The following is a 144,179-nucleotide window of genomic DNA, read 5'->3' on the forward strand; positions in this document are numbered from 1 at the left end:
GACGGTTGTTAAGGGAAAATACTGAGGAGCAAAGGTTGAAGGTGCATGAGTCATTGAAAGAAAATAATAAGTTTGAGAGGATGGCTACTGAGGATAATGAGGAAAAAGATGATAACTTGTTATCAAAGGAAGACAATGATGTAGCCAAGAAAGCTATCTTCAAGGTGGGGTATATTTTTATTTCATTTGAGTGTGCCTACATGCTCGTTGATGTTATCGGATTAATTCAGACACAAAAGAATGTTTGAATCCGATGTCTCTATTGGAAATAAATTTGTTACAAAATCTATTCAAAATGATATTTTGAAGGATTGTGATGGAGTTTTTGTTGATGAAGAAAAAAGAGTGGTTATGAAGAAACCTACCAATGAGATGACTAAAAATATCAAACCACTTTACATCACGGCACATGTTAATGGAAAAATGGTGTCTATAGTATTGATAGATAATGGATCTGCTGTCAATATTCTGCCCTACATAATTTTTCAGAAGTTGGGAAAGAATGTGGAAGACTTGATTATACGGAAGTCTCTGTGGTAGCTTTTACTCGAGATTCTACAAAGAATTTGAGAGTTTTACCAGCAAATGTCACTGTATGATCTCGATCCTCTCTATCAGCTTTTTTCGTGGTCAATTTCAGTGCTAACTTCCACGTTTTGTTAGGGAGGGATTGGATTCATACCAATCATTTGTGCCGTCATCAATCCACCAGTTACTATTAATGTGGAAATGAGATGATGTAGAGGTGGTATAGGCTAATTATATGTCATATCAATCTAATATCAATGCTATAGAAGCTAGATATTACGATGGAGCTTTTGTTCCTATTAAATTTTGTAACTACAAGATGAATGGACAACCGTGAACAGTGTATATAGATACTCAAAAAGTTAAAAAAGCAGTTTAGAATGTTATCAAACCCACTACCACGATATCTCCTAGACCCATGATCCGATATATCATCGAGTAGATCGACAATTAAGTTCACTAAAAAAGAGATGGAAGTGGCTGCAACTTCCTGAGTGGAAAGCAACATTGTATCATTTAGTTAATGAAGTGTAATCTCAAGAGTCGTAGGATATCGATAGAGCTAAAATAATATTTGATGAAGAATGTGGAGGTAAGAAAACACAGTTACAATTGGATGATCTAATCTTAGCTCTGACTCAGATGTAAGATCGATAGCCGGAGACTCAAGATCCATTGGAAGAAGTGAATTTGGGGACTATGGAACCCTTGAAACCACTTATATCAGTATGTTGTTAGAGAAGGATGTGATGAAAGAAATAGTAGAACTTTTGAAAGAGTTCAGAGAATGGTCATATGGGAGAGCAGAAGGAAGAAAGATCTTCAAACTGAATTATTAAGAGAATATGCGATGTTTTATATTTGGTCAATATTGGATGAAGTAGGTTGTACAACTAGTATAATTAATTTTGATCTCTTTTATTTAATCGATGATATATGAAAATTTTTGTAAAGAAGTGGGGAATGGCTTGTAAGTCATTTTCTATATAAAAAAAAATTACTTGTAAATAATCGTAGAACACTTATGGATAAATAAAATTATTGCTCATAAAGGTTTTGGTGTTGCTGTGGTTTTAAGGAAGAATATTGGTGGATTTATCTCATTTTAGTAGCCAAGTTAGATGTGAAACACCAGTAAATATTGTCATTTAATTTTACGTGGTTGATGATGGACAGTTGAATTATGTTTCTGTCAATGATTATATGCCATAAAAAAGGCTATTTGGTCATTTTCATAAAAAATTTGGACAGAGTTTCCCTTGTAAATATAATATGCCTAAAATATATATATATACATGTAAACAAATCTCAAGCAGCATGTATAATGTTAACAACATGTTTTCAAGAACAATGTTTGGCTTTCAAGTGACTTTTTCAAATCTACATATCAGAAATACGCTTGCCAAATCATGACAAACAAGTGCAAAAAAGTACAAATACTATCTCTATTCTACGTGTTTTATTTCCTCTCAATATGTGTGACACTCCATACGTATATGCTCATCCGATTGCAGAAATTTATTGATACGTGTGGTTTTTACGTATCTTATTTCATTAGGTTGTGTGTGTTTGCATTGTGCATGCGTACATTTCGTTTACATTTGGTTCATTTTAGAGTAAAGCATATGCAGTTGATCATTTCTCACTTGTGCATGACGAATTTGCAGGAAAAATGGCCGGAAAACTAAAATCGGAGCCAAGTGCCAAGTAAAGTTGATGATGTCCAGAAGGTATGGCGCTCGGGCGGTAGTTTTCTACCGCCCGGGCGCGAGATTGATCTTCCAAAGAGGCAAAGTACAGAGAGTTCGGCGCTCGGGTGGTAACTTTCTACCGCCCGAGCGCGAGATGCCACAAGCCCCAAGCAGACTACAGTAGATGTGGCGTTTGAGCGGTAATTTTATACCGCCCGAGCGCCGTTTATTTTTGGAAAAAATTCATAGCCGATTCCTTACCTTATGTGCTGAAGGGGGATGATATAAAAAGGTAGGTTGGACGTTTTAGAGGGGGGAGACGAGATTTCAGAGCCGCCACAAGCTTTGGAGAGACTTTTGCGCTTGGATTGAAGATTTGAAGTTTTCCGGGCGTCGTTCTTCGCGTTTTTCGTCAATTCTCGTATTTCTAATTTGGTTTTCATCTTTTAAACTTTGTTTTGTTCATTTTCAATCATGAATTTTAGTAGCTAAACCTTAATATTTGTTGGGATTTAAGGGAAGCCTACCCCAAACTTTAATTTGAATTAATTTTTATTCGATTGTTGCGTAATTCTTGATTATACTATTGTTTTTCTTCGTGTTGTTAGAGCGTAACTAACTTTAACAACGTTTTTATATTGCGAGTGAGTTCGAGAGAATAACTTGTGATAGGAACGAGTAGTATAATCCGTGGATCTACAATTTACATGACATATGAAATTGGACACGCGCCGATAGTCATAGTCCTTAGGGTCGAAAACTAGGGGATTTCATAAATCGACATGCAATTCTCTCTTGATAAATAATTAAAGAAATTTAATTACTTCATTGAGTCGAATTAGTTTGGCATATCTCGAGAGAGTGTGTTCAATTGTAAAGGAAATCCTGTCGGAAGCATATAATCACTATCGAACGAATTAATTAATTAACGAGGGGTAGGTGAACCGAAATTCCCAACAAATTCATTTCTCATTGAATTTTACTCAACATTTTAGATATTAATTCTCATTCATTACTTATTAAAGCATTTTATTTACATCTTCCTTTGAGCATAGTAGTGTTAATTACTCAATCAAATTTTCGTTGCTAAAGATCTAGTAACTGAAACGAATAATTGTTAAATACAGTACTCAGTGGAACGATACTCGTACTCACTTACATTATACTTTTACTTGACATCGTGCACTTGTGATTAATTTTCGAGCTTACAAAACCATATTTTTATTGGGGATTTTACTGTGCAAGTTTTGCTCGATCAAGTTTTGGCGCCGTTGCCGGGGACTGTTAATCTACAATTTTATTTTTAGTCAATTTCTTTAGCGTTATTTTATTTTTCTTTAGCTAACACTTCATATTTTATTCCAGATATCTTGTCTAGTGCATGCCAAAGTCACTTGACGTGGAACTTGAGTTTGATCCTGAAATCGAAAGAACTTTCCGCAGGAGAAGACAACAACAGAGACTAAAAGAACTGATGGAGAGGCAGTTGAATGATCAAGAGGAGGAACGTCGTGAAGATAGACATGTGGAGATACCGCGCCGCATAACCATGCTGGAATATGCCCAACCTTCTTTGGAGGGTGCACGCCCTAGCATTGTGAGGCCTATTGTGCGGGCGAATCACTTTGAAATCAAACCAGCCATAATCCAGATGATTCAGAACACAGTCCAATTTGGAGGAACTGCAATAGATGACCCAAACACGCACATCGCAGATTTTCTTGAAATTTGCGATACTTTTAAATTCAATGGAGTTTCTGATGATGCTGTTAGGTTGCATTTATTTCCTTTCTCCTTACGTGATAAAGCTAAAGCGTGGTTAAATTGTTTGCCTGTAGGTTCGATCGCTACATGGAAGGACATGGCGAAAGCATTTCTCATCAAATACTTCCCTCCCTCCAAGACCATGCAGCTGCGGTCAGACATTACAACATTTGCGCAATTCGATCAGGAATCTTTATATGAGGCATGGGAACGCTTCAAGGATCTACTACGAAGATGCCCACATCACGAGTTACCACTTGGGTTAGTCGTTCAAACATTTTATTATGCTTTGCTTACTCCTAACCGTACTATGATAGATGCTGCTGCTTGGGGAAACCTGTTGAGAAAAACCGCGGAGGAAGGATATGAATTGTTAGAGGAGATGGCTGCTAGCAGCTATCACCCTCAATCTGAAAGAAACAACCAGCGGAAGAGTGCAGGAGTTCACCAGGTAACTGATTTTTCTGCTATTACTGCACAACTTGATGCTTTAAACATGAAACTAGACAGCTTGAATGTGGGTGGCACGGCGATGCGTCTTCAAGAGATATTCTGTGACAATTGTGGAGGGGAAACACTATGCGAAGGACTGTCAAGATGACAATCCATTTTATGTGCAAGAAGGGGCACCAATAAATCAAGTAGGGGTCCAAAACCGCCCAAGGAATGACCCGTTTTCGAACACATACAATCCGGGGTGGAGGCAACACCCAAACTTCTCCTGGGGTGGTCAAAACAGCCAGAATAAACCACAAGGAGGACAATCATATGGGAAACAACCGATGTACAGGTCCGATCCTCCTAGAGAAGAGAAGTCCAATTTGGAGCAGATGATGTCTAAGTTCATTTCGTCTACCGAGAATAGACTACAGAATCAGGATGCATCGATAAAGGGGCTTGAGAATCAAATTGGGCAGTTGGCAAAAATGATCACAAACAGAGAGCCGGGCACCCTGCTAAGTAACACAGAGACAAATCCAAAAGAGCAAGTGAAGGCCATCGAGTTGAAGAGTGGAAAAGTTTTAGAGTCAAGAGAAAAAGAGAGAACTCAAAAATCGGATGAACACCCTGAAACATCCAAAGGTAAGTCCTCTAATTCTACACCATCACCCACTGCACAACCTAAAATTGTTATTCCCCCACCTTTTCCTGCAGCACTGAAAAAAGCAAGACTAGATGCACAATTTGGTAAGTTTCTTGAGATATTCAAAAAATTGCATATCAATATTCCTTTTGCCGATGTCTTGATGCAAATGCCTAGTTATGCTAAGTTTTTGAAAGATATATTAGCGAATAAGAGGAAGTTGGAGGATCACATGACAGTGAGTCTTACTGAAAATTGTTCTGCTTTGGTGCAAAACAAGATCCCACCGAAACTTAAGGATCCAGGGAGTTTCTCTATTCCTTGCACGATTGGAGATTTTGTTTTTCATAAAGCGTTATGTGATCTTGGTGCAAGTATTAACCTGATGCCTCTTTCTGTGTTTAGGAAACTTGGATTGGGAGAACCTAAGCCGACGCGGATGTCCTTACAACTAGCTGACAGATCCGTCAAGTACCCCCGCGGATTGATTGAGGATGTACTAGTGAAAGTGGACAAATTTATTTTCCCTGTGGATTTTGTGGTACTTGACATGGAGGAAGACATAGAGATGCCCTTGATTCTTGGGAGACCATTCCTTGCGACTGGCAAGGCCCTGATTGATGTTCAAGAAGGGAAGTTGAGATTAAGAGTGGGCGAGGAAGAGATCACTTTTGATGTTTTTAATGCACTTAAGCACACACTGCACTCTGATAGTTGTTATAGAATTGATGCTGTTGATACTCTCATTTCTGACTATGTGCAGGATGCTCTTGGGGACCCTTTGGAAGCCACCCTCACAACTGAATTGGAGGATGACGACTTGGACGAAGAAAAAGCTGAAATAGTAGCATACTTCAATGCCAACCCTCCATGGAGAAGGCCGATGAGGATAAAACTGGAAGATCTGGGAGAGCGCAGAGATTTGACCCCTCCAAGGTCAAGCATCGAGGAACCACCCACGCTTGAACTCAAACCCTTACCTCCGCACCTGAAGTACATATTTCTAGGTAAGAATAACACTTTGCCTGTCATTATTTCTGCTACTTTGACAGATGCTATGGAGGAAAAATTGTTGCAAGTTCTCAAGGAGCACAAAAGAGCATTCGCCTGGAAGGTGTCAGACATAAAGGGAATCAGTCCATCGATATGCATGCATAAAATCTTGATGGAAGAAAAATACTCACCTCTCGTGCAACCTCAAAGACGACTAAATCCAAAGATGCAAGAGGTAGTGAAGGCTGAAACTATTAAGCTTCTCGATTCAGGTATTATCTACCCCATTTCCGATAGTGCGTGGGTAAGTCCGGTTCGATGTGTGCCTAAGAAAGGAGGGATTACGGTGATCACCAATGAAAAGAATGAACTTATTCCCACAAGAACTGTTACGGGGTGGAGAGTGTGCATTGACTATAGGAAACTGAATGATGCTACCCGTAAGGACCATTTCCTCCTTCCCTTTATTGATCAAATGTTGGAGAGATTAGCGGGGCATGAATTTTATTGTTTTCTAGATGGGTATTCGGGGTATAATCAAATCACTATTGCACCTGAGGACCAAGAGAAAACCATTTTCACTTGCCCTTATGGCACTTTTGCTTTTCGCCGAATGCCTTTTGGTCTTTGTAATGCACCTGTTACATTTCAGCACTGTATGACTGCTATATTCCATGATATGATTGAAACCTTTCTTGAAATATTTATGGATGATTTTTCTATCTTTGGTGCAACGTTTGATGAGTGTTTGCAGAATTTGAGATCCGTGTTGAGAAGATGCGAGGAGACGAACTTGGTGCTCAATTGGGAAATGTGTCATTTCATGGTACAAGAGGGAATTGTTTTAGGGCACAAGGTTTCGGAAAAAGGAATTGAGGTGGACAAAGCTAAAATTGAAGTAATAAAGAACCTACCACCACCAGCCTCAGTAAAGGGAGTTAGAAGTTTTCTAGGCCACGCCGGCTTTTATCGGCGTTTTATCAAAGATTTTTCTAAAATTGCAAAACCTCTATCTTCCCTACTTATGAAAGATGTGCCTTTTGATTTTCATTCTGACTGTTTACAGGCATACGAGGATTTGAAGGAGCGCTTGGTGACAGCTCCTGTCTTGGTGGCACCAGATTGGGATCTACCTTTCGAGATCATGTGCGACGCCAGTGACACTGCGGTGGGAGCTGTGCTTGGCCAGCGACAAAACAAGGTATTTCATACAATTTACTACGCAAGTAAGACCTTAGATGAGACTCAATTGAATTATGCAACAACTGAAAAAGAATTACTTGCAGTAGTATTTGCGCTTGACAAATTTCATGCATATCTTGTTTTGTCAAAAGTCATTATTTACACAGACCACTCTGCACTAAAATATTTGCTTGCTAAAAAAGATGCAAAACCACGCTTACTTCGGTGGATCTTACTTTTACAAGAGTTTGACTTAGAAATCAAAGATAAGAAAGGTGTTAAGAATGTGGTTGCGGATCACTTGTCTAGGTTAGAATTCGTCAGTGATGATTGTGTGAATGATGCTATTAATGATTGGTTTCCTGATGAGCAACTGTTTGAGGTGAAAAATTGTCCATGGTATGCAAATTTTCTTGTTACAGGCTCACCTCCCCCAAATTTAACTTTTCACCAAAGAAAGAAATTTTTTTCGGACGTGAAATATTATTTTTGGGAAGAACCGTTTTTGTTCAAAATTTGTGCAGATGCCATGATAAGAAGGTGTGTTGCAGAGGAAGAGTTCGGTCAAATTCTCAATCACTGTCATGACCGTGAGGTAGGTGGTCATTTTGGATCAACAAGGACGACGTCTAAGGTACTTGAATGTGGTTTTTATTGGCCATCCCTTTTTAAAGATGCTCGTTCTTATGTGCTCGCATGTGATAGTTGCCAACGGACATGTAATATTTCTAACCGTCATGAAATGCCATTGAATAATATTCTTGAGTGTGAGGTTTTTGATGTATGGGGAATAGATTTCATGGGACCGTTTTCCAGTTCGTTCACGAAAAAATATATTTTGGTTGCGGTTGACTATGTGTCTAAGTGGGTAGAAGCAGAAGCATTCGCCACTAATGATGTTCAGATGGTCTTAAAATTTTTAAAGAAAAATATTTTTAACAGATTCGGAACACCACGAGCAATCATCAGTGATGGTGGCACTCATTTTTGCAACAAACTATTTGAAAAACTCTTGAGCAAGTACGGTGTCACACATAAGATCTCTACCCCTTATCACCCCCAGACAAGTGGTCAAGTTGAGGTGTCTAATCGAGAAATCAAGCGAATTTTGGAAAAAGTGGTGGGTGTCAGTAGGAAGGATTGGTCGATGAGGTTAGATGATGCTCTTTGGGCATATAGGACTGCTTTCAAAACACCTATAGGCACAACACCGTACAGATTATTGTTTGGTAAAGCATGTCACTTACCTGTAGAGTTAGAGCATCGGGCATATTGGGCAACAAAAGCACTAAACTTTAATTTTACTGATGCAGGTGAACGACGTTTGCTTCAACTAGATCAGTTGGAGGAATTCCGAAATTTGGCATATGATCTCGCACTGTCCTACAAAGAAAAGACAAAGAGGGCTCATGACAGGCGAATCATCGAAAGGGAATTCCAAGAAGGAGAAAATGTCCTGCTCTATAACTTCCGGTTGAGGCTGTTTCCAGGAAAACTGAAGTCACGATGGTCCGGTCCATTCGTGATTTCGAAAGTATACCCATCGGGAGCTGTAGAATTGAAAGATGGAAAGGATGGGACATTTACGGTCAATGCCCAGCGCCTGAAGCACTACATGGGTGGCACCGTTGAGCCACAACTTGGAATCACCCGGTTCCAAGACAAGTCGAACTGAGACCGGCCGACAGTCTAGCTCTCGACTGAAAATTGAGAACTTACTTTTTCTTTCCCTTCTCTTGCATTTGACTTAATTTTTCTTTCGTGTCAATTTACTTATTTTCCTTTGCTGTTGTTTCGTTTTCATTTAAAATAAAAAAAAAATTTACGATTTTGGCCAGAAAGGCTGGCGCTCGAGCGGTAATTTTATACCGCCCGAGCGCGAACGCTTGCCTCGGGATGAAAACTCCAGAGAGGCTGGCGCTCGAGCGGTAGTTTTCTACCGCTCGAGCGCGCCTACATTTAAAGACGCGAATTCCCCTTTCCCCTTTCATTCTACGAAAGCAATTTTCTCCCCAAATCCCTAACTCTACCTCACCCCCTTTTCGATTTTGTGGTGCAGGAGCTTCAATCCCGACTCGAATCCTCGGCAAGGTGGAACAATCGTCTTAGGAGAACAAGAATCTTCATCACTCCGGTTCATACACCATCTCCATCTTCAACCACCATGGCTCCCAAGAAACAAAGAGGTAACCCCGGTTCTTCCTCTTCCTCTTCTTCGTTTGATAGAACACGCTTTGTAAGTGAGGCGGCTCGGAATAGATATGATCATGCAAAGATTCACAGAAACCCCATTCCTGAGAGGGGATTTCGTCGTACCTTTAAGGATAGATGCATGCCACCTCTCGTGGAGTTGGAAAGAAGAGGATGGGAAAAATTTAGCGAGCAACCTAAGGCGGCTGTGGTGTCTGTGGTTAGGGAATTCTACTCTAATGCCGTTGAACGAACTGATAGTAGGGCATTTGTTAGAGGACGGTTTGTGTCGTTTGATTCTGCCACGATTAACGCTCTCTTAGAAACGGCCGAGGTCGATGACTCTAATTTCCAGGCGTTGGTGGTTGATCCCAACTACAACTTGATTATCGAGACTCTTTGCCATCCGGGTGCGATTTGGAAACCGTTGGGCGGAGCACCAAGCTGTTTTGATGAGAAATACTTGAAAGCTGAAATTGCCTTGTGGTATTTGTTTGTGGCCCGACGGATGATGCCAGTCTCGCACAAGAGCGAGGTGCAAAAGGAACGTGCGGTGCTACTTTTCGCCTTGACCCAAGGATACGAAATCAATGTGGGCAAACTAATAACTTCTCAGATCATGTTGAGTGCTCACAACAGCCACATTGGTCTATTCTTTCCGACGATCATATCTGAACTGTGTGCACGGGCTGGGGTACATTTCCGAGACGACGAGGAGTGGCTTCAACCGATGAAGCCAATCTGTCAGGAGGACGAACAATGAAAAAGTGCGAAGCGACGGGCAGATTTCCCCACTCGGGCAGGAGGAAGCCGGTGGATCCAGCACTGTCGTCCCACGTCTGCCATCACAACCCCGGAGGCGACCCCAAAATGAAAAAATCGATGAAACCCTCGCCTTCATGACGCATCAAAATCAGATCAACTCGTACCTCATTGACCATGCAGCTCAAATGGACTCCATGATGCGCACTTTGCTCATACACGGGGGCATCAACCCAGGCACCTTCCCACCGACTATGCCACCCCCTACCCCGTTCCATTTTCAGTACGACTACCAGCAGCAGGGGGACGCTTCCAGAGTGCCACCACCTGAGCACGACGACGACGAGTCTTGACCAGGGGAGTTTACTGTTTCCCCTTCTTTGCACTTGTATTTCTTTACCGCTTTCTGTTTCCTTTCTTACCGTTGTTTCAGTCTAACATGTTTTTAGCTTTCATGTTTATGAGTCTGCATTTATGTTTTCATTTCTGTGTTTTGAGTCTGTTGTGCAATGGAGACATTGCACACGTCTAGTATGAGGGGGTCGTCGTACGTCTTCTTATTTGTTTGCGTTCGTATTTGTCTTGTATGTGTGTAAGTGATGGTGAAACTAGTAAATTGGTAGCCGATGATGATTGTGGGATGAATGAACTGCATGTGATTTAGTCTGATCACTATGTGTGAATCCCCAAGTATATTGAATTTTGGTTATGCACACATAGTGGATTTTAATAGTGGTGTCGATGACAGTTAAGTTCAAAACAATCTGTGAGGGGAACCGGAGAAACATTAGATGCGAGTTGAACTTAAATGAATGTCTGTTGACATGAGGGACTAACCAGTAGCATGAGTTCGAGTAGCAAATCAAGAGTACGTATCAAACATCCTCCTTCCAATCGTGCATAAGATCCTGAAAATTCATCCTTAGGCCAGATAAATAAACATATACCAAAGCCTAGGGAGTACGTATGAGAAAACTATGCACCAGAAAAAAAAATTGGAATAATAAAGGGGATGTAAGGTGTGGGGGAGCCGAAAAGGGATGAAATCCTATCCCAAAGGCTAAAAAGAAGGAGATGTAAGGCGTTGAGGAATGTCAGAGAAAATCTCTGACAAGGGCATAGTGAAAATGATCTACGTTCTCCCAATCTCCCTAAGTCAGTTGAACAGTTATAACTATTGACCCCATGCCTTCTGATGTTTGACCATGAAATTCTACCACTTTTGTTTACTGGTCGGTCCCAAATAGAAACTGAACTCAGGAGAGCGAAATTTGCGTTGACTTATCTAGTTGGCAACCCGCATGATTTGCGAATAAAACTGTCTGAAACACAAGCTAGAAAGATCCACAGCACACACGATCACACCTTTTGGAAAAATACAATTGTGTTGCGATGTTCTTAAAAGGGGTAGTAATGTATGTTGTGATTTGACTAAGTGGATGTGGTTCAAACACCCGCTGAGGCAGGAGATACCAGTTCACTACTTCACCATCAGTTTAGTTATTTCAATACTCTCCTTTTGTGTTCGTTTCATGTTTCAATTGTAGTCGGTAACCTATTTTGCTTGAGGGCAAGCAAAAGGTTAGTATGAGGGGGTTGGTACGTGTGGTTTTTACGTATCTTATTTCATTAGTTTGTGTGTGTTTGCATTGTGCATGCGTACATTTCGTTTACATTTGGTTCATTTTAGAGTAAAGCATATGCAGTTGATCATTTCTCACTTGTGCATGACGAATTTGCGGGAAAAATGGCCGGAAAACTAAAATCGGAGCCAAGTGCCAAGTAAAGTTGATGATGTCCAGAAGGTATGGCGCTCGGGCGATAGTTTTCTACCGCCCGGGCGCGAGATTGATCTTCCAAAGAGGCAAAGTACAGAGAGTTCGGCGCTCGGGCGGTAACTTTCTACCGCCCGAGCGCGAGATGCCACAAGCCCCAAGCAGACTACAGTAGATGTGGCGCTCGAGCGGTAATTTTATACCGCCCGAGCGCCGTTTATTTTTGGAAAAAATTCATAGCCGATTCCTTACCTTATGTGCTGAAGGGGGATGATATAAAAAGGTAGGTTGGACGTTTTAGAGGGGGGGAGACGAGATTTCAGAGCCGCCACAAGCTTTGGAGAGACTTTTGCGCTTGGATTGAAGATTTGTAGTTTTCCGGGCGTCGTTCTTCGCGTTTTTCGTCAATTCTCGTATTTCTAATTTGGTTTTCATCTTTTAAACTTTGTTTTGTTCATTTTCAATCATGAATTTTGGTAGCTAAACCTTAATATTTGTTGGGATTTAAGGGGAGCCTACCCCAAACTTTGATTTGAATTAATTTTTATTCGATTGTTGCATAATTCTTGATTATACTATTGTTTTTCTTCGTGTTGTTAGAGCGTAGCTAACTTTAACAACGTTTTTATATTGCTAGTGAGTTCGAGAGAATAACTTGTGATAGGAACGAGTAGTATAATCCGTGGATCTACAATTTACATAGACATATGAAATTGGATACGCGCCGATAGTCATAGTCTTTAGGGTCGAAAACTAGGGGATTTCATAAATCGACATGCAATTCACTCTTGATAAATAATTAACGACATTTAATTACTTCATTGAGTCGAATTAGTTTGGCATATCTCGAGAGAGTGTGTTCAATTGTAAAGAAAATCCTGTCGGAAGCATATAATCACTATCGAACGAATTAATTAATTAACGAGGGGTAGGTGAACCGAAATTCCCAACAAATTCATTTCTCATTGAATTTTACTCAACATTTTAGATATTAATTCTCATTCATTACTTATTAAAGCATTTTATTTACATCTTCCTTTGAGCATAGTAGTGTTAATTACTCAATCAAATTTTCGTTGCTAAAGATCTAATAACTGAAACGAATAATTGTTAAATACAGTCCTCAGTGGAACGATACTCGTACTCACTTACATTATACTTTTACGTGACATCGTGCACTTGCGATTAATTTTCGAGCTTACAAAACCATATTTTTATTGGGGATTTTACTGTGCAAGTTTTGCTCGATCATTCATCCAAACTTGGTAATTTGCTTTTGGATTGGTTAGCGGCACTCCCATGAGACTAATATTTTTCATCTCCATTGGTATTTAAGGTACTACTTGCATTGGTCTTTGAGGTTATCAAATCCTCGATTTATCCAACTATGTTTGATGCAAAATAAATTAAAACAATTGAGAAATCAATTGATTCTTGATCAATGAAACTATGAATGCTCAAATAAAAAAATATAGAAGAAGAACATCTACCAAGCAAGATGTAAGTTGACCAAGATGTGATTTTGATTGAAGTCCAAATAGCCAAATAATGTTTTTATAATTCATCCTTTAGTGTTTTTGTGTGGCAAAAGTAAAGAAAAACACTAAGTTATTGTATTTTTGCTTGGGAGCTCGTTGTGAAGTTGCACTTGAACTTGGAGAATTAACTGATCAAGCCATGCTTTCACAAGCATTGAAAGATAAAATTCATGTGTTACATGAGTCACCAAGAGACTAAACGTGACATCCAGGTATGAAGAACACTCGACATTTATTCCTGGGATAGATGTGCACAGACAGTAGGAGAAAAGATGAAATGTAAGCTAGAAAATTTCGAGGAGTATTCTATGTCGGAGTTGTTAAAAATATCCAAGGGTAAGCACAATTCTAATGGTCCAACATTGAGATGGAAAATCATGCCCAAGATATTGAAGATGAGATTTATCTAAGATTAGGAAGGTGTCACAGTGTTGATGTATGTAGTGGTGGCAGACATGGCATTAGAAAAAACACTAATGTATGAAGGAGAGCTAAGATGTTGCAAGGTTTGAGTTTTAGGAACATTGATTTACTCATTTAAACTCATTCAGACATATTCACTAACACCTTATATCAAAGAAGAAAATATATGTACAACATTACAATAATTTACATATACATGGAGAGTATAGTGAAGAGGATGAAGTAGAATGATGTTGTACGCTTGTGGGAAGAGGTATGAGGTGACAATGGTGATTGCGCCAGCGTTTATATATGAGTTTTTTTTACTGCTTGTAGTCATCACAAGTCAAGTGAAGAATTAGATAGAAGAGATTTTTGAATCAAATGGATTGCAATGAGGAGTTTTTGAGATGGAGAGATGAAATTAAAACTTACAAGTTGAAAGAGGATGGAAGAATGAAGATATTTCCCAAACAATTACTCGACATAATTAATCTTTCTATTCATCTAACTTCATTTTGGACCTCATTGTTGTGACTCGAAGGAGAATAGACTAAAATTATCATAATAAATAGCCAAATTGGCTAGGAGGGCAGTTGTTGCACTCAAATTTTGCAAAAACCCAGCAATAGCAAAAAAGCCAACAACAACAAATGTTCATTAGCTGTTATAGCTCAAATTTAGCCAAGTCCCATCAAAAAACTTGTTGGTGCAAAAAGAAGGCCAGACATAGAGGAAGTTGACCCACGATCCACGATTGATGATCGTGAAAGATGGTTGGAACAACTCAGAAGAATGAAACAAAAACATAAGCGATGATCAGAAAAAATTCTCTCGAAAAAATCAACAAAAACCTACAACAAAGTTTCTGCAAAATTATTTCAACCATTTGTCGTTTATTTCAATTTTCAATAGTCAAATTTCTTTAATCTTCAACCTGTTTTTCCAATTTTATTGTAAAATGTTGCTCAAATTCATAACATCATAATTAGAGTTTATATTGTTCATGGATTCTCTCAATAATTTCATCATATTACTCAGTTTTTTTTTTTTTTTTTTTGCTTTGAAATCATATCGAGATTATTATAACGAACGGTCGAATCAAGGTACACAACGCTTGATAAAAAAAATCAGATCATTTTACATTTGGCACGATCACGTGCCTGACACGCTCACAAATTTTCGTAATAAACAACTACTAAGAAAATATTTTTAACAAAGTCCAAATTCTAAATAATTATGTACATATACAACCATAAATTAAATTTAAGATGTTAAAAATAAAAAAAAAATTCAAAAAAACAATTGAAACCCATTGAATCGATTTTCCATTTCAATACCGGTCCGACCGATTTTGGTCAGTGAAACAATTCTTAGGCGATATCCGAAACAAACCCGTGACCGATTCAACATATTGTGTAGAAGCTTGGCACACTTGAGATATGATATATGTAGATGGGATATATATCCAAATCCTATTCCGAAAATAATTTAATTTTATTTGTATATATTTAAAAAATACTATATTTGGCCATTTTTAACGTTTGCTAAAATAAACTATCAAAAATCTCTTTAAACACACACATGAATAATTTAATCTATTGGATTTTTAAATAGCAAAATTGTAAATATTATTTTATGGTATATTATAACTTATCATTAAAACATTTTAAAATAATAGAATTTAATTATTTAAAATTGTTGTTTAAATATGAATCGAGGCCGCCAAGCCATAGCGAGCGAGTAAAATTAGCGGCCGGCGCCATTTGGATGATCCTCGCCCGCTTATTTCTCCATCCAAAATCTTCCAATAAATCCTACATATAAATCATAAGCGAAAATCATTGTGATATAGCAGCAATTTCTACCTCTGCGAGTGTCTGGAAATGGGTATTCTGCGATTGGAGGAGACCCAGAAGGCGGAGCTTGAGGAATTCCGGCGGATGCTGTTGTCTTGCGCTGCCGTGCACCGCCGGAAGGACGAGGATGTGCTTAAGGACAGAGGAAATGCGTTGGCGGGAGCTCCGGACGACGACGTATTGCTGGACAAGCTGGTCTGTGTCACCAGTGGTGTATCATATCTTGGCATCGCTATAGTGAACCAGCTCCTGGTTGATGGGTACTCCGTGAGGATTATCGTCGATAATGAAGGTGAAATTGTGCTTACTTTGAGCTGTTTTTTCCCTTTTAGTTCGTTCCTTTCGTTTGCCGCGTGTTGCAGATGGATCAAACTATTGATTTCCAGAGTTTTAGTTAATATTACGAAGTACAGACGTTGATTTGTTTGAATTACACGCCAGTTTTGCTCGATGATTATGGAAATCACCCCTTCTTTTCTTTCTTTTCTTTTTCGGGTTTTTTGGCATCCCGTTTCATAATTTCCTCTCGTGTTTTTGGTGCCGATGATTGTTCCAAGATTTGAGTGATTTGGTTTCTTGATGTTCCATTGTTTAACGGGTGATCGTTGCACTTTCTGGCGCAAAATCCAGTTGAATTTCCCGTTGTGCTTGCTACTTGTGAAAGCTTTTTGCTCTTGCGTGATAATCGATATATGTCCCCTTGTTCATTAATTTTTGATTTTTCATCCAACTTTTAACTCTGTTTTAATCATTTCATAATAATATGCGCCCATCTGTTTATATATATTTTATGTTTTTAGTTTACTTTACAGAGTGAGGAATGTTCTTCGCAAAAATCTCATTTTACACATTTATACTGCAACTAAACTGGCAGGATTAAATCAAAATAACCAACTATAGTTAATGTTTGTAAAAAGAAAATATTTTGAGTATTATTTTCAACCATTTGGAAATTTTAGGAAGTTAATTTTCAGGTTTAATTTTTATTAATTGATTTTGCATAAAATGGAGATGCTTGCCATTAATTTCCTGTAAACACAAGGTTAAAATGCTTTTCACTCTAAAATGATGGGAGTTTCTTTTCATGGGTCCTAATGAACAGCCCACATGTTGAAAACCACTCATTTTTATATATGTTTTCTAGAAGGCACGTGATATGTTGGATGGTACCACAAGTAATAGAAAAAAAGCACTGATTTTCATCCTTTCATGTGTTTCTTGTTTTAAAAAAAAACAGACTTTATGTCTTAATTTTTTAGATTAATGGGTCATTGCAAAAAAAAAATCTTCACGCTTGTTGTTCGTGTACAAGTCTATCTTTAGGATTGGCCTGTGAATTTATTTAATTTAACGATGTTGAATGGAAAAAGCAGAAGACGTCGAAAAGCTGAGGGAAATGGAAAATTCCGGTGAAATGAGACTAACCAACAGCGTTGTTGAAGTAGTCACGGCCAAGCTTACTGATGTTGAGAGCCTAACCGACGCCTTTGATGGTTGTCGTGGTGTGTTTCATACCGCTGGTTTCGTGGACCCTGCTGGTTTATCCGGCTATACTGTGAGTTGCTTTCTGTTTCATTGTTCAATCTTCTCTTCATTCCCTTCCTCACACAAATGCACATCTCGTTTACTACTCTGTTTACGCATTTCCGCTGTCGATGTTATTAGCTTGAGCTTCTAAAATATGCATTTGTCATGCACAGCACTCTGCTTTGATGAGATTCCCCCAGGGCTCGCGAGGAAATGTCTAAAACGACTATAGTTAACCAAGCAATGTTTAGATAACATGGAACTTCGGCATCAGATTTAAATTGCAAACTTAAATTAATTTATTGATAAGATTAAAGTTGATGATGATGCTGTTTGTTTTGAATATATACTGGGTTGAGTTTGTTTTGCCTGTTTAAATTATTATCAGTTGAAGAAACTGTTCAATATCTATCTTGAAAAACAAACAATATCAATTCTTACGTGTTTTAATATTAATGCTGCACTCTTTTGTTCTTTGTAGAAAGTAATGTCCGATATTGAAGTGAATGCAAGCAAAAATGTCATAAAGGCGTGTGGGATTTCGCCTTCCGTTAGACATTGTGTACTAACTTCTTCACTTTTGACCTGCATCTGGAAAGATAGTTCTTGTGATGAATCTTTTAACCGGATTGATGACAAATGCTGGAGTGATGAATCTGTTTGCCTGGAAAAGAAGGTACTCCCAAAATCATCAATGTTCCCCCCTCTCAATTTGAGTTCTCCATTGTTCTTTATGGGCCAATATGGACGAGTAGATTGGAGGGTGGGGTTAAACCTTTTTTTTAAAAAAAAACTATACACGTAAAGTTTCGTAATTTATTTTCATGTAAGCGGTGCAATTGTGCACGTGAGTTTGATAATAATCTTATTACATGTGAAATGACCACATCGCTGCCACTAGTTTTAATCATCAACACCTTTCAGAAATTGCTTGTTAAAGTATAAAGCATTTTGTTTCTAAACAATACAGCTCTGGTATGCCCTGGGGAAACTAAGAGCAGAAAAGGCAGCTTGGGAAACTGCGAAGGAGAATAACTTGAAACTAGCCACAATTTGTCCCGGACTTATCACGGGATCCAAATTCTTCCATCGAAATCCAACCCCTACGCTTGCTTATCTTAAAGGAATCCAAGAAATGTATACAAAGGGGTTGCTAGCAACTGTCGACGTTAATAGATTAGCAAAGGCGCATGTAAGAGTATTTCAAGAGATGAAAAAGGCAGCATGTGGGAGATATATTTACTTTGATCAAGTACTAGACAGCATAGATGGGATCGAAAATCTGGCTCGAGAAACGGGCTTAAACATGAGCTCGATTACAGGTGGTGCCTCTTCTAGCAACGGTGCTCGTTTTGAACTTTCAAATGGAAGGCTTGTAAACTTGATGTCGAGAACATGGAGATGTAATGATGAATAAGTCATAGAGGTTAGTATTCTGGGTTTTTCTTGATCAATTTAAAGGTGTGTGATACCGCCTCATCTACTACGCTTATTCCGTCGGTGGCAAACACCACGATTGATCAAGCATTTTTACTTATGAGCAAATGGCGAAGATTTAGTATAAGATGTATGAGACTCCAAATAAATGATAATGTTTGTATATGTGATGACAAATTTAAGTCAGCTTCAAATAATTCCAGCTTCCTTTGACAAACATATTGATGTTATGCACAAAGTTTTGGGCTTGGGTTAGAGGTGAGCATTCGGCTCCGACCGAGCCGAATAAATAAAAACCGAACCAACCAAACTTATTTTCCGCTTGTTCGAACTCAAACCGACATATATTAACTAGTACAACCAAACAAACCGAACCAATATAAGATCGCTCCAATTATGTTTTAAAAAATGAAAAATCTCGAGATAGAGGAGATTGTGGAAGAAGATAAGAATGTTGATGCAGCGGTTGGGGAATAGAGCTCCAACACCAAAAAGAGATAGTCATTTTTCTCCTACCATTTTAGAAGAAGAGCTTCTCCCAAGTTTTAGACAATCAAGCGTAGGAGAATATGATGGACGTACCGATCCTGAAGAACACCTGAGAAGATTTGAGAATGCAGCGTTGTTGCATCAACACTCAGATGGAGTAATGTGCAGGGTGTTCCTGGGTACGTTGGTAAGATAAGCTCAACAATGGTTCAATACACTACAATCCAACTTCATACGGTCTTTCGAGGAGTTTTCTATGGCCTTCTTACATCGATTTGCTAGCAACAAGAGGTACCAAAAAATTACGTAAGCTTGTTTGTGATGAAGCAACAAGAAATGAAACTTTGGGATAGTTTATTCAGCGCTTCAACAATGCAGCGCGGAAATACTGGCTGCTACCTCTGACATTATGATAAGTGCCTTTACTCAAAAATTAAAAGATGGGAAAAATGAAAATTAAATTTTATCTACTAAGGCCGAGTCTAGTAGAGGAGAAGAGGTTGTGAAAACAAAAGTTAGATTCTGTCTACTAAGCGTGAGCATGGCAGAAGAGAAGACGTGAGGAGAGAAAAGGAGCTTTGGCAAGCTCGCACCTTAGTTGATGAGCTTTGGTGAGCTCGCACCATAGTAGTTCCAAAAAGTCGAAGATAAATTCAAAAGAAACAATATATTCAAATATAAGATACTCAATGTAGCATAAGAGTGTTCAATAAGAGTGGACCTCATACATATCAAACGCACACAAAAGGAAGTAGCCGAATATAAGCGTCATACAGGCCGTAATGGCATAATAAACTAAGTACGAAAAATAAAGTGGCCGAGTGCGTGACAAAATATGGTCGAAGGCATATATCATCTGCAACGACGACAATATAGCATAAACAGGTCTATAGGTCGGGAGGAAGGCCCGCTAAGAGATCCCTAAGGTTGATAAGGTCTTTGGGAGCACCTGTTTGAGAATACCAATGAGCCTTCAAGAGGTTGACTATACTCTCAAATCCTACCTCCAAATAACGAAAAGCTTTCGGACTACAGATCTCGTTGAATTCTTCAGACTTGAGAAATTCTTCTTTGAACGAGGAGGATTCCTTCACGAGTTGTGCCTTGGCGTCCTCGAGATCCTTGCGGGCTTGTGCTGCTTCATCTTGGGAAACCTTTAGCTCTTTCTTCAACTTCTGAAGCTTTGTTTTGTGGTCTTTTGTCAGTTGCTGAAGCTCCTCCTCTTTCTTCTACAAAAGCTCATCATATCGAGCCCGAGACTTCGAAAGCTCTCCAGCATGTGTTGCCTTCGCCTCGTCGATCGTCGCCTGAAGCTAGTCGTGAAGATCCCTACTCTCGTGCGAGTCGTGGTAGTTGTTCGTCCTGAAGACATCGGCGCGCTCAACCAACTCTTCTAGATACATGACGCCTTGAACAAAGGAGACGAGAATGAGAAGACAAGAGGAAAATTAATCATATATTTAACATCAAGTTAAAGTTTAAAGGGAGAAACATACTTCGGTGAGACTGTTGCATGTCTGTCGGGCAAGATCAGACAACCCCCAACGAATTCAAAAATGTTGCATCTGGGTGGGAAAGGAGTTGAAATAACAGCTTCTGTACTATGTTGGTAGGATCTCGTCCAACAATAACTGATTCCGGGGTATACAAAGGGTGTATCTCCGGCCCAGAAGAATGTTCATCGTCTGATCCTGACACCTCTTGAGAAGAGGCCGATATGATTGAGGTCGCGAAAAGTTTTCGTTTATCTTTCTGTTGGACTGATGAGCTTGGATAGGTGGGAGTTTTCTTCTTGCCAGAGTAAGGAAGAATGGACTTGGCCCAAGGAGACGGGGATGAATCAGACTTTCTTGGGGGATTCGTAGAGGAAACTCGCCTCTAGGTTGAGGAGGATGAGCCTGCTTTTTCTTCGCAGAGGTAGGCGAGCCAACATGTTTCTTTTCAGGAGTGGAGCAATTTCCCTTCGTGTTTGTCATGATGGCTGGGGTACCTTGCTTCTTGGGTGCCATTCATGAACCCCCAACCTTTATTTTTTCTCAAGCTCGCGGAGAAATATAGCATTCATGACTTTAGTATCTGCGAATAAAAACAATAAACCAGATGAGAACGTTGTCAAAGAGCATAATAAGTAAAAATTAAACAAGTTAGTGTAAGAAGAAGAGAATATCTACCAGCTTCTCCTCTCAGTTTAATTTTGCATGACTTAACCCAACAAACACATGATATCTTCATATATAAGTTTGGGAATACTAATGCATATGTCCCCTGGTACATACTATACGTGTCTATGTTTTATCCTTCTTGAAACCCTTAGGAAAAGTAGGTTTGATGAAAGTGAGGTATCATTCCGTGGTGCAAGTCCACTCTTTGGGAGTTCGGATAAAAAAATATATTTCCTCCAATCCTTTATGTGACTAAGAGCCTCATCAAAAAGTTTGCGACTGGATCGAGAAGTTACATAGAAAGGTCCTTCCCTAGATTCGGCCAAGACCAAAAAGTAGGAGAAATGTGTGCAATCTAGAGAAAAGCCTAGATCTCATAGTAACACCACGAAGCTACATATTGAAAAAAAGGTATTGGAGGTAAGTTGACCTAAGTGCACCTGGTAATAACTGTTGAGCACTTGGAAGAACTCAAATAGAGGAAATCAAATACCTGCTTCTAACTGATGTTGGAAAAATGTATAGCGACCCTTGGGACCGCTAGATAAAGTCGGTCTTGAGAGGTCGAAATGATGATTTTGTGGGAAGAGGGAATGTGTCATAGAGCCCTGAGGTCTGACTCACTAGTAGGAGAGATGTGTGATGATATGTGGTCATACCAAAGTGTATCGGCATTGACTATGTTCATCTTTTGATTTACGTGACAGATTTCCTTACCAGGACAACTATGGATTATGATCTCCTTCTCGTGGGAGTTGGGGAAAAGTTCGGGATCTTCAAAGAAAGTCCTTGTTTCATCATACTCACTAGATCTCTCGTAAACACTCGAGGAATTGAACTCAGAATCAGAGGAAGACGTAGATTTTAAGAGTAACTAAAGTAGGAGATGAAAACTTACTCGGAAGGAGCGTAGGAAAATATTTGAGGTAAAAGATTAGGGGAACGAGCGAATGGACCGTTGAAGTCGGACAAAATATTGGCCCAGGAAGAGAGCAACTCGTATCGTCGGCATTGGAAACCTGTCAGACCAACAGTGGGCGACGGGCGAGGCGAGATGGTGGTTAGATCAGGCGAGATGGTGGTGAGGGCGAGGCTGAGGGCTAGGGCGAGGCTGCAAGGGAGGAGGAAAGGGAAATGAGGTGCGGCAAACGTCGGAGAGGCGAGAGGGGCGAGGTGAGGTGGTGGTTAGATGAGGTGATATGTCGAACAAGGGTTGGGCGAGGCGAGCAGCTAGGGCGATGGGCAAGCAATTGATGATACATGGCGAGGACGAGGCGGCATTAGAGAGATGCGGTTGTGGGCGATGGAGGAGGCGAGGGGAGAAGAGGTGAGGTTGCGAGCAGGCGAGGATATGGCGAGGGCGAGGGTGATGAGGAGAGCGAGGATGAGGCGAGGCGCTGAGAGAGGGACGAGGCTAGGGCGAGGTGAACAGGCATGGGCGAGGCGAGGGTGTTGGGGCGAGGATGGGGGAATGCGCAAGCGTGGGTGAGGCGAGGCGAGGCGAGGGCGAGGGCGAGGGTGTTGGGCGTGGGCGAGCGCACTAGGGCGAGAGGCGAAGGACGAGGGTGAGGGCGAGGCTATGGAGAGGCGAAGGGGAAGCGGAAGGGGAGAGGTAGTGAATGAAGGGAGGAGAAAATATTGTGTGGGGAGAGTATAATAAAGTGGGGAGGGGATAACTATTTATAGGGGAACCCAAAAAAATATGAAAAGTGATCGATGGATGGCGTGTATTGGGATATGGGAAGGGTCAACGCAATTAATCGAACTTTGAACATGCGATTCAATTCGACTTGGGAGGGGGAGACTGATTGTACCCAATGAATGAGCCCATCAGGTGATCAGGCCCAAACCAAACTTTGGACCCTCCAAGGTAGGTGGTCCATGATGAACCTCATGTGCTCTTCTCTAAGTACCAGGTTTGAAAGCCTAATTTATTCATTCACTATATTGACTTTCAGTAGCATCTTTAGCTGCTCTCTCATTTTTGTTCGCAGTATCTGACTTGAACATCGGAGGAGCTACGCCTGGACACCCTCTCGACCCCATTCTAACGGTCTCGTTTGTGATTTCAGGCCCAAAGTATGTCCGAGATCTGAATTCGGGCTAGTCTCGTCTACCAGAATCGAACCATATGTTTCTAGTGAGGGATAATAAAATATTGTGGGGGAGAGGAGAATAAACTGGGGATAAGATAACTATTTATAGGGGAACCAAAAAAAATGAAGGGTGATGGGAAAGATCAGCGCAATAAATCGAACTTTGAACATGTGATTCAATCCGACTTGGGAGGGGGAAAACTGGTGATATTCCATGAATGAGCCCACCAAGTGATCAGACTCAAACTAGACTTTGGACCCTCGACCTATTTCTAACCAAGGTAGTTGTTCCTTGATGGATTTCATGTGCTTTCCTATAAGTACTAGATTTGATAGCCTAATTTATTCATTTCACGATATTACTCTCAACATCATCTTTAGCGGAGCTCTTTTTTTTTAACTGACTTGAGCGTTAGAAAGACTACGTCGGGACAGCCTCTCGACTCTTTTTTAACGATCTCGTTTGTGCTTTCAGATTCAGAGTAGATCCGAAGTCTGAATTCGGGCTAGTCTCGTCTACCGGAATCGAACCCTGTATTGTAGTGAATATCACTTATGTTCTCGCCAATTCCCTCCACTTTTTTTGCCCAATGTTTCGATTGTTTTTGTTCATTTCATGATGCGGGATCTGAGATTCTCGCTTGTTCTTTAGCCAAGAAGTTGCAGATTTATCTCCCACGGATTCATAATTGTATATACATATATGATAACCGAATTTACCAAATTTGAGAATAATATTTACCTGTCACAGATTCACAAGTCCCGATTTCTCTCTGCTGGTTTTGATTTTCTCTTGTTCAAAAGATAGGGCATGCAGTCGGCAACTGGGATCTCGGGAAGAAGATAGAAACTAGAAACGAACGATGAAAGAAGCTAGGGCCGCATGTTTAGTTTAGGTTTCTGAAATGGGCCAAGGACTAGAGTTTAAAGACTAGCCCAAGAGAATAAACCATTTAAAGTAAGGCCCAAATATACATTTTTTAATTAAAAAACTTAATCGGTTTAACCAAATTTTAAGATTCATAACCGAAATCGAATTGAATTAACCGCTATTTTTCGAGATGAAAACCGACCTACATAACAAATCGAACCAATTTCCGAAATTAATCGGTTCGGTTGGTTATTTTGATCGGACCAATATTTTGCACACCCCTAATAATAACATTCATCAAAATTATACACAATAATAACACTTAATAATAATTTAGCTACAAAAGACGGTAATATTATTAATTAAGGTCACAAATTATGATATTTATTATTTAATATAATATAAAATATAAATATATTATTATTAATATAGATACCAAGGCTGATCCAGTAAAACTCGTTAACATCAATACTGAGCATTTATATGAGAAGAAGTCCTTTGTTCTCTCAATCCACTAAAATACCTGAGCATTTACCGAACTCGAATCTATTAAAGTTGATTTCAAAGTTGTACATATAATGTAATGAAATAAAGTTATATATCTAAAATAATTTATTTTTCCAGCTCTGGATTAAATAATAAAGGCAAAAACTTGTGTGAGACGGTCTCATGAGTCGTATTTTGTGAGACATATCTCTTATTTGAGTCATTCATGAAAAAGTATGACTTTTTATGCTAAGAGAATTACTTTTTGTTGTGAATATCAGTAGGATTGAATCCGTCTCACAGATAAAGATTCGTGAGACTATATCACAAGAGACCTACTCAAATATAAACTAATCAAATCGAAATCCAATTTCAGAGTTAAAATTACAATACTATCTGAACATTTGACTCCACTTGTCGATGTGGTGTATCATATATTTCAAGGTCAAAAAAATTCAGAAATCAAAACGTATGCATACATTATCTATGTAAACAAAAACAATAATGGGATTTCGATCAGAATAATGATTTTTTTAAAAGTTTATAATTAATATATCAACTAATTAATTAAGTATTAATAATATTTAAATATATAAATTAAAAAAAAAATTGTCTTGAATGTCAGGTCGGGATCAGGTGCGTCTGGCCAGCCAGGAATGGACCCATAAAGCCACAATTGAAGATTAATTAATTATAGGTAACATCCCATGTGGAATCCCCGTGCTTTCTTTGGAACTTGTTATTTTTTTTAATTATTATTATTACATTTTCATATACTTTTTGCCATTCATTTAGAGCACAACCATTCAATAAGTCTTACAAGACAACTTATAATTTAAAAATATTAATTGCTTTTTAGGGGTGAGAAGTATCCAAATTGATTAATCAGTTCATAAGTTTCCCGTGGAGACGATACATGATCATATGATTCATCGTAGAATATAATAATTCACGAGACTCTATCATAGATCAATTTTGTGAAATCTGTATGTGATTCGATGGACTCGTGGGAAAATATTTTTTTTTTATGTCTAAAGTATTATTTTTCACTCTATTTATGGATCGAGTCGATTCGTTTTCTCATACATAGATCTGTGAGATCGTATCATAAGAAACATATTGATGATTTATAATCGAGATATTATCTTAAGTAATCGAAGTTCGTAACAGTCTACTTAAAACATCATTTTACTCAATTATCAATTATTAAATTAAAAGTGTCGAATCCTAATAAATTCGTTTTGCTATCTCATTTTTAATGTGAATTTATACTATTAAAATACCACATTAAATACAATTAATATAATGGAACATGATCATTCATGCAATATTAAAGGACGAACTTTTGTATAATTGAAAGATCACTCGATATCTATGAGACGAGTAAACTCTACCGATATTCATAATAAAAATTAATATTCTTAGCATAAAAAGTAATATTTTTTCATGGATAACCCAAATAAGATATCTGTCTCACAAAATACGACCCGTAAGACCATCTCAAAGATAATAGTGTATTCATTAAACATCTTGTGAATTATGATGTGATTATTTGATAATTTTGTTAAATCCCATTTAGAAAAAAGAAACTTAAAAACTCATTTCTTATTGATATGTTAAACTACAATAAATTAAATTAGTTACACTATATATATTAGGAGTAGGTCTCTTGTGAGACGGTCTCACGAATCTTTATCTGTGAGACAGGTCAACCCTATCGATATTCACAATAAAAAGTAATACTCTTAGCATAAAAATTAATAATTTTTCATGAATGACCCAAATAAAATATTTGTTTTATAAAATATGACTTGTGAGATCGTCTCACACAAATTTTTTAAGATAAATTAACGTAATCGCATCGAATACTTTTGCATTCTTCGAAAACACATGCTCCCTCTCACATGGTACATGTTGGAATCCCCACCTATGTACATGTCAACCATCCACCTAGACTCACTTCGAAAACACATGATGCTCACTCTCACATGGTACATGTTGAAATTCACACTTATGTACATGTAAACCATCCACATAGACTCACACGTGTGTGTCTATATATATATATATATATATATATTATCATCTTGTCCCAAATAAATAAGGTATATTTTTTCCGATTATTTCTATACTTAGTAGTATTTATTTTTTCTTTTTTACTAATATACGTAATTAACTAATAAAATAGGGGTATGTTAGTAAAAAAATATTTCCAAAATTTGTTTGTAAATTTTTATTTTTCAATAATTGTCTTATTCTGTGTGAAAATATAAACAAATCTATATAGCTGGGACAAAAGGGATACATACATATATACATACATATATACACACACTAGCGATCGAGGCCCGCGTTGCGTGTAACATAATATTAGATATATGAAATATTGTTTAATCGATTTATATAATGAATATTGGACATTTATAATTTGATATGAATATTATAATTAGTGTGTTCGTACATATTATTGTGTATCACAAAAATTATATTTCTCTATTAAACTTAATTTCAATAAAAAAATTATAATATTATCATAGGAAAAAAAGTTTTTTTGTATTGAAGAAGAGGGTAAAAAAAAAAGAAATTTGATGTCCTCTTCGAATCGTTTTTCTAACCCTATATATATATATATATATATATATATATATATATAGACGAAGGGATGTCACGTAAATTACGACATTCTACTTTGGAGCTAAGTTTTCACAAAATTGGGACCTGCCATGCATGGCTCTCTCATTCAAGTCTTTCATGTTCCCTTTCATCTTTCATTTTTTAGGACAAATTTTACAACTTTTTAAATTTTACTTGCTAAATATTCAATTGACATCTTCATATCTAGCCATTAATCTCACTTGTCAGTTTTTTAAAAAATTTATTAAAATATTTCCATTCTAATGGCAAATTGTTTGTCAATGGTGGTCAATAAATTAATTATCAATAATTACTAGTTAGAGTGAAAAGAAGCTATTCTATCCCATTAAGATTGAAAACTAATTTCGATTTAAACTCGAATATGTTTGTATATGTGTTTGGTCGAATTCATACGCTTCATTGTAAAAACTCTTTCAAGACAATCTTACAAATCAATTTCATGATATGAATTTATTATTCGATCCGATTCGTGAAAAAATATTATTTTTCATTCTTTTTATGGATTAAATTGAGTAGTTTCATCAACATAGATTCGTGAGACCGTCTCATAAGAGACCTACTCATTATCAAAAAAACTCTAATGAGATTGTTTTACAAATCACTTTGGTGAGATAAATTTCATATATATTCGATCCGAATCATAAATAAATTTTATTTTTATATCAAAATATTTTTTTTCATTCAATATATATATTGGATCAATCCATCTTATAAATTTTATGAATAATAAACTTGATTTATATGATTTCTCATGTATGTCTAATGACTGTCAAATACATTTTGTACTATGGAGTGTACTCCACGCGGGATTTTGTGCGCGTGGTCTTTCGTGCTCCCTTTTCAGCAAAAATGTCAACCTTCTCAGCATTAAATACATGAACAGGTGTGCTCTTCGGAATTACAAGAATAATTACATTGAAAAACTCCCATATTTCGAAAAGCAACAACTTCACATTTCGTACGTACGTTGGAGGGACGTAGTGTTTATTGAATCCTTCAAAGCCCAATAAACCCCATCATTTTCCTCCACTTTTTCACTCCTTTGTTGGCAGAAATGGGGATAATTCGCCATTGTTCTCTGATGAAGAATTCACATGTTTTCGGTTGACGATTGATCCCAAATTCAGGGAAAAGGGTTTTTTTGTGTTCGGTGTTTTTAGCAGAAAAGTTATTTAGATCGAGTGCATTTCGAAGCATATTAATTGATCCATATCAATGTACGATCAAAACCCATCTCCAGCTTCGTCGACTTCTCCGAGCGCCGCCGTGGGCAGAAGCCGCCGACATCAATGCCGGAGACGGCACATGGTGGAGGAGGACGAGGGAGATTTGGTCGCGTGCACCGGGGAATCATGCCAGTCTTGCACCGCGTGGGTGATAGCCGACTGCGTGGCGCTCTGCTGCTGCCCCTGCGCGGTGGTGAACCTGCTGACGCTGACATTCTTGAAGCTCCCCTGGGCGGTGGCGCGTAGATTCATCCGCCGCCGGAAGAAGGAGAAGATCCGGAAGATAATGGACAAGGAGAGGAGATGCGGCGCAGGAGGGGACACAGCTGGAATTTCAAGAAAAGAGAGGGTCAATGAATACACATCGGGAATTGTCTGGGAAGAAGGGGAAACGGACAATCCTGCAGCGGCAGAGGAGATCTGGTTGGAGCTGTACGAGGTTGGTCATTTGGCCTTTGGTAGGGTTTCTTTTAGTGGAAATATTTTGAATGTGTAGGGGCAAAAAAGGGAATTCAATTTCCTTTAATTATAGGGAAAGTCGAAAAAATTGTTCTATCTTAGTCGAAACCTTCGCAAAATTGGTCTCTTCCAACTTTTTTTTGGCTCCAAGGGTGAGTGTAAGTGTCCATTTTACCCCTTGGGCTTGGAATTTGGATTGCTCTTTCTATGTGAAATTAGTTATGAATAATTTCTCACTTTCTTGGTATTGGTGAAAATGACTTGTTTAGGGTTTATTTTCCAGACATAACTTAATTAATGCATGCATGAATACTGACTTATACTATTGTCACCAATTATATAAAGAAGTCTAACTAACAAAGAGGATAGTTTTGATGGGATTTTATATATATAGAAAGATTTCAAATTCATATAATCTAATATTTAATTTTTCAATTTCAAATGCTTTATCATTAATCGTCTTTGAAATCAAAATACCTCCCTTCCGAGTTGTAATTTCAGAACGAAGATGTGTTTGGATTGAAACATTTGAAATGACGAACTTCGCGTCTATTTAATTTATTTGGATGGTTATGCTTTTGGTGAATTTAAATGCTTTTACACGCATCGCTTGCAACCACCACACAGATGTTAGTGTATATGTTTATGTATACACATACATTTAGTTAGTAATTGCGAGTTCATTTCGAGTACATCAAATAACAGAGTTATTGAAATTTGAATTCCGTTGAAATCCTCCAAATCAAATTACTTGATACAAATGCAAAATTGAATTAAGGGCCCAAAAAATTCTTCGTGAATAAAGGTGACATGGGTAAATTTGTAATTCATGATATTTTTATATATTTTTTTCACATTAATCACACCATGCTTATTGAAAATATGAGTATCCTATATGAATTAAGTATACAGTTCAAGGGATCGATTTGAACTAGAAGTTGGCATAAGTAAATTATTGTCCTTATCAAGTCTATATCTTATCTTAACTTGTTTGGGCTAAAAATAAACATAACTACAACAAATTTTGAAATTAATCCAATGGGGAAAAAAAAATAAAAAAAGTTAATAAAGCTAATTACTGGTTGTTTGATTGTTAAATACAGGTGAGTTTTAATAAATTCTTGTTATGATGTGGCTTTAATTATTAAGCAAAAACTTATGTGAGACGGTCTCACGGATCGTATTTTGTGAGACGAATATCTTTTTTGGGTCATCCATGAAAAATTATTACTTTTTATGTCAAGAGTGTTACTTTTTATTGTGAATATCGGTAGATTGACCCGTCTCACAAATAAAGATTCGTGAGATTGTCTCACAAAAATCTACTCTTATTATTAATATAATTTGATTTATTTTCAAAATATATTGTTTTATTTACACTTCTCTCTCGTTTTCATTTTTAATATCTTTGATTTTTCATCATCTTAATAATATATGAAAATTTTTAGGATGTTCAAATAAAAGGAAAATTATATATAAAAAATAATTGAAACAATTAGTGAAAAAAAATGCATCAATTTAATATCTTTTAAATTTTATTTAAATGAAAATTTAACATTAATTTTGAATGGATATTGTAAAATTTAATATTGATATTCAAATCTAAAATTTAAAATACGTTATAATTGTTTGACTAATTAATTAACCAAGAGGATTTTAGATTCAAAATTTTTGAATTTAAGAGTAGTCACGAAGGATTCAAATGTACACCAAATATTGATGTCATATGAAATTCGTTATTCAAATAATTATTTAAAGAGTAGGTCTTTTATGAGACGGTCTCACGAATCTTTATTTGTGAGACATGTCAACCCTACCGATATTCACAATAAAAAGTAATATTCTTAGCATAAAATATAATATTTTTCATAGATGACCCAAATAAGAGATATGTCTCACAAAATACGACCCGTGAGGACCGTCTCACACAAATTTTTATCTGATTTAAATCAAATTCATTAGTCCGGTCAGATCGTTAATCCAAAAAATGTAAAATTTAATGTCTTGCACTTTTATTTTATTTTATTTTATTCTATTTTTACTGTCGAAAAAACATATAACTTGTGCATGGGAGCATTGTTCATGATTCAATTTATATGTTAAGAATTCAAATATAATATATATTATTAAAAAATTCAAATATAATATAAATATTAAACAAATGGAAGACAAACAATTGTTTGCAAAAATACAGATAAAATTTATTTAATCTTTTTCAATAAGTATTAAGTTGGATCTACTCATTTTATTTTATTTTATTTTATTATTATTTTCCTCAATAATTAAATCTATATATTGTGTTATTTATTATTTTTTACCCTACTGTTGATGACTTTTAGCGAACTAAAAAGCCACTTCAAAATATAAAAATCTATATACTGTCATACAGTTCTTTTATTGAGTCTGACCTAATTTATTTATTTATTTATTTTAATCAAATTTTTTTTTTTTAATTTTATAAGTAGATCCCAACACAGAGGAGACTTGTCCTACGATAGCACAGCCCAATAAAACTTACAAATTAAATTGATTAAAATAATTTCAGGAAAAATATTAAAATATTTTTTTTAATAACTCGAACTTAAATAAATAAATAAAAGTACTGTTCTATTCGTGGCTTGTTGGAAAGCACCGCATTAAGGGGAATTTGTTTCTTGGAATTAATTATTGATCAAGTACCGATTGGCATAATCATGCAGTCATACTTAGTTGTCACCTTCCACTTTTTAATGTCATGACCACACACACATATATATATATATATATATATATATTACAACACACGCGGGGAGGGGAATCGAACCCGAGGTGAGGAGCCAGCTAATCTGGCGAGTGAGACCACTTGGCTATAAGTCCGGTCTCTATATGTATATACATTCAAACTTGCACAATGGGTTTGTTTCTTTTTACTATATTTGTTTTTCCATGTTAATAATACAATTCAAATATTTCAATTTTTTTAAAAAAAAATTGGATCGATTTTTGTGAGTGACAAGTTTGCTGCCCAATGTGTTAGAAAACGATAAATGCACTTGTTAGAAGAGTGTTCAAGTTGTAATGTTTAATCTACCTTAGAGTATTTATTAGAGTTCAAAATATTTGAGTTGTATTATTATCACCAACTATGTTAGATATTGTAAAGTGTTTCAATCATATTCATTGATTTCATGACCTTGCAACTAGTTGGAATCCATTCACGAGATTGATAGTCTGTCGTGTGTCGTCAAAAGTTATACTCGATGACAACCGTACAACTTAAAAGCTCAAACATTACAACACAATCCAAGAGTCGCAAATTGGTGTTGTACTAACCAAAATTCATTTTCCTCTGTTGCCATTACAGTTGGCATGAAAATAAGCTGTAAGGATCCAATAGGTTTTTCAATTTTATTAAAAAAAAATTTGGTTAAGTGATTTAAATTTGGTTTGATGTGTTTAATAAGATTTAAAAAAAACCGTCTATTGGATATGTCGAAATATATTAATTTCCGAACTGAAATTCAGTTCGTGTCGATAACCAAAATAAGTAAAAACACAGTATCAGTATCCCCATGCCATATTATATAAAAAAAATTGAATCTATAATTTTTTTAAAATATAAATTTTAATCTCTAAAATAAATTAGAATTAGGAATGGTACAACACATTATTCAAAGTAAAAATGGACGATGACGTCGTACTCGGGTACATGGTACATATCTCACGTTGCACGCCCAAGCCGTGAAATTTCCATAAACGATCATTGGCATTTGAGGGACGCAGGTGAGCGCAATTTACGGATATCCTTTTCTTTCTCAAAATAATGAAATCAGTATATTTCCAATTACAGAAATTTAACAAATGGTGAAAAATAAGGGGAATCTTTATTATCCCAGTGGTAAAATCTGAATATTATACAACCATATTGAATCTGTATCACAACCAAAAAACAAGGTAACAACCAGTGACGGAGCCAGAAATATAGCTCTGTCCGAGCTAAAATTTTAAGCTCTTTTTTTATATTTTAAATTGATCTACCCGAACTAATATCATATTATTCCAAAATTATACAAAATTTATATATAAATTTTTTAAAAAAAATTGGCTCACCCACGCTTTATATGTGCCTCGGCCCCTGGTAACAACTAATTAACCTCCTCGAAAGGCACTCGTCTTTCATAGCCACTGCCCGGATCAATATCCGCCATTGGATGCACTCTTAAGACAAAACATTAAGGATAGTATCTCAATTTCCGCAATTCCGGTTCTTACAGTGTGTAGATTGGCATTGATGATCATGTATCGCATCCTTGAGCATGGTTAACCGGAATTTATGCTTGAAACTATATCTATTCTATTTTATTAAAGTTGAAGGATATAATAGAAACAGCCAAAGACACCAAAATATGTATATTCAATTTTGCCCATCCATTATGGACAAATTCACCAAAATTTTTTTTTTTTTTTATTATCAAAATTGCAGTGTAATCACTCATTATTTCTTATAATTATATTTTAATTCTCATTTAAACATAAATCAAAAAAATTATAAAAAATTATTGTACAAGAGCGTGCATCGATATACTAAGAGTGCATAAATTTTCTATTGAGGGAAATGAATGAGACCGTTAAATTATTATTTTTCACATAATTAAAGTTTTGAAATGTTTGAAGAATTTATTATAAAAAATTTAATATTTTACTTTATTAAACAAATATTAAACATTTGTAATATTAAAAGTTAAACTAAAGAAATCTCGTTTTATCGCGCATTGGAGTTAGTTTGCCTTTTACTCTAATAATCGTTTAATCACGTTAAAAGCAAAATACCGATCAAATTAAGATCTATTACGTATGCACATTGGGCTCGATAAATTATATTCTACAGCTTCTACTGAACTCGGACCTATTACCTAAAGCATCGGTTGCAAATTCAAACCCGATGCTGAGCCCGCTTGTTGGAGCAGCTCCAGGTATGACAATAGGTCCGAAACCGGATCCCCATATCTGGGATTGGTTTGGACATGCCAAAGGGTGTTGGGTTGGGTAACGACTATCTATTTTCTTTCCGGATATGTTTGGACAAGAGAATAGGTTATATATATAAGATCCGACCCATTTAGCAAATATATTAAAGAGTAGGTCTTTTGTGAGACGGTCTCACGAATCTTTATCTGTGAGACGGGTTAACCATACCACAGATCGGGTTAACCATACCAAAATAAAAAACCATTAAAACAGCTATCTACCCCTTAACTGCTTCCTCATTACATTAAATTCAACTTCACAACCTCCCCTCCGTGTACTCTTCTTGCTCATTCCTTATATTTTGATCTAAATCTACTCCAAATCTTGCCGATTCCTTTTGAAATCGCCTCTGTATTTGAAGAAAAAAATCCAACACAAATAAGTTTTCTCTATTTTCCTTGGACCTAATTTCATTGTTTTCTTCATTTCTTCGTTTAGCCAATTCAAATTTTTAATTGACCAACTTAATTTTGGTCGAGTAAGAAGAATTTCATCAATTCTTCTTGGTCGACCAACAAATTTGTTGGTCGACAAAAAATTTTTTGTCGACCTGATGCTTATTTATGTTTTTTTATTATTAAATTTTTTCCCATTCTAATGATCCTTTTTGAATTTTGTAGGATATGCCTACAGTTATTGTTGTTCATATAGATCGTAAATGGGAAGTGAGCGAAGAACTGGTGTATAAATGGAATGCAGGGTCCAATACTAAGTTTGTAGCTATTCCAGTAGATGATAATATTTGTTATTTTGAAAATTTAAGAAGTGAACTATATAGAGCTGGAAAAGTAGGACGATGCTCCTAACTTGAGGTTGAGTTATCTTCTAGATTTGTCATGTAACATTCAACCGATTTATATAGGGACCGACCATGATTTGGAAGCATATTTGTATCTTGGTTGTCCGAAAACTAGGCCAGTGCTTTAAGTTGAAATTGAACATGTTGCTTCTTTTGATGTTTCTGATAATATGCACGAAGTTGGTATTGATGAATACAATAATAATTTTAACGAACAGAGATATTTTGATGATTATTTTCACTTGAATATTGTTTCTTTGGATCGTAATAATAGCAGTAAGTTTTTCGACGAAGCACATAATATGGATGTCATCCATGTGGATCGTAGTAACACGGCTGAGATATACGATGAAGCACGTGATGTGAATGTCATCCATGACGTTGAGGTCGAGACAAATGTGGTTGCAAGTAATGACGCAAATGTGGTTGTAGATGTGGATATCGGCAATGATACTTTTTATTCACGGATGGTTCAAAGTTGTTTGTTGGTCAAGAATTTCCAAACAGAGAAGTTGTGAAAAATGAGATAAGTAGAATCAGTTTGGAAGCTTGCTTTGAATTTGAGACTGTAAAAAGTAGCCAAAAAGTGTATGCCGTAAAATCTATAGTGTCTGATTGTAAGTGGAGAATCTGGACCTCAAAGATTAAGAATGATTCACATGCATTCTCCGTCCATATTGCAATACATACACATGTGGTTTGACAGGGAGATGTAGGAGAATCTGCGGAGCGAGTTCAGCTGTTGTTCGTGATATGTTGGTGGATAATTTCTAAGGTCATCCGGTACCAATTGTACCAAAAGTGGTGATGGTGATGATGCACAATAGTATGAATGCTTATTTTACAATGCTTGGAGAGAAAAAGAACTGGCAGACAATGTTTTGAAAAGATCCTACGAAGAGTTTTATTGTATTGCCTTGTTATTTGCACATGGTTGAGAAGATGAATCGAAGAAGCATAACAGACATATGTGTCGACGAAGAAAATCAATTCAAGTATATGTTTCTTGCTTTTTTTGCATGCGTCAGAGGTTATCGAAGTATGTGGAAAGTTGTATCAATTGATGGTATGTGATTGAAGGACAAGTATAATGGTGTTTTACTCGTGGCATCGACACAAGATGAAAATTATCACTAATATCCTTTGGCGTGGGGAATAGTATATGTCGAGTGTACTTCTTCGTGGAGTTGATTTTTAACGAAGTTGTTAGAAGTAGTACCAGACGAGGATGAACTGGTGATAATTTCAGACAGACATTAGGGAATCATTAATGCGATTTCTAGTGTCTATAGAAATACGCATCATGGTCATTGTACGTGACATTTATCTCAAAACTTGAAAACTAGGTGCAAAAATAAGGGTGAAATCGAAATGTTTTTGCACATTGCAAAAATTTATAAGCATGTAGAGTTTGATATTGCATACAATAATTTTAGAAATAGATATCCCGAGGCCGCACAATTTTTGGACGAGAGATATTCAGTTGATCGATGGACTCGAGCATATTGTCCGAAGACCCGTTACAATATTATGACGACAAACGGGGTTGAGTCGATCAATGATAGACTACTTGAAGAGAGGAAGCTCCCAATCATTGCACTTTTAGATTCTTTGCAGAAACTGACCTCGTCTTGGTTTTTCCGATATCGCCACGCATCAATTGAGGCTAATACTATTCCGACCCCTACCATAGAGGGGATTTTCGTAGCAGGTTCACTGATGCCCAATGAATGCAAGTTTTTGAATTAGGACATATTGAGTTTGATATTAGAAGCCGCTGACATTTGGCCATTGTGGACCTAGAATAAAAAATATACACATGTCGAGTTTTTGATATTGATAGAATCCCACGTGCTCATGCCATTGCAGCCAGTTGGTTAGCCAATATTGATTTATATGATTTGTGTTCAGAATATTATTCTACGATGATATTGTGCATGACTTATTTAGAGACTGTGTATCCAGTTCTCGATGAAAGTGAATGGCCACGCAATATTAATTTCCACTGGTATTGCCTCCTTTGTTAGAGAAGAGACTTGACAGAAAAAAAACAGAAGAGATTTCCTTCGATTGGTGAATTCAGCAAAAGATAAAAGCAGATTCATCATTTGGGTCGACTCGGAGCAACATTGGTCGACCCAAAGTAAAATGGTCGACCCAAAAGCAAACAACAAGGGTCGACACAAAATTTACAGTCTTTGGGTCAACCCAAAATTTACAAGGTCGACCCAAAGGCGGATAAACTTGGTCGACCATTTTGGTTTTGGGTCGATCCAAAAGGCTGGATTTGGGTAATTGATGTTTAGTATGTCTAATTGTTGTGAAATTTTGATTTATATTTTAAAAAATATAACATAATTGTAAAATTATGATTAATGCTTGTGAAATTCATAAAAAACGTAACATAGTCGTGAAATTGTGATTCATATGTTAAATCATATAACATAATTGTGAAATTGAGAATCTTATGTTAAATGTAACATAATTGTGATATTGAAAATTGTAACATAATTGTGACATTATGATTCATATGTTATAAAATGTAACATAATTGTCGAATTAATAAAAACCCTAACATAGTCGTGAAATTGTGATTCATATGTCAAATCATGTAATATAATTGTGAAATTGAAAATATTATGTTAAAAAATGTTACATAATTGTGAAATTATGATTAATATATTAAAAATTGTAACATAATTGTGACATTATGATTCATATGTTATAAAATGTAACATAATTGTCGAATTAATAAAAAACCTAACATAGTCGTGAAATTGTGATTCATATGTCAAATCATATAACATAATTGTGAAATTGAGATTATTATGTTGAAAAATGTAACATAATTGTAATATTATGATTCATATGTTATAAACCTCAAACCCTAAAACCTAAACCCTAAATCAACAGGGTCGACCCAAAATAACATTGGTCGACCACAAATGAACATGGTCGACCCAGATCAACATGGTTGGTCGACCCACAAAATTCGACTATATGAATATCAAAATTTAAACAAACAAAATTAAAATTTAAACAAACCAAATTCGACTTTAAACAAAACAAATTCGACTATAAAAAATGTCCAATAACTACAATGTCCATTGATTATCAAACATTTTACGTGCTAAAAAATATCTGAACTCAAATACCAATCTATCATCTAAATTTAATACTATTTGCTCACTCCTCCTCGACAAAGCATATCCAGCGACAGCTAATACAAATGCTCCAGAATCCTCGCTGTAAAAGTAAAAAGAATACTGAAGTTATTATTATTTTAATAGATATAATAATAAAATTATTAATCTATCTATCAATGCTAAACATACTACACTTTAGAGATAAGACAACGTACTGTTTAATCTTGGCTCTAAATTCATCATGTAGCTTTATATACCATGACCTCTCGGGGTGTGGGTTGTTCCCAACAATGGATAGTAGACGAGCAGCGTTTATAAGTATATGCTCTATTTCCTCATTCAGAGCTTTGAAGTTGGGATCGTGCATTCGATGCAAGTCAAATATAATGCACTTATTCACCCCTGCTACGAGTTTTAGCACAAATCAGTGTTCATCTGTGTGGACAGAGATGAGAATTCTTCGTGCCTTTTCCCACGAGAGACACGATCATTCTGGATCAATACCTTTCACTATCCCCACCAGATTTATGTCGACAACTTTATCTTTATCTTCCGCCAATACTAACATCGAAGTGTAGAAATGCCTGTTCATCAACGACACATCTGGTAACATCACTTCAGGATGTCGGATCTGCATCTCAAGCAATCCACGGAGAGCTTCGCCGATGTGCTGAATTCGACAGAAGAAAAGGTTTTCAAAGTTTAAAAATAAGTGCTCTACAAATATACACGATTTGTAAATGCTTACTGAGATAGTGACATGCGAGTTCGCGATCTCCATGGGCCCGTAGAACGACTTCTCACATTCGGCAGAAAAACCCGGAATCCTACTTGGCGAATGGTCCGAGCATCGATGCCCTAATTCGCGCCAGCGAGTTGTTTACCTTCAAAGTCACGGTCTCCACAAGTGGTCTTCAAATAGATGACGGTGTGAGACCACTTGCGAAGACCGTGACTTTGAAGGTAAAAACAACTCGCTGGCGCGAGTTAGGGCATCGATGCGACCGTTCGCCAAGTAGGATTCTAGGTTTTTCTGCCGAATGTGAGAAGTCGTTCTACGGGCCCATGACGATCGCGAACTCGCATGTCACTATCTCAGTAAGCATTTACAAATCGCGTATATTTGTAGAGCACTTATTTTTAAACTTTGAAAACTTTTTCTTCTGTCGAATTCAGCAAATCGGCGAAGCTCTCCGTGGATTGCTTGAGATGCATATCCGACATCTGAAGTAATGTAACCACATGTGTCGTTGATAGACAGGGATTTCTACACTTCGATGTTAGTATTGGCCGAAGATAAAGATAAAGTTGTCGACACAAATCTGGTGGGGATAGTGAAAGGTATTGATCCAGAATGACCATGTCTCTCGTGGGAAAAGACACGAAGAATTCTCATCCCTGTCCACACAGATGGACGCTGTTTTTGCTAAAACTCGTGGCAGAAGTGAAAAAATGCATTATATTTGACTTGCAGCGAAGACACTATCCCAATTTCAAAGCTCTGAACGAGGAAAATAGAGCATATACTTATAAACGCTGCTCGTCTTCTATCCATTGCTGGAAACAACCCACATCCCGAGAGGCCATGGATATATAAAACTACATGATAAATTTAGAGTCAAGATTAAATAGTAAGTTGTCATATTTCTAGTGTGTAGTATGTTTAACATAAATAATAGAGTAATAATTTTATTACTATTTCTATTAAAAAAATTAATAACTTCAGTATTTTTTTTATTTTTACTTTTACAACCATAGGTATTTGTATTAACTGTCTTTTTGTCATGGGGAGAAGTTAACGAATAGTACTAAATTTAGATGATATATTGGTCAATTTCCGCAACGAATCAATCCAGTACATACGAATTCAGCCTCGAATTTTTGTTGGAATTGACCATGAAATCGATTGATACACAGAATTTTCTTACCAATGGATTCAATCAAACGATGGCTATCTTGGCGCCGGCCACTTCGAGCTGCTTCTTCGCTTCCTCAGCCTCCTCCTTGGAGATTCCTTCCTTGAATTTCTTCGGCAATCCTTCGATCAAATCCTTCGCTTCCTTCAAAGCCAGGTTCGTCAAAGCCCTAACCACCTTAATCGTCGCGATTCGGGCGTTGCTTGGGACATCCTCGATCACCACGTCGAACTCCGTCTTTTCCTCCACCACCGGAGCCGCCTCAGTCGTCGGCGCCGCGGACGCGGCGGCCACAGGGGCGAAGGACGCGGCGGATACGCCTAGCTTGTCCTGGAGGTACTCGACGAGCTTCTGTGAGTCTGCTAAGGTTAGGTTCGAGATCTGGTCACCTAGCTCGATGATTTTCTCGGGAGCGTCGACGGCCGAGACAGGGCGGAGGACCGTGGCACGGTTGTTGTGGAGTTTGCGATAGGATTTGGCTGATAATTCGGAGATGTTTCGGGAAAAGCAGATGGAGGAGCTTAGTGAAGCTGCGGCGGATGGGTTTAGGATAAGAGGGGTAGCGCAGGTTAACTGAAGATAACGTAAAAGCCATAGTTAGCGAGGACCGTGGAGTGGGGGATGATACGGTAAGGAATCGAAGGAGATTGTTAGCTAAAAGGAAATGGGCTCATCTGGCTATTTTATTATGGGCCAAAGCCCAATCATATAATAAATAAAAAAATAAAATGCGCCTTATATTTGGAGTGGACCGAAATACAAAAGCCCAAGCATTACAGTGAGCCAATAATATAATTGAAAATTATATACTATCTATAATAGTTAGTTGAAAAAATATGAAATTTTTTATGAGAAATGCTTAGAATTACTAATAAATACATAAAATAAAATTTACATATCTATACTATAAATAAAATTTTGGAAAAAATATGGTGTCTTTCTAATAGGCTCAACTATTATATATAATATATTTGACGAGAAATGATTAAAATTACTAATATATACATAAAATCAAATTTACATATCTATAATATAAAAGCATTTTCGAAAAAAAAAATTGATGTCCTTCCAATAGGCTCAGTTATATGTAGCATAGATTTCACTAAGGAAAATTTAGCTACTAACATTTATTTGATTAATATTTTGATATATGATGTCTTCAATTTTTAAACATTTTCCTATACGTGAACTCTATGTTAATATGACATCCTGAATTGTTAAGCATTGTTTTATTGTCTCAATTTAAATTTAAAAATGCACATATTTATCTTAAATTAATTAATCAGATCATCGAATTTAAATTACAATATTACCTTTAATAAATAATATTATTAATTATTAAAAGAATAAATGTTAATTTACCATATTATCTCAAATTTAGTCAAACAAAATATTATTTATCAGTTAAATTAAATATCATATTAATGGTAAATTTGAAAAAAATTCCTCTAGACATCTTTTATTATTTAAATAAATATATAATCTTATCTACCAAAATAACAGTGTCTTCTCCATCTATCAAATTATTATCTATGATTGAATTTCAAATATTTGATTTTGCTATTTAAGGTGGCATATAAATTTGTATATTTTGTTTGGCCATATGATTTTACTCGTTTCTTAATATTTCCTTTCCTTTTATCTAGGAAGCTCCTGTCTGTTCAGAAATGAAACCTTTTGTTTCCTGACCCTTGACACCTGCATTTTGTTTTAGTTTTTGAGAACGGTTTTCCTTGAGTTTGTTGCTGATTTTAGATTTCGAGACCGATGTTCCTTGAGTTTGTTGCTGATTTTAGTTTTGATTTTTTAAATGGTGAATTGCTTATATGGAGGTGCTCAAAAAGGACCTCAGCTGAGAGACCTAGGCAGGGGTGTAGATATCATGGTGGCTACTCCTGGTCGATTGAATGATATTTTGGAATCTTAGAAAAGTTAGTCTCTGTCAAGTTTCATATTTGGTGTTAGATGAGGCAGACAGAATGCTGGACATGGGATTTGAACCACCCCAGATAAGGAAAATTGTGAAGGAAGTTCCTCTTCGCAGGCAAACCCTGAGGTACACTGCTATGTGGCCAAAGGAGGTGCGCAGAATTGCTGCTAATCTATTGGTTAACCCTGTTCAGTTCAAAATTGGCAGCGTTGACGAACTTGCTGCAAACAATGCAATAACCCAGCTCCATCTTTGACTGATTTGTGCTCTCCATTCTGTTAGTTTCCTTTTTGACTGAAAGAGTAGAACTTTATGATCAGATAGATATTTTCTTTTTAGCAGCAATTATTGGTTGCTATTGGAATATTTATGTTGTATTTCATGCGCCTGCCACAACATGTTGATGTTCTGTCAAACGGGGACAAGTTGAGGCGCCTAGAATAGATACTAAGATCTCATGAACCAGGATCGAATATTATTATTCTGTTCTACAAAGAAATGGTGCAACCAACCTGCTGGTGCTCTAGCCCAACAATTTGTAGCTGCAGCAATACATGGAGACAAATCTCAGGCTGAGAGGGATCATGTCTTGAGTCAGTTCCGCACAGGACGAATCCCTGTGCTTGTAGCCACTGATGTCGCTGCTCGTGGCCTGGACATCAAGGATATCAAGTTGGTGGCTGTCAAATTGATCTTTTAATATTTTTTTTGGACAATAAACACAATACATGTACAAACAGAAATCAATCAACTAAGATACAGAAGATATTTTGTGGATTTCGTTGGACAATAGGCCCTTCCTGAAATTTATTGTCACAGGATGGTGATATATTATGACTTCCCAAAAGCAACTAACATATTTTTTTATTTTATCTAGATATAGGGTAAAAAGAGTAAGAAATAAACATTAATTATCAGCCACCGCCTGGTTTTGACTGTTTCCAATTTAGCCGCCTGTGGTTCTCTACCATTCTCATCGAGTGGGTGAGATACCACCACCAATGCACAATTGCACAAAATTGTTTATGATAAAGAGAGGCGCACCAGTAAAGCTACGAGTCAATTTACTTTGCCTGTCTCACGTCGATAAAATTTTCAAATGCAGTTAAAATTAATAGGAAACATACATAGACACATGCACACACACACACACACACACACACATATATCAAATTTCATCCAACAAAAATTATCTCCATCTTATTCTTACGCAATTGCTTGCAACAGTAGATGTTGGATCTATCAAAGCTTCTACACCAAGGTGAATGTAGAATCTCATTGAAGTTCGTGGGATACACACCATCATGGTTAAAGAAGCCGAAGGTCAAAGCTGCAAGAGTAAGATCCACCTCTCTCAGAAAAAAGCAGGAACTGCAAACCCCTCTATCTGCTCTCTAAACATGATAAACGCTCATAATTAAACTTAATGTTTTAAACGGGCACCGTCGCATGAAGCTTTGAGCTGAGACTTTGTGCGACAGCATCAATGAATTCTTCGGTGTTCAAGTACATGTCTCTCGAAACCCTGACCAAAAACCAGAACATGAGGCACTGTAAGAATATATATTTCTCAACCAATAGTAAATGTTAGTAAAGTATTATTAAAACAGTATTCATATTTTGTCACACATTAATACGAGTACCAAAGTTGACTGTTAGATCTGTATAATAACCTCATCGAAAAACACAATTAACATAGAAAAAAATATATTCCAAGATTTCGTTTATAGCAACTTCCTGTCATTCATTAGGTAAGTATGTTATTAATATCGAGAAAGAACCACCTACTTTGGTCCATGCGTCAAAATGGCGAGATCTTTAGTCATCTTTCCAGATTCCACCGTCTCGATGCATGCTGCTTCTAACTTGTGAGCGAAATCTAACAGCTTCTCATTGCCATCGAGGTTGGCACTGGGAGAGATGCAGAAATGTAAAACCATATTTAGTTCAGTAGTAAAATTATAAAATACACGAGGCTACTTTGTCACCTGCTTCCTATAAATAATGTTTTCCAAGCTTTAAGCATGGTTTCAGAGTGTAATCACAAGTAAAATGGAACAGAAACAAATAATTGCATCCAACTGCAACCCTCTGGCTGAATAGGAAAATAACTAAGCCGTGGCAGATCGGCAGGGTTTTATAAGCTCAAAAACAGGGATCCCAATTCCCACACCCAAAAATTACTAATATCCAGAGCTAAACTAACCGATGTTCTAAGCCTCGTGTCCAGGCAAATATGGATGCAATACTATTTGTGCTGGTTTCTTGACCCTTTTGATGCAACCTAAAATGCCGGGTCACCGTCCCATGAGCAGCCTCTGCTTCTAAAGTTCTACCGTCACCAGATAGCTGCAAGGCAGAAAGATTAAACTTCGAGTCACGAACATGACAGATATCATGAGGTACTGCAACTTATGCCAAATCAGGACAAACCAAAACGGACGTCATGAGTCCTAATGAGCCAAATCCTGCAAAGTAAATGGACGTCAGTAAATCTCCCGATCTTTATGAGATTCTATACGTCTTTATGTTCACAAAACACAATCAGAACTTGAAAGAAACATGCATTGACAAAGAAAAAACATTTGGATTTTATTATTTCAGTTTCTGAGCAAAATATAATACATGTATTGAGTTTTTTCTTTAAGAAATGTGGGAGTTCCCAACCGACGTATAAATAAAGCTTAGGGAAACACCACCAATAGGAAGAGCAAGACATGAGTGATTGAGATGGTACAAGAACCTGAGCAACATTAAATGTTTTCCATTCAAAGAATATTATAGTTCCAAAAGAAAAAAAAAAAAAAAGAATATTATAGTTCCAAAAAGCTCGATTCCATCCAAAAAACTAAAAGCAGGAAACACAAGTATATCTCATCAGCGGAACCTGCAGCATTTTCATAACTTGCAGTCTAATGTAAGCCAGGAAAGTAGATTTAAGATTTTTATCAAAGGCTCTAATGTCAGAGAGATTGATTGAGTCTGCAGGGATGCACAAAAGTGAGAGCTGATTTTTTATGAGAAGGCTCAAAACACAATGGGTGATAAATAAATCAATTATACCGATATCGAGGGACCTAATTTTTTCAGTGACCTTTGATTTTGACTGATAATCCCAAAATATGCAACCACATTGAAAATATGGGGAAAATAATAAGAATTTATTCTCTTTCAAGGTGATATCACCTTGGGCAAGTAAATCACTTTGGACATCTCCGTCATAATTTTTACAAGCCCAAACATATCCACCTTCACTCTTCATTGCATAAGCCACCATGTCGTCGATCAACCGGTGTTCATACCTATGCAAGAACAAATTCTTTATTAAATAATAACAATTCAGAGAACAATGAAGGTAGGCCAATGAAATGCCCTAAAAAAGAGACAAGGCAACCATATCGAATGCTCTTCAAACTTTTCCTTCCACTTTTCTTCATATACCTCCTGAAATATATCCTTGAACCTGAGATGGTCAACATGTTAAGCAAATCCAGAGAGTGACTCAATGGTGAAAAATGTTGAAAAATTATGCTATGATTTTCAAATACCTGCCATCATACTTCTTAAGAATGGTATTTTTCGTACTCAAGTATAGAGGCCATTTTTTCCCAAAAGCCATCACAAATGATGATTCAGCAAATGCTCGAACAGACTGAAAGTTAATCAAAGGCATATAGAAAAGATGGAATAAATTTGCATACGTCCCTTTGGAAAAGATACCATTTTTCAGGAAAACCAATAAAAAGATGTACCTCGTCGACATTAAACATAGAAAGGGCAACTCCAGGACCTTTGAAGTCATGCACATCCAGTTCTAGCGGTCCCTCACCATTTTCTGGCACTGATAACCGAACAGAAAAGTTTCAATGTCACCACTTATTCTGAAATTCAGTATTTGATAGAACTACATTATCATCTCACCAAAAACCATTTTAAGCTTTCCAGGTCCTCTAATGACTGTGTCAGTAGCACGATACTGATCACCAAAGGCATGTCTACCGATACAAATGGGTTTTTTCCAACCTGCAAAATGGGTAACATTATCATAACATTTCAATTCTTGTTCTTTCGTTCACTGAACAAGAAGAAATATCTTACCATGAACAATTCTAGGAATGTTTTGGCACAAAATAGGCTCGCGAAAAACGGTTCCTAAAAAGTATCGGGAACATTCTAAGTCAGTAGGGACAAGAAACAATGACTCCTTGATGATGGAGAATATAACAGTATGTTTTACATACAGACCATTTATTATATTTCTGATTGTGCCATTGGGACTTCTCCACATATCTTTTAGTCCAAATTCCTTGACTCTTGTCTCATCTGAACATCGTCAAACTTTTGAGTTAAAATCACCGTAAAACATATAAATCGATGCACAGAATATGTAACAGAATAGCTAACCTGGAGTGATTGTAGCACATTTTACAGCAACATTATACCTATAAGACAAAACATAAAAGCACTCAGGTTGCCGTAGAATAGCGAAATTCATCTGTAGTTCTGTACTATAATACAATATACAAAATCCTTATTAGTGTAACAAGCAACTGTTTATCTAATGGATCTTATAACATGAAGCTTCCAGTCACTCTAGAATCTTTGATGGTATTTATGATTGGTCAGATTCCACTGTTGATGTCTGGCTTCTTCCTTCTTGACTATAGTTAGTACTCTTCATTGACGTGTCTTTTCCAAAGAGGTGGTCCTTAAGCGTCATTAAAAAATACTATGCCACCATAATAAACAATAACTCACACACAACATAAAGAAAAATAAAATTAGAACTCAATTTTAACCTAATCTCCACATATTTCATTAACTTGATTAATACAAACTGAACATCCGTAAATTTGAACTCCTAACTACAAACTAATAATATAACAGAGACTCACTTAAGAGCAGCTTCAGCACTCTCCACAGTAACTTTGTCATCGGTTGCATCACGATTCAATATACCTAAATCGAAATACTTTATGTCCAGTTCCAGGTACGGAAATATCAACTGTGATTATAACATCAAACAACTGCTCATTATTACCCGAACAAAGCACACAACCGAAAAACGAAAAAATAATAAAACAAAACACCAAACACAAGACAGCGCTGCAATTCATACCTTGTCTTTGATCGTTTTCCATATGACTCGCGTCATCTCATCGCCTAAAAAACAAAACGACAAAAAAACAACTAATCAATCATCGATAACATCCAATAGAATCCTAGAATAGATTGCAATAATAAAAAAAATACCGTCCATTTCGACGATAGGGTTCTGAACTTGGATTTTATTGACAGCGTCGGGAGCGGCCGAAAAACAGCGAGCTGAGGCGTTCGGGAGGCGAGTGAAGAGAGCGCGGGGGTCCTTGAACGACATTCCGTACGAAAGTCTCGGATTCGGAAGGATGCGGCGGTTTTTGAAAGCGAGAAATGACGGAGACGATAGAGTTCCAGATGCCACGATCATGGTGGTGACGTTTGGCTTTTATAGGAAGCTTGCGGGGTTTAAGCTGCTGGAGACTTCCTTTCTTTTAACCACGGTGAAATGAGAGGATGATTAACTAATATTATATATTTTTCAAGCCAAAACAGTAAAATGTTGTGTTTATGGAAATAACTATAATGTTTATATAGTTTGTTAAAATTAGACTTTGATTATAGTTTTATAATTAATAATAAAATATTAAATTTTATTTATACAATAATTACATAAAATCATTCGTTAAACTCGAACAAAATTGTATATTCGTTGATACATTAATATACACAATATATATAATAATAATAAATATTATTAATATATTTCGTTTTTTCCCATAGATTTGAGCAGATTGATTGAGGATGAGTTTCATCCCTTGAATAAAATACATGCACCCACCCCATTCCTCACCTCAACCCAAAGCTACAACCCCCACTCTTCTTCACTCCTCTCATCCACCAATTTTTTGGAGTAGATCTTTTGTGAGATAGTCTCACGAATATTTATTTATGAGACGGATCAACCCTACCGATAATCACAATAAAAAATAATATTTTTAGCATAAAAATTAATACTTTTTCATGGATGACACAAATAAAAGATCCGACTCAGAAAATACGATCCGTTAGACCGTCTCACACAAGTTTTTGTCATCTTTTTGTACTCAACACATCCATCCACCCATCTCCCACTGGAAGCATAAATATTCGACATCAGCACATATCCTCCAGCCTTTGTTTCTACAGTTTTCGACATATTTTTACCCCTTAAATCTGCCAAATTGTCGTCTCCAAACATCCTACAGCCACTCAGAAGGGAGCAGCTAAAGCGTTCTCTTCAAGGGCACATGGCATATTTTCGATGAACTTCTTTGCTTCAGAAAGACGTCCAGACCGAGCCAACATGTCGATCATGCTCGTGTAGTGTCTCTCATTTGGTTTTATATCGTAAATATTCTTCATAAAATCGAAATAGTCAAGACCTTTGTCAATCAAAACCACAGTGAGCAAGTAAATAGGACTGACAATAGCATTCATTCATTCGGAGCAACGCCTGAGGTTTCTTCGATTTCCTGGAACACGGCGAGTGGTTCTTCTGCTAATCTATTTTTCTACAAGCCCTTCTATAGCAGTCCAATCTACATCGTTCTTCATTTTCATTCGAATAAAGATCTTTTTAGAACACACTATACTTCCAGATTTTGCATACATGTCTAATAGAGCAGCGTCCACAAGAGCATCTTGCTGGAACCCGAGTTTTACAGCCTTTCCATGCGCATATCTGCCTTTCTCTAATTAAGCTTAGCTAGTCCAAGCTTTCAAAACACTTGAAAAGATAGATTTGCTCGGCTGTTCTCCGGGACAAAATCATCTCATCGAACACTTCAAATGTTTCAACGAAATTCTCAGTTTCAACATAACCAGAAATCAAAGAGTTCCAAGGGATGCTATTTTTGTTAGGTATCTGATCAAAGAGCATTTTTGTTTCCGCGAATTGGCAGTTAAAACTGTAACCAGGGACCATCGAATTCCAACAGGCAGTGTTTTTTCCCAAAAGTGGATCGAACATCAAGAGGCCATCTTTGGTATTTCCACAATTGCTGCACAAATCAAGAAGTGCGCTGCCAACAAATACATATACATCCATACCCATTTTCAACACATGAGCATGGATATTCCTTCCAGCTTGTAGAGCCTGTAGGCTCGCTAATGCGTTAATCACACTAGAATAGCAAAACACATTTGGTTTAAACAAATGATGTATCATCTGTCTAAACAGACTCAATGCCTCTTCTGCATCGCCATTCTGACTGAACCTTGCGATCACTGCACTCCAACATACAAACAAAAAGTGATCAAAGAGTTGCGAACAGATAAATAATTCTCAAAACCAATCTTAACTTATCCCCTAGAATACATTTTCCTAATTCAAATCACCCAACTCTCCACAAGTCCTAATAACAGAAGTAAAGGTAATCTCGTTAGGCAAAAACCCAGATCGAAGCATTTTCTTGTACAGCTTCATTGCTTGAAAACTCAGCCTATTTTGAACAAATCCACTGATTGCTGCAGTCCATGAAAACACTTTCAGAAACTGGTTTCTCACAAAATACAACATTGCTTCAGTAATCCCGATATCAACGCAGTCCAGGAGACCTCGGCCATTTCATCGAACAACGGGCACGTTTCATTAATATTACCCCACCCGAGAGTCTCAATGATCAAGCGCAGTTATTAACGACTAAATTGAAACCTTTAAACTCCTTCAATATTCGGCCGATTTCTGAAAATCAACCCAGCTAATTTTCTCTCATCCCCTCGAGTTTCTTTGGATGGACGTAATTGAAGTTGTGAATTTAAGATCTATTATTTCAAATTCCTTTAACTAAATTCAATTGTTAGTTAATAAAAATAGGAAGAGTGATTTTGGAAATATTTTGTATTTAAACTCGTCGATTGAATAAAGATGACAGCAGATAAATTTCCCGAGCAATTATGGCCTGTTCTCACACTCCGTTCTTTAATCTTAGGCTTTGACTGGGAACTGTCAAAAACTCGTCATATTATATTACGCATTACAAAACTTTGGTCTGGCACGTTTTTACACAATATAGAAGGACCACTATGGTACCACATAAAATTTTACCTTCTTATGAGCTCACAATATGCCATCACGAATTTAAATGCACCACTAGCGAGTAATATATTGCCTTCTCTACTTTCTGAGCCACCGGAAAATACTAATTATACAACCGGCATTTTCCTGTTCCAGCACAAACCCGGCACTCTTCTGCGACACCAGCAACATGGCTCAAGCAATGATTTATTCTGTCATTTAAGACATCCTGTAATATATAGAGGTCTCGTAAGGCCATTATACTGAAAATATAACCTGTCGTCAGGAGGTATAAGAGAAAATGCAAGCAAAAGGACACAAATGTGGAGCTGAACATGGCAAAAAATCCATTCATGTAAAGATTTTATGCATTCTGGCACATACTAGTTGCCAGCTTGGATTAGAAAATTCATACTCGGTGAAGTACTAGATACAATCTAATTCAGCCGAATAATTGTACGCAAACAAGAAGAAACCAAGAATCCTACCACGAGCAGTTCGTGGAGACCAAGTGGAGCAGTAAGTAACGATGTATGATACCCCTGGATGCTCCTTTGCAGCTTCCGCCGTTAGAGATGGAATATCCTGACAAATCCCATAGTGAGGTTCAACTACTTAGTTCCAATACATATGATATGATGGTATCAAGAACCAGTATCTAGTTACCCTGTTCCAGTGCCTTCCAGGAGACAAGAAAAATGGACTCACTATAACACGTTTCGCTCCTTGTTGAACACATAAATCAAAGGCATCTTTGATAGATGGCTCAGCAAGTTCCTAATTTGTAGAAGAATAAAAATTATAGGAATCGAAACACAAAGTCTTACTGCCATCATTCATTCATTTTTTTTGCTGCGGCTTACAATGTAAATAGGTTGTTGTTCACTTAAATAAGTTTCACTGAAATAAATTAATACCATGTGAGCAGGCTCCACTATAGGATATTTGGTTCTCTCTCTGAACATATCCACAAACTCAACTGTAAAAATGAAATAAAGTTAAATTAAATTATGAACATAATCTACTTCCAATAACCAATGAGTAAATAAACCAGGCGAAAAAATGACTAATGTGCGCATTCCCCTTTTAGTCTCCAGAAGTTGTTATGCGGTAAAAAATTAAGCATACAGGGCCATTTTACTCGAAACTGAATAACCACTATAACCCCACATCCAACCTTCAAAAACACCATTCTTATAGAGCTAACTGTTGAAACAACACCGATCTCTAAATCAAAAGGTCTACTAAATAATCATGCAAAATTGTCTTTATCATAAAGTCTTTAAATTGTTACTTCCTAACCACGATCGATCCCATGTGCTTCATCTTCATATCCCAATATGACACAAATACGCATGATTTCTCACTTCATGATGGCATAATTGGTTTTCACTTTTGGCTTCAAACAAAGACAATGCATTTGGGATAGATGCATCAAAATATATTCCAAAGTTGTTCGGTAATTATTATCCCATAAAAAGGACAATAATCTAAATTGCTAACTCACGTTCACAACCAACAGTACTAAATCACGAAGTAAAATAAAGAAGAAGCTTACTTAGCATAAGATTGGATTCATCGCGCCGTGAGCCATGATCAACAATTATCACTCCATCACCTTCAGCAACCCCATTCAGCGCCTTTCTGAAGCCACCATTTGCAGTGGCCAACCATAATCCCGATCGTAATTTCTCTCTTTTCAATGGATTTAGATGCAATTTCAAAAAACCACGAATTGTACTATTCGGGCCTCCCCCAATTTCACTATTTCCGCATTTAATTTTGTAGAAAATGGAGATTAGAGTATGAACGTAGCAGACGTCTGAAGTATCCTAACAGTGTGGCGGTGCAAAACAAATCAAAAATCGAAGTAAGAGTAGTGAAATTACCTCGGGAAAACGAGCGCAGAAGCTGCTGCTGCTTCCATTGTCAATTCTCCAGGCCCCGTTTCAAGAATTTCGTTGAATTTATAGACCTAATTTCAACATAAAAAATTCAAAAAAGCGCGAATTTAAGGTTCCAAACATTGAGTTGAGTGAAAACTAGATAAGAGATGTTCGTGATCCAAAAAAATGGGAATCTGGGAAGCGCAAAGCTGAAAAATCACACAATCAAAGCAAATAATCTGTAGTGATTACTGAACATTATGAAAGGCACAACTAAACGAAACCCACCAATTGAGCAAAAGGGCAAGATTTGTGTGTTCTAAATATTTTGTATAAATTTCAAATTAGGACAAACTTATATAAATGACGTAAGCCGATCTAGTCATCTAGACAAACTTATATAAGAAGTAAGCCGATCTATTTAATGCAAGAAATTTAATATTTTAATGATTTTTTGGTAGGTTTCAGAAGTCTGAGACGTATTTAATCAAGAATTTGGATTACTCTATGAAAGTATATTGATAATCAAAATAGACTTTCATAAAGTTTTAAAAAAGTCAAGTGATATTCAACATTGAGTTTTAAAAACTCTATAAAATCTAGATGTATTCAAATTTTCAATATACTTTTAATAACTTCATTAACATATAAATATTAAAGCATAATGTACAATTATAAATTATTAAAAATTGTATTTAGTTCAACCCAAAAATTTGAATAGATTTTTAAAACTTATAACTCATATGTGAGCTCTTTCTTTATTTCTCTCGTCTTACATCACTTCTCTTCTCATCTTTTTTTTCTCATCTATCTCTATCACTTTCTTTAGTTTTCAAAATGTATATTTTCCATTTCAGTTTTTTCATTTTTGATTATTTACTCATTTAATAATTTTTTTATTTTAATATGATATGAAATTTTGAATTTTAAACTTGATTGTGTGAATTTTAATTTATAATTTATACAAATAAATATAGTATTCAATAATAATAAAAAAAATTGATCTAAAAAAATAATCTTACTTAATTCTTAATAGTTGTTATATGATAAAAAATAAAATAAATCTATATACATATTTTTTAAAATTACAACATACATACAATCTACGTATACAACTAAAAATTAAATGATTTAACTTTTAAATAAGTAAATTTATTTTTTAAAAATATTTCAAATTGAATATGTTATCTTTATCAATTAATTATTAATTTTAAAAATTAATAAAAAATAATAAGTTATAATTAGGTACAAAAACTATCGAATTCTATAAAAAAATTACAAAATTTTATAAAAATCTTGCAAAAAATTCTACAAAATTTTACCTAAATATGTTTGTAAATATGCGAGATTATGTAAAAGTCAATAAAAACTTAATAAATCAACAAAAATTTATCATTTAAAAAAGTCATTAAAAGTCATCAAAACTCTGAATTGATTAAACCCTACTTAAGTCTTTATATTTGCTAAGCTTAAAAGGATTAATGCTATGTCATGAACAATCATTGTTATCACCATGGTGATTGGTGACATTAAAATATGGTGCTTGTAATGTTGTTTGAATTGTCATCATTTTCACTTGTTATAAAATTTTATAAAACGATAAATATTTGTATATATCATATCAATGTCACGTGTTCAATTACCAAGAATTATAATTTGGTGCTAACATCGAAAAACAAAATTTTGGAGAGTAACAATTAGGCATGCTTAACGGACCGGAACTGATCCATTAAGCCAGGAACCAGGTCCTTACAATTCTATCGTATAAGAACCATAACTAATCATGCATTAGGATTCCTACTCATATCCAGTTGAATCCTCACAGTGCCAAAAACATATACAATTGTATCAAGAACGGGTAGAAACAAAACAACAGTGCTCGACCGAAACTTTAAAAAATCGAAATAATTCATATACAAGCTATTTTAGAACAAGCTCACTTAACTTAAATATGAATGAAAAATGTGAAGGACGTTTTCTTTTGTTGCTAGGAGTTTCAAATCCTCCTTAGATCTGGATTGTAGTAGAGCCCCGACATTTGGCAGTAATGAGAAAGCAATTCTCCAAATTCTTAAGAGCACTAGGGAGCAACTTTAAAAAATTTGGAGTAATTTTGAGGTGTAATTTTCGAATGGGAGGCTACTCCTATTTATAAAGGCTGATTGCTATTCTGATCATGTATAATATTTGCATTTAAATTTTTGAATTAAATCTTCAATATGAAATAATTTATCCTCCGTTGTCTCTTTGCTAGGCCTGAAAATTCGAATTCCAGATCTAATTTCCAACATCCGATAGATCTTTTATCTTGCAATACAACTTAATCATTTCCCCTTAAATTTCAAAATTTTCCCTTATTTATTTTCGAATCTGTTGGTAATTTATCCTTAAAATACGACCCCTGATTTTCTTGAAATTTTGGTAGACATACTTTTGAATTCCTGGTGCATGCATTTTTTTGATCGTGTAGCCTTTCATAAATCTTCTTAACCTGCCTCCATTTTCGAAAATTATATATATAGATATACATGAAAATTTCAAAATCTAAAATTACATGATCCTTTTGCTTCATCTCTCTTTTAATTTTATTCATGTGTGTATCAACCTGTCTCAAATTTGGTAGGCAGACTTTTGAACCAGAAAAGATTACAGCATGAAGTGGTGTTGAATCTGCTGATTCGAGTGAAGTTTCTAAGTCTGTTTGAACCTCAATCACAACAAAAATAGGTACCATGTTTTCTTGAAATTCTCGAGGTTGGTGTACAGTGAGAAATTTTTGACGTGAAATTAGTATATACAGATTCCGTTGTTTTTGCATCTGTTTTGCTGCTTCTGCTATCATCTAAACTAACGTGCCACAACATATTTGTACCTAAGAAAAAATTACTCGATCTTATTTCGCATTGGCCAAAGAATGCCTTGGTCTTCAGATTTAATAAATCAAATTCGATAAATGAAGCATTCTTCGAATTGATTATTACTGTTATTATTTTTTAACTGGTGTTACAAGTTTCTAAAATACAAAAACTGCAAAAATAAAAATTTGATGTTATCGTTCTTCCTGATTTTATATTATATTTGAAAATAAAAGAATTAGTTTTCATCTAAATTAGCTGAGCGTCTCTCTTATAACCTAAAAGATTATACAGAACAGAACACCATAAATTTCAAGTACAATTCAAATTATCAGCTTAAATTGTTAGAGTAGATGTCCTGTAAGCCAATTGTTGACTAGAGATTTTATTGACTCGGTTATAATAAACAATCTTTATTTTAATATAATTCATTATTTCATGGTTTGTTATTTCTTTATCTGTATACCCTTGCGAACAACATAGATAAAGAACTTGATTATACTTTAATACAAATGAATGTTAATTCGATGTTGAAACTCATTTGTAAACAATGTATGATCTAAATTCGTTCCTAGTCGATCCAGCCGCCTAAAACATGGATAAAGATCGCTTGAGCTCAAGACTAACATCTGTGATGTTGTGTACTGCGTTTCTTAGTAAGGGCATAGAGATGTTCAAACATGCAAATGTGTAGTCATATGATGATTATACCGAACAATCCTCCCTCGAACTTTCTAAGTGGTTATCATTCATCGAGAAAATAAGTCTGTGGTTATGATTGTACACCATTAGTCCTTACGACCCGGGACAACACTGAGGCTCTATATGCTAGGGCTGTACTTTGACTCGTTTACCGGCTCTGGGAGAGTCATCAGGTGACGAGGTTGGGTATATTTGCGACACATATAGGAGCCAGTGCATTGTAGTCGGGGATTCACCGCTCACCTGCGGGTGTGGATATCTTATGTGATCTGATGAAATTATAGTGCGTGGAATCTCTGGCCAGAGTATGAGATGTATGTTAGAGAAGGAGTTCTCGAACAGTACATGCGATGCCACTATTTATATTTATCACATAGTTATCGAATTAATATGCGACCCTCGGTGAACCAATGCTTGCAGATTCGATCGGGATATATGAGATGAAGGGACCGTACTGTACGTTAATCATAATCGACTGGTTCTTGCATGCATTATCAGTGATACCTAGGGAATCATGAGGCGATTCTACTTGTGGGGACCCGGGCTCTAACTCAATTCCTTTTTGAGATTAATTGGATCTTTGCTAGAAAATGTGGGTCATAAAAAAAAATTTCTTTTAAACATTATAAACTAATGTATATAAATCATACACCATACACAATGTTGTCATATTATTGAACTCCAAATAACATTCACATGTTCAACAACAAGTATTCTACTAGTGTTTAGGATCTAATACATGTCTAGTATTACATCACTAGTCCTTCTTCTTGGCCCGTAATCTCCACGCTATCTCGATCTCTCATCTCTGTCGTGACCCAGATCCTGTCCCACTTGTCGTTATGCACACATACAGACACAACAACAGCCGGAAACTCCGGTGAGAACAAATCCCAGTATAAAACATGTATACATGCATATACACAATATAAATCATGAACATACTATCATGGATGTAATCAACAACAATACATCTTATAGACTATAAAACATAATCAGAATAAGTCAAGCAATGTAATTCAAACTCATATCTTTGACTCAATTCATATCTAATTCTAGGGATCCCGGTGTGAATAAGATGTAACAGGTCTCCCACCTACTCTCCCAATCGGGGTGGCGTTACATCTTATTCCTAAACTTCGGTCCTGTCTGTATCGAATTCTACAATCGGAGTGAATCTTCCCCTATGCCTCGATATCACCGAACGTTTAGAAAATTGGCGTATCTACCAATGACTCTCCTATCTCAGTACATATATATAAATCAATATAAAGTACAAACATAACAAGTATGTGATTTTGGGAAACTCAAATCGAATCTCATTTGAGTTGTATCTTCCCGAATTCACATGAATTATACCTTTTGTTGTCGTACAATCTTTGTCGTAGTCGAAATCTCGATCTCGAAATTACCAATACAAATCTGAAATGGCATAATTAATGTGCATTCTATCAATCTTCCACTCAATGCAACACATATACGAATCAATAATAATTCTCGATACAATTCGACGGCATAACAGCGTAATCTTGCGATACCGATAACTTAAACAACAATCAACTAATACAAGGACCATATCATCAATTCATAACCATCACAATCTATCTATCAAGATCTCAAAATCTGCATAATCTCATACCCATATATGCTGGAAATCTAAACAATCTCATATCATATCCGTTCTTCGATTCGTTTGCAATTCTACGATCATCATAATCATGGAAACACAAAATAGAAATCAAATCTGACTTCTCCCAACATATATATTTCGAACCATGCTGAAGATGAACCATACTTACATCCTTTTGAAGCTTATGATGCAAGGAACACAAATCTGAACTCGGAATTAAAATCGAATGAATGGATCTTGCACAAGCTAATTTCTAAGCTAGAAGAAACTTAGAAGATTCTTTCATGGAGATCTCGGCCTTTGCTGCTGGAGAATGAAGGAAAGGAAGACACATCTAACATATATGCATGGCCTAGGACACATGGTTTATTTTCCATCAACCACGTCGCACCGCGGGTGCGGTAACTTTTCACTGCGGGTGCGCTCGGCTTTCGGCCTCCCTTCCAATTTTCCAATCGACGACCGCGGGTGCGGTCCTGCTTTCACCGCGGGTGCAGTCTCATTTATATGTCAAAATCCTACCTACTGGCCATCAACCGCGGGTGCAGTCCATTTCATAGCGCAGGTGCGGTGTTGCTTCGGCAACACATTCTGAAATTCAAAATAAATGGCCGCGGGGGCGGTCTTGTTTGAGGCGCGGGTGCGGTTCCTCTCATCAATGCAACACTTCATATATATATCACAATTTAAAAGTATCAAACGAGAATCGCGGGTATTACACTACTAGACGCTATTACCATGGTTCGATAGGGTTTAATCAGAAATATGATTTCTGACATTCTCATGATCAATTGTTGATACATAGAATGAGGCAAATAAGGGTAAGCCCGCATAAAGGATTATGTCCTGAATCACAAGGAGTTGTGAACCAACGACTAGCTGTATCCCTGAACCATTGAGGGTCACACAAGCACTGGATCATTTGTTTCCGTTGAGAGAATAAATTCAATGAGTTGAATTTATATTATGATATGATAAATTCAAAATGTTGAATTTATGATAATTAAATTTTGAGACAATAAATTCAAGGATTTAAATAATAAAATTTGAGATTTTAATTTATTAAACTCAAAAGTTGAGTTTATTAAATATTAAAATTTTGGAGGTGATAAATTCAAGAAGATGAATCTATAATTTAAATATTAAATTTAAATGTTGAATTTATAATATATTTAATTTATTAAGCTCAAAAATTGAGTTTATTAAATATTAAATTAAATATAGTGGAAAGTATGTTTAATGGACTTGTAGGAGTACAAGTCTAACATACTTAAATAATTAAAGTTCTTAATGGATTTTGATAAATTAATTAAACTAGTTGGACTAGCTCAATTAATTAATCAAGCCCATTAATATTGATTATATGTATTAAAGGCATGTCTTAATTATAAATACATGCTATCAAGCCATAACCCTAGCCTCCACACACCTTGGAATTTTCGAAATTCCTTCTCATCCTCTTCTCCAAATTTCAGCCACTTCTCTTTGGAGAAAAGTTTGAACCGTCTCTCATACTTTGATCTCCAACGTTAATACTTCTTTCAAATTTTTTAGTGCAATTTGGAAGATGATAAAATCTTCTAGTCGTGGACCTGATTAGAAGAATAAAGAAAGGATTTGAAGATTGTTCGTAGGGATTCATCAAAGCTAGATTCGCCGATATCGGATTAGTTGGAACCAAGTGATTTAATTCATCAAAGGTATAAAATTCTAACGCCCTATGAATGTTTATTCATAAAATTCTCAACATATATATTTTAATTGTCAAAATAAAATAAAAATTTTAAAACTTCCGCTGCGTTTGTGTACGAGAAAACCGAGATCCAACATAAATAACTATTCTAACTAAAGTTTTTTTTAAAAAATATTATTTTTAAGTATTTTTGAAGAAGAATACTTTAATTCAAACACTACTAAAAATATTATATTATATTATATGTGAAAACACAAACTTTGACAGGAAAATCCAATATATATCATACTTGAACAAAGAGAAGCGAAATATAACCTGGATGTAATACACAAAGCAAGTAAGCACAGAGATAGTCATATCACAAATGTTCTTTTAACAACAAACAAACACAAAACAAACACATACATTTCTGAATCATCATTATTATTACCACTACTATTTTCTGGTTCAAGCAGGCCGACCTGCACCTGCACCCACAGCCGCACCCGATTCTCTTCCTTCTCGCCCTACTCCTTCCTGACCTTTAGCCTTGATTGTTTCTCCCACTTGCCTCGTTTTCTCTCCCACTTGACCTGTAGCTTCCTGCACGCGCCGCTTTGCATAGTCCTGTGGCTCCCGGCCGGTGGCCTGACGGAATGAATTCAAGACCCATGAGAGAGACGAGAGTCCCGTAAGCCCGAACGCCCCGGATGTCAAGAACGCGGTCACGGCCCCGGCGATGAGGATGGCGGCGGGGACGAGAACTGGGCTGAATATGAGAAAGACGGGGGTGGCGAAGGCGAGGCCGATCAGAGAGCCGGCGAGTGTGATTCCCGCGAGGGCGAGGAGGGTCCCGCTGACTGGAAGGAGGGTGACTATGGCGACTATCTGGGAGGCGGTGGGGCCCTTTTGTGGGAGAATGTTCTTGAGGCCGCCTTCGTAGCGGTATTGCTGCTGCTGCGGGTGTATTTGTAACTGCTGCCGATCACGATCCCGATCCGCCATGAGAAACGAAGAACGGAATGAAGGTGGTGCGGAATGAATGAATGAATGAGTGAATGGATGGAGCTAGGTGGGGATGATCAGTTGGATTTATGGAAGAAGGGGAAGTGAAACGTGTTGAGCTGAGGGCTTGCATGGATTACATGTCGCGGGATACGTTGCCACCCTTGAGTTTCTTGTTCTTCACATGCCATGGTTTTGGTTCAACTTTTTTTTTTTAAAAAATGAGGTAAACGTAATTATTATTAAAAAAAATACTATTTGAGTGTTAACCAAACCATATTTTACCATTTCTTGTTATTAAATTTATTATATTAGTAAGGAATACGTGCTTCGTATGTGAGAACACTTTATTTGTGATCAATTAGATATCTAATTGAATTAAAGTTGATGTATATGTTGAAATTTTAAAATACATGTATTTTAAGATATCCTACTAAATCAAAGTGTATTATCTGGTTAGTCTCGCATCTATATGCTTATTATGTTGTGCTTGTAAGAGAAAGTTATGATTTTGGTCATGTAAATTGGTTTGTTTTGAATTTTAGTCATGTAATTTGTTAAACTTTGGTTTTCATTTTATAACTTGTTTTTTTTTTTTTTTGTCTTTTTTCTTCCGAAATCACTAAATCTATTGAATATTTTGCTTATTTGACATTGATGCAGTTTTTCTATGTGCTCATGTGACAATAATGAAACCTAAATTACATATATTTTAATCTACATGATCAGAAAGAAAAGGATTTTCCTACCATTTTAGAAATATTGAGTAACGTGTTAATTTATTTTTTCTCTTTATTTTTGCTTAGATGAATTTTATTGTGTGTAACATAACTTTATTTACATCATATGAATCATATAAACTTTATTTACATCATATAATTTTTTTAGCCAAATTATACACGAGTTAAAGAAATTTATTGATTAAATTAAAATCATATGTGCCGCCACAGAAAATAGGCTTTGGAGAAATTTGGTTAATTACCTCTCTATTTTTATCAATTTTAAACTTTCAAAACTATAGGACAAAAACTTGTGTGAGACGGTCTCACGGGTCGTATTTGTGAGACAGATCTCTTATTTGAGTCATCCATGAAAAAGTATTACTTTTTATGCCAAGAGTATTACTTTCTATTGTGAATATCGATAGAGTTGACCCGTCTCACGGATTAAGATTCGTGAGACCCACTCAAACTACAGAGGGAGCTTGATTTTAAATACTAAGGGAGAAATAAACTTTTTGTTCAAATTATTTTTAAAAATGTAACTTTTTTATTCACATAAAAAGACGGATGAATATGTTAGATGCTTTCATTATTTATCTAAGTTTTGTAATCATCAAAATCAAAATTATTTACGTCCAAAACCCAACATCATGTACCTGATTTTGTGGAAACCATCGTTCGAAAGGATCCATCCAAAAGTTTGCCTCGCAGCTTGAGAAGAATAAACCCTTGGATGGAATTTTACAAATGGCTCGCAGGCCTCGGTTAGAAAGCAAACTATCTCCAAAATCTTAAAATTGTCGGACCTAAGCTACAATTTTTTATGTGTCACCAGAGGTAGGGGTGTCAAAATGCGACACGACCCCACACGAAAAAAATCAGGTTCGGGTTGGGGTTTTTCGGGTTCGGGTTGGGTTCGGGTTGGGTTGATTCGGGTTAGTGCCATGTTAGGCGGGTTTCGGGTTGGGTCGCGGGTTGACCCGCGAACTTTTTTTTTGAAAATATTACCTATATTTTTATATATTGTATTCTTGAACAAAATTTATTGTATATTTATATGATATATTTTCATAATCTAATATTTATTTTGCATATTTTTATTTTTTTAACAATTTTTTATTTGATTTAGTAAATATACTTTTAATTTTCTACTATTAAATTTTCAAATTTAAATCGGAAATTTTGTTATTATGTGTTTAAATTAAAATAATAATATTATTTTTTATTTTTTTGAATTTTTTTCATTAATTTTTTAAAAAAATTTAAAATAAATAAATAAAAATCGGGTTAGGCGGGTTGAGTCAGGTTATACGGGTTCGTGTTCAGGTTGGGGGTTTTCGGGTTGCTTCGGGTTCGGGTTAGATTCGGGTTGAAAAAAAATAAAAAAAATTCGCGGGTTGACCCGAAACCCGACCCAACCCACCCGATTGACACCCCTAACCAGATGCGGATACATTGGAGGGCTTGTAGCTCAGTCCACTTTTTTTTTAATAGTTAGGATAAAATTTCAGCCCACCCACCAATGTTCTAGTTCAGTCCAGTCCATTGCAGCCCAGCCCATTTACATGCATATCCAACTGTAAGAAAGTGTGTGTTGTAGACTCGGCCGCTCGAATCAAAACAAAACTGTTCTCCAAAAACTTGAATCAAACCATTTTTTCAATTTTTTTGCTATTTTCCAATATCATGGCCTACCAAGTACCAACTGTGTTTCGTTTTTTCTTTTTGGGTTGACATCGCTTGCGAGGAACAATAAGATACTCAAATCCATCCGGTACTAATTTATAAATTGCATGAATGACAAATTTTAAATATGTATGATGAATTTTCAATTTTTAAATATTCAATATCATGAATTTTCAATTCTCTTTTATCATTTGATAGCATAATATTCAATATTATGTTTTAAAATCTCGTATGGCACAACTTCGTTGAACGATATAATATAAATTTTTTAATAATATATAACTTATCATATTGAGTTCAGGCCCCCCAACTCTTATTTCTGGATCCCTCCCTTGGTATCACCGAAGGAATGGAGGAGAATGGGCTGATCCTTAAATTTAAAACTTATGTGGGGATTTTTGGCCAAATTACCCTTAAATTTTTTTTAGCGAAAGATCAAAATAAACCTGTTCTGTATTTTTTAAAAAAAATTTGATTCAATATATATAATTAAACTATCAAATTTAAAATTTAAATACTTTTGGTGGCCGGTCGCAAACATGGCTCCGAGGAGCAGATGCATGCATCGCTAGCTGTTTCCTAGGTGATCGACAGAAGATCTCGGCGCGCTGTAGTGCCGCAATCCTTTTAGATGTCTATCTCGCCTGCCGGAGAAGGCAGATCATGGTCTGAAACTCCGGTGGAGTAAAGGATAACACTCGGAACAAGTATGGATTTGTTGCCTCCTTTCCGGCACATATGGTTGTTTTGAATAATGGATTACAGTTGTCTTTATCGGCAGTAAAGAATCTGTTTATTTTTTTTCCTTTTTTTTCTGTATTTGACGAACCATTTCATCCAAGGGTTCTTTCATAGGGTGTAGGAGATTCAAGTTTATGAGGAATTATTGCTTCTTAGGTGATTTTCAGTACCAAATTTATTGTGAGTTTGATGTTTCTTGAAATGTTATGTACATGAGTAAATGGATAAGTGCTTTGTATGGGGATTTGAACGAAATTTGAACAGAGAACTAGGGAATCGCTCAATCTGCCTTCCACTAGGCTTTCTATATTATATATAACCTTGATGGCAACTGTTACAGATTAAATAAACATACTTCCAATTTTATACACAATCTAATTCAGGAGAGTTGTAAGTATATTTGTTTTGATGCACGGAAATTTATGTGCACCTGGTGTGCAGAAATTCAGTCGGCTAGCTTATGTTAAACTCGATCCTATTGTTGCAAGCAACACAACATTTCAGTTTAGGCCTTCTTATTCAGATGTCATGTATGATTCAAATATATCCTGTTACATGGAGTTATCTGTCACAAAAATTTATCATCTTCACAGTGAAATGGCAGAGGTGATAAATTGAAGGCTCGATATTTTTCGATGTTGTTGAAGTGCTCGTTCTCCAACCTGCCAATTTACAAGTTATTGAACAGAAAAAAGAAGTCTTAGTTTTCAAAAGAAATTATTTGGATGATTCAGGATGGAAATGGACAGCTGCTGCATAGACATGATGAGATATTTAAATTCTTCTAGTTGTTGAATAAACATGGGTTTGATGCAATCGGAATGATGTGTTTAAGCTTTATAATGTCACGCTAATGCCAAAAAAATGTGGAAAAGAAGGAAGATGGGAACCAAACACAATTTAATTCTATGATGCAGGATGGTAATGGATGTATTATCAAACCTGAAAAAGTTCCAAATTCCACGACGAAGTATCTCCAGGCAGGCGACTAGTGCAATCACGGCTCTTCTGTGGAGGAACGGCGCTTCATTGAAGTCAAGAACTAACTGCATCCATACAAGTCTGAGAAGAATATTGACTACCTGCAATCCAAGTAAGTGAAAAAGGATATATCTATTGCTGTTTTTTTGTAAATAAGATCTTGAAAATTCACAAACATTGATCTTGAAAATTCACAAACATTGCAGATTATACTGTGACATAAAATAAACCATTTCAGTACTCACTATGGCCACAAAGTAAACGGCCCTGTTTGATATCAAAAGCTTGTCTCTCAGCCATGGATTTCTTGCTTTCTTTTGTAAAAGTCCCCAGTCCATGACAATGTCCCAGTATGTGTTAAAAACAGCCGTGACTCCCGAACTTGATGCTGCCACGATTCTCCAAAACGTTCCTCTCCGGAAATCATATATTGTCTTAATGACAAGTGCCACTACTGTTAAGAAATACTTTAGGCTATTGAGTCCTTGCATGACATTCTTCTCCTCAAACACGCGGCGTAGGCACTGAAATCAATTGAGCAACCAAAAGTTGTCATGTTTTTTTGGAACAGAGAAGAATGGAGAGAGGATCATGCCCATTGAAGCATGAACTAACCAACCTGCAGAACTCGTGACAAAAATGGAGTAACTGGTACAACAATGTAAAAAATTTCATATACTTTGCTTTCAAGGCACTGGTTTGATCTCCTTTTGAAGTCTCCCCATCCATAGTAGCAAATGTAAAATTGCAAACTTCTGAAAGCCTGAACCTGAAATGCATGAAAATGATATCTCCATGTCGATCATAGGCTAAACACAGACCGAATTATAGCCACTAGAAAATTAGCTATACTATTATAATAAGAATGAGATATGAACCTGGCTTGTTAGCTGGTCTGCCAAGAAGAAATCCGAGAAGGTAACCTACAAAGGCAGCCAGAAAAGATATGATGATTGTTTCTAACTATATTTTGTTCCGTTGATGAAACTGTATACCTTATAAAGTGGAGCAAAAAGACAACGCCATGCACATCTAATGAGAAAGTAGCGGCTTGAGCGATACATAATGTTGAAAGGACAAAATGTTATAAGAAGCAAGACCTGGAAATTAATACCTTGGTATAAATATTTACCGAAAGAAGATACGTTTGTAAAATCTGTGTAGAAACTTCTGAGCAGAAATAGTAATATGTTGGTGAATCAAGAAGGGGGTAAGAGCAGTCTTGAACTTACCATAAGTAGTCCTGCCGGAACCAGTTCAGTTAATGTTTGATAATGTTGTGTTCTTGGATCCATTTCCATGTCCAGATTTGAAAGTACAGCTACCAAAGTGAGTACTGAAAGGGCGGAAGCAAGTAGGAAGATTTCTCTGAATCCCAATTCTGTACCTGATTTAAATCCAAAGATGAAGGGGTAGTTCACCCGGAATCGCCTCCAGAGGTATGTGTTTATCCCATACATGAGCATGTGAAGGAAAATGAATCCAAAGAAGCTACGTGGGTAAAGTCATTAATTTAGTACTTCGTGGTCTTAGTGCATCTGTTCTGTTATCAAGGAGATAAAAAAATTATACCTGTAAAGAGGAAATATATTGTTCATATACTGCTCTCGTCCCTCGTGTCGAATAAGTCCCCTTGCATGTACTGAAACAATAATACCGATAACTAGTGCTACTGAACAGCCAGTTAATATACCTACAAGATCAGTAGTTTGTTAAACTACTAGGTTCACACCTTTATTTTCCAAAAGAATCTCAAACAAAATCATAGAGAATGATGACATTTTTCTTTTCTTTTTTATGCAGTTGTCTTTCCTTCTGTTCAAGCTTACCAAGAACAAATGTTATTCTGTGCTTCTCCATTTTTTTTCTGGGCTTTAAAAGTTTCACCCCTTTTCTTCGATTTCCATTTGAGAAGTACTTAACAAATGCAGCCTCTACCCTTCCGATGAGCATGTTAACCTGCAGGACAAAGAGGAAAGTAGGACTAATATTGTTCCTTTATTTTGCAAATTAGGAAGGCTTGGATTCAGACCTCATCCGAGCTTCCGAGATCCGATTTGTCAATCATCTGTAAATAAGAATTTGAAGCACTTCTTGAAGTGATCTGCAGGACAAGAGTTCCACGGGTGAGACCCCAAGAGAGTAAAATGCTGTGAATAGTATACATTTTCCTGATTTTCTGTAAACGTCCATACCTTGTCATATTTCTTCATGATCTTGGAGAATGCCAAAATATTCGAGGAACTGTCGCATTGCAATGAAATATGTTAGCTCAACGCCTCTGTATTAATTTGTCTAATATTGTTTTCAGGTGAATGATGAATCACCGATATATTTTTAGGAGTCCGAGCTGTTGGTAATATTGGATGAAAGCCCATCTTAATTTTTCCTCAGCTCGTCTTAGCTCCTCAATTCTGATTGCCAGGTTCGACTTGTTTGTGCTTTTGACGATCCTTCTTAATTTCATAAGAGGACATTTTGGTTCAATATTGATCTTTGCATGAATCGAATATGCTGGCGGAAAAGTATTATTTTCAGAAGCGTTTTCCTGGCTGGTCCCAAGTTCTTGGACCACATTCGTGGCTGGATCTTCTACAGTGAAGAGACAGAATCAAACTTAATCTGAACTAATTTATCTCCACAGCATCATTTGCACTTGTGTACCTTGAAAAAGTGGAAAAAAGAAAAAGAAATCCATCTTGCATTTACCGTCATGTCCTGTATTCGCAGGATCTTTAGCTTCAGGTTCGGTGTTTGACTCGACTTCTTGTTGATTCCCGTTTTCTTCCATCAAAGGTTTATACACTTCAATCCTTAAGGCGATAAGTTTATCCATCTGCTTGCTCAACTCCACTGCCTGCAGAGTCACACCCTTAACTTTTTCCTTGTAAAATCTCAGTACTTTATTGAATTCTTTATCAAGAAACTTAAAGAAATGAATCTCGTTTTCACCACCATCTTCTGATGGCTTCAAAAAAATTGTCTGATAGAACACATCATTCTCCGAACTTTCTGGCCGCACTGGGTGTACTAATATCACTTCATCGTCACTCCTTATTGAGCAGTTGTCTCTATCCATCAACCCGCTAAACGATCTGTGCAAGGTCGATTTCCTCTTCAAGAAACCACCTCGGCTTACTGAATATGATAATGCACTTTGCTGTCTGAATTTAAAGATGTTTTTCAGCAGTTTCTTGAGATGTTTGTAGTCCATGTATGCTTCCTGCCATTCTTGCACCGTTTGAGAAGCTAATTCCTTTCCAAATTTCATCCTTTCTGTGCATTGAAAACGAGTCTTTCTCCCACTCCCGATTTTGCTAATGAATGGAGATTGTTAGGACATATTTTTCAAGCCTTGAATTTGAAAACCTCAAACGTGTGACCATCGCATTAATATTTTCCACGTAAATATACTTTAAAATCGGTTTGACTCTAGCGTACATGTGTTAAATTCATTTATCACGATATGGAAAGTTTCTATACTCTCTACTTCTGCCAACTTATGACTTGATTCCGACTTCTGATGGTGGTTTTAATTGTAAGTAATACTCAAAATTATTGAAATTCAATTTGGACAAAGGCAAAAACTTGTGTGTGACGGTCTTACGGGTCGTATTTTGTGAGACAGATCTTTATTTGGGTTATTCATGAAAAAATATTACTTTTTATGCTAAGAGTATTACTTTCTAATGTGAATATCGGTAGGGTTGACCCATCTCACAGATAAAAATTCGTAGACAGCCTCACAAAAGACCTACTCTTGGACAAAATAAATTATTACAATCGAAAAAAAGTCAAAGATGAAAGACGAAAAAACAATGTTTTCCCATCGGAAAATAATAAACTTTTAGTCTTGGTTGAATCCACCAATCGACTTGATAAAATCACTGCCAAGAATCGTGTCATATGATGAATAGGCCGTGAGATCTTCGGATTAGTCATAACTTATTTTTAAAATATGAATTTATAGCTTATAAGTTCAAAAAATAACTTATCATGTAGAAGATTTAAAATACATTTACTTATAAAAGCGTTGATTATGAGCAAAATTTTTGTATTTTGATGTTACTACATTAATTAAAAACTATTTATTGTTTGTATCAATTGTATTGACATAGATGGAAAAAATATATAAAATTTAGCGTCAAATTTGAATCTGTAGAAGTTAATGTATTATTTATTCATTTAATTGGTACATTTATTTTTTCAACTTATTAAACAGATGAAGATCATAACAATGTTTTTATTTTTTAATAGAAAATTGTGACATAAGAAACTTTGAAAATAATGTTACGTAAAAACTGAATAGATATTTGATAATAAAAATATATTGGAGAAATAACATTTTCTTGATAGATGTTTCCTGTAAAAAATATTAAAAGAATAGATTTTTTAATTAAATTTATATTTTTTTATTAAAAATATTAAAAGAAAAAAGACGTTTTAAAAATATATATTTATCCATTATATTTGTAAAAGTGGAAAAAAAATGACAAAGTTTTTTATTGTAAATTTTCTTTTATCCCCTTGAATTGTGCATCGTTAAATTAATCGCAAAAAAAATTTCTACACAATTTTTGGAAAATCTAATAACAAGGATACATTAAAAATAAATATGTGTTTGATAATAAAAATGTTCATCAAAAGATAAAAATGACCTACTTATCAATACAAATCTAAAAATTCAATAAAGATATATATGTAAAATTCTAATTGTTGTAAGGGTAAAAATGAAATATCAAATTTTTTTATTTATTCCACCTAATATATAATTAATTAGTAGTCTAATTATTTGATCTAATATATAATCGATAGTCTAACAAATTCTAATAAATTATCACAACAATATACATTAAGTATAGTAATTTATATCACTTCAAGAATAAAATGTAACTATTATATTAATTTTATCAAATAATTCATCTTTGTATTACATTTAAATGTTTTATCCTTTTAATTTTTTCTCTACATGTTATTTTATGATTTTAATACAATTTTGTAATTATAATTTTAGTGCAGTTTTTAATAAAGTAAAAATTTGATAGTATTTGAAAATCTATTGAGAATGTTTAAGATTTAAGTATTAAAGGTCTAAAAATAAATCCGACCATAATTTTCAAAAATAGTAAAACCAAACCAGAACCAAAATCTTTCGAGTAGGTCTCTTGTGAGATGGTCTTACGAATCTTTATCTGTGAGACGGGTCAACACTATCTATATTCACAATAAAAAGTAACACTATTAGCATATGTTGGGGATCGATGTAGAGTTTAGAGGGGGGTGAATAAACTCTTCTATTTTACTGATAGTTTATGCAAAAGGGTGCTCAAATCCTGTTATAAATTGTAGCTGTTCTTGTTCAACAGTACGTCCAACAGATCACAATTGAAAGTGCGGAAACAATCTGATGGAATAAGGTGAAAAACAGTAATAGCAGTAGATAGTATCACAGTAGTTGTTTTTGGAAGTTCGAAGATAAAATCTTCTACGTCTCCCCTTCTTCTGTTTCCAGAAGATATCATTAAAAGACACTGGTTTTGTAGTACACACTTGTACACAATCACTTCAGCAGGATTTATCTATTGCCTACTGAAACTCTTAGCAACTCGATACAATAGTTCAATATAGCAATGTTCTGGAAAAGACTCTTTTCCAGTTTACAAACTCTTCTACAACAAGATTATGAAGTTCTGCTTGAAGAGATGAAGATGATCTCCAAAGATCAGATGTAAGATATGATGCGTGTACTGCTTTTCTGCAATTTTGAGCTTTTGAAGATAATGGAAATTTCGCGGTTGCTCAATGTATTGTTGGATAGATAAGAATGATCAGCGTTGTTATCTAAATGGTTTTGATCCATATGTATAGGTAATTTGAGTCCAACATCTATAATCAGAGATTGTCTCATGTCCTCTGATACAATCAGCTTTATTACCGAAATAGGTTCCTGCATAAGAGCTACAGAACAATCAGTCCTATTTTATACTAAAATCGGTAAAGCGTATTAAATGACTTAGTATAGCATTTAATGGTGCAATAAATGTTTGGTACTAGATAAGATAACGGTACCAATTAAGATTGAAACAATCGAGTAGAAAGTCGTTAAGTGCTGATCCAGTAGAACTAAGTTCTGCTAAGCCGTTGAGTATTAGCTAAAATACTGCTTCTGATAGAGCAACTCAAAAGCTACTGCTTTGCATAATCTTCTGGTTGATATTATGGTTTTAATACTTATCACCACAATAAAGTTAAGTCTAACAATTTTCCCCTTTGTGGTGATGCCAAAACCTGGAGGTTAGTAGCCATAAATAATACGACAGATAGTAACTAAAACTAGATGATTTAATAAGTAAATAAGCATCTTAAACAAAGTTTGAAAAACAGTAAGAAAAATCAGTCATCTGTTCCAATATCTCGAAACAGAGTATCCTCTTCCTGAGGATCTTGGTTCCTGTTAGATGGTTCTCCCTGATCTTCTTGTTCTGCTTGAACTTTTCCTCTTTGTTCTTTTTCCCCCTTTTTGGAATCATTAACAATGACCCGAGCAATTAAATCATCCATGCGTCCAGACAGGTTCTGAATTCCATTCGTCAACATTTCAAGATATGGAGCCTGAGTAGAAACTCGTTCATGAAGAGTAGTGAGAGATTGAGATTGAGACTCAATCTTGGCATCCATAGATTGCATGGTGGTGGAGAATGAGCGAATAAGTGCATCATGATCAGTGAGGTGTTGAGAAATATCATTCTGTCCGAGCATGATAGTACTGTAACCTTTGGAAATAGATTGTCTGAACACGATGGTCTTAGCATGCATTCTGCTCACAGATTCTGCCGTGTTGAAGATTTCCTTTGATATACGGTCTCGAAAGAACTGAGAACCACTTACTTCTGCGGTATGTTCATGAGATATTCTCCGAACTATATCGGAGAGATTGTTGAGATTCTTCTGTAGAATATCTATCTCAAGCTCGATATTGAATGGTTCTAGTTCTGGTGACGGAGTCCTTTTAAGCATACGTTGCCTTATTTCAGCAAGTCGATCATCATGAGCAGTTGGTTCAAGTGTGGATAATACTAATGCAGTAGAAGGTTGAACCTTAGGCTGAGCAGAGGAAGTGATAACATCTGTTGGATCAGTAGAGGGGCCAGGTTCAGCAATGCTTACTTCTGGATCAGTAGGAAGGTGTGTTGCTTCAGTCGTGTCCTGAGCAGTAAGGAGATCAGTTTCTTCAGCAGCAGTAGAAACAAGAACCGTGGTAATATCAGGTTGACTCTCTTTAGAGATTTCCAATGGCTGATTGGTGGAAGCAGGTTCAGATTGCTGAAGCAGAAGAGCTTCCATTTCTGCTTTGTATTCAGCAGAAAAGTTCTCTAAATTTGGCAATAATGAGGAAGGAGCAGCATCTGATTCTGCCATGGTTTGATCTGCTGAAGATGGCTGAACAAAATCACCATCTTGATCTGCTGGTGGTACACTAGAAGATGTAGGAACAATTGATTGAATGACTTCTTCCACTGAAGCCAGTTCATGAACTGATAGCAAAGATAAAGATGGAGTAGGCTGCTTCGTCGTTGCAGGAGTACTGGGAACTTGAGCTTCTGGTGAAGCTGGGTCCGATCCTCAACTGTCTGATCATGAGAAAATTCCAGAAAAAAGCTTACAAGATACTGAGTTGACTTTCCAAAAGCCTGTTCTTGAGTGTGAATTAGCTCATGTATCTGTCTCAATTTCGCAGTCAGAATGTCGATAACCTGTTTGTCTTGAGCAGCAGTGGGAATCATTGGATCAAAATTTGATTCGAGGGTTTTCGAAACTAATGTCAACTTTTGACATTTCAGTTGCTCAAGGACGTAACTTCGTAGACGCATGGCATCGATTACATTCTCTGTCTTTGTCAGTTCAAATACTCTCTCCTCAGCTTGCATCATTTTTTCGATAAGCTCCTTTCGTCTTGAAGTAGGAGAACGGATGAAAAACTCAAACTTTATGCCATTCATCAAAGAAATTTAAGTCTTCTCTAGCAGAATCTTCGATCTCTGTCAAGTGAAGTTCAATACCAGTTAGGACCAATGACTTGGCTCCATGAGATTTTGGGTCTTCAGTTAGCTTCCCTTTGCCTTTATCAGAAGATGAAGTAGGCAGTACTGGTCGGAAAGCAGAGGATCCTGAAGCAGGTTCTCAAATAACAACCCCAGAGGTGGGTCTAAATGTTGATGCAGTGGTTGATGCCGTAGCAGTAGAAGTTGTAGATGGTCGATCGACAACTTCTGGTACAGATGAAGTGGCTTTAGGAAACACTTGTCGCAATGGAACAATGTCCACGTCGACAGCATCAACTGTTTTCTTGATGCAGAGAACAGTGCGAGGCTTCTTCGTCTTGCTGATCCCAGAAGATATGAATTTTGAAACAGGAGCAGTAGACTCCTCAGAAACGGTTTTATCAGAACCGGTGGTGATGACCACCCTTTTTCTCTTAATTTTCTTTTGAGGTGCCATAGCCTCAGCTTGAGCATCTCCTTCTTCCTTTTTCATCGAAATAAATTCAGCCACAGTTGGCTTTGGTCGAAGAGCAAGCACGTTGTCAGCGTCTGTCATAGTGACATAAGAAGCATCATGTTCAGTGGTGAACGAAAAACCAGCATCCTTCAACATCTGGTTAATTTGAACGGCAAAACCAGAACTCTTCCTGGTGATCATTTCTTTAATTATTCGAAACAAGAAACGACTCCAATCCATCTTAATCCCTGAAGTGATAACAACCATCACTTGAACTTTTTCTTTGGTCAGCTTATCAAACGTACCGGCCTTGACCAACAATGCCTTTGCGACAATGTCAGCAAGCACTTGATATTCTATTTTCAGAAGTTTCTTGAAGCAAGATGGAAACACTTCTTCTCCAGAAGCTGAGAAAGTGCAGAGAGCAACTGACATCTCCTGTTTAGAAATATCATAAAGTTCAGAGATACCTGAGCAAGGAAGGAAGAAGGTTGATCCCAAAAGTGCGGCATCAATGGAGATAGATGCATCTCCCCGAGAATATACAATTTTTCCGTAAAATTCCAGAAGAGCAGTTTTATAAATTACAGCAGGTGCTTCTAAAAATCTTCTGAGTCCCGATTTTTCAATGGTTTGAAACATCTGTAGGAGATTTTTATCCTTGATGGTAAGGACAGATGTGAAGTTAACCTGGTAAGCATTCAGGATGTAAGCTCTAGCCATTTTGTTTCCTGTAAAGAAAGTAGCTTCGAAGTAGATTGCGAGAGTGTGATTACGAGAGAAAGCAGTAGTTAGAGAGTAAGATTCTGGAAACGTAAAAAGTGACAAGTAAAAACAAGAACGGTTAATATACAAGAGAATGTACAGCCGTCAATGTAAACACAAGAACACGTGTCAATGTGTCTACGGTTGCGTATTTGAAAATTTTAGAACGTGTCAGATTGACCAATGATTTAAAATTTTGAAATTTAGTGAAAAGAGCGGGCTGTCCTAGCGGTTACTAAAACAATCAGAAGGAGGTTTGTCGTTTTATGATAACTTCTGCTGGAAGTTTCAAAGTACTAGAATATATGAGCACTTTGATAAAACCAGTAGACTCGCTGTTTTATCGAAAAGACAAACCATCCTTTCAGTTTTTGACAGGGTAAAAATGTCAGACTGAAAAAGACGATACTGTTCCCCCTCGATTAATGCAACTAATAAATTCAAAGATATGATATTTGAGGATAAGAGGGATGAATCTTGGTATTCGAGTAACCAGATCGCCGTCTCTTCAGCTTCCCGTGATTCTATATAAATACATGCATGTTCACAAACTAAATCATTCAATCTTTTTATCTAACCAATACATATGATAGGTGCAAATGATCTCTCGGAGTCTTCTCCAGAGTCAGAATCAGCAGAGGAATTCCAAAGACTACTTCCAGCCTCTCGTAAGCAGATGTTTGAAGACATCCTTTTCCAATACATTAGTGCTGACAAGACCCAAGCTTACTAGAGTCTTACAAGACCCAAGCTTGCTGGAATCTTTTCGAAAAAGACCATCTTTTTCCTGCTGAAGTACTTTGCAAATAAGAAAAGTACTTCAAGCTGCTGATTTTCAACAAATGTAGTAGATAAACTCAATGTAATGCTCCTGGTTTTATGAATGAAAAATAATTTTATTTTGGCATATTCTGTTTATCTACTGCTTTCATTGAATGAATGATGAAATAGTTTGAGTAAGAAAAACTCAGTCTTGTAAATCAGTAGATGCTTCGGCTGACTTGAGGTTATTCAATTTCTTCACCATTAATTGTAACATGTGTATAAATAAAACAACAACAGGCGACATGCTAACATGATTTCACAATATCAGATTCAAGTAATTCCGAATCTTGCAGTAGTACGCATGTCTTTTTATCCTTCTGCAGAGTTACCACAAAGTTGATAAAATAAATCAGATGATGTCATAAAATCAAGTTAACTCAATTAAACCCAGTATGTTTCGAAAATAAGAAAACTTATTTTCAGGCAGAGGTTTAGTACAGATATATGCTGCTTGTAAATCAGTAGAAACATATTCCAGACGAATGTCCTTTTTCTGCACATGATCTCTTATAAAATGATGTCTGATGTCTATGTGCTTCGTTCTGGAATGAAGTACTGGATTCTGCGTGATTGCAATGGCACTGGTATTGTCACAAAAGATAGGTGATTCAGAGGCCTGAATTCCATAGTCTTTAAGTTGTTGCATCCATAGTATTTGAGAGCAGCAGCTTCCAGCAACAAGGTATTCTGCTTCTGCAGTAGACGTAGCTATGGAAGTCTGCTTTTTATTAAACCAGGAGATCAGCCTATCACCAAAGAATTGACAAAAACCACTTGTGCTCTTTCTGTCTAGTTTGCAACCTGCATAATCAGCATCTGAATATCCAATAAGATTGAAAGATGAATCAATGGGATACCATAAGCCGACATTTTGAGTTCCCTTTAAATACTTCAGAATGCGTTTAGCAGCAATATAATGAGATTGCTTCTGCCCAGAAGCGCTGAGAGATGTCTGCATCTGCTAGCATTGTTCTAGCAGCTTCTTTAAGAGTTCTGTTTCTCCTCTCAGCTACTCCGTTTTGTTGAGGCGTTCTGGCAACCGAATATTCATGATGAATTCTCTGCTCATCTAAATACAACTCAAGTATTTTGTTAGTGAACTCAGTACCCCGATCACTTCTGATTTTAGCAATAGAAGAAGATTTTTCATTTTGAATCTTTTTCAGAAGCTTGATCAGGAGGTTACTGGTTTGATCCTTTCCAGCAAGAAATATTACCCAAGTAAATCTAGAGAACTCATCAATAACAACAAGGGTGTATTTCGTTCCCCCTAAGCTCATGATAGGGATTGGACCAAATAAGTCGATATGCAGTAATTCCAAACACCTTGAAGTTGATTTACTGCCTTTGTTCTTGAAGCTGGATCTGACCTGTTTTCCAAGCTGACATGCAGAACAAACATGATTTTTAACAAATTTAATATCGGGCAAACCATCAACTAAATTCACTTTTTGAGATTATTGATTGATTTGAAATTTAGATGATTCAATCTCTTGTGCAAGAGCCAATGCTTATCAGTAAGAGAGGCAACTAAACATGTATGAGCATTAACATGATCTAAGTTCCAAGAAACTCTGTAAGTGTTGCCTTCTCTCTTTCCAGTTAATACGGTGGACTCAGCAGAATCTTTAACTGTACATATGTGCTTCTGAAAAGCTACGGAATACCCATTATCACACAGTTGACTTATGCTAATCAGATTGTAACAAAGATTCTCAACCAGTAGTACGTCATTGATAGTTATGTTACCATGAATAATCTTACCCTTACCCACGGTTTTATCTTTTGAGTTGTCCCCAAACGTTATTTTTGGTCCAGTACAACTCATTATTTCTGATAGTAGATTTTTCTGTCCAGTCATGTGTCTGGAACATCCACTGTCCAGATACCATGTGGAGCTGCTTACTTTAGCTTTCTTCATCTGTTCCTGCAAACACCAATTTTAGTATCTGGTACCCAATCTACTTGGGTCCAAGCTTTATTAGTCCCTCAGGAACCCATGTTTGTACAATTTTTGGTGATTTTGTACTTTGGGTATTCATAGAGGTGTGTGCAGCAGAGGTTCTGTTATTTCTAACAATATGCATCTTAGAATGTTGTTCTTCCCTTCTGTTCCTGTTGTCTGGCCTATATCTCTTCTGAACAGGTCTAGAATTATAGTACTGGTAGTTTTTAACCTTCATAGGGGGTTGTCTTCCTGAGTTGAATCCTCTACTGGATCCAGAACTCTGGTCAACTCTTCCCTTAGGTTCAACATAACCCAGACCATAATGCTTTCTTTTGTCCATCTGATTTACATTTCTTTCAACTTGAACAGTCGATACTTCCGGTTCATATGCCACACTGGATTTGACAAAGTGAATGAATTTCCCTTTACCTTTCTCCAGTTCTGGTTTAATACTGGTTTCAGAAGTGCTTTCATTATTGCTGAATCCGAGACCACTTCTGTCACCGGATTGCTTCTGCAATTCTTGCATCTTTTCTAATGAAACAGAAGACTTATTCCAAGCATTTACCAGAACAGACAGCTTCTGATTCTCAGATTTCATTGTCTGGTAATCTGCTTTTACTCTTTCATTCTCGGTTTTCAACTTACTCATCTCCATTTCAAATCATCGCAGCTATTCTCTTGCAAGCAAGTGAATTTACTGACTTGATTTCTTAAGTTTAGATTTTCAATCTTAACTTCCTCGAATGATTGAGAAAGTCTTGAGTACTCCCCTACCATGTCATGCAATGCTTTAATTAAATCAGTTCGTGTAAATTCGTCAGAGTCGAAATCGAATACCTCTTCAGATGTTGAGTTTGATTCAACATCTGCCATAAGACATTTAATCTCTTCTGCATCACTTTCACTAGAATGACTTTCTGACTCAGATGACTCAGAACTGGAATCCGCCCATTTAGATTTGCTTTCTTCAGCAATCATCGTTTTTCGGTCTTTTCTGAACTTTTTGTCATTCCTTTTGTATTCTTTCTTCTTCTGGTCATCTTTCTTGGGCTTTGGACAGTCAGCAATAAAATGACCAATCTTTCCACAGTTAAAGCATGTCATATCACCAGATGGTGAATCCTTCTTGAAGTTTCGATTAGGGTTTTGGTAGGCTCGGTGATTTTTCTTCATGAGCCTGGAGAAATTTTTCACAAATAAGGACATAGCTTCATTGCTGATCTTTTCAGCAGTCTTTTCAGAAGTACTCTCAGTAATAGTTGCAGGTACTGCTTGTGAGATGCTTGTAGTAGCAGCAGTAGAGGTAATAGCAGTAGTAGCAGCAAGGACCTTGGTTGACAGATTTGTTGAGGGCTCTTCTCCACTTCTCACTTCTAGCTCGAACTCATAGGCCTTCAAATCAGCAAACAAGTCGTGTAACTCTAACTTGTTCAAGTCTTTAGAGACTCTCATGGCCATTGTTTTGACATCTCATTCCTTAGGTAAAGCTCTCATCACTTTGAGTACTATTTCTCTGTTGTTGTGCTCTTTTCCAAGGGCAGTGAGTTCATTAACCAGGCTGCTGAAACGTTCATCGAACTCATTTAGAGTTTCACCGGCCTTCATCTTTAGATTTTCAAACTTCTGCATTGCTACAGACAGTTTATTTTCTTTTGTCTGCTCATTTCCTTCACATATCTAAATGAGTTTTTCCCAGATTTCTTTTGCGGTAAAACACATCTTGATTTTGCTGAAGGTGTTCTTATCAAGAGTTTTATACAGAATGTCCTTCGCAACATTATCAAGATTAGCTTTCTTCTTATCTTCGCCGGTCCATTCGTTTCTTGGTTTTTCAACCATTTGTGGCGCACCATCAGTAACAGCAACAGCTGTATTTGGCTTTAAGATCTTTAATGGTCCATCTGTGATGACATATCACATGTCATCATCCTGCGCTGCAAGGTAAGCTTGCATACGAATCTTCCAATCATCAAAATCTTCTTTTGAGAACATGAGAACTTTGCTAAAATGTGCCATAACTGTTGCAAATTTTCAGAACAAGAGAAACCTGCTCTGATACCACTTGTTGGGGATCAATGTAGAGTTTAGAGGGGGGTGAATAAACTCTTCTCTTTTACTGATAGTTTATGCAAAAGGGTGCTCAAATCCTGTTAGAGATTGTAGTTGTTCTTGTTCAATAGTACGTCCAACAGATCACAATAGAAAGTGCGGAAACTATCTGATGGAGTAAGGTGAAAAACAGTAATAGCAGTAGATAGTATCACAGTAGTTGTTTCTGGAAGTTCGAAGATAAAATCTTCTACGTCTCCCCTTCTTCTGTTTCCAGAAGGTATCATTAAAAGACTTTGGTTTTGTAGTACACACTTGTACACACTCACTTCAGCAGGACTTATCTATTGCCTACTGAAACTCTTAGCAACTCGATACAATAGTTCAATATAGCAATGTTCTGGAAAAGACTATTTTCCAGTTTACAAACTCTTCTACAACAAGATTATGAAGTTTTGCTTGAAGAGATGAAGAAACAGCAGTACAAGATGATCTCCAAAGATCAGATGTAAGATATGATGCGTGTACTGCTTTTTTGCAATTTTGAGCTTTTGAAGATAATGAAAATTTCGCGGTTGCTCAATGTATTGTTGGATAGATAAGAATGATCAGCGTTGTTATCTAAATGGTTTTGATCCATATATATAGGTAACTTGAGTCCAACGTCTATAATCAGAGATTGTCTCATGTCCTCTGATACAGTCAGCTTTATTACCGAAATAGGTTCCTGCATAAGAGCTACAGAACAATCACCCCTATTTTATACTAAAATCGGTGAAGCGTATTAAATGACTTAGTATAGCATTTAATGGTGCAATAAATGCTTGGTACTAGATAAGATAACGGTAACAATTAAGATTGAAACAATCGAGTAGAAAGTCGTTAAGTGCTGATCCAGTAGAACTAAGTTCTGCTAAGCCGTTGAGTATTAGCTAAAATACTGCTTCTGATAGAGCAACTCAAAAGCTACTGTTTTGCATAATCTTCTGGTTGATATTATGGTTTTAATACTTATCACCACAATAAAGTTAAGTCTAACTGCATAAAAAGTAATACTTTTTCATGAATGACCCAAATAAGATATCTGTTTCACAAAATACGACCCGTAAGACCGTCTCACACAAGTTTTTGCCAAATCTTTTATTGGCTTCAATTCCAAAATTAGCTCTCAAAATATATAAATATACGGCATAACTGTTAAACAATTGGTTTGAGTATCTCACATATTATATGACTATTTTATTTGATATTTAAATATGAATCATAGTAGCAATTTAAAAAAAATTAATATCATTTCATCTTCACTCTTGTTCGAGCTGTCTCGACCCATTAACCCAGGGGCGGAGCCACCCTTGGGCTAGGGTGGGCTCCAGCCCCACCTTTTTTTTTTTTTTGAAAAAAAAATTTAGTATTTTAAAATTATAAATTATTTTCAGCCCCATATTAAAAATAGAACAAATTTATCAGTTTTATTCTTTTTTATTTTTTAGTCTCATGTTTAAAAACTAAAAATAAGACAACTCTCATAAATCATAATTCATTACTGTATATTGGTTGGTTTATTATCGTATGTTCTGAAATTATGCGACTTTGAGATAAAAATTTGACGACTCTAAAATTATGTTAAATATTTAGTTGTGATTATTCGAGTTGCAATAATATTGTCTTATGATGTATATGAATGGAGTTTAAATTTTCACCATAAAAATATATTGTTGCATATTTTTAGAATAATAATAAATTTGTTAAAATGTTTGATGATTATTGATGTGCAATTATTGTTGGGCTTGTTTTCTGATTTTTCTATTTATAATAACCGAAAATTGAATAAGTATGAAACTTGAAAAATAATTCTTTGTTGTAAATTTTTGGGAATATTGAATATTTCTAGTTAAATAACTCAGGAAATGAAGAAAATAAGAACTGTCAAATTATTTTTAAACCAAAAGAGTACATATCAACAAATTGAACAAAATATCAGTTTCAACCATAATAATAGACCGAAATGAATTAATTTGAAAATTCGGTTCGGTGTTGAGGTGCAATAATTGTCCCTATTAGGTAGAGCGATCGAACTATGACGTTTGAGCTGCTGTACGATTCAAAATATTTGAGTTGCACCATTATCACCAGCTATAGCTTTTGGTAAATCGACAAGCGTTTGGTCCTACATTTGGTTTATTTGGAAGTTCGGTTTAAATTTTTTAAAAATATAGGTTAGTTCCGTTCAATTTCAATTTTTAATATAAAATTCGGTTAACCTAACAAATTGAACTTTTATAAATAAAATTAATATTATAAAATTTTTTAAAAAGTTTATAAGTATATAAATATTACAATTTCTAATAAAATTTATTGTAGAATAGAACTATACTTAAAAATATTTTTATAATAAATAAAATTTAAATTTATTTAATCTAATTTTTATATTGGACATTTTTTATTTAAAACTTGATTGTTTAAAAAAAATTATAAAATTTCGGTTAATTGTTTTACTGACCGAAATAATTGATTTTTTCGATTTGATTTGTTAGATATTCATAATAAAGTTTGTCGGAAAAAAATTCAGTTAATTCGATTTTAGAAAATTCGATTTGATTTTAATCGAACTTATTACTGTCTAATACATGATGGAGCCAGGCCCATGTACTCATGAATCCTGGCTCCGCCACTGCATTAACCCGCTAAATAATCTATACAAGCATAATGTCCTCTTCAAGAAACCACCTCGGCTTGCCAAATTTTGCGTCGGAATTTTAAGATGTTTTTCAGTAGTTTGAACCATAATGTCCTCTTGTTTGCCATTCTTGAACCATTTGAGAAGCCAAGTCCTTGCCAAATTCCATCTTTTTTCTGCGCCTTCGAAGTGGTCTTTTTGATATTGCTTGATTTGCTTTTATCTCCTAAATCAGTTTTTCGAAAAGTTTCCCAAAACATTTAAAATAAAACCAAACATTAAGTTGATATAGTCCTTATGATTAAATGAGCATTTATCAGAGCATGAATTTGGAAAACTCAAGCATGACAATTTCAATATTTTTTTCATGTAAATATATAAATTATAAATACAAGATTTCTAGTGGACAAGCTTGACAATTTCAATATCAATAAGTCTTTTCGATATTTAAAATAGAATGGAATATATTCCCGTACACAAATGATGATAAATTGGTAAATTTGTACATGAATTATTTATAAATTGACAAATTGGTACATGATCAAGCTAAAAATTTAATTTTACTCTTAACATAAATTGATTTTAAGTTCATTTATCATTATAAATTCAATTAGAAACACACTTTTATTTTTAAAATTATTCAATTTATTTTATTAATTAATTTTTAAATTTATTTAAAAATTATATTTTAAAAATAATTATCTTTTTTTGTCATATTGATAAAAATTAAATAAATAAATATTTTTTGCAAGAGTTCGAATGAATTGTTTTCGAACGATCGAATGAAAAATAATCATCATTTTAGTTTTTCTAAATTTTATATTGATATGTTGGAATTAAGAAATTGTTCAATATGAAAGTCATAGGTCATTAAAAGACAAATCTTTTGGGAAAAAACCGATGGGGTGTGGCGACCAAACTACCTATATGATAACATATGAAAAATATCACACATTCTCGAATTACAAAACTCAAATGCCGAAAGTTTCTGCACTTGATTTAAACATTTCTGGCAAGTTTTCTTGCTTTTCTACTTGTATTTTAAATTAAATTTTGTGGTTATTCGATGGTGCGTAGTGGGCAAAGCACTGATACGACATCACACGAAAAATCTCACTCGTTCACGATCTATAACTTTCATGTTGAACATTTTCTCAAATTCCAATAGATCAGCACCAAAATTTTAAAAAAATAAAATTGTGATTATTTTTGTTGTGGTCTTCCGAAGACAATACCTTCAAACTCTAGTGACAAATATTTATTTATTATATTTTATTTATATAATAAAAAATAGTTGTTTATCTGAGTTGATAATTTCTTATCATAATATAATTTTTATTTAAATATTAATATTTTAAAAATAATAAACTAAATAATCTTGAAAATAAAATTATGTACTTGATTGAATTTATTGATGGTAATTGGACTTAAAAACAATTTAATTTAATGGTAAAATTGATTTTTTTAATCTTGATCATGTACTAGTTTGCCATTTTTAAATAGTTTATGTACCAATTAAACCATTACAATTAATAGTTCATATATCAATTAACCAATTTATCAATGGTTCGTGTACCTAAATAAATTTTACTATTTTAAAATATATAAGACTTTTAAGGTTGCATTTTGTTGGTTGTAATGATTAATAATCATATCAAATCAAATGTTTAGTTGTAATTTTATATATTTATTATTTATCTGATTATCTCGCATTAATTAAATCATTATTTATTTATTTCACACGAATTAAATCATTGAATTTAAATTAAAATATTACCACTTATATCTTTATTATATATATTTATATTGATTAATAATTGAAAATATAATAATATAATTTATCGTCTTATCTCAAATTTTATCAATCAAACCATACATATTATTATTTATTCAATATTATTTAACATCATACTCAAATATTTTAATAATTGCAAGATTTATAATTTAGACAATCTCATCAAACCTCGTTAATCCCAACTAAACGCAACCGTGTACTTGATAATAGTTAAAGTTTATGCAAATTAATGCCATAAAAAAATTCAAATAACTTGGTCAATACATTCTAGTAAATACTTCCTCGTCAAATAGAGCCCGACAATCTAGTAAAGTAAAATAATATAACATAAATTTAAAATCACATAGTTTTGTTGTTACAATTCAAACAAAGAGTGTAAGGCTCATGACAATACACATTTTGGCTTTGGGCCAGCAATAACATCTTTTGTGGTAGTCCATGATTCCTTACTCATAGATCTCCCCAATCTTGATAGTATAGTATGTGTCTCTCTATGTCTCGAACCAAAGAATTCGGTCATACTTGGATCAAAGAAACTTGATACCATTTCTTTAATTCAAGTACTTATGGTCTGGACGAAGTATTGAGTTCGAGATTTGGAGAGATATGTACTCCACTACCAGGAGTGAGGAGTTTTGTGAGTAAGATGTTATGGACTACCATGAAAAATGTGATTACATATCCAAAAATGGTAATGTTATGGCCCTTACGCTCTGTGTGTAACAACACAATAATGTTATTTAAATTTAAGTTGTATTATTTTATTAGATTTTCCGACTGTATTTGATGAGGAAATAATATTTACGAGAATGTGTTGACCCAATTGGAAATCTAGCGAATTGAAATATTTTGAGGATATCTCATAGACTAGTTATCAAAATGAGCAGCAAATAAAACACTTAGAAATAAAACTCAAATTGTTAAAAGTCATATTTCAGGTTGGCTAGACTAGTTCGGATGTTAGCTATACTAATCGTATGTTGTTGGTTGCTGTGTATGTGTCATCCAGCTCAATTTTGTTGCGTCCAAATAACATAGAGAACATTCGAACTAGTCTAGTCGACATGAAATATGACTTGTAGCAAATTGAGCTTTCTTGTTATCTATTTAGTTTGCTAGTCATTTTGATCACCGGTCTATTAGATACCATCAAAATACTTCAACTAGTAAGATTCTCAGCTGGTGCAGATGGTGTTTTTTCAAATTTTATAAAAAGTTAAGATATAAGATGCCTATTTAATTTTTTCAGAAGAAAAATGTAACTTTTTTGTATTTCACAAGGAGGTTTTGTAGGCCCTGACTTGCAATAAAGTCATTATATTCAAATTATGGTTGCAGAAGCATACACAAACCTTTAATATTAAAAAGATAACAAAAATATGATTTCTACGGAAGAGTCACAGTCTTGCCAACTCAACAGTTTCTATTTTTCCCAATTTCCATCTTATATGGAGTCCTGAAACCCTGTTGCTGAAATTTACAATAAACAGAAAAAAAATAGAGGTGAAGTCTTTTGGGAACTAGATGAGAGAATAAATTGAGCTTATGGTAGTTAACAAATCAAAATATAACATCAGTCATTAATTCAATATGAAATGACATGTATAAGTAATATTTTATTTATAATTTTTCATATATTTTTATGTGTTTAATATAATATAAATTTATTTAATTATTTAGATTAATTTTTAGGTTATTTATAATAATTTTCTAAAATCATTTTATGATATAATATAATTTTAATTAATTAATTAGATTAATTTTAGATTATTTATAATAATTTTCTTGAATCATTTTTCTCTCGAATATATATATATATATATTAAAAAATCTAATCTTTAATTAATTTATTTATTTTGATTTTATTAATCTAAATAGTTTTACTTTATACTTTTATTGAATACTCTTTATTCCATTTAAATTTTATTTTAGAAGCGTATTTTATGTATTTTTAATATTCAATATAAGTTTATTTAAAATTTTATGTGGAGGGTAATAAATTTCATTTTATTTACTTAATGTATTGTTATTATTTTTATTCAAATAGTTTAATTAAATTTTGATCAAACACCTCAAAATTTTGGAGTGTTATAGCTTTTGTAAAAAAAATAATAATAATAAGAACATAAAAAAAAAATGAAAAACCCAATAAATGTTCAGAATTGCGAAATTTAAATTACAATTCCCGTTGAAGTGTAGCATAACTCACAATATGACAAAGGCCGTTCCTCACAGCAGAGAGTGCTATGCATTATTAAAAAAAAAATTATTTTTTAAAAAAATTGATATTTTATATTTTAATTAATTCAAAATCAATATTATATTTTTTATATTAAAATATGTGATTAATAATCCAATTTAAAGTTATAATTTTATTTTTGGTTGCATATATATATTGTGGGGGGTAAAATGACGTCTCTCTTATTAAATTTTCTTTTATAATTTTTTCAATTCTTTTTTTTTTTAAATTTTAGTAAAAATTTAATTTTTTTTATTACAAATATGTGATTCCGAACGAACAAGAAAAAACAATGGTATATTCAATTTTTTTTAATATTATAGTTCTTTTAAAAAAACTATTTTCTTCCTTTTTATCTTGTTAATTTTTTATTTAGAAGTTAAAATTTTATTAATCACATATTTGTAACAAAAATAATAATCTTGTTGGCGTTTTCATATTCTAATTCTTTTGAAAAACTATTTTCACCTTTTTTGCATTGTTAATTTTTCTCATTCTTTTTTAATGTTTTAAATACAAAAAATATTTTTTCCTTTCTTAGAGATTTAAGAAATAATCCAATTTTGAAAAAAATATAAAAAAAAATTAAAAAAGACTAAGCGTTTGAACAAGAAAAATTATACAAGATAATTTTCTTTTTATATCATGTCAATTTTTTGGTATTATTCTTAATTGTTCGATATGTTCAACTTTTTTAAATTTTTTGTACATTTTTTAAATTGGATTATTTCTTATATCTCTAAAAAATATAAATATATTTCTTGTATTTAGACGTTAATTTTATTTTTGTTATAAATATGTGATTAATAAATTTTAACTTCTAAAATAATAATTAACAAGATAAAAAAAGGAGAAAATAATTTTTTTAAAAAAAACTATAATATTTAAAAAAAAACTGAATGTACCGTCGTTTTTTCTTGTTCGTTCGGAATCACATATTTGTAACAAAAAAAATAAATTTTTATTAACATTTAAAAAAAAAAGAGTTGAAAAAATTATAAAAGAAACGTAATAAGAGAGACGTCATTTTACCACCACAATATATATATGTAACCAAAAATAAAATTGTAACTTTAAATTGAATTATTAATCACATGTTATAATATAAAAAATATAATTTTGATTTTAAAATAATTAAAATATAAAAATACTAATTTAAAAAAAAAAAAAATTTGCTAATGTATAGCAACCTCTGCTGTGGGAACCCACAGCAAAATGGTTCTCCAGACGATCTTGATCCAATCAAAACACATGAGTTGACCAACTACTAAAAATAATAGTTCTTGGGATTCGTTCAATGGAGGCAAGGAACACATTAACACAAGCACATGCAAACAAATAGTAAAATACAACTCAACGATAACTTGTATGTTACATCAAGATCTATCAAAAATATTATTGAAATCGTCGAGTTTGAGATATCCAAATTCCATGCTTGAAAAATATGTCCTCCTAATCTCCATTCAGCCCAAAAAAACAGCAATCCAAAGTGCATTTCCCAACACATTTCAAGAAAATCAAGAGAGACTCGCTTTCGATGCCAAGATAGGATGAAATTTGGCAAGGAATTAGCTTCCCAAATGGTGCAAGAGTGGCGAGAAGCATACATGGACTACAAACATCTCAAGAAACTGCTGAAAAACATCTTGAAATCCCGAGAGAAAAATGCATTACTATCTTCGGTAAGCCGATGTGGTTTCTCGAAGAGGAACTCGACCTTGTACAGATCATTCAGCGGGTTAACGGGTCGAGACAACTGCGCGATAAAGAGCGAAGGTGAAGTCATATTAGTGAACCAAGTGCAGCCTGGAAGTTCGGAGAATGATTGGTTTTATCAGACAATTTTCTTGAAGTCATCAGAAGATGGTGGAGAAGAGGAGAGTCATTTCTTTAAGATTCTTGATGATGAATACAATAAAGTACTGAGATTTTATAAGCAAAAGTTCAAAGAAGTGATACTACGGGCAGAGGAGTTGAGCAAGCAGATGGATAAACTTATTTCTTTAAGGATTGAAGTGTATAAACCTTTGATGGAACAAAATATGAATCATCAAGAAGTCGAGTCATCGGATCCGGAACCTGAAGGTAAACGCAATATGGATTTTCAGGGTACAAAATTGTAAGTGGGTTCAGATTAAAATTGATTACGTTTCTTACATGTAGAAGGTCCAGCCATAAATATAGTCCAAGAACTTGGGAGGAGCTCGGAAAATGCTTCTGAAGAGACACCAAAGAGTGATGATAGAGGCCAGGACAGTACTTTGTGGCCAGCGTCTTTATCATCTTTGGATCATGTAAAGATCAATATTGAAGCAAATGGTCCCCTTACGACATTAAAAAAGGTGATCAAAAGTATTAAAAAGTCGGACATTACATTCAGAGTTGAGGACCTAAGACGAGCGGAGGAAAAACTGAGACGGGCTTTCGTCGAATACTACCAACAGCTCGGACTCCTGAAAAGATATCGGTGATGCTTCTTTCACCTTGAAAAAGTATTGCAAAAATTGCTGTAGACAGGTGTTGAGCTAACATATTTCATTACAATGCGACAGTTCCACGAATATGTCGGCATTCTCCAAGATTATGAAGAAGTATGACAAGGTACGACAGTTCACAGTAACTAGTTTCTCAAGTGGCACTCGGGGTCTCATTAGTGGAGTGGTTTACTGCAGATCACTTCAAGAAAAGCTTCAAGTTCTTATTTACATATGATTGATAAATCCTATCTCGGAAGCTCTGACGAGGTATGTGTCCGAGCTATCCTTATTGGCAAAATAAAAGACACAATTTTGGCCTTACTTTCCTCTCTTTCCAGCAGGTTAACAAGCTCATCGAAAGAGTAGAGGCCACATTCGTTAAGCACTTCTCGAATGGAAATAGAAGAAAAGGGGTGAAACTTTTAAAGCCTAGAAATAAAATGGAGAGGCACAGAACATCATATCTTCTAGGTAAGCTGGCGGGGAAGGAAATGACCATAGTTCTTGAAAGAAGAAAAAAAATGCCAACAGTCTCTATGTTTTATTTCAAACTCTTTCGGAAAATTTAGGTGAACTTAGTTTAGCAAACTACTCGTCATCTCGTAGGTATATTAACTGGCTGCTCAGTAGCACTGGTTGTCGGTATTATTGTCGCAGTACATGCTAGGGGACTTATTCGACACGATGGAGGAGAGCAGTATATGAACAATATATTTCCTCTTTACAGGTACTAATTTTTTTAGTTCTAATAGATAATTGAATGGATAAGTTGAGATAATGAAAAACTCAATCCATGACTTTATCCATGTAGCTTGTTCGGATTCATTTTCCTACACATGCTCATGTATGGGGTGAACACATACCTCTGGAGGCGATTCCGAGTGAACTACACCTTCATTTTCGGATTTAGATCGGGTGCAGAATTGGGATTCAGAGAAATCTTTCTCCTTGCTTCCGCTTTTTCAGTACTCACTTTGGTAGCTGTGCTTTCAAATTTGGACATGGAAATGGATCCAAGAACTCAACGTTTTCAAACATTAACAGAACTTGTTCCAGCAGGCCTAGTCATGGTATGTTAAAAGCTGTTCTTTCCCCCTTCGTAAAGTATTAGCATATCACCATTTCCTCACAAAAATTTCTACTCAGATTCTTATAAACGTGTAATCTGTCGATAAATATTAATACTTGGAAATTAATATCCAGGTCTTACTTTTCATAACTTTCTGTCCATTCAACATTATATACCGCTCAAGTCGATTCTTTCTCATCCGATGCGCATGGCATTGTCTATTCGCTCCTATTTATAAGGTATACAGATTCAGCAATGGAACAAAATATAGTAAGAAACAATCATCATCATTTCTCTTCTGGCTGCCTTTGTAGGTTACCTTCTCAGATATCTTCTTGGCAGACCAACTAACAAGCCAGGTTCATATTTCATTTCCATCATAATTGTATAGCTAATTTGCTAGTGGCTATGATTTTGTCTGTGTTCAGCCAATAATCAACGATGTAATTTATTTTCATGCATTTCAGGTTCAGGCTTTCAGAAGTTTGCAATTTTACATTTGCTACTATGGATGGGGTGACTTCAAAAGGAGATCAAACCGGTGCCTTGAAAGCAAAGTATATGAAATTCTTTACATTGTTGTAGCGATTATTCCATTTTGGTCACGAGTTCTGCAGGTCAGTCTTTGCTTAAATGGACATGATTTTTTGTTCAGTCTCATCTGTTCAAAAATAATGTTACAATTCTTGGTTGTTTAATCAAATTTAGTGCCTACGCTGCTTGTTTGAGGAGAAGGATCTCAAGCAAGGAATCAATAGCCTAAAATATTTATCAACAGTAGTGGCACTTGTCATCAGGACAATATATGGTTTCAGGAGAGGAACATTTTGGAAAATCATGGCAGCGTCAAGTTCGGGAGTCACCACGGTTTTTAACACATACTGGGACATTGTCATGGATTGGGGACTTTTACAAAAAACAGCAAGAAATTCATGGCTGAGAGACAAACTTTTGATATCAAACAGGGCTGTCTACTTCGTGGCCATCGTGAGTACTGCCAATGGTTTATTTTTTATCTGAGCATAATATGTAGCAGTTGTGAATTTTCATGGATCATGTTTACAAAAAACACTAATAGTTAGAGTTTCTGAAATTACTTGAATTGCAGATAGTGAATATTCTTCTGAGACTTGTATGGATGCAGTTAGTTCTTGATTTCAACGAAGCGCCATTCCTTCACAGGAGAGCCATGATTGCACTTGTCGCATGCCTGGAGATACTTCGTCGTGGCATTTGGAACTTTTTCAGGTTCAATGATACATCCACAACCCTCCCGCTTCAACGAAAAAAATTCGCTTGCATCACATCATGGCCATGGAGCAGTTCAATTATGAAAATGCCTGAGCAGCTAACTCATTGCTTTTAAAAACTAAGGCTTCTTTTTTATTTTCCTTCAATGGCAATGACAGTAACTTTTAAATTGGCAGGTTGGAGAAAGAGCATTTCAACAACGTCGAAAAATATCGAGCCTTCAAGTTATCGCCTTTGCCATTTCACCATGAAGACGAAAATTTTTTGTGACAGATTATACGGTTTATACCACATAACAGGGACATGTGAATAAGAAAGGCCTAAACTTAGTGCTGCTGTACTTGCAACCAACCATAGGATCACGTGCATGCTAGCTGCACATAAATTTCCATGCAGCAAATCAAATATACAAACTTGAAATTGTCCTAAATTACATGATATAAAAAAGAATTATTATTGAAGCCATTATATATTTTTTGCATGTCAAATTATCTCCTATTGCTGAAAAATAATTTGTAAGTCAAGACTTACAAGCAGTTGAATCATTTTCTTGAAAAAACGCAGAGATTCATTTTTAATGAAAATTTAATGCGCGAATTGACTTAAAGTTAGGGGTAAGCAACAACTAAATCAAATCAAGGGAACAAACCAAATTTATAGTTCATATTAGTTTTTGATCATTCACGACATGAATCGGTTTTAAATGGAAAAGAAAATTTTGTTTTAGTTTATAGCTTTGGATAAAAAAATTTCTAATCCATACTAAACCAAACCGATTTTATAAATATAAAACAATAAAACAGGCTTCATCGAATGCTTGATTAATTTTTTTAATTTTTGGAAGATTAATTTATTATAATTGATTTTTTTTCTTTCTCAAATTTATGTCTTTCTCTTTACTATTCTATAAGAGACATTTCTTGAGATAGGAGATAACGTATGATTTTGAATTTTCTGTAAAAAGCTAAATAATTTTGAGGATTTATATACTTTATGCTAAATTTGTTTCTTGAAATGTATTTGCATTGCGTGATGTTCGGGACTTCGGGTTGTTTAAAAGTATGGCGAAAGAACGATGGAGTTGTTTTGTCTGCCTTCAACTGATCCTGTTGTACATGAGCCACCCTTCATGAAACATAAGAACTTTATATGATTAAGATTTCAGGGCTCCAAGACCCCCCAAGCTCCTATAACATACTGAGGCTTCAAAAAGTTTACATAATTTAATTTAGGACAACTGCAAGTATACTTGATGCGCTGTATAAAATTATGTGCAGCTGCAGCAGATGCACAAAAGCTTCATCAGACTGTGTTCTCACCAGTTGTTGCAAGTAAGGCAGCGTTCAGGTTTGTGCCTTTCCTGCTCTATCATATGTGTGCAATTTATATTCATTGATGTTGAATAATCTGTCATAAGGACTTTTCATCTTCATAGTAAAATGGCAAAGGAGTTGACTTGTAGGCTCGATATTTTTCAATGTTGTTGAAGTGCTCGTTCTCCAACCTGCCAATTCAAAAGTTAGTGCCAACGCCATCAAAATATAGAAGTCTTGATTTTCAAAAGCACTTGAACGGCTGATTTTCTCTGTTCTAGAGCAGTAAATCAACAGATATAGGCTCCATTTCTTGGTTTCTGCTGCGGATCAGATGTTTTTCAGAATTGAACTGGACACACTGTTTCATATCCGTGATGTAGTTTTCAAGTTCTTAAGTTTAACTTGTCTACGGACATGGTGTCACTATTTTTTTTCCCATTCTTCTTCATAGTCGTCGTTCTACAGCCAAAAACTGTTAAAAAGAGGGGGGCAAGCAGAAAGATAGGAAACTATATTTAATGCTATAATACAGGATGCTGATGGGTTCATTATCATACCTGAAAAAGTTCCAAATGCCACGACGAAGTATCTCCAGGCAGCCGACAAGTGCAATCATCGCTCTCCTATGGATGAACGGCGCTTCATCAATATCAAGAACTAACTGCATCCATACAAGTCTCAGGAGAATATTCAGCACCTACAATTCCAAGTCAATTGGACAAATATAATTACAGTTGGTGTCTCTGGTAAACATATTTCATGAAAAATCATTAATATTGCAGATTCTGCTGGCACAAAAGAAACCATTGAAAACACTCACTATGGCCACAAAGTAAACAGCCTTGTTTGCTACCAAAAGCTTGTCTCTCAGCCATGGATTTCTTGAATTCTTTTGTAAAAGTCCCCAATCCATGACAATGTCCCAGTATGTACTAAAAATCGTTGTGACTCCAGAACTTGACGCAGCCATGATTTTCCAAAACGTTCCTCTCCTCAAATCATATATTGTCCTAATGACAAGTGCGACTACTGTTGAGAAATATTTCAGGCTGTTGAGTCCTTGCATGATATCCTTTTCCTCAAACATGCGGCGTAGGCACTGATCAATTTTGCAACCAAAAGTTGTAATAATGTTTTGAGAAAGACAAGACTGTGCCAATAGAAGCATTGCCTTACCTGTAGAACTCGTGACCAAAATGGAATAATTGCTACAATAATGTAAAATATTCCATATAATTTGCTTCCAGAGCACTGATTTGATCTCCTTTTGTAGTCACCCCATCCATAGTAGCAGACATAAAACTGCAAACTTCTGATAGCCTGAACCTGAAATGCACGAAATAATATTACCGCCTAAATAATTCAGATAACACAGTCCAAATTAACAGCATGCTATTCGACTGAAAATTTGTCGGTGATAAAGTTATTCTGTTGTACTGGGGATGAAATACTGACCTGGCTTGTCAGCTGGTCGGCCAAGAAAAAATCAGCGAACATGACCTACAAAGGAAGCCAGAAGAAAAATGATGAATTACGAGGTAAAATTTTTCTGTTCATAATCAGTTCAATTCAAGAACCTGTGTACCTTATAAAAGGGAGCAAATACACATCGCCATGCGCACCGAATGAGAAAGAAGCGACTTGAGCGATATATAATGTTGAAAGGACAGAAGGTTATAAGAAGCAAGACCTGGTTGTTAGTATCATAGGATCAATATTTATTGAAAGATGATTCTTTTATAAGAATCTTGTCTAGATATTTATGAGAGGCTACAGTAATATGTTAATACATTAAGAAGGGAGAAAGAGTAGCTATTAACTCACCACGACTAGGCCTGCTGGAACCAGTTCGGTTAATGTTTGAAAATGTTGCGTTCGTGGATCCATTTCCATGTCCAGATTTGAAAGTACAGCCACCAAAGTGAGTACTGAAAGTGCGGAAGCAAGGAGGAAGATTTTTCTGAATCCCAATTCTGTACCAGATTTATATCCAAAAATGAATGGGTAGTTCACCCGGAATTGCCGCCAGAGGTACGTGTTTATCCCATACAGAAACATGTGTAGGAGAATGAATCCGAACAAGCTACACGGATGAAGTCATCGATTTAGTATTTCGTAGTCTTGATTTATCATTTATCAATTCCATTATCAAGGAGATCAAATGAGACATCTTTGCGAATTCAGAGAGTCATTTTATGCACGAATCACCTGTAAAGTGGAAATATATTGTTCATATACTGATCCCTTCCCTCGTGTCTTACAAGCCCCCTCGCCTTTATGGAGACAATAATGTTTGCAACTAGTGCCAGTGAGCAGCCAGCTAACATACCTAGAAGGTGAAAAGAAGTTCACAATAAATTCGCCTTAATTTTCAAAAAACTTCACTATGCTATCAGAGAGAATGATGACGTTTTCTTGTTCATTCTCTTTTCTTTCTCCAGAATGTATAGCCTCCTCCATCCACGTAAGCTTACCGAGAAAAAAAGTTGTTCTGTGCCTCTCTATTTTATTCGTAGGCTTTAAAAGTTTCATCCCTTTTCTCCTATTTTCATTTGAAAAGTGCTTAATGAACGTGGCCTCTACTCTATCAACGAGTTTGTTAACCTGCAGTACATATGGGAAAATAAGGCCAAAGTTGTGGTTTCTTGACAATAAAGCACGTCTCGGACACAAACCTCATCAGAGCTGCCAAGATATGAGGCACCAACCATCTGTAAATAGGATTTTGATGCATTTCTAGAAGTGATCTGCAGGAAAATAACTCGAATTGAGACCTCAAGTGAGTTAAATGCAATGATAGAAAACATTTTCCTGATTGATTTTGAATCATCACACCTTGTCATATTTCTTCATAATCTTGGATAACGCCAATATATTTGAGAAGCTGCCAGCATTTTAATGAAACAAGTTAGTTCAACAACTGCCTATATCAAGTTATCCAATAAAATTTTCAAGCAAGATGCATAACCGGTATCTTTTTAGGAGTTCAAGCTGTTGATGGAATTCGATGAAGGCCCGTCGCAATTTGTCCTTCGCTCGTCTCACCTCTTCCATGCTGAATGTAAGGTCTGATTTTGTTGCACTCATGATAACACTTCTTACTGTCGTAACAGGACAATCTGGTTCAATATTGATCTTTACATGAGCCAGAGATGATAAAGATCCAACATTGGTTCGATCCTCAGAAGCCCCTACAGGGCTCGTCCCAGCTTCTTGGATTACATCCATTGGTGGTGCATCTTCAATAGTGAAAGACACGGGATTAACATTTTATTAAAATTTTATTATTTCATTCAATCCAATTGCCTATGAAGTGTCCAGAAACGCTCGGTGCAGACTTGTACTAAACATAAAGGACTAATAACAGAGGGTGATACGACACTCATACTGCGTCGTCCAAAAAACATATTGTAAAACTTGAACCGATGAGCACAAGGATGCATTTTAAGGTTTATAATTCAAAATAAGTAAGAATCAAATAGGATATGGGAAAAACAAGTTTTGCAAAAACAAGAAATTTTTTTTAAAAATGAATTCGGGCTCGAAGTTTTTGAATTCGATTGGTGGAATAAAAACCTCAACCAATGCTTATAAAGCTTCTTCAATACCAAATTCAATCTATCTTATACTAAAACTAAAGTAGCGTTTGCAACAACTTATTTAACTTGCTTTTAAACTTTTATCCAATTAAATGTTTGGAAATCATACTTAGAAGTGGGAAGCAATTATAATAAGCTCTTACAGAAATAAGCTCTTACAAAACTCCCAACACTACCAAAGCATCATTTTTATTCTGAATCCATTTTTTCTAACACAACCATTTATAATTTCCTTCCTAAAAAACACGAAAAATGACCAACAACTTCCAACATATTCAGCCATTTGTTTTCTGGAGCGCTATTTCCTCAAGAAAGCAAATGTTCGAAAACTTGCTCTATCCTGCCAGACCACACAAAGACACAAAAATACTAAGTACCATTTCCATTCTGAACCCATTTTTACTCACACAATCACATTTAATTTCCCACCTTATAAAACACGAAAAATGACAAATAAATTTCCACATTATATTTACCTTCATGTACCAGATCTGACGGCTCAACTTCTTGATGATTCCCACTTGGTTCCATCAAAGGTTTCTGCACTTTAATCCTCAAAGCAACAAGTGTATCCATCTGTTTGCTCAACTCCTCCGCCCTCAGTATCACTTCCTTAACTTTTTCCTTGTAAAATCTCAACACCTTATTGAATTCTTCATCAAGATCCTTAAAGAAATGGCTTTCTTTTTCACCGCCATCTTCTGAGGACTTCAAGAAAATTGTCTGATAAAAAAAACCATCATTCTCCGAGCTTCCTGGCTGCACCTGGTTCACAAATATAACTTCATCTTCATTCTTTATCACGCAGTTCTCGCCACCCGTTAACCCGCTGAAAGATCTGTACAACGTTAATGTCCTCTTGAACAAACCACCTTGCCTTGCCGAGGATGTTAGCGCGTCTTGCTGTCGGGATTTTTGGACGTCTTTCAGCAGTTTCTTGAGATGTTTGTAGTCTATGTATGCTTCCTGCCATTCTTGCACCATTTGCGAAGCCAATTCCTGGCCAAACTTCATCTTTTTTCCGCGCCGAGGAAGTGAATGTTTCTTGATTTCCTTGGAATGTGTTGGAGAAGGATGATTTGCTACCGGTTTCCTTTTATTTAAATAGAAACAAACATTAATACCTCGTTTTAATTTTATATATTCGCAAAATACAATTTTATAAATTTTTATATTTAAACCAATATTACCAATACTATTATTATTTTCAACTTTCCGTTTTTATTATTAGAGATTTATTTAATTATATTTGAATTAGGTATAAAATTTATCATATCTCACTCCCAATATCACCGGCATAATTTGGTTAATAAGATTTACCAACTATCACAACATTTACAAAAATTCATATAAGAATGTTTCACAGATCAATTTAATGAAACAAATCTCTTATCCGATTCGACTCATAAAAATATATTATTTTTATGTCAAAAGTATTGTTTTGTACTGCAAATATGAATCGGATTTGTGACTCACATATATAAATATGTTATATCATCTCAATCACGTATAATTAGTATTAACAATAAAAGTTTTTTTTAAAAAAATAACAATGATTAAAAAAATAACAATAAAATATGTTTTTTTTTAAAAAATAACAATAAAATATGTTTTTTTTTTCCTTTATATCCTAAAATTTAATTTTTCAAAACACTTAAATTGATTTAAAAAATAACAATAAAATATGTTTTTTTTCCCTTTATATCCCAATATTTAATTTTTCAAAACACTTAAAATAAACAAAACCCAGTAGTTAGGCATGATGGAAAAAAGAAAGTTGTTGCCAGTTTAGCGATAGAAAAGATATATCAATAGTCAAAATAAGTGGTGGATTTGGCTTTTTCGATGATGAGTAGCTCTCTTGTGAGATGGTCTCACGAATCTTTATCTTTGAGACGGGTCAAACCTACCGATATTCACAATAAAAATTAATATTCTTAGCATAAAAAGTAATACTTTTTCATGGATGATCCAAATAAGAGATATGTCTCACAAAGTACGACCAATGAGACCGTCTCACACAAGTTTTTGCCTTCGATGATATATTCGGAGTGTTTCTTTGTCGCATTTCACTCTTTATTTGTTCCACAAAATTAAAATAGATATCCACCATATTTGGTGAATTTCAATAAAAATACGAGGAACTCACATCATCTAATATTCGAACCAAAAATTGATAAACTGCTTGAAAAGAAGGTGGATTAAATAGGTAATTTAATCCAGGCTTAGAATCTGCCAATCTCAAAATTGATCCTTTGAATATATTTTTCTTGTTTTTTAAAAAAAAATGAAGAAGAATATTTTTTTCATGTAAAAATATTTTTTAAAAAAATAAAGTACAACTATGTAAGATATTTGGACTGATTGTATCATTCAGTCCCCCAAATTTGACTTTGGTTGAAAATAAAGCGGCTGTGGTCATTATCATCATGGGAATATAATATAAAAGCCACTCTTTACACATCCACTTTTTGAAAAAATAAAATAAAAAATACACATGCACTTTTATATGGGTTTTTAAAAAAAATTAATTTTTTTAAAAAATCAAGGTAGATGACATGGTTTTGCAAAATTAAGACAAAATTCTGTTATTAATGGCGGACGCAGCAAAAATGTTACGAGTAGGTCTCTTGTGAAACGATCTCGCGAATCTTTATATGTGAGACGGGTCAATCCTACCGATATTCACAATACAAAGTAATACCGATATTCACAATACAAAGTAATACTCTTAGCATAAAAAGTAATACTTTTTCATGGATAATCCAAATAAGAGATCCGTCTCACAAAATACGATCAGTGAAACCGTCTCACACAAGTTTTTGCCAAATGTTACAGGATCCATCATTGGATTTATAAAACCGTCTCACAAGTCAATTTAATGATACCTTTGCACAATTCAATTCATGAAAAAAAATATTTTTTATGTCTAAAATATTAATTTTCATCTTAATTATAAATCAGATCGACCCGTATTACGGATGGCTTCACAAAAACTTTATCTAAACTTGAAGAAATGAATTTTGTGCACGGTGAACTGAAAAAAAAATTGGTTACATGGCGTAAAAGTAATAACACAAGGGTCGCTGTCGAAACATGATTTTATTGCCAATAACCTATTTTGTTATTTTTTGCGACCATCAATGGATCGAATTAATTGTGCGTTGGCCTTTTTGTAAATGGAATCGGACTCGATTGGGACCACGCCGCCCTATTCTTTACGATGATATATGAACCTATTAAGTTATTAATATTAATCCATCGTGTGCATGTACAATAAATTTTATTTATTTATTTATTTTTATAGGTTTTTTATTAAAAAAAATTAGAAATGTAAATTTAAATGTTTATGATTTTTAGTAAGTTTGTTTAAACAATTAATAAAATTAAAAAACTTTAAAATACACTAAACTAGGGGAAAAAAATAAATGTTTACTATACAAAATTAATTAAAATAAATATGAGTATTTGAGGTAGGTTAAAAATTATGTCATGACGTCAAGATTTATTATGCCTAAATTTAAAAATATATGAATTAAAATTTATTATATTTTTTTGTGTTTTTTAGTAATTTTTCTTTTTGTTAAAAAAATTAGGTTTTGTTTTGTTTTTTTTATTACAACTGATTCTTAAATATTATATTTGATTTAATTTTAAATTTTCTAAAATTTTCTTGAAAATATGCAAAAACCGATTTTTTTTTATGGCTGAAATTTATAATTTGAAAACACGAATCTTCCCAAAATAAATGCAGCATCATGCTGCTAAAATAAAATCCTCCAAAAAAGCTAACCGGAAATGCCTCAAACGTCTCACCGCAATGTTTTGAAATCCTCAAATTTGTTGGACTTTTGACTTTGGATGACTATTGGGTTTTTTCTATTTTAAATGGAAATTGGATAAGAAATTTATGGCCTTGATAAGTAGATGATCAAGTGTGGAAGAAGAATGTATCACATAGTCAAATAATAGTAACGTGTGTGAGTTTATATTCAGTTACATTTTGTGAATATATAAGAATGATTAGTGAAAAAACTCTCTCTGGGCACAGGTGCAAATCAAGGACCCGATTCGCACTGAAAAAGGCTTGAAGTGTTTGAGAATGTCGGGGCCAAGAAGTTTCTTGTAGACAGCTTTTTGGATTTTAAAATGGTGGATTCTACGACGGTTATCAGCCAACTTCAAGTGATTATTTATGATATTCATGCCGAGGGAATGACTTTGAAGGAATCTTTTCAAGTGAATGATATTGTTGAGAAGCAACTACCAGCTTGGGAGATTTTCAAAAACTATTTGAAATGCAAGAGCATGAGATGAATGTTGAAGAGCTTATTATTTGAATTCGCATCGTGGAAAACAACAAGAGTTCTGAAAAACGATTGTTTTCTCCAATTGTTGTCAAGGCAAATGTTGTCAAGCATGGTCAAAGTTCGAAAAAGAGTAACTTTTCACCTTCCAACAAAAAGATAAACCTGGGACCCAAAAGAGTCAATTCAAATAAGAAGTTCTCTGAAAAATGTTATAACTGTGATGGTATGAGTCACAAGACATTTGGATGTAAGAAGCCAAAGAGAAACCGAGATGGAATGTGGTAGAGAACATCTTGTGGGTTCAAACCCAAAGGAGTGGTTGATCAACGGTGGTAATACTCGCCAAGTTTGCTCTGACAAGGAGATGTCTGCAAATCTTGAGGAATACGAGAATGAAGAAATATATTCATGAAAAATTCCGTTACTTCTGAAATCAAGGGTCAAGGAAAAGTTGTTCGAAAGATGACATATGGAAAAGAGCTGACTTTGAACAATGTGTTGTATGTGTCAGACATATATAAGAACTTGGTGTCCGGGTCACTTCTTAACAAGCTTGATTTTCGCATTGTCTTTGAGTCAGATAAGATTGTTTTGTTTAAAAGTGGAATGTTTGTTGGTAAATGCTATAGAAGTAATTGTATGTTCAAACTCAATGTGTAATGACTATTAAGCATGTGATTAATAAAGTTAATACTTTTGTTTACTTGCTTGACTCTTCTTGTTTGTGGCACGGTAGATTTGGACAAGTTAATTATGATATAATTCGTAGACTAATTAACATGAAAAACACCATTCATGCGTTCCAATTTGAATATGAATAACTATTTGTTGAGTTTTTTGTTCAATGTGGTATCAAACACGAAATAATCACATTTTATTCTCCTAAGCAAAATGGCATTGCAAAGATAAAGAATCGCACCTTTAAAAAATGAAGAATGCATTGTTATTAAGTTATGGTTTACCACATAACATGTGAGGGGGAGCTGTTCTAACAAAAAGTTTTCCCAAAAAAAGCAAGATAAAATTTCATACGAATTATGGAAAGGAAGAACTGCTTCCTACCAATATTTGCATGTGTGGGGGTGTCTTGCCAAGGTAGCAAGCAGTACCCACTCCGAAGAGAGTAAAGATATGACCAAAAACTATGATTGTATTTTCATTGGATATGCACAAAATAATAGCGCTTATTGTTTCTTGTACATGAATCTCAAATACATGATATTCACAAGAATACGACAGTGGAATCAAGAAACGCTTCATTCTTTGAACATGTATTTTGATGCAAATCTAAGGAAGAACTAAATTCAGCTAAAAGATCACATGAGACAATTGGAAAAGAACAAGAGGTTAACCATAATGTTGAACTTAGATATAGTAAGAGAGCTAGGACAGATAAATCTTTTGGTCAGGATTTCATTACTTTCATGATGAAAAATGAATCTCAAAGCTTCAAAGAAGCATTGAATTCATCGAAAATCACACCTGAAAATTCACTCCATATTTCGAAATTTCTCCCTATTTATCTCTAAGAATTTTCGAGATTTTTGCTCTCCCAAGTTTTGTCGAGTGTCGAAGCTCTGATACAGTCTAGATCCAGGAAAAGATCCAAAAAGCCCAGTGCACGAACCCGTCCACGTTTTTTTCATCCAGATATGAGGTAAGTGAGCTTGTTTTAAAATTATGATTTTCGGTTATGAATTTTTGTTTTTTCGAAAATTCAGCTGAGTGCAATTCTTTTTCTACCTCCTTCTTGACACGATTATCAAATTTTTATGTGTTGACACTATAAGGATTCAACTAGATATGAGTGAGAATCCAAATATGATATATGTTTATGGCCCTTACACGGTGAGATTGTAAGCTTTATATGACCTCGTTCCCTTAGATGAGTAAAAATTAAGGGCTGATATCAGTAAACAATGAAAAGAAGATGAATCTCAGTGTCTAGTCTAAGATATGCTTATGTTGATGATATGAATCATGTTGTGCATGGTATGTCTTTTTCGAAATTTATGTATATTTGTTATATATGTGCTTAAACGACCCCCAACTTGTTGAGTGACGATCATATCACTTATCTCTTACGCTCTCTCCCAGACATGCCTGCAAAGTAGATAGAAGAAGAAGAACGTGACCAATTTTGGGGCTGTTGATGGACGAATTTAATTTAGATCCATGTTTGTTATAGCTTTTATTTGTTTTTCCTTCGTAAATGCTTCTGCATAGTTTTTATCGCTTTCGAGAATTTTCATTGTAAAGACAATGTTATGGTTGCTTATGAGTTATAAACTGGTTTTGGTTTATTTTGTACTACGAGATTTGTTGCTTTCGATCATGTGGTTGTAAAACAACGCTGATATCGACTAACTCCGGTCTCGAGACGTGACATGTACACCATCCCCATTATCCCATAAACTCTCATCGATCACCATAAGTCTGTGTTAATATTCTTCAACCTTACAAAATATATTGATTTTATTGATACGTTAAAGAAATGTAATCGATTTGCCTCAAACATTTCGTAGATGATGCGAAGATGATCCAGGCTATAAAGTATTACCACGAGCATGAACAGATTCGTCAAAAACTTGGAAAATTCGACCTCTTGGGCAATCACCGAGTCGGAATTATTAATCTACTTAGGCTACAATTTTAAAATATGAAATCCTTTATTTTTTGAAATTAAGCCACACAAACTAACATCAAATTAATCCAAAATTAATATATAAAAAATTAAAAAGCCCGGGTAGCCATATATGTGGCTCCGCCACTGCTGCTCCTAGGGATTGTAACATCCGAACCCTAAACTCTTTTTTTCTTTTGAAAGTTTTTTTTACGTAAAGTGGTAGAGGAGAAGGGTTTGTTCTATTTTTATTTTTCGTAATATAAATGTTAAAAGTTTAGCTTTAAAGTATTATTAAAATTTTAAACTATATCTAAAAACGCATATTAATTTAATAAATAAGTTTTAACAACTTAACCTATCATCCCAAAATGGTCGATCCTCTCTTTAAACATACCCCATATAAGAATCATGAATTAACTTTTATTGTACGAATATCTGTCTCCATAAATCTCCTCGAAATCGTCTCCCGGAAGGCTGAAAATAATCAATACCCACACAATTAAACATTAAAATCCATATTTTAAAAAATATATACAAATTAAATAATTTTTAACAATAAAATAATTATCATGCGGTCTATGTGATCATTTTAAAATTTTATGGCGTACATTATCACATCTACACCTCCTGAAATTTTTCATATTAAAAGAATCAAGGCAAAAACTTGTGTGAGACGGTTTCACGGGTCGTATTTTGCGAGACGGATCTTTTATTTGGGTCAATCATGAAAAGTATTACTTTTTATGCTAAGAGTTTTACTTTTTAATTTTTATTGTGAATATATGTAGGGTTGACTTGTCTCACAGATAAAGACTTGTGAGACCATCTCACAAGAGACCTACTCAAGAATCAACTATATTTAAATATTATATATACCTTCCTTAAAGCTTATGAAAACCGAAAAAATCCAGTATTTACTAACATTACATACACCCCATTGGATTTGAATTTATCTTATATTTAACCCCTTGAAATTGTAAAATAAATGCAACTTAAGGGCATTAAATGTGATGTAAATACAAAGTTTTCTAATTTTAAAAGTTTTTTTGATTTATTTATTATTTTCACAATATTCAATGTATGTTTATATAATATTTAAATATAGTTGGATTAAAAAAAAAGACAACATAATAATTTACCTGAATTGCTATATTAATTCATACTCTCAATTTTACCTATGATTGAGATAAATAACTTGGGTTTGAAAATTGTTTCAACTAATATGTTATGGTGTTGTCTTTTGTGAGATGTCAACCCGATTTACAATTATCATGAAAAGTAATATTTTGTATAAAAATATTACTTTTTAAAAAGTTAGTTTGAGTCAGAATTTCGTCTCACAAAATTAATCGGTGAGACAGATCAAAATTTTTGTGTATACTATAAAAGTTCTTGGTGTTTATTATTATTTACCATCAACTGATATAAATTGAGTACAGCTGATAGCCAATCATATATTTACATTGAATGAATGAAGCCGTGGACAATTAATGTATATTTATATAAAATAATATGTTATAAAAGAAAATATTTATCAGTATATGTCAAAAATAATATGCTATAAAAGAAAATATTTATTAGTATTAATGTATTTACCTACCAGATTAAAAATTAATTTTAAGTCTTTTCAGATTCTTATTAAAATTCAAATTTTAATATGAGTAATTTTGAAAATATAAAATGCATTCAAATACTTATCAATTATGATATTTCATTAGATTTTCACTTTGGTTTTAGGTTTTTCTAGAATTTGTAAATTTAATTTGTTTTTTTATTTATATGATTTATAATCAATTTAGTTGATTTTTATTTTAAATAACTATTTAAACGTTCATAATTAATAATTCATGTGTATCACATGTGAGATATCGAATAATTTTTAACACAATTTAATTCGATCCTTACTTACGAAATCGATGGTTGCAGAAAATAACAAAATAAGGATCGAATTAAATTGTGCGTCGGCATCTTGTAAATGAAGTCGGACGCGAATGGGAACACTCCCCCAACTTATTTATTCGACCCTATTGATTATTAATATTAATTACTTTTTTTAATATTTTTTTGTGTATTTTATTATTATTATTATTTTTAAAAAAAGGATTATGGGTTTTTATTACAACAGATTTCTATATATTATATTTTTAATATATACTTAGTGCGAGGAGAAAATCATGTGTTTCATGTTCGTAGATTATAAACATTATTTAGAATTAAAAGTTATTTTTATAAATTTGAATTTAATTATAATTTTTACTTTCATGTTAGGATAATGAGAGTGAGAAAAGAATGTGGGAAGTTTTGAGTGAACAATTTTTCTTTTTTGCACTTTAATTATTAAATATTTTGGAAGGATGGTAGAGTTTCTTTAAGGGATTTACATATTATAATATAGTAAAGATATATAGTGTCTGATAAATATGCGAGTTGTCGGAATAGATAAGTGTTTCCTCCTACTAATATTTTTTCGGACGAGCTTGTCGTACATTGTAAATCCATCGCGGTTTACCTGACTAGCATGTTTGCGGAGTATTACGTCAGTACGAGTTTACTCAATGTGCATAAAAAATTAGTTGACGTAAGTTTCATTGACACACACACACAGATATATATATATATATATATATATATATATAATGCATCTTCTTAAGGCGGTCCGGTATCATTTTTGACCTAACTGGTCTAACATTTCGTCCACTACTTTTCAATTTGGATTCTCCTTTAATTTATTATTCTTTGTCTGCTAGCTGATTTAATTTAGGTCATCTTCAACCATAAAATCTATTTTGGTGCAAATTTTACATTAAAATAGTGTGATTTCTGCACCAAATACAACATTCATCTCCAACCCATTTACTTCAATCTTATACAAAAAAAAATATTCTCAGAATATTCTTTTTATTTTACATATATTAATTATTATATTTTATTTAATATATTTTTAATTTTGTATTTGTATTAAATTATATTAATTAAAAATCATAAAAAAATTAGTTTTTAAATATTATAATTAAAATAAATAAATAAATATTTTAAAAATGAACAATTATTTTTTTTATAATTTTTATGATTAAATATCTTATTATTCAAATAATAAAATCAATAATATACTATTATTTAAATAATATTTATAATAAATATAAATAAAAAATTTAAAAAAAATAAAAAAAATAGAAAACCCCGCGCCAAATTGAGGAAGGGGTGAAACAGCGCAGCTCCCATTGGACCAATTAACACTGCACCAAAATGGTGTTGGAGAACCGTCCTCCATAATGGTGGAATCATCCATTATGGAGGATGAAATCTTCTCCAACCGTACTCTATTTGTTTCCTTCATTTTAGAGTATGCAACAGTGATCCTCTATTTATGGAGTATCACTGTTCATATAGAGGATTGAAAAGGGGTGAAAAATAATTACAAAATAGATATTTTAAAAATTGACATATAGTCCTTTTGAAATTTAATAAGCGAATTACATGTAGTTGTGCCATGTTTAGTGAATTAATTAAGTTTAGTTAAATAATATATTATGAAATTAATTAATTATATGTGTGTATGTGTTCGAAAATGAAATAAATTAAAAAAAATTATTTGGTAATATTTAGAGGATATGAGTTGACAATGAAATAAATTAAAGAAATAAAGTATTTGGTAATATTTAGAGGATATGGGTTGGAGAAGGTGTTTGAAAATAGAGATCATGGATCTCTATTTAGGAGGATAGAGGATGAAAAATAGAGGATATGGATTGGAGATGGCCTAATTAGCACCTATATATTGCGTGTGTAATAAATATATCATATAAAGTAACTTTTTATTTTAAAAACCAAAATTTAATGCATTAAATTATTATTCACGCAAGAGGTAGTTTTTAAGACGAAAAAATCAAAATACAAACATTAAATAAAATAAATTTATAATATTAGTAGGTTTATCTGTATCCATTAGATGGATTAATCACGTTCATATTTATAATAATAAGTAATATTTTTGACATAAAAAATAATAATTTTTCCATAAGTGACGAAAATAAAAAATTTGTTTCACAAAATTAATTCGTAAAACCGTTTGTGTTTGTTAATATGTTATGTTATTACTAAATATATGAAGAATATTTAAATATTAAAATAATAACGGATTCTAAATTGTAACCAAGCGTCGAACCCGCAGCTTCCGCCTTGATATGGTGGTGCTCTCAAATGACCAAAAATAAGTTATTTTTGTTAAATTAGGTGCCCAGCGAGCTAATTTGTATCTTGAATTTTATTGATTCTTATATAAAATAAGTTGTTAGATCTCTAGTGTGACCTATAAGATAAATTCAATTTTTTATCATGGACCTGATTAGATGATTGAATAAGCAGAAAGATCTGTTCGTATGAATTTACAATAAGAGCTACTTCCGCTTAAAATTCAGAATAGTTGGAGTCGGCGTTACAAACGCAAAAGATAAACTATTTTAGAACATCATATGAATAGTTAAAATCATATAACGTCTTAGGAACTTTTTGAACGTCAAAACAAAAAATTTTAAGCCCGAGAACACGGTGCTCCAACAACTTTTAAAGCTAGTAAATTGCTGGAATTGACATGTCTTAGGTTGTAAAGAATTATAGAATCGTACGTGTTGATAGCAATTAGCAATCGATACATCGAAAGTGAGGGCCAATTCTCGGTCTCTTTCCATCTCAAGGGCCACTTTCGGGTTCCCACACGATATATAAGTATAATTGGATATATTGTCAGTGCAATACTCTAAGGATAGGTTGTTACATTATTTTCAGTACTGGTAAGCGTACAATTTCAAATTTTAATATTTCATTAGTGAAGCATAGTTCACATGAGAGATGAAATATTTAGAAGTATAACAAGTACTGCAATTAGAATAGTCTTAACTTTATCTAGAAATTCAAAGATGAGTTTGGGGTCAATTAGTTAAAAATAAAACTAAAATTATGCAAATGTTAACGTTGAGAATTCAACGAGAGAATGAATCCAGAAATTCGATTTTACTTGGTTATCAACTATGTTAGATTTATATTGATTTCTATATTTTTCAATTCATCTTGTTTATAGTCAAGAACACCTTACTTATATTCTATTTTTCGACTGACATATAAAATTTATCATCAATATTGATTTCGATATTCTATAATAATAATAAAAAACCTAATATCAAACTATAGATGCATACAATTGTTCTTTAATGACTTCGATAAAGATATATCTCTTCCGAATTATATAAATACCCATGATGTATTTTCATATGATCTCAATCTGGATCTCCTGTCCCAAATGATATATCACGATTATTATATCAATCAATTTATGACAGTAAATTAAAGAATTATAATCAAGAGAGAACAAATAAATGAAGAAGAATTCAAATATATAAATAAAAAAAATAAAACGTGGATTCAAACCAACCTATGTCATTTATCTAGAAAATAAATTTAGGGCATGTTTGGTAGGATGAAATAAGGTGGGAATGAAATAGACATTCTCAATTGCATTTCATTTTTTTGGTTGATAGAATGCTTATTTCCGTGAACATGAGTGTGGGGACCCGGACGCTAATCATATTCTTAGTCATCATTGGGACAATTTAATCAATTATAATAAACAGGGTCTAATTTTTTTTTAAATACAGTATTAAATGCGGAACGTAATGGAATACATTCTAATATACATGTCAGTATTAAAGTACAAGTCTTGTACTATATACAATCATTCAAACTAATGTTTAACAACTAAATATCAAGTGTCCAAACCCTATCTCTAATCAAGTCTGTAGTCTCCACTCTAATCACGATCTCTCTTTATCTCCTCGACCCCGATCCTGTCCCACCTGTTGCCATGCACAGATACAAACACGACAATAGCCGGATAATTCCGGTGAGAATATAATCCCAGTATAAATCAACGGACATGCAATCATATAATCAATATAAAGCATGAAGCAGATATCAGATATATATATCAAAATTTGAAACATAATTAATGTCAAACTATCAATCATACTCGTAACTCCACGACTCAGACTAGACTCAATCCTAGTCTAGGGATCCCGGTTTTCAGACGTTGGTATTCCTATATCGACCAACAGTAATAGAAGAAACTACGATTCTATCCACGTCGATATAACCAAACATCCGGTGTCTTGACCTATCCGTCACAGACTGTGACACTATCGCCAATACACTATCTTGTGACATCGTGCAATGTACCTGTGGCGATCCCACCACTATCAGGCACTTCTGTCACAAGATCACTCGTCTAATACTCATCTAATACATGCTTCCTATAAATCAATAGAACAGCATATAAAATCAAATCAATGCATATAACAACAATAAGTATGCGACTTAGGGAAACTCAAGTATATCCTACTTGAGTCGATCTCCCAATAGCACATTGACTTATACCTTTCGTTTGAAGTCTCGGTCTGAAGCAATATCAGTTCTGAACTCAAGACTGTCTCTGTAAATCTGAAACGACATATCGGGAATCATAATATCAATATTCCATTCTCAATCCAACACTGAATCTGATTAATCTGGATTTAATTCAAATCACAGCATAATGGCACAATCTCAGTATCCCCGTCAATACCAGATCAACATACATCAATTACAAATCATAACTTATATCCGATACAATCTGTAATTCATTCATAATCCAAATCTGTCCGATTTCAAGTCAATATAATCATAAAATCATAACAATTCCATAATCAGTCTGTTTTTCAATTTGACTTCGATTCTACGATGTCTAACATATCCAGAACACCATATAATGATCAAATAATAATTCCTCTAATATCATAATTTCAAATGATAACAGAACTCAATAAAACTTACGTCCAGTTGTAACTGTTGACAAGAGGAGTACAGAAATGTACTCAGATTAAAAATCGGATAACCGAATCTCGTAAAATCACCAATCTATTGTACGAAGGATTTTGACAAATCTCTATAGCTTTTCCTCGGTTCTTGCTGATATACAATGAAGGAAATTAATCTTATATATCTCCAGCAAACATGGCAAAGACAAGTGTCATATTTAATTCCCATAATTGCACTTTAGCCCCTGAAGTCTTAATTATTTGCAATTTGGTCCTCAATAACTCTTTTTAATTCCATTTCAATCCTAATTAATTACAAAAACCATGGAATCTAATTCAGCATTCCAAAATTCATAAATTAAATAATCTTGGATTAAAATGGTAATATCTCGGGCCTTACAATTCTCCCCCTCCGAGACATGATTTCGTCCTCGAAATCGTAGGCAGTCAAATCATATCAGATAAGAAGATATAACAGAAGCTAAAATACAAGACTCACATCAGTGAAATAACTTTGGGAATTCCTGTCTCATATCTGATTCAGTCTCCCAAGTAGCTTTTTCAGTGCCATGACGAGTCCATTGGACTTTCATAAGTGGGATGGTCTTCGTTCTGAGTTGCTTTTCTTTACGATCAATAATCTGAACCGGTTTCTCAATATAACTCAGAGATTCATCAAGCTCAGCCTCGTCTGGCTGGATAATATTGGAATCATCGGGGAGATATTTTCGTAACATAGATACATGAAAGACATCATGTATTCCAGATAGAGAAGGCGGTAATGCAAATCGATAGGCACGATCTCCTATCTTCTCGAGAATCTCATACGGCCCAATAAAACGTGGAGACAGCTTCCCTTTCTTGCCAAATCTGACAACTCCTCTGAAAGGTGAAATCTTTAGGAATACTCGGTCTCCAACCTCAAATACCAACGGTCTTCGTCGAATATTGGCATAATTGGCATGTCTGTCCTGAGCTGTCTTCATTCTCTTCTGAATCAGCTTTACCTTTTCTGTCATCACTCTGATCATATCAGGTCCAATCTCAGGAACCTCAGAGATATCATCCCAATATAGAGGGGATCTGCACTTCTTTCCGTACAATGCTTCAAATGGAGCCATCTCAATACTTGTCTGATAGCTGTTGTTGTACGAAAATTCACAAAGTGGCAATGCATCTTGCCATCCAGTGCTAAAATCAAGCACTAAAGCTCTCACCATATCCTCCAATGTCTGGATCGTCCGCTCTAACTGTCCGTCAGTCTGTGGATGATATGCGGTACTCAGATGCAACTTCGTACCTAGAGCCTGCTGTAAACTCTGCCAGAAGTGCGAAGTGAACCGAGGATCACGGTCTGATACAATCGACTTCGGCACTCCGTGCAATCTGACCACCTCTCTAACATAAATCTCAGCCATCTGGTCATACCTGTATGTCATCTGGTACGGAATAAAACATGCTGATTTGGTCAATCTGTCAATCACGACCCAAATCGCATCACCACCTCGGGAGGATCTCGGTAACTGCGTCACAAAATCCATGGAAATGTGATCCCATTTCCATTCAAGAATCGATAAACTGTGCAGTAGACCTCATGGTTTCTTTCTTTCAGCCTTTACCTGTTGGCAATTCAGACATTTTGACACAAATTCTGTGACATCAGATTTCATTTGCTTCCACCAAAATTGTGTCTTCAAGTCATTATACATCTTTCTGCCACCAGGATGGATACTGAATCGACTGCTGTGCACTTCAGTCAATATCTACTGTTTCAACTCTGAAACATTCGGCACAACAAGACGATTATTCACATACAGTACATCCTCACGTACCTGAAACTCTGATTGATGACCTGATCTGACCATCTCAATCGATTTCTGAACTTTCTGATCAACTTTCTGAGCCGCTTTAATCTTCAAAATCAGCTATAGTTCAGCTTGTATAGCATACAATCTCAACGGTCTATAATCTGTCTCAAATACCAATCCAGACAAACAGCAGTCTTCAATCAAATTTGAAACACCTATTGTCGATAAGGATAAAGCACATACCTTTCGACTCAATGCATCAGCTGCTGCATTGGACTTCCCCGGATAGTATTTGATTTCACAATCAAAGTCTTTCAGTAAATCCAGCCATCTTCGCTGTCTCATATTCAGTTCTGATTGTGAAAACAGATATTTCAAACTTTTGTGATCAGAATAAATTTCAAATTTCTCACCGTAGAGGTAGTGTCGCCATATCTTCAAAGCAAATACAATGGCTGTCAATTCAAGATCATGAATTGGGTAGCGAGTCTCGTGTGGCTTCAGCTGTCTCGAGGCATAAGCAATCACATGCCCTCGCTGCATCAACACACAACCCAAACCTCTGTGAGAAGTGTCACAATAAACAACAAATCCACCAGTACCTGAGGGGATAGTAAGTATCGGTGCACTGGTCAATCTTTTCTTCAATTCCAGAAAACTGGACTCACAGTCTTCTGACCACACAAACGGAGCATTCTTCTGAGTTAACTGAGTAATCGGTTTGGCATTGCTCGAGAAATCTTTAATAAACCGACGGTAATATCCTGCCAAACCCATAAAACTGTGAATCTCTGGCACTGATGTCAGTCTCGGCCAAGAAATCACAGCCTCAACCTTGCTGGGATCAACTGATATACCATCTCCGGATATGGTATGACCCATAAATACTACATGTCTCAACCAGAACTCACATTTTGACAGTTTAGCATACAATTTCTCAGTTCTCAGAATTTTCAACACAGTTCTCAAATGTTCTGCATGCTCAATCATATTCTTCGAATAAATCAAAATATCATCAATAAAAATAATCACGAAATCATCGAGATATTTCTGAAATATACGGTTCATCAGATCCATAAACACAGCTGGCGCGTTGGTCAAACCAAACGGCATGAAAATAAACTCATAGTGTCCATACCTGGTTCTGAACGCTGTCTTCGAGATATCAGAATCCCTGACTCTCAGCTGATGATATCCAGATCTCAGATCGATCTTGGAATAAATAGAAGAACCCTGCAACTGGTCAAACAAATCATCTATACGGGGCAATGGATATTTATTCTTTATCGTTGCTTTGTTCAGTTGCCGGTAATCAATGCAGAGTCTCATTGAACTGTCTTTTTTCCTCACAAAGAACACGGGAGCACCCCAAGGAGATACACTCGGTCGGATGTATCCCTTGGCCAATAAACCCTCCAACTGATCCTTCAACTCTTTCAGTTCAATCGGTGCCATTCTGTACGGAGCTCTAGAAATCGGAACTGTACCTGGCATCAACTCAATGCTGAAGTCTATCTCTCGAATCGGAGGCAATCCAGGAATCTCGTCTGGGAAGACATCAGCAAACTCACACACCACTGGCAAGTCCGCCAATGATGGACTCGACTTCAGTAAATCAACTGAATAGACAAGGAATCCTTCCGCTCTTTTCTGCAATAATCGAGTCATAGATAATACGGATATCAAAGGAATTCTGGCTCGAGAACCCTTACCGTAAAATTTCCACTCCTCAGCCATCTCATGTCTGAATCTCACAATCTTGTGGAAACAATCAACTGTAGCTCTGTACTTGGTCAACATATCAATTCCGATAATACAGTCAAAATCAGATAACCCAAGCACAATACAGTCTAACTCAATCTCATGCCCGTCATATCGTAGTATACAAGATCTAACAGAAGTCACTGATACAAGACATTTTCCCAAAGGAGAAGAAACAGATACTACAGTAGATAGGGACTCAACAGGTAATGCATGCATCAATGCAAATCTCTCAGAAATAAATGTATGTGATGCACCAGTATCAATCAATACATAAGCAGGGTAACCAGAAATAGAACAGTTACCTGCAACGACATCATCAGGTGCATCATGTGTCTGCCCCTCAGTCAAAGCAAAAACTCTGGCCTGCTGTCTCGGAGGCTGGCTTACTATCTGGCTTCCTCCTGGCCTCTGCTGTGACTGGGTAGACGGTGCTGGCTGGAAAGAATGGACAGCAGATGGTCGTCTCCCGGTCTGATCCACTGATCCAGATGACTCTGTTGCCTGGGATCCTTGTGCACCTCTCTGGGGGCATACTCGGGCAAAATGTCCCTGCTGTCGACATATACGACAAGAGCCAAACACTCCTCTGCACTGCTCTGTGGAATGCTTCCCTCCACAAGTGCTGCAATATGGTCCTGTATAACTTTGGCTCTGACCAGCCTGTCTCGAGCCACTGAAACTTGAAGAACTGCTGTCGGACTTCTTAAAATGTCTTCCTCTGGCTTTCAAATAGTCCTTCCTTCCACCACTGCTGCTACCACTCTCGAATCTGGGAGGGGGTTGCTATGGTATCGGTGCTGGGGCAACATATGAAGCTTCTCTCTGTCTCATCAGACCAGCTTCTGCTCCCTTTGCTCTGTTCAGGGTGTCAGCAAAGTTGTTTGGTCGCCCGGTGTTCACCAATGTAAATATCTCCGGATTCAAGCCATTGATGAACTGATCAGCCACCGCTTCTTCATTTTTGGCCACATGTGGAGCAAATCTCAGTAGTGTAGAGAATTTAGACACATATTCCTCAATGTTCAACTGCCCTTGTCTCATATTCGCAAACTCAGCACCTTTATCCTTTCTGTATGACACAGGGAAAAATCTCTGATAAAATTCAGTTCTAAACACATTCCAGGTAATAGTCGTACCTCGATGCTCCAAGGCCCTCTTGGTCGTAATCCACCAGTTCTTGGCAACATCATGCAACTGGTGTCCTATCAGTTTCACTCTCCGCTCATCAGTGTAGTCCAAAGAGTCAAACAACATCTTTATGTCGTCTAACCAGCTCTCACAATCCACTGAAGTCTCAGTGCCCCTCAGAGTCGGCGGATGAAAAGACTGAAAGCTCTTCAATAATGTCTCCATCGGTGTTGCTGTCACATACATTGGAGGATTCGAAGTGCTACCCTGTTCCGGTACTCTTCGAGGAGGCATATCTGATTATCAAAAGGGTTAGCAACCAAATACAACAATTATGTTTCAGTCCTCCTCCGATCATCTTACTGCTGATCCAGAATTGGTTCTGATTCATTCTCAATAACACATGTTTTCAAATCAAATCAGATAAACAGATAAACATGCGTTATAAAGCAGTAAATCATGCTAGTAATCAAAAGCAGAAAAAAAAACTCAATCTACCCAGCTCACTAGCTTCTATCTCAATCTAAAGGATCTATCGCTCTGATACCACCTGTTGTGGGGACCCGGACGCTAATCATATTCTTAGTCATCATTGGGACAATTTAATCAATTATAATAAACATGGTCTAATTTTTTTTTATAATATAGTATTAAATGCGGAACGTAATGGAATACATTCTAATATACATGTCAATATTAAAGTACAAGTCTTGTACTATATACAATCATTCAAACTAAGGTTTAACAACTAAATATCAAGTGTCCAAACCCTATCTCTAATCAAGTCCGTAGTCTCCACTCTAATCACGATCTCTCTTTATCTCCTCGACCACGATCCTGTCCCACCTGTTGTCATGCACACATACAAACACGACAACAGCCGGATAATTCCGGTGAGAATATAATTCCAGTATAAATCAACGGACATGCAATCATATAATCAATATAAAGCATGAAGCAGATATCAGATATATATCAAAATCTGAAACATAATTAATGTCAAACTATCAATCATACTCGTGACTCCACGACTCAAACTAGACTCAATCCTAGTATAGAGATCCCGGTTTCCAGACGTTGGTATTCCTATATCGACCAACAGTAATAGAAGAAACTCCGATTCTATCCACGTCGATATAACCAAACATCCGGTGTCTTGACCTATCCGTCACAGACTGTGGCACTATCGCCAATACACTATCTTGTGACATCGTGCAATGTACCTGTGGCGATCCCACCACTATCAGGCACTTCTGTCACAAGATCACTCGTCTAATACTCATCTAATACATGCTTCCTATAAATCAATAGAACAACATATAAAATCAAATCAATGCATATAACAACAATAAGTATGCGACTTAGGGAAACTCAAGTATATCCTACTTGAGTCGATCTCCCAATAGCACATTAACTTATACCTTTCGTTTGAAGTCTCGGTCTGAAGCAATATCAGTTCTGAACTCAAGACTGTCTCTGTAAATCTGAAACGACATATCGGGAATCATAATATCAATATTTCATTCTCAATCCAACACTGAATCTGATTAATCTGGATTTAATTCAAATCACAGCATAATGGCACAATCTCAGTATCCCCGTCAATACCAGATCAACATACATCAATTACAAATCATAACTTATATCCGATACAATCTGTAATTCATTCATAATCCAAATCTGTCCGATTTCAAGTCAATATAATCAGAAAATCATAACAATTCCATAATCAGTCTGTTTTTCAATTTGACTTCGATTCTACGATGTCTAACATATCCAAAACACCATATAATGATCAAATAATAATTCCTCTAATATCATAATTTCAAATGATAACAGAACTCAATAAAACTTACGTCCAGTTATAGCTATTGACAAGAGGAGTACAGAAATGTATTCGGATTGAAAATCGGATAACCGAATCTCGTAAAATCATCAATCTATTGTACGAAGGATTTTGACAAATCTCTGTAGCTTTTCCTCGGTTCTTGCTGATATACAATGAAGGAAATGAATCTTATGTATCTCCAACAAACATGGCGAAGACAAGTGTCATATTCAATTCCCATAATTGCACTTTAGCCCCTGAAGTCTTAACTATTTGCAATTTGGTCCTCAATAACTCTTTTTAATTCCATTTCAATCCTAATTAATTACAAAAACCATGGAATCTAATTGAACATTCCAAAATTCATAAATTAAATAATCTCGGATTAAAATGGTAATATCTCGGGCCTTACAATGAGAATAGGCATTTCTACCATATCGGTTGGGTTTACATATTCTCATTCTCCCAACTTTATATATAATAATAAATAAAATCAATAAAAAGATTATAATTTTAAGTATAAATAAACATTAAAAATAGTATTAAATTAATATTAATAATAAAAATATTGATTTCAAAATTAAAAAATATAATAATTACATTTAATAATATTATAAATAAATAAAATAATAATTAGCATTTAATAATAACAATAATAATGAAAAACAGCGATTAATAAATTAAATATGATTAGTAAATAATTCAAGAATAATAAAAATAAATATTAATGTTAAATCTATGTTACAATAATATATATATATATATATAGATTTAATACAGCAAAATATAATATATATTTATATTATATAAATATATATATATAGATTTAATACAGCAAAATATAATATATATTTATATTATATAAAAAATATGTCAAATAGATAGATTTAGTACAGCAAAATATAATATATATTTATATTATATATATTATATTATATAAAAAATATGTCAAATAGATGACAGTGTTTTTGTTTCTCAAATCGCCCTTACATCATCATTTTTTTCACAAAATTAATTCAAAATGAAATTAAGTAATTAGTAAAATAAAAAAAATCTTATATAAATTATGATTATAATTGTATACACAAAATGGACGTGCATAATTTATTAGTATATTATTAAACATGAGCAACTCATACAAACTAGCTTACGTCAATATGATACCAAAATATTTTATATATTTTTTATAATATTTGTTGGCAAAAACTTGTGTGAGACGGTATCACATGTCGTATTTTGTGAGACAGATCTCTTATTTGAGTCATCCATGAAAAAATATTATTTTTTATGCTAAGCGTATTACTTTTTATTATGAATATCGGTAGGATTGGCCCGTCTCACAGATAAAGATTCGTGAGACTGTCTCACAAAAGACATACTCATATTTGTTAGCTAACTTTGATGGTATGAGTTTATTAGTAATTTTTGTAAATTCTTGTTTTCCCCAGTTATTTTTATCTAATTTTTGAACTTCAGAAATAACAACCGATTCCATAAATCTTATCTAATTTCTCAAAATTGCTACAACTTATTTACAGTATTACCAACTCAAATTATATTATGATCTGTCACTAATTTCTATCAATTATTATTAAATTAAAATTTTAATAAAAATAAAAAAAATCTTATATAAATTATGATTATAATTGTACACACAAAACGTGCGTGCATAATTTACTAGTATATTATTAAACATGAGCACCTCATACGAACTAGCTTATGTCAATATGATACCAAAATATTTTACGCGTGTTTTATTTATAATATTAGCTAACTTTGATGGTGTGAGTTTATCAATAATTTTTGTTTTCCGATTTTTTCTCTAACTTATCTAAAAATTCAAACCATCTCAGTAAATCTTATCCAATTACTAATCTACAATTTCCATATTATAATAAAATAATATTTACATAAAAATTATCAAATACAAAAAAATTTAATATGACACGGATTGGAACCAGTAGTAAATACTTAAATTATATAAATTTCTTAAAAATTTACATTAATTTACGTTTTTGACTTATTATTTTAAAGAAACCAACAAGTGTAGGGTTTTCGAGAGAGTATGTAGTTTCTCCGAGAAAAACCAGAGACCAAGATGCGTTTATTTGTTGGGAGTTTTCTTTCTGTTTCCTTAAACCCCCTTCGTACTCCTCTTGATTTCATGCAATTCTTTCCCTTGAAAATGTCAAATATGCTGGGAGAAACTTGAAGATTTTTTTGGAGACATCCATGCATGTGAGTTCTCTGGTTTCTTCTTCGTACTCTTTTCCAGAATTTCTAAAATTTCTGGGTTTTTCTTGAAGATTTATGAGAATTTCTGGAACAAACCGTGAGATATTATTTTTCTCTCCAAGTCCGTCTCAGTTCTTGAAATTAAATACTTGGTTTTCCTACGTACATGTCTATGAACTATTTGGGAAGAATCTTGAAGATTTGTTGCATGCGGATATTTTATTTCAATTCTAATTTCTTGAAATCGTCCACATGTTTGCGTTTTCTTTAATTTGTTTCAACAAAATCATATCGATTTTCTTTGCAGTATTTTTCTTTGTTAAATTTCACTCTTTTTTCCGTCATAAAAACTAGTACATCATGAATTTCGAGAAAGATTGGTTAAAACATGTTTCTCGTACGTCAAATAAGTAGTCAGTTGTTTGTGGTTTTCTTAACCAACTCGGGATGAATTTGTCGTCAACTGATAAATATCCCGCCAAAGAAAAGAGAATTAAACGTAGCCCAAATCGTGTAATTTCCGCCAAAGTTATTTTATTCAGATATTTGGTTTCTTGAAAGTGGTGTTCTTCTTAATGCTCTTTTCCCCGAATTCTAAAATTTCTGGGTTTTTCTTGGTTCCAGCAGAGACACTATTAGAAGGGAAGATGATTTTCTCCTCTTCTTTGAAATTCTTCTTGAAATTAAATATTTGAAGAGATCATTGACTCAATAAATATGCATGGTTATTTGATTTCGATTCCAATTTCTTGAAGATGTCAATATGTCTGTGTTTTCTTTGTTTCAACAAAATCTTATTGATTATCTTGATGTATTTAATTTCCATCATGACAAAAACTATCTCATGCATAAATTTCAAGAACATGATGTCAGAATCTGCATCAGACATGAAGACTGCGTATGAGGATATGACATGGTTTTGCTGATTCATCCATATATTATCCACTGTACTTTCTCGTTCATGTGTGTCCTGCTCAATCAACACTTGAGCAATCAGTACTCTGCGTACATGTTACTTGTTGAAGCATGTTTTGAGAAAAATGAGCCACATAATTCGGAAGATTTCACCATCTCTTAACAGTATAATCCACCAAAATATTCTTGAAATTCATTTGCCGTAGGCAATTTCAATCCGTCCAAAATGGCATATTTTGGGTTGGCAATTGCAAGTTGTGACCTCAATATATGTGATTTTGGATTGGCTATATTTGTATTAATGGACGGTACACGTACATATGAAGTACAATATCTTGGCGGACTATGTTGTTACGAGATGATATAAGACTTCCGAATTACGCGACTCATTTGACCCAAAATTTGCATTGGCAATTAGCATATGGAGATCAGTATGTGCTCCATTTTTTGCTGAAATGTTGTTTGGGAAGCCAGAGACACGATTTTTAAGTGGCTTCTTTGTGGAAAACCAGAGCTGAAGGTGAGTGTTTCTTCTTTAACCAATTAGTGTAGAACTCGAGATAAAGACTAAATCTTGAGCATATCATACAAAACTTCGGGACTTAGCCGGTGGTAACTAATAACCATATACAACATCAACTTCTCCCTCCATGCCATAGTTTGATGGAGCTCGCGATCTCCTTCTAGAGGACGCGTAACTGCTAAAGAAACAGAGTGAGGCCAAGCAAGCACTTGTCTTCCCGAGTTTTGTGAAGCTGTAAACGATGGATAGTTGACAGGAAAAAACACCAGTTGCGTGCCATGGTTCAAGCTATATACTTGTTTACAGATGCACGTAAGTCGTCCTCCAATATAAGATTAGAACAAAGTTGCAAAATCAAAGGGACCTAATGACTTTCTTTCTTCGACACACTTTTGTTGGTGAATAATCATACGCAGTTATATATATTTTCCAACTCTTTTTTACTGATTGAACTGGAGAGATGAACTGATTGAAGAAGTCTATATGAATGGGAACTGACAATTATAGATTGCTCAAAGATCAAAAGAATTATTTTCTAGATACTTCATTTATTGTTACATGAATATTTCTTATTTCCCACAATCTAATCTTTCCACTGCCAGACAAGTAAATGAATGCTTTGTTCGTTCTTGAAGAAATTCTCAGGATCAACGACGGTTTTCACTCGAACCAACCAGTCGAAGCTGTTCTTGAAATATTTGAGACCCCAAATTCTGGCTTGCGAACAACTTGTGGTCCATTATCATTGTTGGCTCCAATATCATGATCCCTGTAATTGAGGTATGCCGCCCGAGGTAATTTCGAAACATACGGAGTCATGTAAACTGTAAAGTCTTGTGATCCAGCTTATTAACTCTCCGAATTTTGTGCTTCTGCTGCTTCCCAAGACACGGAATGCTGGATTTTGTATAAATTCTGTGAAGAAATGGAATCGAGGATGCGAGGATTTCATCCATTCTTCCACCATAAGAACTCAAGATAATGAATACCTCATTTGCTTCAGCTTCGTAAAACAATCTCCAGATCCCTTCGAGACCATTTTCAGGTATGGGTTGCGTCCTGTTTAGGTTCTCACGTGAATCTTTAGGAAAGCCAGCAAAATAAAGAATGGATTGAATCGAACTCGTTTCGGTGCAATCTTGTCTCACCAAACCCAATTCAGGGAAACTTTCTTGCATAACTGGAAGCAACCTATCTATTCCGCCCACGGTTCGCAATCGCGGTCGCGGAGACCGTCACGGAAGTTACCGTTCCATTTATCATGACATTTCACGTAACGGTCACGACGCGGATATTTTTTAAAAATTAATATAAATTTAAAATTTTAAAAAATATTTAAAAATATGTAAATAAAAATAAAAATATCATTTAAATAGATTATTCGATGAAAACAAGATAGTAAATATATTTTTAAAATTTTATTCACACGTTATTGAATCACAAATCATATTTTTGTTATATATTGAAATTTTCACAACCTTCTCAAAATTAAAATACACTATTAAGAAAGTTTTGGGTTATAATCAAATAAACTTTTGAAAAAAATTTAATTGGAAGAAAGAATATATTGTATTTTATAAAATTTCATAGTCTTTCAACGCAAATATTAACTTCATAATGTCCAGAATTCTAGAAAACACTAAGCAAAGATTTAGAATACTTATATTGACTTATACAAAATTAAAAAATTCAAACAAAACATCAAAAGCCCAAATATTTATCAAATTTCAACAACTTCGAAATTAAAAATACAAAAATAATTATAAGTACGGCATAATTTCAGCTACAAAATTGAGTATGAATATGTGTGTGATATGCAAATCAAAAAAATGGTAAATTTAAGTATTACACGGTGCTTTCAAATCAACAGTACAATGTACATTATTTGAAAATATATCTCGCAGACGTAGGTTTACTAAGAGACATTATTTGAAAAAATATTTTGTATCTAGATCAACCAATTCGACCTAGAAGAGTGGGTCGAGCTCTTCCAGTTGTGAACGAGAGCTCTTCACAAGAGCTCTTGAAAGAGGAAAAAAAAAGCCTCTTGGGTGGAGCTCTTCACTTTTTCTGAAGAGCTCGACCCAAGCTCTTCACAGAAAAAGTGAAGAGCTTCACCCAATCTGGGTTGAGCTCGACTATCATTTTTTTTTTTTTTAAAGTTCCGTTCCGTATCGTTTCCTCGAACCGTGCGGTTACACCGATAACACGACGTTTTCTATCTTTTCCGCTACGATTTTTGTTGGCGTTCATCCTAGTTTATATGACTCTGATGAATAGATCCCTTTCAAATTTATGCGCAATAAACTGCCACTTGTGGATGAGTTGAAGTCGCATTCTGCTCCAAAGTTCTGTTCGGGAACATCCACTAGTTGTACTTTCCATGCAAGAATTACACCAAAACTGGCTCCTCACCACCTCTAATTGCCCAGAAAAGATCTTCACACATGGATTCTATATCAAGCATTCTACCATTAACGTCTACTATTCTTGCATCAACGACATGATTGGCGGCTACACTATAATTCTTCATGAGCGTGCCGTAACCCCCTCCACTTAAGTTTCCACCAACACCAATAGTTGTGCACACACCGGCGGGGAAGCCTAAGGTTCGACTTTTCTCTGTAATTTTATAATATATATATAGAGAGAGCCAGAGTTGCTCCAGATTGGACCCAAGCGGTTTTTGACTCAGCGTCGCCACTTCGAGTTCTAATCTTCATTCCATTTTCTCTAGAACAGCAAATGACGGGCTGGACTTGTGATTCTTGCCGTGAGGTTATGATCACACCGACGCTTTCGGAGTAGACGGCGTCTCGTATCTAAGGTTTTGGATGGAGAATCTCAGAATTGATGTGTACGAGGAGTTGCTCGGGTGTAAACATCGTCAAAGAACAAGGAGCCGTCTTTGAATTCATGTGCCAGACATTCAAGAAAATCAATGTAGTGTTCCTTTGCAGAAACCACAAGTGAACACCAAAAGATAATTAACAAGAAAAAAGCTTGCAAAAATGCTTAGAAACCAACTGATTTGTGTATGAGAAAATGCTAAGATTTCCCCTCGATTTATAGTTGCAGATCTAGTCCCATCCCTACATGCACACAGAAAGATCTTCCCAATAATGATCAAGTCATGAAACCTCATAACTGTGAATCTTGGAGATGACACATGTACCGAGGTGCTCGGGTGGATAACCGTGATGTGGAGCACTGGTCGTACCACCCGAGCTCTTTACTTCCCGGGCTCAACTGCGAGCCCGGAGCACTGGGTGCTTTACTCAACTATACTGTCTTCCTGACTGCTCAAAACCTAGACTAAAGATGACTCGGGTACTTCTTTGATGACATGGATATATCCAGTGTATCAAATACTATATCAACAAACTTTAGAAATAGCGCATGCTTAATGGCTAAAATGGCTTTGATAAGCCCCAAAATATATATGACATTCGGGAAAATTTGTAAAATAAATATGGTCAAATGCACACTTGAGAAATGTTAAAAAAAAATACCGCTAGACATTCGTGATTTTAAAAATATATTACAAAAAACCCGGTAAATAAGGAAATTTTTTAGACATTTATAAAGATACACGAAGGCAAAATGAAATGATGGTTGGGATAAAACTTCCCAACAATATTTGAGTAATTGAAAAAATAATAATGTCCTGCTAAATATTTTATACATTTATAAAGAAACAGGAAGGCCACAATGAATTTTCCTCTGAAAATGTATGACTTCGGGGTTTTATGAATTTTCAAATTCTAAAGGTTGACATTTATATTTTGCTTTCATTGAAAATTGTACTTCCCATCACTGGAAAAAAATTTGAAGCGCTATTTTATTTTATTTATCATAATCTGCTTGATTTGGTCAAGTGCATGGATGAGGATTCGTATTTCCTCAAATATTATTCATGTTTTAAATTTGTTTTCAACAAATTTCAAGGATTTCGTATGAGTCTGGTTCAATTAATGTAAAATCCGGAGACCTCGTCTCAAACTTGAAATCTATGCACTATCATCTTAATTTACCGGGCATCAATATAGTTTCAAAAGTCTATCTTGCATTAAGTAGATCTGAATTAAAATTGAGAACAGATTAAATAGAAACACCAAAAAAGGACTAATAATCGAGCTTGCGTAAACAGGTCACGAGCTAACTCGACTCGTCTTGCACCACTAATCCCAAGAACCAAAGGTGAAGGAAAGTTTTTGATGTGGAGAATGAAAAAATATGGAGGAATCAATACAATGGCAGATTATCCACAACATATTTCTTACATCTGGAATCGCTTACTTATGTGTTAGCGAACAAGTTATTGCCACCAGACCTTACAGTGCTTACATAAATAACGTGTTTCATTTAGTAGACTTGTGTTAAAACATCAAAAAGAAAAGGGTGGAAATTCTCGTACCTCTTTAGTCTCTACCATGGATAAATAAAATAAGAGAAGGAAAGTTACGATTGAGAATCGAGAATGCGTTGTTGCAGAAGCCAACTCCTAGAGAGTGGATAAAAAATTACAGGCTTGGGACGAAGTTCATCTTTTAGGCGACAACTTCGGAACTTTGCTGGTAGTAGTAACTATATACAGCATCAACTTCTCCCTCCATGCTAGAGTTTGATGGAGCTTGTGATCTAACTTTAAAGGACGCGAAGCTGAGCCAGGAACGCGGCACAAAGATCAAGAAACAGAAACTGCTGCCCCTGAACTCTCTGCAGGTCCAGCAAGTACTTCTCTTCCTGAGTTTTGTAAAGCTGTAAAATAGATTTTGAGAAGTTAAGAGGGCCATCTTTTGCATAGAGTCGACAGGTAAAAACGCCAGTTTCAACTTTCATGTCATGGACTCGTGGTTTGAGTTCTACTTGTTTATAGATGCATGCAAATAATTCGAATCTAAAGATTTTATGCATTGGTAGATTTCATTAAAGCTACTTTAGCATTATGATTCTAATATAAATCATGTAAAAAAAGTGGAAAACCATCACCTGAACTTCAAACTTGACGACATTGGCCGACCTAACAGCACCATCATTATCTATAATAGCAGAATAATCGCCAAAATAATTATTATCGACCATGGAATTGTTGATCATTCCTTCGTGGCAACCAGGTCTGCTTGGAATCCACCTGCACTTCATGTTGTAAGGTCCAACCTTTTTCCAGTAAACATTCAATTCTTGCAGAGCTTTGAGAACTTCTGTCATAATTTCACGAGGATGGGCTCTAGACTGTAAGAAAAATCCAAAGCTCAACATAAGTATCAAGAAGTATAAAAATGACATCAAATGCACGATATGAGGGGAATGTGGCGACCCAAAGATTCTTTTCCGGAGAATAAAGAAAAAGAGTATGAACTCGGACAAGGACCTGATATTATGACATTAACTCGTTTTCTTTCAGGCAAGAAAGCTTCATGAATATCCCCCAAAGACAATGAAATATAGAAGATGCCAACTAACCTGGAGTCCAAGCGCCCATCTCTTGTCAGCAGGAAACTGTCTTCCTCCAAGTTGCTGATAGTCGATTCCGGATAGCCGTTGCCCGGCAGGAGATGATACTGTGTCACTTGGATTCATCCGATCATTCCCGAATTCCTACAGATATCAGGTGTGATTATACATAAATAGTCAGGCAAACTGAAATATGAGAGTTTTATGACGTATCGAAGACCAAGATTATTGATTTCAAAAAATGCAAAATAAAAACAGATATCAGAAGCAGGTCCAACTTCGTAATATGGGCATAAAATTAAAAGGCATACCAAGAATTCTTGGAACTCAGCTCCAAGGTAACCACTGAAAGCTCGACACCGGTTGTCTAGCAGCAAGTAGTATGTTACAGTACCCTAAAATATGGTAAGAAATCAGAAATTTTCAACCTCAACAGGTAAGGTGATAATATCATGAAATTAACCTCATTTTGAACCCTGTTTCGAAGAGAATCAACGAGAGCATTCCGGTCAAATCCCATCTTGATTACTTCCTGAAGAATCTCTTCATCAATCTGCAAGTGATAAAAATCCTAGAATTAACAGAAAGAGGTTTTTACAAGCTAGAATTTCAATGCATGGCACTAAACTTACAAAACAATCCTGTGGATTCAAAAAAGTAACAAGAAAATTAATTATTAAAGAAGGGAGAATGAACCCCTTGCACCAGAGAACAACGAGACACACATGCAGCACAATGCAGAAGTTGAATGGATACTGGAAATACAGTAAGTTACATTTCTTTATGTTAAGCAAGTTAATTAAATGGACAAGACTATAAATCAGATGAAGCAGAAACTTCAATGTGCAAAAGAAACACATAACCACTGCGTATTCCATAACCTTTTTAGCTTGTTGTGCCGTATCCGGTGGTGGCACAGCCAAATAACGTGGCAGATGAGCTTGGAACCAAGGGTGTGCACGAATATCAGGTATAGTAATTCGCTTCATAGGGTCAACTATAAGCATTCTTGGAATCAAATCTCTTGCACCAGCAGATAAATGGCTGGGAAGGGTATATATTCCACCCTACAAACAATTCAAAGAGTGTGAGAGTGACTTTCGAACATAATATTAATACTTACGCATCACTTCACTATCATAGATATTAGACAGCTAGAGATAGTTTGTGCACTATTAGATATCAAACCATCAAAGAGAATGATGATTTAACAGTTGGAGTCAAGGACTAATGCCTTCTATTTCACATAAATCATTTCACTCATCGAGGAAAATTGTGAAACAAAGTTTACTTCCGAGGAAACCATGTTTTACATTCTATGCTAACTGGTAACAAACTGTGAATCCTAAAATAGTGACTTAAAAAATCAAGATCACGAGCATTTTCTAAGCTTGGGGCCTGATGGCAAACTGTGTTTGTGTCATGTAGAAATCAGCTCCAACTAGCATATTCACACCTGTGAAGGCTTGAACTGTTTTAGATAAAGAAATAGTTGCAATAACTGTGATAATCAATATCTTGGTCAACTTTATCACCTCGTTTTGCAGGAATCGAACAAGAATTTCAACTAAACACAGACGGATCCAATATAACACAATAATCTTGAACAAAGTTGACATAACGAGTCAGTATGAATGAACCTTTATTTTTTTGAAAAGGTTAGGAATGTTTTCATCATCAAAAGGAAGGGTGCCACAGAGAAGTGCATATAGGATAACACCACAACTCCAAACATCCACCTCTGGCCCTGCATATAACTTCCCAGATATAACCTGTGAACAAATATAATAACCACTCAATTTCCATTCTCCTCTCAAAATGACCTCAATTAAGATTTGTTAAGTGTACAAAAAGGAAATTTATAATTCTTGATCACCGCTGATACTTTTTATCTAGTACCTCTGGAGCGGCATAGTTGGGGCTTCCACAGCTTGTCTTCAGAAAATGGCCATCACGCATAATATTACTCAAACCAAAATCAGCTATCTTCACATTGCGTTTAGAATCCAAAAGCAAGTTCTCTGGCTTAAGATCTCTATGAACAACCATATTTCTGTGGCAATACTCAACTCCAGAGATTATCTGCTATCATTAGTATATTGTCAAAGTTTCTAAATACCAGATAAAAGCATGGACAATAGTGTGATTCAGAAACTTAAGCAAAAGAAATTCAGAATTTCTACACAAAAGAGGCATCCTACCTGCTGAAAGAAGGTGCGAGCTTCCTCCTCATTCAGTCTGCCTTTCTCCACAATATAATCAAACAATTCCCCAGACTTGACATACTCCATCACAACATATATGTCTGAATGTGTTTCCACAACCTCATATAGGCGTATAATGTGGGGATGCATGAACAGTCTTAAAATTTTAATCTCTCTTCTAACTGCAGAAAACCAAATTGACGTTAAAGAAAGTTGGTAAAGTCAACCACCGAGCTTGGTACAGCAAAAATTAGAACATTTGGCATTATAGCATTTCAAAACAAGAAGAGTATAAGTATATAACTACAGCTCGTTAAAATTATTTACACGGTAGGGACAACCAAGTTTCTATGGTGCCACTTAAATAAATCTTTTCATACATAATTACGTCGGTATAGAATTTTAAGAGAACCTCAACCTCTATTGATTTATTTATTAATTTGTTTGTAAAAATGCGGTTTTAAGGCATCTCCAAATAGTTGAGAACATATTTATGAGGGGAAAAAATATCTTACAATACTAGGAGGTTCAACGCTAACGCGTAAGCCATCTATCCAATATTAAGATTATGCACAACCAACAAAAACCTTTATCATGATTCATGAAAAAGATGAGCATAACAAAGCACTTTAACAGTGGATTCTATGACTCAAGTTCTCCGAAATTCACTCGGAAATGAGATTCTATGGCTCAAGTTCTCCACATTATAATATGTTTTGGCAAAATGAAAAAATCAGAAATTTGGTTCAGATCTGCACAATGTTATAGCAAGCAAACTAATCTATCTTGAAAACGTTAAATTCTAAAGGACCAAGCTAACTTTCAGGAGATGCAATGTTGGCCATAGACTTCGCCACGCCATTAGCAGAAGGTAAAGAAAATATACTCTGACTAAATGATTAGACCAACCTTTTTCTTCCATATCCATGTTCTTTATTTTCTTACGGTTGAGGATTTTGACAGCAACTCTGTGCCTTGTCAAAGTATGCTCAGCAATTTTTACTTTACCAAAAGAGCCGATCCCAAGAGTTTTCCCAAGTTTGTAGTTCTGCAAAAAGGAATCCACGCTACTACCATCTTGGGTTGATCCATCCATATTCCTGAACATATGAAAGGTGAGAGATATAAATCAGCAGAAACACGGTTATTTGGCAGTCTATTTTACCCTCCAATTGAAATGTGTTCGGTAAAATTGTGAAACACACTACATGATCCATATGTGCATTGGGAAGAAAAAACATGTTTTAACGAGTAAAATAAAAATCTTAAATAACAATAGCTAAAAACTTAATCTGATTCAAAAACCAGCACATGCCACCAAGAGGTTAATTTTTAAAAAAAAATGGCCTAGAAATCCTCCAACATGCATCCAGATTCAAACTTTTATCCTAAATGATTCAGTTAAACACCTCTAAACAATTTAAAACACAGTGTAAGCATACTAATTTAAAGCTAATTTATAGTGAAATCAAGCTGCTGATGCCAAATTCACCAAGTAAACATCACCAAAAAAAAAGTGCATCACAATATCCCGGTTTTATTTCAAAAATATATCACTTCACCCCAAAAGGCTCCCAAATTTATTCAAAAATACTTCACTTCACCCCCATAGGCTCGAATCTTGATAACTAAACTAGTATTCTACTCATACTTTAACTTGCAACAATTTTCCCATCCCAGAACTAGAAAATTTGTGGGAAAACTACAAAACGACGAAATTTAAACTTTATAAGTTATAACCATCAACAAGCATAGTAAATATGTATTCAATAAGTTCCAAGCCTGCCCAATAAAAGGGTTCACAAAATATAAGCAAGGAACACAAAACGCAGCGACTTTGCTAATTTATAGCTGGTTTATAGCTAAAACAAGCTATCAATGCCAAATTCACCAAGTAAACATCACAAAAATTGAGTTCATCGGAATATCCCAATCTTATTCCAAAAAAACTTCAAATACAACATTTCACTCCTAAAGGCTCGAATCTTGATAATGGAACTACAATTCCCCTCAAAAAACAAATGTACACCTACTTTAACTTGCAACAATTCCCCGTCCCAGATCTAAAAAATTCATGGGAAAAACGAAAAACCACAAATTTTAAATTTCATACCCACTAACAAGCATAGTAAACGAAAATTCGATGGCCAGAAAAAGGATTCAGAAAATAAGCAAGGAACACGCGCTGAAACGAAAAACAACGGGAGCCAGTTGAAGTACGGACGGACTAACAGAAACCCACTACATAGATAAGGGAAATTTCAAAGAATAAAGGTAAAATAGAAATTTTAACTCACAAATTTCAAGAAATTTGATTCAGTTTGTAGTTGATGGATTCCTCCAATGCGGGGGAGAGAGGAGAATTTATTTGCTGACGTCGAGAGAAAGCACATCGCCGTAGTTCTTATTATTTTCTTTAATATAATTTTTTCTCGACCATTAATATTAATATTAGTATATTTAGCAAGCTATACATATTAAATTTTAATATAAAATATAATTTCGAATATATTTAGAATTTTTTTATAAAATATAATGAGTAAGTCTCTTGTGAGACGGTCTCACGAATCTTTATCTGTGAGACAGGTCAATCATACCGATATTCACAATAAAAAATAATACTCTTAGCATAAAAAGTAATATTTTTTCATGGATGACCCAAATAAGATATCTGTCTCACAAAATATGATCTGTGAGACCGTCTAACAGAAGTTTTTGTCAAATATAATTATGTTGATATATTATTTTTGGTGAATGAAACTCATTTATTATATAGAGGGCAACTAACATGCATCGAGGGAGCATAATAGTTTTTATATATATAATAATAATAATTTATTATCATAACTTTTTTATAAACAATGAAAGGAAAGAAAAAAATACATATAAATAGGTTAAGTATATTCAATAATTTGTATAGAAGGAATATATAGAAATTAAGGAGAGTGAAAATGATGAAAATCAGAAATTATAGTGATATTTATACAAGGTTTCACAAACACGTCAATATATCTAACACGACTCTAATAACATATATAGATATAACTAGTATTTTTCTACACACGATGTATGTTGTAAAATTTGTTTTTATGAATAATTTTTTTGGGCCTAAAGTTGATTTACAGTTATATGAAAAAATATATAATTGTTTTGTTTTAATTTGTATTTATTGTTTGAACAATGATCCAATTATATTTAAGTTTTTATAGTTGGTATATGTGAATTTTTGAACTTTTGCATGAATGAATAGTTTAGCAGTTATATTAAATATACGTATAATTTGTTTTTGGGAACATGAGTAGTATGATAATTTGAAAATTAATTTGTTTAGATTATCAGAGTATTTGAAAAATTGTTAGTAATTAGTATTCAGAGTGCATTCTTTTATTGAAAAATCGTCATACCAAAAAAAAAACGAATTACAAATTTAGTTAATATTTGAGTCATATTCTTTATATAACCCAAAAGATAGAAATTGTTTTTAATATTATTGATGGTATCAAAAATTGTTTTTAAAAATTTAGCAAAAGTCTGTTACAGATGGTAGAATTGCAAAATTTGATATAAACTTTTCATAAAAATCGTTCCACGTATAAAATGTTTTCTTTTTTTATTTTTCGTCAGTGAATTATTAATTAACCCACTTCATTCGACGACTTCACGTGATCGAATATTTCTTTTACCCATGAATTTTAGACAAGATATATTACTTTATTTATGAATTTCATAGTAATAGAAATACATGTCCAAACAAGACAGAATTTTTTGTATGTTAAAAATATATTAGAGTGTCCAAATGGAAAACCACCCACTTACTAATTCACAAAATAATGTCTTCTCTAAAACTTGGTAAGAATATTTTAAAGTTGAATTTATTTATTTGATTGATTATTTTTAAACACAGCCTCAGGATTCCTTTATTCTTTGTTTATTTTAAAGCGAGGTTCCTTTTTTTCCCTTGTTCTAATTCATGCCTCGACCGATCAATGTTGATGCATTGCCCCGATTGCAAATGAAATCAAATATGTGAATAAACCTCTTAACCAACTGCATATAAAGGGTTATAGAATTGAACTACAAAGAAACATTACAACCTACACCATCGACAAATTTAAGACACTGCAAGGTTTTTTTTCCACAAGAAAATCTAAAAGCCACACATAAACAAGATGCCAATATAGGATGAAGAGGCAAAAGGCTCAATAATCAGGAATCGACGAAAAGCGATAGCCTTGGGCACCTCTCCATGAATAGTATGCTATTCTCGTCTCATAGAATCCTGCAATTGTGAAGTGAGAGGTAAAATATAATCCGGGCAATCACAAAATCAAACGAGGAGGTAAGGATGAAGAATACATGAATCTAAATCTAGAAAGATGATGATTCTGAGTAAGGAGTACTTGATAGTTGACACGCCATGGAAGTTAAGTTCATCAAAAGATAGTTCAATATTGATAGAGTGATGGTCATGCGCTCACGTAAGAGAGACTACATTTATTTTATGAGATAGTCTAACCAAACTTTAGACAACACATAGGTATTAAACGATGAAATTGAGAATCTTAAGATACCTGGAAGGAAGGTAAGAAATCCAAGTCCTAAAAGGCCATATGCTTGAGACGATTCCCCTTCCATGTGACCGGTCAAGATGAAGAGTGAGAGCAAGAGAAGCAGACATCCAAGGAGGAGCAGGAAAAGTGCAAGGATGATGGACTTCCACGGAATTTTATCGAAGGCTTTTGGAGTGTAGTTGAATCTAGGATCATGTTGACTTCTGTTTCCATCATTGTCGTAATCATCTTCATCAACAGCAAGACGACTATAGTTGACATTTCGTCTAGAAGCCATATTGTCAACTAGCTGTTAGTGAAACGCCACAGGGTTGTGCAACACACCTTCAGGTTAACACAAAAGAGAGAAGCAAAATTAACAATTTTGTTACCTTCTCATCTTAACAAAAACATAAAAAATCATTGAATAGATTAATGATGTCCCTGCAAACCAGAAAAAGAAAGTATGTCCTGACAATAAATCAATAGATTCATGATCCCAGGTAGAAACATTGGTCCCCATAACATCTCGTAAAATAAAACAATCAAAGCCCCATTGCCCAAGAAAAATGGAAAGAAGAGTCATTTGGATCTCTTTCAACTTGTGAACTTCACTTGTGCAAAGATTCGAGAACTACAATCAATACCCATGATTAAACTTTCCAGATCCTGTGTTACCATATGTATTAACTCGGGAGTAGCTAAAAAACGATGGCGGTCGAACATAATTCTTTTTCCATGAAATGACTAACAGCCGTGTCCCCTCGAGTTCTAATAGAAGAGACCTATCCCATGAAGGCTGAAGCAAGCACATCAGTAAGACAGTAACTCAATACCAATAGCCAGAAATAACCGGTTTTCTACTTCGATTCACCAATTAATGTCAATCATACGAAGTAAATACAAAAACATGTTTTTATCCAGCCAAGAAACACAAATTACACTGAAAAAACATACGAAGCACACATGTTAAACAAATTCAAAGCTAATATCATAGTGAAAGCGAATAAATGAAGAGTTAGGCTAATCAGAATATCAGTAAATTTGTAAAAACACACACGCCCCCATCCCCAAAATCTAGAATCGTGTTAATGAAACAAAAATTCAGAAAAATCGTCAAATTTTCAACTATAACAACTCAATTCCCGATCAGAAGCCAGTACGGTTCAGAATCCAAATCCAGAAGGTATCTCAAACAAGTCAAAACAACAATTAGACAAGAAAATTCAATTAATCATGCAGAAAACCTACCTCGTATTACGATGTTAACACCGCCGGCGGCGCAAAGCTGGACGAGCAGAATTTTGATGTCTCCGCGAACAAAGTTGAACGAAGAAGCAAGGCGGCGTATTTTAGCCAGGCCAATCTAATAAAAAGATATCGGGCGGAAAAAATATATTTGGGCCGAATGTTATAAGCCAAAAATGTGGGCCTTAAATTAAGAGCTCTATCAGGTGGCCCAAATACCAAAGTCATTTAATCGGTACAATGCCATTCTGAAAGACCAAGGCCCATGATCCAGCTACCTCTACTTAACTTGGCATAGGCATGAAGTCTGAAATAAATTGTACATTGTTGTTAATAAATTTTTAGACAACATTTGGGTAATATTTTATTTTAAAATTTTTGTTTGGCTCAATTTGTACAGTACTTTGAGTTGTACATTCTTCATGTATGTGTTATCCTGGCTGTGTTTAGATAGAGGGTGATTTTATTGAATGATTAATACGGAAATGATGAATAAATGGTTGATGTAGAAATATAATATACGATGAAAAAATAGTGTTTTTTTTTATAATTTTTTATTCTGAGATAAAGTAAGAATATTTTGACTTTTGGAAGAAAAAAAACACTTGTACTATATTAAAATTACTTTTTGTGCAGGGAAAATATAGAAGGCAAAAACTTGTGTGAGACGGTCTCATAGATCGTATTTTGTGAGACAGATCTCTTATTTAGTTCATCCATGAAAAATTATTATTTTTTATGCCTAAGAGTATTACTTTTTATTGTGAATATCGGTATGATTGACCCGTCTCACAGATAAAGATTCGTGAGACGAGACCTACTCAAAATAGAATTGGAAACAAGGGTGTGATTAAAAAAATGCTAGTTAGTAGAAGGAGGTGAGATATGTTTATTTTCCTTAAACTAATATGACTTAGTTTTTGCAAAATGGATTGAGTAGAATTATTAAAATTCTAACCAAATACAGGATAACCCGGTTAAACCAACCACAGTCCAAACCAATCCATTGTACCAAACAAGCCCTTAACTTGAAATTTCACTTGCGTTTTGAGGAATATCTACTATATATTCAGTGAAGAGTGATGAAAAATAATTATTTGTTGTTTCTTGACAGATTTTTCGCTATTTTTTGTATTACTCTATTGTGTAATTATCTTTTATGTATTATAAAATTTTAAAAATAAATATTTGATATCTCATAAAATAATCATCAGTCACTTGCATGTAACATAGACATATCAATATACATTTTCACGTCAACCTACAAATAACCCAAAAAACTTGGATGTACACTACAAATCGATCTGACCCGAAAGGTATCATCAAATAAATCATAATGCACGTATACATTTGAGTGTTTTGGAGTCTTGATAGTGCTAAAATGCAGTGAATTTCAACTTGAAACAGCAAAAGGGAATTCCCCACGCTGTCAACTAGAAATAAAATAACGATAGTAATAACTACAATCCCAATCAACCCACACACAATAATTGTAATAAAAGAGTAAATATATGCATATGTTGGGGCACAACCCCACGAGCCATTATTCATTATTATTTAGATTAGATATCTTTTGAGACGGTCTCACGAATCTTTATCTGTGAGACGAATCAATCCTACCGATATTCACAATAAAAAGTAATATTCTTAGTATAAAAAGTAATATTTTTTCATAGATGACCCAAATAAAAGATATGTCTCACAAAATACGACCCGTGAGACTGTCTCACACAAATTTTTGCATATTATTTATCGAGGACTCTTGGTTATATCGGATCACAAATTCAAGATTTGCAAGATTTTTTACTATATATTATTAAATTAACTTAAAGTGTTTATTTAAAATATTTATTATCGTATATTTACAAAACTACTGTTTATCGGCTAAATTTTATGATACGAATATCTAATTTTATCTGAATCATGATAAAATTAATTTTATGTCAAAGATATTTTTTTTACTCTAAGTATAGATCGGGTCGACTCATCTCACGAATATAAATATGTGAAATCGTCTCAAAGGAAAACTAATCTTGTATATTCCGACCCTTAAAAGATATTATTTTGATCACTCATTCCAGCTCTCTATATCCCCACCAATTTTTTAAAAAATTGCCACTATCTTATATGCTTTCATATATTATTGAAGGCCGGGGCTGTGGATTGGACATTAATGAGTCATTGTTAAGGAACTTTGCATTTACATTTATTAAAATATTTTTTGTTTTTTGCAAAAAAAATCAAGTTATTATATTAAAATTTAAACTCCAAAGATTATTTTTATAATTAATTAGATTCCTTGTGTTTTTATAAACATAAAAGCATTAGGAATAACCAAATAAGAATTCAGATGTAAAATTTGATAGAAATATTTAATTTAATCTATTAATATTTTTTTATAAAAACTTATCCTATCAAAATTATATTTAGGAGATGAAATAATATTTAATGGCGATCGAAGAATATGTCTCTTATTAGACGAATCAACACTACTCGTATTCATGATAAAAATAATATTTTTTTATGGGTGACCTAAATAGAATATTCGTCTCAAAAAATTGACCAATGAAATTATCTCACATGAACTTTTATGTTTAAAGTAAGAGCTATTGTTGATCAACATGATCCCTTCTTCCCTAAAAAATTCCTAGAAATTCCACATGTTTTGGATTCTCATTTTCAACGAAAAATATTAATAATAATAATAATGATGATAAATTAAAACTTTTCTTGGAAAGAAAAAAATTAAGGCTTTTCGAACGAATGCAATTGGAAAAGTCAATGTACATTTAATTCAGATAAAAACTTGTGTGAGACGATCTTACGGATAGTATTTTGTGAGACATATATCTTATTTGGGTCATCCATAAAAAATATTACTTTTTATGCTAAAAGTATTAATTTTTATTGTGAATATCGGTATGATTGACTCGTCTCACAAATAAATATTGGTGACACCGTCTCATAAGAAATCTATTATTTAATACAAGGGGTTTTCACTAGAACACACAAATTGTAAGCCACACCAACTCTCGTAGAAGCGAGTTTGGATTAAAAATAAAAATATATTTTTATTTTTATCCGGAAAATTTAAATTATTTTTACTAACATCAATTTATTAATATCAAATATTCAGGATAATTAGGTGATTTTCTCGTTGAATTTTATTCCTTTGTTAATGATAATCTTGGTATTCAATCAATTTAGATAGACAAGGTAGGTGATATATATTAAGAATTATTTAAATTATTCTTATCCTTACACATATATTACAAGAGTATGTCTCTTGTAAGACGGTCTCACGGATCTTTATCTGTGAGACGGATCAACCCTACTGATATTCACAATAAAAAGTAATATTCTTAGCATAAAAAGTAATATTTTTTCATTGATGACTCAAATAAGAGATGTGTCTCAAAAATACGACCCGTGAGATCGTCTCACACAAGTTTTTGTCATATTTATAATCAATATTTTCAATTATTGAGTTATCATCGTAAATACAAATTCACATATTTATATTTCGAAAAATAATAAATAATTTTAAAAACATATGCTCTATTTTATAAACATTTTCGTATATTTAATAAAATCCACGCGTTACCAAAATTAAAGTATAAAAAAATCTTTTTTTTAACCATATATACTTGTTATTGTATCCTAAAATCTGTATGAAATTGATAAAATTACTCACTGATGATTTCAATTTATATGGCAATAATTATTCAAGCTATAAAAGAGAGTGATACATCCATTTAGATTGCTCAGTCTAGGATTGAGTCACTATGTAATTATTATTATTATTTATATGTAAACGAACTGAATTGAATCGAATAAGATAAAAATTTGAAGGTTTCCAATTAGTTCTATTCGAGTTCGAACTCGAAACGAAGTTCTGAAATTTTAAAAAAATTGGCTCGGATTTATTTGAATTAAACATCAAGTTCGAGTTCAGTTGAAAAGATTCAAACATGTTCGCGAACTATTGAATTTATTGTTGGAAAATAAATAATCGAAAAGTTCGAAATTTATTTAATATATAGTTATATTATATTAATAAATATTAAAGCTCGCAGACTATCGAACAAAATAATTCGAGCTCGAGTTTGACTCGAAAAAAGTTCGAACATGTTCAAGTTCGATTCGAATTCGATAAGCTCGAAGACAAATCAAATATTTTTCAAATCATCTCGAAAAATTTGTTAACCGACTCAGTTTATTTACACAGTTGATATCACTCTTCACTTTGTAAGAGATGGCCAATGTTCAAATTACATTATAGTCAACGTCACATATTCAGTTATTATAAATGATTAACAATATAAAAACAAGCAAAAGAAACCTCCTAATTTTCTTGCTTTGTTTCTCTCTACATTTTGTAAGAACGCGGAAATCTATAAAAAGAAACACTAGTTATTGGAGAAAAAAGGCAAAAAAAGGATTAGAATTGCTGTCTGGATCCGACCGTCATTTCTTTCTCTCGTAGCTCTGCAAATTGCTCTTCATCTTTGTGTATCCTTTCGGGAGAGGGGCACCCCCAGGAAGCCTTTTTTTCCGCAGTTTCCTATTTGAATGTACGTACAGAAATACGGCTGTTGACGCGTATGTATGTATTACGTGTGTACGCGTTTCCTTGAACTGTGTCCGTTTATACGCGTATGTATGATCGTGTTTACGTATGGATGCTGATGATTGGATTGATGTTGTCTTTATGATTAATGGGTTTTCAAGAAAATGCGTATGCTTTTCTTGATGATATTTTATAGATTTTCTTGTTTCTTAATTTTTAAAAATCGTTTCTTGGTGATTTACAGCTTTTTAATTGGGTTTATTATATTTCCTGAGATGGCATTTTTTAGCAATTTATGTATTCCGCTTCTTGTCCGTGTGTGAGCTGTGGATTTGTTTTCATATTTCCAGTTTCTTGAATAATTCGGTGTTTTCATATTTTTGAGGTTCTTGATGGTGACTATTAGTTGTGTTTGTATCATTGTGTACTGCATTATATACAGAGGGTCACCCATAGCCCATATATTTTTTTCTCGGACCTTTTTGTGATTTGTCTTGTATTGATCATATGATAAGGATCCATATCAAGATTAAAATGAGGAAATCTAACCGGGAGGGCTGACTTATGGTATTGGGGATGGGAAAAAACTCACATTGTTGGAAAAATTACTTGTGAAATTTAATAATCGAGGTGTCGACTGTAATTGCTTGCCGCTAGCCCGGGGTCCACCTAGTCCATTTGGGAAGTTGTCTTTGTCTGTATTACCCTGTTATCTTTTTCTTTTTTATTTGATCTTAGAAAGTGGCTTTCCATGGCCATTTTCACCCACTCCTTTTTCTTTTTTAGAACTTTAAAACACATTGAAAAAGCCAATTATAAAAGTTGTGTTTGTTGGAGACACAATTATATGTGTCAAGATCAGGGAGAGGTCTTGAATTCAAGCCCCATCACATCCAATTATGTAAAATGGATTCCACATTTCAAGATTAGAATAGAATAGGCTTATGAATTACAATGGAATACAAGTTGCGTGATAAAGATCAAGTTAACTTATGCTTCTAGAAAATGTGTTGTTTCAAGCATTTCGGTTAACTTTTCAGATATCGTGTAGGGATGTTTAACCTTGTCCTCCATGGTTGCCCCTAACATAATAATATTTGTTTACTTTTGATGTGATGTGGATTTCGTAACTAATTACCATCTCTTCTTGCAACCAACTGATCTTTTTCTTTCTTTTTTCCTCTCGTCACTTGTACAGGTCCTATGGGGGAAGTGGTGTCTACAATTGATCAATTTTGAGTTGAAAAGATTGTGTTGACCATAAGAAAGGGGACCCATGAGTACAAATATTGGTAAAAAAGGTTGAGTCGTGTTAAGGTATGATCACTGTAATCCTAAGTGTCGAGATGTATAATTAATTCATTTCTTAGCTGTCGAAGTTGGAACAATTAACACAAGAAACAAGAATTATCACTCTATCTGCAGCTGTACTATTAGACATTTCCGCCTTTATGTAGCTCATTTTGCAGAATAATGGAAAGTTGTCTCCTTGAGATGATAGTAGAAATTCAAATCTAATACGTGCTAAATCGAGAGAAATACTTCGTTATGTAGCATAAATTGTTAGATGTATTGGTCTCATGGGTAACTAGCACTTGCTTACCTGTATCTAATGGTTGATGCTACACGGAGAGTCTCTCATTCTAGAGTAGACCAAACATAGAAATGAGAATTTAGCAAATGATTTTGACTGTCGAAACTGAGTCTTTCTTGGAAGATGAAAAGTGCCATTTTTGGCACTTATATTTCATTTCAAGCACTTGGAGCTCTACTACATTATGTTACATAATATATCAGTAAAGTCCATATTTGGTTTTGCACAGATTTAGAACTGAGTTATCATAATGGGTGCTTGCGTATCTATACCAGCTACGACTTGTAAACCATCGAAGATCTCCAATGTAAGGAAGAAACATCGTGGTCGTTCCAAAAAGCATCATGTGAATTCTGTTCCGGATGTAAACAGGAAAAGGGCCAGTGATGCTGGAGCTCAGGTGACAGATTTTGCTCTGAGTGAGTTTGTTCACACAACTACCACCTGCAGAAGATCTGAGGTGTCCAATTCCACGTTCCATCTCACTCAGTTGCAGTGGCACCATAGTCAAATCGATGCTAATGGTGAGTTCTTGATTATTGAAACGTTAAATTTGACGAAAAGGGTCATGCTAAAAAGATGTCAAGAGTCTAACCGAAGAAAATCAGTTTTCTTTAATATTTCTTGCATTTTATTAATGTCAGCTAGTAATATCTTGAGCAACAAGAACTATCAAGTTATAACGACTAAAGACAGATTAATTTCTTGAAAATGATCGGATATATCTGTGCTTTTATAGGAGTTAGCCAGGAAGACGCATGGTTCGACACACTTAGCATATTAGAGTCTGACTCGGATGATGACTTTAGCAGTGTACATGGAGGTAACAAGATTGTTATGTTTTCTTTTGGGTAACCAATGGCTTTTGCGTTCATGTCCAAGATCTTTTGCTGGTCTGTTTTTATGTAATCCTGTCAATTCTTGTTCCGCAGATTTCTTCCCCTACATTCCAAATGTACCAGTTATTCAGTACGAAACTTCATCGTGCTTTTTGGATAGCAATTGCAATTTCAAACAATACCATGACAAATATCTGAAAGTAGATAAACGTATAACCGAGAAGCTCTTAAGCAATGATGGAGTCAAGGACTTGAAGGGGCTAACTTTCGTAAATACACAAGGAAAAGAACTTTCAGGTTTTGTGAAGAGTGAAGAATCTGGTACCAAGAAGAAGAAAAACTTAGACCGGGCTTTTGTGAGTTTTAATGGGATAAAAGATGATAAAATTTATTGTGACGAGAAAACTCCCCAGGATTTGTTGAAATCCGTGTTTCCTCGGCTGCTTCCATCTGTAAGTTTTAATGACAAGATCAACCTTGCCTCAAGTTCAGGACCACAATCTCAAAGAAAGAAATCCACAACAGTCATCAGGCTTTCCTTCAAGAGGAAATCTGTTGATGGAGAAGAAAAAAATGAATTTCGTGAGTACTTTTTATTTATGGTAACATGATAAAACATTATCCTAGATAAACTTCAAGCATCCCCATTGTTTGTGATATTTGAGTTACAATATATTTTGAAAGATTTTAATTGTATAGTTACCACTAACTATAGTCTTTGGTGAAGCGACAAATGATAGGTTCTACACAAAATCAAATGTTGAATAGGTCAATCTTACTCAACCTGAAAATAACTTTGATCTATCCAGGTGTAGCAACAAAGTACCTTTATCGTCCTAGAGCAGGGACTTTTGATTCCATGTTGCACTGAAGAGAAGCCAACTTCTGGAACATGGTCTAAAATTGAACCCTTGACTTTTAAACTCCGTGGAGACAACTATTTCAAGTATGTTTCTCTCCTCCATCTGTTGTCCACTAAAAAATTTCAAGCGGCTTCATCAATTTATTGACAATTTAAAGCATTGCAGAGATAAAAAGAAGTCTCCTGCACCAAATGTTTGTCCTTACCTTCCCATTGGCGTTGATTTGTTTACGTCCCCAAGGAAAATTAACCACATTGCGCAGCATCTTGAGTTACCCTCTGTAAAAGCAGATGGGAAATTTCCACCACTTCTAATTGTTAACATTCAGGTGATTTGATGTCCGATTTCACCTTAATTCCACGTTTTTGGCTGAGGCCAATTTAATCTGATATAAATTTCATCACGCAGCTGCCCGCTTATCCAGCATCCATGTTTCTTGGTGATGGTGATGGAGAGGGCTTGAGCCTTGTCCTGTATTTTAAACTTTCAGAAAGTTTTGAGACAGACGTATCTCCCCAGTTTCTGGACAATATCAAGGTACTATATCGGTTTAATCACTTGTACAATGCTATAAAATTCTAAGGGTCTGGATATTTAGAATATTCTACTGAAACCGATGTTTTTATGCTGCAGAGATTGGTGGATGATGAAATGGAAAAGGTTAAAGGTTTCGCTAAAGAATCAATTGTTCCCTTCAGAGAGAGGCTGAAAATAATGGTTGGGGTGGCTAATGCAGAAGACCTTGTATCAAATTCGACAGAGAGAAAACTTCTGAATGCTTACAATGAGAAACCTGTTCTTTCTCGTCCTCAACACGAGTTTTATCAGGTGACAAAAATTTTCCAATAAAGGCAAGATAATCATCAACACTTGTAACTGGTGATTACCAATATTTAGCTTCCTATATTGCGCAGGGTCCCAACTACTTTGAAATCGATCTGGATATCCATCGCTTCAGCTACATAGCAAGAAAGGGACTTGATGCATTTCGTGAGCGATTAAAGAATGGAATACTCGATCTGGGATTGACTATTCAGGTTCAACACGTTGAGCCAGCACTCATTCCTATTTCTTTCTTCTTTTTTTTCTTCCTGAAATCGCTACTGAAGCCATTTTCTTGAAAAAACAGGCCCAAAAACCAGAGGAATTACCCGAAAAAGTCCTTTGCTGTGTGAGATTGAACAGGATCGACTTTGTTAATCATGGCCAAATACCCACTATTGTACGTCTTGATGACGATGACTGAGACTACATTTAGCCATGTTATCTGGCCTTTGCGAAGCGGCTAGAGAAAATTTCCAGGCTATCATGGTCTTCCTCCTCTTCTCCATCCAAGTCCAAGCTATACCACAAGCAGTTATCAAAATAAAAAGAATCTTGTTTTGTTGTTGATTCAATCACATTTTTAACGTCTAAAATTTACCCTCTGATAATTAACATCTTGTAATAATTATGTCTCCAACAATTTGGTATGTTAATTTTTTCATCGATTTCTCCAAGTTTTATTCCAGCATACAATGAAGAAGAATGTTTTATTATTTTAGTGATCATAATTTTCATCTGAAATATTTATATTTGTACTAAGTAATATATTTTTTAGTTGATTAGTTAATTGCAAAATCTTCATAGTGTTTGAAGTATTTTTGTTAAAAGTGAGCAAATTTTTCGAACAATCAATTTTTAGATTTAAGTGGGTGTATTCAATCTATACTTTTAAAGATTTTTATGGAATTTTAAAATCTAGAGGTATTCAATTTAAACTTTTATATACTCTATATATGTTTAGTGGTATTCAACATGGATTTTGGTAGAGTTTTAAAAAATCATGTTGTATTCAAACTTGACTTTTTAAAACTCTCCATAAGTCAAGAGGTATCCAAAAAATCCATAGATTTTCAAGTATTCTTATTTTATTATTTATGTACAAACCTTGAAACCTTATGTACAATTACAGAAAATCTAAAATATTCTTCAACCTATACCAAAGATTTTGATGGACTTTCTTTTTTGAAAAATACGTTAAGCCGTCTCTAGGGTTCTTCACTCTCTCAAAAAAAATTTTTCTATTCAAAGGTATGATTGGTCATTCTTGAATATAATATATTGCCAATATTTATGTGTAAATAGATGAATTTTTGTTTTTTTCTTGAATCATTATGATTATTGTATTTCATAAATTTTCTTTCATCTCATAAAAACGATGAATGATCCGATGTATGTGTATATATGTGTAAAAAGGATTGTGGTAATAGTTTGGTGGTCCTTATTCACCACATATTATATAGGGAATAAAAATAAAAATATTACTTATTATTTGTAAAAATTCTTTTGAAAATAATAGTTTGATTAGAATAATTTATACGTACACAGTAAAATTGATTGTTCTTATATTGAAGTTTAATTTTTGACTTATTTAATTGATTATTTTATACTTTTAAAAATTCGTGATTTTTTAATAGGCCTTTCATCTAAATTTTTTATTATTATTCACCACATTTTGTACGGTGTTTCTTTGTTAGCTTTAATGAGTGTGGGAAGATAACGCCATTTTTCATCTGTTAGGAGTAGAAGAGTTAGGAGCATAGTAATTTTTTCTTCTCGACTTTGAACCTTTTTATTTTCTTGCAAGTATTCATTTTTGTTTCAATATATATACTATGAAGGTATGATGCATTTTTACACGTATAGGCTGATGCATTTTTAATGTTCTAACATGTTTGACAAAATTTAAGAACTCCATATTTATATTTTAATATAATTATTGAGATATTTAACTTCTACCTTTTCTTAAGAAATTATAAATGGGCGATTCACAAACAAAATATAATTTGTGGACGACTGAGGAGAACAATGAATTATTAAAACTCATGGTCGATGCTGCCATGAGAGGATGGCGTGATAAGAATGGTATGCTGAACAAAAGAACAGTGGAAAAAAATATACTTCCTACTCTTGACGAAAAACTGGGGTGTGAAAAGACTTTCACACAATATCAAAGTCGTTTGAAATGGTTCAAACAACGATACAATAATTATTCTAAGCTTACACGTCATAGTTCTGGGTTTGGATGGGATCCTGAGACAAAGAAATGCACGGCTAATGATGAAGTATGTGATGAATATTTTATGGTGAGAATCTCAAATTAGAATAATAAAATTTACATTTTTCAATTAAAATTAGAATTATTTTTAACACTTGTTGCTTTTTGTTCTTTGACAGTCTCACCCTAAACATGAACATTATCGGACAAGCACTTTTGAAGATTATGAAGATTTGAGAATTGTAGTTGGGAATGGAACAACCACCGGAAAGTGTTCAATTGGATTAGGAGATGACACTGATGCGAGAACATTTGAGACTGAACAAAATAAAAGTCCTCGCTTAATAGATGATTACTTGTTTGATTACAATAGTGATGAATTCATTCAAAGTGAAAGGCAAGAATCTTCATATCAGCCTCCACTTCATGAGGACTTTACTTCTTCATTACCTTCTCAACCAATGAGTTCAGAGGTTCCACCAGCCACTAGAAAACGAGATATGATAGAGTTTGAAACAAAATCGAGCACATCAAAGAATCCTGACCAAGATATTATGCATAAGCTCTCTTACAACCTTGAGAAGGTAGCTTCTAAGATTGAATCAATTGGTGATGTAGATGATAATTGTTGGGATGCTATTAAGGAAGTCCCAAACTTGGAGAATCGTACTCGGTACAAGGTGCTTGACTTGCTTAATACTAGATCAAAGAAGATGGCTTTCCTTAAAATGATAATCGAAGAGCGCTTGGAATGGATAGACTATAAGTTAAATGAATGATTGATTTTTGGTGGCATAAATGAGTGATAAACATTGTGTTAAAATGTTTACTAATATTTTTTTGAATTGCTTTTTAATTATTGAACTGATAGCGAATTTGAACTTTTTGATTATTTCTATTCTATAATTACTCCGTTTTTTTTATTGCACATATCTTGTTTTGGTTAGACATATGATGTTTTTTCATGGATTCATAGCTTTTTTTATTTTCATTACTTGTTTTATGTCAGGTGGTTAATTTAAATGACAAATATTAATGTGCACAACGTAGATGAACAAATGAAAGAAGAAGAACTAGGAGAAGAATTACATGAAAATTTTGAGTATTTGTTGATCCAAATTTTTTAGATCTTATATGTGCTAAATGAGCACATAATTAACATTCGTAGAGAACGTGTCTATCCTCCCTTAACTAGACGATCAATAACTACAACTGGATATGATTATATTAATAGAATATAAAAGAGGATCCAACAAATTTTCGAGAAATTTATAGAATGTACCCCGATATTTTTTTAAAATTATGCACCATTCTTAGAGAAAGAACACCCTTACAAGACACAAGATACATTTGTGTTGAAGAAATGCTTGC

At 34.6% G+C, this 144,179-nt stretch overlaps 8 protein-coding genes, 2 long non-coding RNA genes, 1 other non-coding gene and 5 pseudogenes across 20 annotated transcripts; 4 read left to right on the forward strand and 12 right to left on the reverse strand.

Annotated features, from left to right (window-relative positions):
* Positions 1-4,129: 4,129 nt before the first annotated feature.
* Positions 4,130-4,235, reverse strand: LOC142532087 (small nucleolar RNA R71). Its single transcript, XR_012816481.1, has one exon. It is a non-coding gene; the product is annotated as a small nucleolar RNA R71 (small nucleolar RNA).
* An 11,399-nt stretch (positions 4,236-15,634) lies between these two features.
* Positions 15,635-18,929, forward strand: LOC142531572 (cinnamoyl-CoA reductase-like SNL6). Its single transcript, XM_075637755.1, has 4 exons — positions 15,635-16,060; positions 17,142-17,323; positions 17,777-17,971; positions 18,266-18,929. Exons 1-4 carry the CDS (start codon positions 15,796-15,798, stop codon positions 18,710-18,712), a joined length of 1,089 nt encoding a protein of 362 aa, XP_075493870.1. The 5' UTR covers positions 15,635-15,795; the 3' UTR covers positions 18,713-18,929.
* Positions 18,930-19,887: 958 nt separating this feature from the next.
* Positions 19,888-24,358, reverse strand: LOC142531165 (uncharacterized). The gene is made up of 3 exons (XR_012816221.1): positions 24,222-24,358; positions 20,718-21,297; positions 19,888-20,629 (listed from the first exon to the last, which is right to left on the reverse strand). It is a non-coding gene; the product is annotated as an uncharacterized LOC142531165 (long non-coding RNA).
* A 13,652-nt stretch (positions 24,359-38,010) lies between these two features.
* LOC142531646 (large ribosomal subunit protein bL12c-like) lies at positions 38,011-40,654 on the reverse strand (annotated as a pseudogene).
* A 2,367-nt stretch (positions 40,655-43,021) lies between these two features.
* Positions 43,022-47,532, reverse strand: LOC142531214 (isocitrate dehydrogenase [NADP]-like). Of its 2 annotated transcripts, XM_075637298.1 has the most exons (16): positions 47,228-47,532; positions 47,094-47,137; positions 46,870-46,979; positions 46,379-46,416; positions 46,220-46,297; positions 46,073-46,126; positions 45,896-45,997; positions 45,727-45,815; positions 45,523-45,626; positions 45,369-45,437; positions 45,161-45,276; positions 44,408-44,442; positions 44,181-44,323; positions 43,763-43,885; positions 43,418-43,499; positions 43,022-43,304 (listed from the first exon to the last, which is right to left on the reverse strand). In XM_075637298.1, the coding sequence occupies exons 1-16, from the start codon at positions 47,439-47,441 to the stop codon at positions 43,299-43,301; spliced, it is 1,407 nt and encodes a 468-aa protein (XP_075493413.1). In that variant the 5' UTR covers positions 47,442-47,532; the 3' UTR covers positions 43,022-43,298. The 2 variants fall into 2 exon arrangements, with proteins under 2 accessions (XP_075493413.1, XP_075493412.1); XM_075637297.1 differs by having other exon boundaries at positions 43,022-43,499; positions 47,228-47,531.
* Positions 47,533-48,032: 500 nt separating this feature from the next.
* Positions 48,033-50,125, reverse strand: LOC142530647 (pentatricopeptide repeat-containing protein At1g09190-like; annotated as a pseudogene).
* On the reverse strand, positions 49,992-52,308 carry LOC142531670 (sirohydrochlorin ferrochelatase, chloroplastic-like; annotated as a pseudogene).
* Positions 52,309-59,121: 6,813 nt separating this feature from the next.
* On the reverse strand, positions 59,122-59,880 carry LOC142531368 (oleosin H1-like). Its single transcript, XM_075637473.1, has one exon. It carries the CDS (start codon positions 59,817-59,819, stop codon positions 59,283-59,285), a length of 537 nt encoding a protein of 178 aa, XP_075493588.1. The 5' UTR covers positions 59,820-59,880; the 3' UTR covers positions 59,122-59,282.
* A 2,827-nt stretch (positions 59,881-62,707) lies between these two features.
* On the forward strand, positions 62,708-66,769 carry LOC142531623 (uncharacterized). Its single transcript, XR_012816350.1, has 6 exons — positions 62,708-63,124; positions 63,886-64,061; positions 65,257-65,388; positions 65,964-66,130; positions 66,261-66,374; positions 66,680-66,769. It is a non-coding gene; the product is annotated as an uncharacterized LOC142531623 (long non-coding RNA).
* Positions 63,135-67,415, reverse strand: LOC142531621 (phosphate transporter PHO1 homolog 9-like). 3 transcript variants are annotated; one of them, XM_075637829.1, is made up of 13 exons: positions 66,659-67,407; positions 66,277-66,532; positions 66,145-66,193; positions 65,982-66,053; positions 65,779-65,908; positions 65,522-65,642; positions 65,182-65,440; positions 64,945-65,049; positions 64,828-64,872; positions 64,569-64,718; positions 64,195-64,473; positions 63,911-64,050; positions 63,494-63,630 (listed from the first exon to the last, which is right to left on the reverse strand). In XM_075637829.1, the coding sequence occupies exons 1-13, from the start codon at positions 67,218-67,220 to the stop codon at positions 63,537-63,539; spliced, it is 2,262 nt and encodes a 753-aa protein (XP_075493944.1). In that variant the 5' UTR covers positions 67,221-67,407; the 3' UTR covers positions 63,494-63,536. The 3 variants fall into 3 exon arrangements, with proteins under 3 accessions (XP_075493942.1, XP_075493943.1, XP_075493944.1); XM_075637827.1 differs by having other exon boundaries at positions 63,135-64,081; positions 64,169-64,473; positions 64,629-64,718; positions 66,277-66,541; positions 66,659-67,415; XM_075637828.1 differs by having other exon boundaries at positions 63,135-64,050; positions 66,659-67,409.
* An 18,762-nt stretch (positions 67,416-86,177) lies between these two features.
* On the forward strand, positions 86,178-91,053 carry LOC142530839 (phosphate transporter PHO1 homolog 9-like). Of its 2 annotated transcripts, XM_075636696.1 has the most exons (13): positions 86,178-86,834; positions 86,913-87,216; positions 87,302-87,350; positions 87,422-87,493; positions 87,568-87,697; positions 87,833-87,953; positions 88,038-88,296; positions 88,430-88,534; positions 88,610-88,654; positions 88,763-88,912; positions 89,004-89,282; positions 89,404-89,543; positions 89,723-91,053. In XM_075636696.1, exons 1-13 carry the CDS (start codon positions 86,300-86,302, stop codon positions 89,814-89,816), a joined length of 2,283 nt encoding a protein of 760 aa, XP_075492811.1. In that variant the 5' UTR covers positions 86,178-86,299; the 3' UTR covers positions 89,817-91,053. The 2 variants fall into 2 exon arrangements, with proteins under 2 accessions (XP_075492811.1, XP_075492809.1); XM_075636694.1 differs by having other exon boundaries at positions 89,404-91,053.
* On the reverse strand, positions 90,673-95,565 carry LOC142530840 (phosphate transporter PHO1 homolog 9-like). 2 transcript variants are annotated; one of them, XM_075636698.1, is made up of 13 exons: positions 94,938-95,565; positions 93,831-94,101; positions 93,698-93,746; positions 93,538-93,609; positions 93,337-93,466; positions 93,071-93,191; positions 92,687-92,945; positions 92,448-92,552; positions 92,318-92,362; positions 92,039-92,188; positions 91,683-91,961; positions 91,420-91,559; positions 90,673-91,321 (listed from the first exon to the last, which is right to left on the reverse strand). In XM_075636698.1, exons 1-13 carry the CDS (start codon positions 95,473-95,475, stop codon positions 91,246-91,248), a joined length of 2,235 nt encoding a protein of 744 aa, XP_075492813.1. In that variant the 5' UTR covers positions 95,476-95,565; the 3' UTR covers positions 90,673-91,245. The 2 variants fall into 2 exon arrangements, with proteins under 2 accessions (XP_075492813.1, XP_075492812.1); XM_075636697.1 differs by having other exon boundaries at positions 90,673-91,050; positions 94,938-95,564.
* Positions 95,566-117,782: 22,217 nt separating this feature from the next.
* On the reverse strand, positions 117,783-122,878 carry LOC142530648 (tetrahydroberberine oxidase-like; annotated as a pseudogene).
* Positions 122,671-128,536, reverse strand: LOC142531029 (SNF1-related protein kinase catalytic subunit alpha KIN10-like). Of its 3 annotated transcripts, none has more exons than XM_075637013.1 (11): positions 128,402-128,536; positions 127,014-127,204; positions 126,102-126,286; positions 125,800-125,982; positions 125,541-125,672; positions 124,782-124,967; positions 124,364-124,453; positions 124,212-124,295; positions 123,910-124,044; positions 123,436-123,678; positions 122,671-123,204 (listed from the first exon to the last, which is right to left on the reverse strand). In XM_075637013.1, exons 2-11 carry the CDS (start codon positions 127,198-127,200, stop codon positions 123,091-123,093), a joined length of 1,539 nt encoding a protein of 512 aa, XP_075493128.1. In that variant the 5' UTR covers positions 127,201-127,204; positions 128,402-128,536; the 3' UTR covers positions 122,671-123,090. The 3 variants fall into 3 exon arrangements, with proteins under 3 accessions (XP_075493128.1, XP_075493129.1, XP_075493127.1); XM_075637014.1 differs by lacking the exon at positions 128,402-128,536 and adding an exon at positions 128,291-128,308; XM_075637012.1 differs by lacking the exon at positions 128,402-128,536 and adding an exon at positions 128,218-128,246.
* A 1,581-nt stretch (positions 128,537-130,117) lies between these two features.
* Positions 130,118-132,040, reverse strand: LOC142531976 (uncharacterized). Of its 3 annotated transcripts, none has more exons than XM_075638268.1 (4): positions 131,906-132,034; positions 131,333-131,439; positions 130,676-130,999; positions 130,118-130,383 (listed from the first exon to the last, which is right to left on the reverse strand). In XM_075638268.1, exons 3-4 carry the CDS (start codon positions 130,950-130,952, stop codon positions 130,304-130,306), a joined length of 357 nt encoding a protein of 118 aa, XP_075494383.1. In that variant the 5' UTR covers positions 130,953-130,999; positions 131,333-131,439; positions 131,906-132,034; the 3' UTR covers positions 130,118-130,303. The 3 variants fall into 3 exon arrangements, with proteins under 3 accessions (XP_075494383.1, XP_075494384.1, XP_075494382.1); XM_075638269.1 differs by having other exon boundaries at positions 131,333-131,453; XM_075638267.1 differs by lacking the exon at positions 131,333-131,439 and having other exon boundaries at positions 131,906-132,040.
* A 5,353-nt stretch (positions 132,041-137,393) lies between these two features.
* Positions 137,394-141,260, forward strand: LOC142530783 (uncharacterized; annotated as a pseudogene).
* Positions 141,261-144,179: the final 2,919 nt, after the last annotated feature.

The sequence above is a fragment of the Primulina tabacum genome, chromosome 17 (assembly GCF_025594145.1).
Source record: "Primulina tabacum isolate GXHZ01 chromosome 17, ASM2559414v2, whole genome shotgun sequence".
NCBI lineage: Eukaryota > Viridiplantae > Streptophyta > Magnoliopsida > Lamiales > Gesneriaceae > Primulina > Primulina tabacum.

Coding starts and splice junctions, on each gene's coding strand:
- LOC142531572 (XM_075637755.1), top strand. CDS start 15,796: ATGGGTATTCTGCGATTGGAGGAGACCCAGAAGGCGGAGCTTGAGGAA. Junction 16,061..17,141: donor GATTATCGTCGATAATGAAG/GTGAAATTGTGC, acceptor TGGAAAAAGCAG/AAGACGTCGAAAAGCTGAGG. Junction 17,972..18,265: donor CTGTTTGCCTGGAAAAGAAG/GTACTCCCAAAA, acceptor TAAACAATACAG/CTCTGGTATGCCCTGGGGAA.
- LOC142531214 (XM_075637297.1), bottom strand. CDS start 47,441: ATGATCGTGGCATCTGGAACTCTATCGTCTCCGTCATTTCTCGCTTTC. Junction 45,998..46,072: donor CATTCCTAGAATTGTTCATG/GTAAGATATTTC, acceptor CCCATTTTGCAG/GTTGGAAAAAACCCATTTGT. Junction 45,627..45,726: donor CTATGTTTAATGTCGACGAG/GTACATCTTTTT, acceptor ATTAACTTTCAG/TCTGTTCGAGCATTTGCTGA.
- LOC142531368 (XM_075637473.1), bottom strand. CDS start 59,819: ATGGCGGATCGGGATCGTGATCGGCAGCAGTTACAAATACACCCGCAG.
- LOC142531621 (XM_075637827.1), bottom strand. CDS start 67,220: ATGAAATTTGGAAAGGAATTAGCTTCTCAAACGGTGCAAGAATGGCAG. Junction 66,054..66,144: donor TCATGAAGAAATATGACAAG/GTATGGACGTTT, acceptor CTTGTCCTGCAG/ATCACTTCAAGAAGTGCTTC. Junction 65,050..65,181: donor TTCCGGCAGGACTACTTATG/GTAAGTTCAAGA, acceptor ATTAATTTCCAG/GTCTTGCTTCTTATAACATT.
- LOC142530839 (XM_075636694.1), top strand. CDS start 86,300: ATGAAATTTGGCAAGGAATTAGCTTCCCAAATGGTGCAAGAGTGGCGA. Junction 88,913..89,003: donor TTTGGTCACGAGTTCTGCAG/GTCAGTCTTTGC, acceptor AATCAAATTTAG/TGCCTACGCTGCTTGTTTGA. Junction 89,283..89,403: donor CTGTCTACTTCGTGGCCATC/GTGAGTACTGCC, acceptor CTTGAATTGCAG/ATAGTGAATATTCTTCTGAG.
- LOC142530840 (XM_075636697.1), bottom strand. CDS start 95,475: ATGAAGTTTGGCCAGGAATTGGCTTCGCAAATGGTGCAAGAATGGCAG. Junction 93,747..93,830: donor GAACTCCTAAAAAGATACCG/GTTATGCATCTT, acceptor AAATGCTGGCAG/CTTCTCAAATATATTGGCGT. Junction 92,946..93,070: donor AATATATTTCCACTTTACAG/GTGATTCGTGCA, acceptor TCATCCGTGTAG/CTTGTTCGGATTCATTCTCC.
- LOC142531029 (XM_075637012.1), bottom strand. Junction 124,296..124,363: donor GAAACAGGGTTCAAAATGAG/GTTAATTTCATG, acceptor ACCATATTTTAG/GGTACTGTAACATACTACTT. Junction 124,045..124,211: donor CTGAGTTCCAAGAATTCTTG/GTATGCCTTTTA, acceptor TGATATCTGTAG/GAATTCGGGAATGATCGGAT.
- LOC142531976 (XM_075638267.1), bottom strand. CDS start 130,952: ATGGCTTCTAGACGAAATGTCAACTATAGTCGTCTTGCTGTTGATGAA. Junction 130,384..130,675: donor ATTTCTTACCTTCCTTCCAG/GTATCTTAAGAT, acceptor TCACAATTGCAG/GATTCTATGAGACGAGAATA.